At 42.1% G+C, this 144,179-nt stretch overlaps 1 protein-coding gene across 1 annotated transcript; it reads right to left on the bottom strand.

The window, feature by feature from the left end:
- Positions 1-69,764: 69,764 nt before the first annotated feature.
- PTCHD1 (patched domain containing 1) lies at positions 69,765-125,743 on the bottom strand. The gene is made up of 4 exons (XM_045473254.1): positions 125,643-125,743; positions 124,872-125,223; positions 88,335-88,995; positions 69,765-76,782 (listed from the first exon to the last, which is right to left on the bottom strand). The coding sequence occupies exons 2-4, from the start codon at positions 125,220-125,222 to the stop codon at positions 75,128-75,130; spliced, it is 2,667 nt and encodes an 888-aa protein (XP_045329210.1). The 5' UTR covers position 125,223; positions 125,643-125,743; the 3' UTR covers positions 69,765-75,127.
- Positions 125,744-144,179: the final 18,436 nt, after the last annotated feature.

Raw genomic sequence — 144,179 nt, 5'->3', positions numbered from 1 at the left:
ACCGTGCTAGCTTTTTCCTTCAGGCTTGCTCTCCTGATGGTATCAGGGTGACTGCCTCGATTTCCAGGATTGTATGCAGACATAATGATAGCCAGTAGAAGAGGGGAAGGGAGGGGGAAAATAATAGCCAGCAGAAGACTCTTCATCACTTTTGTTTGGACTGTATAAAGTTCAATTGCACACAGAAGTAGAAAGAATAAGATGAAAATTATTGCTATCCATCACATAGATGTAATCCTTGTTAACATTTTGACCTATTTGCTTCGTCTTTTTTTTGGTGAATAATTTTAAATTATTGATATCATGAAATTTCTTTGTAATGTATCTCTGAAAAACAAGGATGTTTCCCTAACTAATCACCATATTATCATCATGCCTAAAACTTAAGAATTGTTCCTTAATAGCATCTAATATCCCAATCCATATTCAAATTTCACATTTTTCCCCAAAATGTCTTTTATGGCTGGGTTTGTTCAGACCAAAATCCAATCAGGGGTCATTCTATATTATTGTTATATCTCTTAAATCTTTTTTTTTAATTTGAGAGAGAGCACGCGTGTGTGAGTAGGGGGCAGGGATGGCGGGGGGGGGAGAGAGAGAGAGAGAGAGAGAGAGAGAGAGAGAGAGAATATCTTAAGCAGACTCCGCAGTGTGGAGCCTGATGTGGGCCTTGATGTGGGGCTCAATCCCATGACCCTAGGATCATCACCTGAGCCAAAATCAAGATTTGGACGCTCAACTGACTGAGCCACTCAGGCACCTCTGTTAAATCTCTTTTAATCATGATTCTAGAACATTACCTCCCTTCTTTTTTCCCATAAAATTGAAATGTGGAAGGGCCCAGGTCTGTTGTCCTGCAGAATGACTTAAGTTCAGATTTTGTTTGATTATCTCTTTGAAGTGTTTTTGTGTCCTCCATATTTTCTGTAAAGTGGACGTTAGATCTAAAGAGTTAAATAGTTTCAGGGGTGCCTGGGCGATTCAGTCAGTTAAGTGTTCAACTCTAGATTTCAGCTCACATCATAATCTCATGGTCCCTGGGTTTGAGCCCCACATTTGGGCTCTGTGGTGATAGTGCAGAGCCTGCTTGAGATTCTCTCCCTCTCCCTCCCCCCCTCTCTCTCTCTGTCTCAGTCTCTGTCTCTCTTTCTCAAAAGAAATAAACTTAAAAAAATAAGGAGTTGTATAGATTCATGTTACCAAATTTTAGAGGAAATATTTAACAGGTGATATGTACTTACTGTATCATATTAAGAATCATGTAATATCTGATTGCCCCATTCTCAGTCGTGCTAAAACAAGGGGATTTCAGCCGGATCTCTCTATTATAAAATAACATTTTGTAATACATTTTCCTTGCAAATGGTAAATAGTTTGAAGGTTGGTACTTTGGCACTGGATATAACTGTCCAGTTCCCCATTAACCTTTTTGCCTAATGGCTTTAGCTTCCAGTAAAGATGGTTACCTGAATTAATTGTTTTACTAGTGTTTATAAAATGATATTTAGTAGCTGGCACTTTTATGGAAAGAGGAGAATCAACTAGGATTATTTACCATTAGGTTACCCTGAAGTCCTAGAGAGGCAAGATAAATAGTTGACTCTTAACTTTTAATTACCGATCTTCAAAGTAACGTTTTGGTGTAATGGTGACAATAGTGTTTGTTTTGACTTTCTCTTTTAAAAATAGTATTTTGAGCTCTTGGATTTTTATGTATTCAAAAGGTTTCAGTCAATTATATTTTCTGCCCCAGACGTGACATGAGTAATTTCTTCAAGGAGCCCTACTTACTGTTCTTTTCATTAAGAAAGAAGAAACTATTTTTATAAGCCTCGTAGCATACTTTCCCTCTCATTTCATTGGTCAGAACTGCCTCACATGCCCATGCCGAACACACTCCCTGGTTGGAAGAATGGGATTCCTGTGTTTGATCTGGTAAAGCACATGGTCACGTAGAGGAGGATTTTAGAGGTTCTGTCAGAAAGTTTAAAGTCAAGGCAGGCAAAGTAGAGTAAATGCTTGCTGGGTAACACATGCAGTGTCTTCTACACGAATCCAAGTCCTAGGCTGTCAGTTTATCAAGAACTATCTCTGGCAGAATAATGGCTCACGGTAATTTATGTGCGTATGGTCAGTCAGGAGGTGCATCGCATGTTTTCTTGGTACGAAATAGGAACTGAATGGACTTAGGGAATATTCCATCAAGTTTTATAGCTGTTTGTCAAAGCATTTCAGTCTGTATAACCATGGCAAATTAATAGAATCAGGGCATTCTCTTGCTGGAAATATTTCTAATAAACAGTGAGATTTTACTGTGTTACACTTTGGAATCAGGCAGTCCTGGATTGGAATGGCCTGCTCTTCTACCTACTGCCTGTTTATTACCTAATCTCTCTGAGGCCTCAGTTTCTGCATCTATAAAGTGGAAAGACTAAAATGCATTTGATGGAGTAGTCTGAAGCTTAACTGACAGGAAGCACTTGGCCCAAACGCACGCACAGTGTTCGGTAAGTGTTCCTTTTCATCACGGTGCTCCTCCTCCCTCCCTCGTCTATTATCACAATTTTCCGCCTATATACATTTCCTCATTTCAGAGAAGTTGGCTTGCAAGGCTATAGTTTATCTGCCAGTAGTTGTATTTTAGATTTCATTTTAGAGAAGAACCCAAGCCTCTTTATGAGATTTGGAAAATCATTCTCTATTATCAGCAACCAGTGTCTTTGAAGTTACCTTTCAGATGGAGTTGTCTGTTCGGGAGGCATCTACCCTTCATATTCTAACTCTTATTAACTGTTATTTCAGAGGGGCTATTTTCCAACCTTTTACCAAATTCATGGGCACACCTGTTGGGGGCCATCTTCCTTCTATGAACTGATTACAAATGACTCTCAGAAAGAGGTCTCTAACAGCTCAACAGATGATCAGAGACAACAAAAGAAGCAGTATAGAACTCTCTCTGCTTAATGCACTTGGTAATTGCCTTTCACAGCTTTAGACATTCATGGGAAAGTAAATGCACAATCAGCCTTGATTATCTGAAGCTGGTTATCGGCTCCATCGGCTTGGCCTCTGTCCCTTTGCTCTGCTTTCACCTGCTGATTGACCAGTTCACTGTTCATTAACAGTTTGTAGAAAGATGGGCAGAGAAGGAAAAGGTTGTTACATTTTAGTCAGTCTGCCTAGGTTAAAAATAGTCCATGTAAGATGGTTTCATCAAAGTAGAGGAAAGGGAGGAGATTAAAAAAGAAAAGTAAAATGATGTGTTTTTTTTGTGTATTATTTGGTGAGTTGATATGATTCATGACTCTCCAGCTGTAATGATAATGGCAAGTGAGAGCTGTCATTATATATATTTAAAATGATACCATAAGAATGATCCTAATTTTGCAGTACACACACACACACATACACACACACACACATATATAGGAGTAGAAGAAAATACATAAAAATTTAATGATGGATTTCTTTGGTGATGGAACTTATTTTCTCTTTTCATTGTTCATTGTTTTTCAGATTATCAACAATGAGCCTCTTTTATAATAAGAATAAAAGAGATTTTATTATAATAAATAATAATAAATAATAAATAAATAATAAATAATCTTATTATTTATAAGAATAAAATGATTATTTTATTCAAGTTCTGTTTGAGTGGTGAACAAATGGATGCAGTGATTTAATATTTTCTAAGTGTGTGTTGACTACTACTTGAAGCTTTTAGAAGATCGACTAGGTAGTGTTCCTTGAGGAGGCCCATCAAATTCTGTGGAACAGATGTGAGAGAAAGTGCTGAAGGATCAGGGTAGATGAGAATATTTGGTAATCTAATATGGGGTTCATAATGCTCCTTTAGATTTAACTTTTTGGTCAAGAAGCCTGAGGCCTTTGGACCCCAAGCACTTCATTTTGCCTTCACTTTTTAGGAAACTTTAGGAAACAGAATTTAGCGACTTAAGGGTTTATGTCCTCTGGCTGTTTATTTGCCATTTAGAGTCCCAGACATTTGGAATTGTGTCTCTTCCCTATCTTGGACTACCTTGCCCTGGAAGCAGACTCTGAGGCAAGGATTCTAGTACAAGTCATTGGTTTGGAAGGAGATCCCAGGAAGCACTGGCAGAAGAGTGAAGTGAGGAAGGGAAGGGCGTGTGTGTCAAGCAAGTTAGCATCTTGGGTAATCCCGCTGCACACCCTGGGAGTCAGTAGTAGGGTAGGTGCTTCTGAGCCATCTCATCCAGTCGCTGGGTGAGGGCTGCTCCTGGGAGCATCCGCTGCCTGCCGTTCCCAGCCTATCGTGGGTAGCAGTGTGGGCTCTGGGAGTCGGGGAAAGCTCACAGGCGGAGAGCTGCGGGTGTTGGCAGTCAGCAGTGGACCAGGAGGTCAGGACAGTGTAAGGCCTGGGGTGATCCAGGCAGGCTCTGCTGTATCTGCCCCACTTCCCCTTTCATAGACATTGTGAGAGCACACGGAACAAAAGCAGTTGTTTCTTTGCTTGTTACTAAATGCAAAAGCGTATTTGGCCACAAATGCTAATAAAGGGTACACCTTCGAGCTGGTCACCACTGTGACTAACTGAAGCTCAATCCTACTGGGGCCTTGGAGAGATAATTAAAACAACAACATGTGTCAGAGTTATCCCACCCAAGGGGCAAGGAAGCTGGGGGTTTTAATCCTCCAGTTTAATCATTACTGGCTGAGAAGTGCTCCTGGGGAAACTCCTGGACGCTTTTCTCCCGCCTCTCAACACACACTGAGAGAAAGCCCTCAGGTGGAGAGCCAGCCGCAGGTGCTGGCAGTGGGGGAACTGGGAGAGGCGCTGGCAACAGGACAGTCGTCCCTGTGGCGGGGCGGGGGGAGAGGGAGGTGACCTCTTTGTCTGCTTTGCAGTGGACAGAAGAGCCTAAGACAGGAGCTCTGATAGTGCCCACAGCTGAGCCCCCACAGGGAGGGAGAGCAGCAGAGAAGTCAAATGCAGAACTCACATGGGGTGCCCCTTAGAAACATCCCAACTTTGGGAAGGCATTAGGGAGGGATTGGAGAGCCACACAACCTTAATATAGTCCGTTTTAGTGCCTAACGGCCGTTGTGGCCTAGACAATCCGGGTTCCAATAGGGTTTTAGTGCTGGAAGGAGCAGTAGGCGTCCACCTCCCCCATAACAATGTCCTGCTCCTCCTGCGTGTGCTGGGTGGGCTGAGAGTTATTTAGGTCCGTCTATTCTTGTTACTGGATACTGACTGGGTCTGGGGCAGGGGCAGCTCAGGGGCAGTCAGGACGGTGTCAGAGCTTAAGATCTCTTACATAGTAGACCATCTGCAAGACAATCAGACCTATAACACTGCCAACAGTTACTCCGTCTTAGAGGTCTACTGTGTGTGGTTATGCTAAAAACGTGCCTCTTTCCCAGATTCTTTCATATATTCTAGTCAGTATCCTTTTCATGTGCTTGGTAATTGCTACTGCATATTGGTTCATAAACCTGCTTGGTTCATCCATCCAAGGACATTTACTCCTCGCCGCCATCAGCTTCCATAGTGTGCTTGAATCTGAGGAACCAGGAAAAGCAGAACATTATTATGGAATATGGAGAGGCAAAGTGCTGTTAAAAGCTCAGTAACTTTGGCCTTACTTTTCTGTTCAGCTGGGATATCAAAGAAAGATAAATTATTGGGGCACCTGGTGGCTCAGTCGGTTAAGCATCTGACTTTGGCTCAGGTCATGATCTCACAGTTCATGAGTTCCAGCCGTGCATCGGGCGCTCTGCCCTCAGCATGGAGCCTGCTTCGGATCCTCTGTCTCCCTCTCTCTCTGCCCCTCCCTTGCTGTTTCCCTCTCTCTGAAAATAAATAAATAAACTTTAAAAAAGAAGGATAAATTATTGAAATGAACTCAAAAACAATCTTGACTGAATTTCTTGCATATGTTTCAACTTATAATGTATGTAGTATTTTATTAGGAAAACACAGTCATTTCCTTTAATGACATTTAAAATTTTTCTTACATTTCAATATGTGATTTTATTTTATCTAGGGAAACAAATCTTTCCCCACGTCTCCCAGAAGAAGAAGGTATCACTTTATAATAATTCTCCAAAAATAGTATTTGATAAACTTTGCCGGGAAATTTTTGTTTCATTAGTTAATCAGTTATTTGATTGATTTTTTCCTTCTATCAGCAAATACACATTTTACCTTTAGTGGGTGTCTCTCCCTTTGCTCAGTGCTGAAATGAGCAAAATGAACACAGGCCACAACCTCCTGCAGAGGTGGGATGGGAGGCAGCTGTGACACCGCCTAGAAAATGCAGCCTATGTGCCTCCTTGAGAAATTTCCACGCAGGAGAGGCATCTGGTTGAGCTCTAAGCTCAGCTCGATGTTGTCAGTCCCCACTTCACTCCAGGCTCCTTTCTCTCATTGCCTCTTCTCCCACCGTCTGTCTCAGAGGGATTTTCTGGGCTGCCTTTTCCTTCCTATGGCTAGGTTCCCCTGGTGCTGGCTCTTGTCACACAGCCAGTTCTTGAAGGTCGTGGAGAGAATGTCACCTTGTTTTTTCCCCCTAAACTCTCTTTGTATATTTAGAAATCAAAGGTGATTTACGGCAATGAGTCATACCCTGTAGTCCTGGGATTGAATGGCTGAATCCCAGGAGCATAGGAGAAAGGAATGGGCTGAACCCCTCAAATGCAGACATCTAGCTGCCAAAAGCATTTGGGAATTATGCATTCAAGCAACGCTCTCTTTTTCTCGCATCTTACTTGGTGTGTGAGCAGGTGGGCGAAAGCCTAGTAAGTGTCATGGACTAGAAAATGCTGTGAAGAATTCCTAACAGCTCCTGCCTGAACCTTCCACAGCGAAGCTGGTTTGCATCTGAGCCTGTAGTTCTGTGGCTGCTAGCTGTACTGAGTATGTGCTTATTTAATCACCCTCGTTACACACAGTTCCTTTCTGCACGTTGGAATTTGGTCTATTCCCTTCAGGAAACGACTTGGCTGTTTTGAAACTGTTTGGCATCAAACACACTGGTTTCCCCTTTAAATTTGTTGATTGGGTAAATTAATTTTGAAAAAGTGTGGAGATAAACATTTAAGGGAAGATTTTTAGGGGGAGGCTAGGACTTGATTCACTATGTTTCCAGGCTGCTGTTAATAATGCAAATGAACTTCTTACAGTCACATTCCTGAATTTGTCTCTGTCACTTCAGGGTATTGTTAAGTGCAGATGCTACAGAAGGGAGGATTTTTCCATTATTTGTTCACAAAATGCATGTTCACAGCAAAGAAGAAATTGACTTTGAGAATATATTAAGAATAAAATGGCCTGGAAGTGTGGTGGGGAGAGGGAAAACATTCACTAGACAGGGAGAACATGTACTCATAATAGTATAATTATTTTAGTAGTCATTCATATTATTATCCCCGATTGATTAACTGTGACCAGAGATTTAGCACGGAATCATTCAGAGTGCCTTACTTACAGGAGAATAAAGGGTGACACATTTGTCAATTAAAGTGTTGCTGTAAATGTTAGTTTTTTTTTTTCACAAGGGTTTCTTTTTCAAGAAGGAGATATCTGAGACCCAGAACACAAATAAAACATATATGAAATGGTGCATTGTGCTATCACACTCCTAGATGGTTAGTATGTCTGCTTCAAATTAAGGGTTTGATGTCATGGAAACAGCTTGTTCATTTGGAAAGCTGCTGACACTCTGTGGGAAGGAAACGACCAGTGTGAGTGTGTGTGTGTGTGTGTGTGTGTGTGTGTGTGTGTGTGTGTACGTGTGTTTAATATTCCCTATCAACCCTTAGCAAAACAAATACCCATCCTGCCAGATAGTATGGAATTATTTGGGAGGGTTAGACTTTTCTTTGACTTTTGGCATCAGAGTTTTAGAACAGAGCATACAAATCACCTGGAAAATAATTTTAGAATGACGATTCTGATCCCATGCGTCTTGGGTGCAGACTGAGATTCTCCATTTCTAAGGAGCTCTCAGCTGATGCTGATGCTAATGGTTTAGGGATTGCACTTGGGAAACCACTCCTCTAGAATTGTTGCAGAACATTAGAATCACTTCTTATTCTTTGACTAGTATGAGTTAATGTTTGATCAGAATTTTCACAAGGAGTCATGCTTTTAAATTGCTGCTTCTGCTGATTTCTGTATAAGTTTTAACTTTTTCTAGAGCTAATAGTCTTAGCAAATAAAAGAAGGTAAACACTACATACATGTCTACGTTATTTTGAATTGGACATTGTTTGCAGACTATCAAATTATAGTGGAGTACGGAGACCTATAAGCGAAAGAGTTTGCAGTCTCCTATCTTAAACATAACCAGGAAGCCTTACAGGAGATCAGTCTGGTAAGAGCTATGAGTCGTTGGCACATTGGGAATGCCCACGGTAGTGGGTTGAATACTGTCCTCCAAAAATTCATGCTCACCCAGAACCTCACAATGCGACCTTATTTGGGAATGGGGTCTTTGCAGATATAACTAGTTAAGATGAAGTCATCTAGGATTAGAGTGGACCCTAAAACCAATGGCTGGTGTACTTACAAGATGGGAAGTGAATACCTACAGATGTGGAGAGAAGAGCCCAGGTGACAGTGGAGACAGAGGCTGAAGTGATGCTGCTACAACCCAAACGGACCCCAAGGATTGCTGTGAGCCCCCAGAACCTAGGAGGAGACAAGGCATAATTCCCTAGAGCCTTCACAGTGGGGGCGTGGTCCTGCTGACACATTGATTTCAGGCTCCTGGCCTTCAGAACTATGAGAGAATAAACATCGATTGTTTTCAGCCACCAAATTTGTGGCAGTTAGCTATAGCAGCCCTAAGAAACTAGTACGCCCACCATAACACGGTGTGCTGTACTGAAAGCTGCTGTCATCAGGTTGGAGAAAATCTGTTCTTCTTTAGTTGACATGGACAAGGACTTCATTTCCTAGGGGAGATATGTGATTTTCATTCTGCTGAGCCATAATTTTAAATCCTTCAGTACATTTAGGGATCATCTGTTGTCCTGTGTTTTTTTAAATGGCCTGTGATTAAATACATGGTTCCAGTCACAGCTCTGAAAGAGTAAGAGTAGAGTAGTACTTCTTTCATCCAGTTCTCTTCAGCATCTGTGGGTTGTACTTGAGGAGCTCTGAAGTAGTTGTGCTGCTGATTTCTGACTGATTCACCATAACTGCATGCATGCTTACAGGATTAGGGTCACGGGTTTGGTTCCCTGGTGAAACTCTTGGCTTTGTTTTAGTTCTCGCCATGGACGGCTCACTTAACCCCGGCTAGTGTCCTTGAAAATGTTGATCAGAATTGGAATTAAGTGAAGCTATCTGGAGCAAGTTCAACACTAACAAGCAAAATATTTCAAGAGCGTATCCTACTAAAAGTGGGTCAGTAGGTGTCAGCTTCTCATGCAAAGGACAATATGATGATGAGGAGGAGAGTAGTATTTAATCTAATAGGTATATGTGGGTCAGCACTTTCACTCTCCGCCAGCATTTGGTTCATAGTTTGGAAAATTGAATTGTGTCTCAGGTTTGATCTCAATCTGTGCTAGATTTGTAGGCACAGTTGAGATGGCCTTGAAATTTACTAACTTAATTATTAACACAGCTGCTTTAATTTTGAGGATGAAATTAATTCCATGGATTTTTATAGTTGCCTCAGGTACAGCTTTGGGAGCTGAGGGACACATTGAAAATATTGTCCATTAGTTGCTCTTAAGTCTTAGAATTGTATCCCAAATTTGATCTGTTTTTTTAAAAAAATTTTATTTGTTAAAAATATTTATTTTTGAGAGAGAGAGAGAGTGCACAAGCTGGGGAGGTACAGAGAGAGGGGGACAGAGGATCCAAAGCAGGCTCTGTGCCAACAGCATCTCGAGAGCCTGATGTGGGGCTCAAACCCACGAACCATGAGATCATGACCTGAGCCGAAGTCACGTTCCACCTACTGAGCCACCCAGGTGCCCCTGATCCAGGTTTTATAATGATTTCTAGCAAGGCGTAAGAAACTTAACCTATAGGGTGTTTGTGTTAGTGCAAATTTGCCCTTAGGGTTTATGTTCTAAAAGAGGAAGAGATCTTGGGAGTTACTTTCTTTATGGTGAGATGCTGTGTTCTTAAGAAAATAGTTTAGTAAAAAGCTTTATTGGATGCAGTGCTACAATAGGCCTACTCTTTACAGTAAATACTCATTGGTAGATGCAGGAGCAAGGAAGAGAAACTCATGGTTGTCCAGGGTTTGAATAACTATTTTATTACCCTAAGATGAAAGAGGGAAGTGGATTTGTCTTAAAGTATTTGGGATTTGAGATAACATTTTAAAAAATGCTCTATAATCAGCATTGCATAGTTTTTCAGAGGTTAAGTAAACTGTGCATAAGGTTTAGTTAGAGAAAGGGAATTTGGCAGGATACCAACTGATTGTATTAACAGGATGCCTATCACCTCGTGGCTGCCCAGTCTGTCTTATTTGGTGTCAGTTACTATTATTTAGGGATGGGGGCCTCCCTAAATATCTCTTGTGTATTTCTCATTTTTGTTCTATCAGGGAAAATCCTGGGGAATTTTCAGAGAGATCCTGAGATACTATGCTGATGGCTTTTATTTGCTCTGTTTGTTTGCTGTTTTGGCTTTTTAGAGGGGAAAAAGGCTTAGAGTGTTAGGACCTCATTGAGGAGCAATTTCAAGGCTTTGCACATATACCCGATTACAGGGAGAGGATTAAAACTAACATTTATCTGCACACCCATCAATGTGATGGAGGTAAAGTCACATATCCCAGCTGCCTTCTGACACAGGGATTATGATTCCAGTTTCACTTTTCAGTTTTAGGAAACTCAGGCTCAAAGACATGATCACAGTAATTAAATGGGCTTCAGGTTAGTCTAACTTCCAAGCCCAAGTCCTCATCACTGCACCACGTTATTTTTCAAAATGTAAAATGTGAATGTAAATTATGGAGTCCCACCTCCATGTCTGGAAGGCACTGTCACCTCCTGGGAGGTCACAGAGCATGATGGTTAGAAGGGCAAGCCCTGGATCCTCCTATCTGCTACTTAATACTTGTATGACCGTGGACAAGTTGCATGCCCTCCCTGTACCTTATTTCTGCATCTGTGTAAAGGGCAGTAATACTAATACCCAACATGGTTGTGGTGAATCTGGAATGAGTAGTTAGAGTAGCGCCTGACACACGGTGGGCACTGGATTAGTGTTTATCATTAAGCCTCATGATAACACTATTTTACAGGTGAAAAACTAACTTGCTTGGAGTAGTGCAGCTAGAACGGGGTAGCACAGTTCAAATGGGGTTGAATTCAGCCTGATGACGTGTCTAGGACTCTTTCCACTGGATTGCAAGTGAAAATTATCAGGAGTCACCAGGAAGCAGTATTAGGGAGGATACAGTGTACTTTGTGAGCAGGCATGTACGCGCGTGCGTGCACACACACACATACACACACACACTCACACCTAGGAAAAAATGCATGCAACAGCTGTTCTCAGGAGTATATTAAATCCAGTGTCCATAACCAGAGGGCTGTGATTTCCAGTTCTGGCTCAGGAAGCTGGTGATGAAAAAGGCCCTCCCAGCTTCGTCACTTGGTATTTCCCTCTAGAATTCTGACTCACTTCAGCCTGCATCCTCTTTCATCCTGTCCAACACAAACCCTGGGTTTGCTATGGATGCAGCAAGGGTCTGACCACTGTGATCATACTGACCATGATTTGGGTCTCTTCACTGAGCTGACCCTCCTGTTGGTTGCTGGGTGGTCAAAGCTTTGGAGAAGATGGCCCTGGTACTGGCTGCCAAGCCCCTTCTGGCAGTTGGTTCAAGTGTGAATAGGTGGCTGAGGTGGGGACAGGGGCACTTTGCAAGCTTCTCAGCAGCAAAAACTAAGGATCATGTTGTCACTACTACCACTACCTCTGTCTTCCCTTTGTTCTCTTCTGGGTGAGCAAAGGTGGGTTGCTCTTCATATGTAGAGGGAACACAGTTCACACAAACTAGGTTAAAGCAAATCTCTCCAAACATTTCTGATGGAGTTTGATTTGAGGTTACAGTCAGCCCCCAAATCTCCTTTACTCCTGTTTGCCATAATATCTTCCTCTCCTCTGTTTCACTGGACTTGATTATGATGATGCCACAGAGAGACTTGCTCCAATGAACTTAGTTTACTTTTCATCTTCTCAGCACCCCTTGTACACACCCGGCCCCAGGACTTGACTCATGCCTTGCATTCTCCATTCTGCCACTTAGGGTGTTAGGGCACTTACAGAATAGCAATTTCAAGGCTCTCCATATTCTTGACTGTGGGGAGGATCAAAACTAACATTTTCTGAGTATATATCAAAGGCTAGGGGTGGTTCTGGTAAATGCACATATCCCAAGAGCCTTCTGACATAGAGATTATGATTCCCATCCACATCTTGTTTCTCCTTTAAGGATTGGTTCAAACGCTACTTCTTCTGCAACTGAGTAACTTGTTTGGCATCTGTCATATAGCCCCTGTGGCAGTCATGGTCAGCACCTCTATTCCACAGCCTCTCAACATACACTGTTGCTTTCTGTAAGCACAAACATTGGCTTCTCACTAGGAACACTTGCTCTTTTTTGCCGATGGGTTTTTTTTCTGGTAGGATTATGCTCAGACCATGTGCAGCGCAGGGCAAGTTAATGTCCCCGAAGCAGCCCTCAACAAATGATAGATGAGAAGTTCGTGGATAAATTCCATAGCTTTCGCACCCTTTGCTAGGATAGCTCTGAGACACGTTCTGTTGTGTGTCTCAGGGGTTCCCAACATTATTGAGCCTCAGTTGCCTATAGCAGTAACCTGCTTAATAATGTACCCTTTATCTGCTTCTTTTCCTTTCCTGGATTTCTTCCTGTCACCCTCACTGGAGCTTCATGGCATCATCTCCAAAGTAAACTACTTGTGCCTGAATCCTTGGCAGATGCCACTCCAGACAGATCCTTTAGATTAATTCTTTTAATGTGATTATTTTCCACAATTTTGTTGCAATTGTTTTGTGGACTGGGGTAGGGAACTGTTTTTTTTCTCGTTTCAACAATATTCATAGAGTACTTACTGTGTACAAGAAACTGTGTTGGATTATACAGAGGATTAGAAATGGAATGACATTGGTCATGACCTCTAGGAATTATACTATGAAAATGGATTTCAAAAGAGCAGTCCCAAAATTTCTTTACGTTTTTTTTTCCCTTGGTTTTTAATTGGTGTTCTAATTGAAACAAAGGAAGTAATGTTAGGGTAACACTGAGATTGGGTGATGACAAATTGTTGACTCTTCAGTTGTAACAGTATTATGTGATCTGTTGAATTAAAAAATACTCATAATCTACATTGCTAAAGCATCAAATGTCATTTTATCTTCTGTTTTTTCTTATCTTTGTATCCATAATATTGTAACATGGCAATCAGCATAGATACAATTATGAATTCTTTTATTTTTTTAATTTATTTAAAAACATTTTAGGGGCGCCTGGGTGGCTCAGTCGGTTAAGCGTCTGACTTCGGCTCAGGTCATGATCTCACAGTCTGTGAGTTCGAGCTCCGCATCGGGCTCTGTGCTGACAGCTCAGAGCCTGGAGCCTGCTTCACATTCTGTGTCTCCCTCTCTCTGCCCCTTCCCTGCTCATGCTCTGTCTTTCTCTGTCTCAAAAATAAATAAACATTAAAAAAAATAAACACATTTTAATGTTTATTTTTGAGAGAGAGAGAAAGAGAGAGAGAATGGAGGGGGAGGCAGAGAGAGAAGGAGACACAGAATCCGAAGCAGGCTCCAGGTTCTGAGTTGTCAGCACAGAACCCAATGTGGGGCTCGAACTCACAAACTGAGAGATCATGACCTGAGTCCAAGTCAGACGGTCAACCGACTGAGCCACCCAGGTGCCCCTTGAATTCTGCTTTTAAATTATGAGTCTACTATATACATTTCCATTTTGTAGACAGTAATTACTGTGAATAACTTAGAATATTATTCTGACCTGCTGTATCATAAATTCCCAAATAGTTTTCATATTGTATAACACTTAGATAATTTATAAAGTTTTACTATTATGTATAATACTTTAATGAAAATCTGCTGACAGCTTTTTTTCCCTCTCTTGAAATGCTTCTTTTTTATAAATTCTCAGAAGCAGGATTATTAGCCTCAAAGAGGTTGAATATTTTGGTAGATTTTCTTGTCTCTGACACTTCTTTGTATTACCTAGAGCAGAGAGAGAGTTGTTTAAATCTACATGATGGGGAAAGTGGAAAGATGAAAAAAAGATACTAGGTATTCCTTAAAGCTTTTTTCTATTTTCCCAGTGTCATGGACTAATGTAAGAGGGCAGTAAATGATCATATTAGCAATCAACAAGCATCTGCCCTAAGGAGCCAAGATATAGGGCATCTAAGTAGGACCATGCTCTGGGCTTGGGAATAAGGGTCTCAGTGCACTTCCTGATGATATGTGTTGAGTGCTTCAAGTAGCATGAGGCAGACATACGGGAATACTGTCTGGCAAGTTTTGACCAGGACTTTCCCTGGCTTCCTGGGCCTGAAAGACCTGCTCAGGCCAGGCAGGAACTGTTAGCAACTCCTGCTTGCCTAGAGCTGGGCTGTGATTTTGATATGTCATCATCTCCTCCAGTGGTACCTGACTCAGCTGGCATTGTACTTATGGTCAGAAGGAGAAATTCTGAGTGTTCGTGTTCCTTGCCTATTGGGCCATGTCTGGGAACTGTTGCCTGCATCAGACAATCCCTGATACCTCCCAACTCTCTGGTTTTAATTTACATAATGCACAGGACAAATAAACAGTTCAAGATAGTTTTTAGATACTTACTTGATTAATTAGTTGGTTAGTTACTTCATTATTAGTTAACAAACATATGATAAGCATTTTTTTCAGAGGGTACCATGTGCTAATCATTGTTTCAGGTGCTAGGAGTATAAAGATCAGTAAGACTTGGTACTGGCCCTTCGGAGAATGGTCCATGACACAATAGTACACTGTAATTGTATTACTCTTTAGAATAAGAAGAGGAAGTCTTACTCCAAATATGTTGTGTAGTTTATAACCCTGCAATTCTCAGCAAAGATTTAAAGATCATACCCCAGGCCATATCATGACTTGCCCTTCAATACACATGCTGTTCATCCCATTTGAAAGCATATTTTTAACAGTCCTAAATTCACCACCCCAACCTCACTTCAGTTTGTAAACTTCCTTCAAAACCTTACTCAAGACTTACTTACCCTGAGGTATTTTCTTTTTTTTTCAATATATGAAATTTATTGTCAAATTGGTTTCCATACGACCCTGAGGTATTTTCTTAGTTACATCCCATCTGATTCTAATTCCTACATATTCCTACATATAGGATTACTTGTTATTTATGGCGGCCTATTAGATTTTCCTGAGTATATTTGTATTTGGGGTTATTTACATGTATATGGTTTAATTTAAGTTTTATTGAAATATGCCTACAGATGAGGGCACATATTACAAGTGCATAGCTCAGTTAATTTGCACAAAAACATAGCCATGTAACTAGCACCCTGGCCAAGAAACGGTATCCCTGGACCCACCACATCCCCTCACCCTTGGTACCCTTTACCACAAGACCCTGGGTGACAGCATACTCCAGCATGACCCCAGCCAAAGGTGAAGGTCTTTCCTTACTGAAATGGTCCATGAAGTTTGGAAGAGGTGACTTTTCTCAAATGAGCAGATGCTAGCCAAGGCTACAGGGATTAGGAAGAATCAGAGAAACATGCCACTACTAAATGAACATAACAAACTTTTAGTAACTGACCCTAAAGAAATGGAGATACACAACTCGCTTGACAAAGAATACAGAATAATTGTAAAGATGCTCAGAGATCTACAAGAGAACACAAATAAACAATTTAATAAAATCAGGAAAACAATATAAGAACAAAATTAGAAGTTAAGAAAAGAGATAGAAAACATAAAAAAGAACCATATAGAAATTTTGGGGCTAAAAGATATGACTGAACTGAATTAGAGAGCTTAAACACAGACCAGATCATGAAGAAGAAAGAAATGGTGAACTTGAAGACAGATCATTTGTAACAATCCACTCAGAAGATCAAAAAGAGAAAAAAAATGAAAAGGAATGAAGAAAGCTTATGGGACTTAGACACACCATTAAGAAAAATAATCTGTGGGCATCTGGGTGGCTCAGTTGGTTAGGTGTCCAACTTTGGCCATGATCTCATGGTTTGTGAATTTGAGCCCTGTGTTGGTCTCTGTGCTGACAGCTCAGAGCCTGGAGCCTGCTTCAGATTCTGTGTCTCCCCCTCTCTCGGCCCCTCCTCTGCTCATGCTCACTCTCTCTCTCTCAAAAATAAATAAAACGTTAAGAAAAATAATCTATGTATTGCTCTAATCTCAGAAGGAGAAGAAAGGGAAAAGGGGGCAGAAAGGTTAAAGAAATAAATGATTGAGAACTTACCAAACCTGGGGAGTGATCTGGACATTCAAGTTCATAAAGTTAATAGGTCACCCCAAAATTTCAGTGCAAAAATTCTCCTGGAAGACACATAATGCAACTGTCTAAAATCAAAGAAAAGAGAAAATTTAAATGCAGTGAGAAAAAAAGTTTTCATACAAGGGAACCTTTATAAGGTAATACATGGATTTATCAGTAGGAACCTTGCAGGCCAGGAGAAAGTAAAATGACATATTCAAAGTGCTGAAAGAAAAAAAAAAAACTATTTTTCTAGTTTCTAGAAATAAAGGATTTCTCACCTTTATTTCTGAAAAACAACTTTACTGGGTAAAAAAAAAAGACTTTCCCAAAGAAACAACAGTTAAAGGAGTTCATCATTAGTAGACTTGCCTCATAAGAAATGCTAAAAAGCGTTCTTCAAGCTGAGATGAAAGGATGCTAGTTAGTAACATGAAAACATAAAAAATACAACATAATAGTGAAGGTTAGAATATAGTCAAATTTAGAACACTCTGATATTATAATATGATGACATGTTAACTTAATTCTATTATAAAGATTAAAAATAAAAACTATTAGAAATATATATAGCTACAATTATTTCATAATGGATATACAATATAAAAAGATATAAATTGTGATATCCAAAACATAAAATATGGGAAGAGAAGTAAAAGGATAGAATTTTCATATGCAATTATGTTGAAATAGAATTAAGTTGAAATCACCTAAAAAATAACTGCTTTATCTGTAAGATGTTTCAAGTAAGCCTCAGGGAAACTATGAAACAAAAACACATCATAGATATACACAAGATAAAAAGAAGGGAATCAAAGTATACCACTTCAGAAAATCATTATTTCACGAAGGAATACAACAAGAGATGAAGAGAGGAAGAAAGGCACTCCAAAATAGCCAGAAAACATTTAACAATATGGCAATATTAAGTTCTTGCCTATCCATAATTACTTTAAATGTAAATGGGTTAAACTATCCAATCAAATGACATAAAATGGCCAAATGAATTTCAATATAGGACTCAACTAACTGTATGTTGCATACTGGAGACTCACTTCAGCTTTAAGGACACACAGATCCAAAGTGAATTGATGGAAAAGATATTCCATACAAGTGGAAGCAAAAAGACAGCAAAGGTAGTTACACTTCTATCACTCAAAATGGACTTTGAGTCGAAAACTGTAACAAAGACAAAGATTATTATATAATTATAAAGGAGCAAATCAATCAATAGGATATAACAATTGTAAATATATATGCACCCAACATTGAGGCACCTAAATATATTAAACAAATACTAACAGATCTAAAGGGAGTGACAGGGGCACCTGGGTGGCTAAGTCTGTTAAGCGTCTGACTCTTGATTTTGGCTCAGGTCATAATCCCAGGGTCATGGGATTGATCCTGTGTCAGGCTCTGTGCTGAGCATGGAGCCTGCTTGAGGTTCTCTCAGTCCCTCTGCCCTCTACCCCCACTCACACACTCTCTCTCTAAAATAAAACGAAAATAAAGGGAGTAAGAAATGACAATACAATAATAGCAGATGTCAATACCCTACTTTCTTTTCTTTTTTTTTTTTAATATTTTTATTTATTTCGAAGGAGAGAGCGAGACAGAGCATGAGCGGGGGAGGAGCAGAAGAGAGGGAGGCACAGAATTCGAAATAGGCTCCAGGCTCTGACCTGTCAGCATAGAGCCTGATGTGGGGCTCAAAGTCACAAACTGCGAGATCATGACCTGAGCCGAAGCCAGACGCTCAACCGGCTGAGCCACCCAGGCGCCCCAATACCCTACTTTCAATAATGGATAGATCTCTCTCTCTCTCTCTCCCTCTGCCCCTCTCCCCTACCTTCTCTCTCTCTCTCTCTCTCTCTCTCTCTCTCTGACTCTCTCACTCTCAAATAAAAAAAAAAGAATTAAGGAGTTAAAAATAAGACCTGAAACCATAAAACTCCTAGAAGAGAACACAGGGAAGAAGCTCCTTGACATTGGTTTTGGCAATACGTTTTTGGATATGACACCAAAAGCACAAGCAACAAAAGTGAAAATCAACAAGTGGAACTACATTAAGGTAAAAAGCTTCTGCACAGCAAACTGAATCAACAAAATGAAAAGACAGCCTATGGAATGGGAGGAAATATTTGCAAACCTTATATCTGATAAGGAGTTAATATACAAAATATATAAAGAACCCATACTACTCACTAGGGAAATAACCAAACAATCCCATGAAAAAATGGGCAAGGGATCTGAATAGACATTTTTCCAAAGAAGACATACAGACGGACAAAGGCACATAGAAAGAAGCTCAACATCGATAAAATTCAGAGAAATGCAAATCAAAATGGCAATGAGTTATCACCTCACGCCTGTTAGAATGGCTATTATCAAGCAAACAAGAAATCAGTGTTGGTGAGGATGTGGAGAAAAAGGAATCTTCTTGTTCTGTTGTTGGGAATACAAATTGGTTCAGCCACTGTGGAAAACAGTATGGAGGTTCCTCTAAAAATTAAAAATAGAACAGCAATATAATCCAGCAATTCCACTTCCGGGTATTTAGCTTAAGAGAATGTAAGCACTAACTGGAAAGATATATGCACGACCATGTCCATCCCAGCATTGTTCACAACAGCTGAGGCATGGAAAAGACCTAAATGTGCTTTGAGGGATGAATGGATTAATAAAATATGGTTTATATGTATACAAAGAATTCAGCTGTACAAATGAAGGAAACTCTGCCATTTGTGACAACATGGATATGAACCTGGAGGGCTTTTTTCTGAGTGAAACAAGCAGGGAAAGGCAAATAATGTATGGTCTCACTTATATGTGAAATCCAAAAACTTCAAACTCATAGAAACAGTAGATTAATGGTTATGAGGGGGTATGGGGAAATAGTGGTCATAGGGTTCAAACTTTTAGTTAGAGGATGAATAGGTTCTAGAAATCGAATGTACAACATGATGATTATAGTTAACAGTTCTGTATTGTATACTTGAAAGTTGCTATGAAAGTAAATCTTAAATATTCTCACCCTAACAGTAACAACAAAATAGTAATTATGTGAGGTGAAGGATATGTTAACTAACCTTATTGTGGTAAACATTTTACAATATATACATGCATCGAGTCATACCTTAAACTTACACAATGTTAAAGCCAGGGAATTTAAAAAAAAAATAAGTAGAGAGCACTTTAAATTTAAGTTTTTGAATAAATTTGATCTTTAAATTTTTTTTTAATGTTTATTTATTCTTGAGAGAGACAGAGTGTGAGTGGGGGAGGGTCAGAGAGAGAGGGAGACACAGAATCCGAAGCAGGCTCCAGGCTCTGAGCTGTCAGCACAGAGCCTGATACGGGGCTTGAACTCACGAACCGTGAGATCATGACCTGAGCAAAAGTCAGATGCTTACCGACTGAGCCACCCAGGCGCCCTGAATAAATTTAATTTTAAGGTTGATGTAGTTTATTCCATTACCTGTATTTCAAGGGTGAAGCCATTGCTTATTTATGTGCCTAATTTTACATTCTTTAGAGAAGTTAAAAAAAAAAAGTTTGTTTTGTAAGGTTAGTTTCCAGTCTGGGAAAACCTTTCATATTCTTTTTACTGATTACGGCAAGAAAAGATTAAGAGATTTGCTAATGTTTTTTCACTTGGGGGAACATCTTTTCATAGCAGTTGGCAGGAAATGAAAACTATTAGACACATTAAACTTGCCTAGAATTGTATGGAGAGTTTTAGGCAGGATGAATTAATGGAGGCCTAGGAAGGAGAGAGGAATTGAGGACCCTTTTCTTTCCTGAACTTGGGCACTACGTGCCTTGACTTATTTTTTCCTTCCTTATCCTCCCACCTGTCTGCTGGGCCTCTAGGGGTATGTTTGCTTTAACTTCAGGGTGAGTGTCTGTATCCAGTGTACAAGAGGACAAATCTTTTTGATTTGTCTTCGTAGTATAGGTAACTGAGCCCTGCAAATTAAACTGACAAAAGACAGGTTAACAATACCATAAAAAACCCACAGAGTTTATTTATACATGCAACACGCATATATGTGGGAGAACTATGGTGAGTTACTCAAAGGAGTGGTTTTAACTTGAGGCTTATATACCATGTTAACAAAGGACACCAAATTGTGGTGAAGTGACTAGTCAAAGGAAAGGGGTGGTAAAGACCATTGGGAAATGTATGGCAGATAAGGGGTGTTTGGTACGGTTTGTTATGCAGATGAGAGCCCAGCTCCTCTTCCAGGTGCAGGAGAGGGGAACACCTTTACAAATGGAGATTTATGTCACCTATACAAAGAGACATTTACGTGCTGCTTTTAGGCAGAAGGGGCGAGGGCAGAGAGTTCCTCCAGTGTCTGCTGTGTCTTAATTATTTTCGGCTCAAAATAATTCTCATGCCAAAGTGGCATATTCTGGGATGGCGTATTCTAATCCCTTTCACCAGTGTTTCTTTAATGTTTTTTTCTTCATCTTAAGTTATAATGTGCACATGGAAGGAATTAGACAATGTTGAAATCGGAGGGGAAACAAATGTGAGAGAGCATATAGGGAATTATCTATTATAGACCAATTCTAAAGTAACAGTTCCCTCAAGTCTCCTCTGATGTGAGTGGTCGATAAAAACATGTCTAGTTATGCATAGTTTTATGTAGCTTTCACATAACTTTCCATGTTAAATAAAAAATGTAGCTCAGGTCTTGTTTTTCAGCATCTTAGGAGCATGGTAATTCTGAAGCTAATTATAGCATTTGGTTTAGCTCTTATCTCCTTGTCTCAGGTGTTTACCCAACTTTTCAGAGGGATACAGAGAAACTTAGTCATGACAGTGCTCAACAGTTGTTTGGATTTGGTAGTTAAATTGGTGGCAAATAGATTAAGCCTTTTTTTAGACAGATGTAACCTGGAAACAATTGACTTAAGCCACTTAACCATGAATTTTCCCTAGTGTTAAATTAAAGGAATATCCAAGTAGCAATATGGACTTTTAAAATAATAATTTGAAATGTAATTTGTTAAACTCAGGAAAACAGCAGAAAATTTTGCATAACCAGTGACAATTCTGAAAGGTTATCCCTCCCATCTCCCTCTGTTAATCACAAGAAAATAAAACAAATAACATGCCCTGCTGCTTACTCTGGGATGATATGGGTTTGTAGGTAAGAGCTGTAGACTCTGGATTCAGATTTTCTCTGTTAACAGAGATAACAGAGATCTTTAACAGAAATAAGTTTATGGGTTTAGTGGAGCAGGCCATTGTCATAAATAGAGATTTGTGGAATCTTAGGGATTTGATTATTGAATATATCTCTTGCTGAATTCAAGCAAAATCAAACAAAAAACTGTGAGTTCAGGATGTTTTATTTGGCTCCTTCAGCCTGTGGACTCTTAAGACTTTGGGGTATTAATTGGGAATAGCTATAACCTTTGCTTGATTCTCTTAAATGACATATTGTTTTTTAATATAACAGTAATGAGAAAATGCTCAGAATTAGATGAATAAGGCATTACCCCACAGAACCACTTAGAATATGTTCTGCAACAGAAGGTGGTTATTATTAGAAGAAGGTGTGGGGTGAGCATGCTAGAAAGCAAAACTATAGTTATCATAATTTCCTATAGCTATATCCTGGTAGATTAATAAGCTGGAGGAGACCTTAGAGATCTAAACCAGTGCATAGCAACCCTTGCTACACATTGGAATCACCTGAGGAGTGTTAAGAATGGTCCTTGCCTCAGATCTGTCTAGAGATACTTGATTGTGGTGGGGGCTGGGCATTAAAATTTTAAAAAAGCTCTCCAGGAATTCTAATGTGCAGCTAGGGGTGAAGAGCACTAATATAAACCAACTACAACTTTTCTGAATGTCGAGATGTTAAAATGGATTTCCCAAAGGTATGCAGCTAATAAGTGGCGTGGCTGGCTCTAGGCCTGGTGCTTTTTCTATTACAGCATCCTTCCTGCTTCATTACCTTGGCAAATTCTATCTCCTTCTTCCCCTCCACCCTCATTCACAATCCTGCCTTTTGACTTAACAAGGCAAATAGTCTTCTTCTGACAGTGAAATGGTGTATTTGGCTCCAAGAGGTCAATTACTACTTACGGTCAAGCACTTTTCTTCAAGGGGAGAATATTTTCCTTGCCCTACTTCACAGAATCATGGGGGTTTCACAGAGATGTTAAGCTGCAGGAATTCTTTGGGGGATCAAGAAGGTATTGTATTAAGAAGGCATAGTAATAGCTCTTTGGAAATACAAAGAGGAAACAAGTTTAGGAGCCTCCTGAATCTTGTATATTTTAGTTTAGAAATAAATTCTGAGTTGTTGGGGTTTTTCCGGACAATATGACTTATTTCTAAGATGAAAGTCAAAATACTCTACTTTGCAGGTCCTGTAGGCCTCGGATGAGTTTTAAAGAGTGGTATTGCAGAGATATTTATGAGCCTGGTAAGGGTTACATGGGGAAGATGTAGAATTTTCTTTCTAATAAATATTTTTTTTCTTTTTAAAATTAGTCAGTATTTCACACATGTAGGAAAGAGTAGAAGAAGAGGGACGGGCAGCTGGGTGGCTCAGTCGGTTAAATGTCTGACTTCAGCTGAGGTCATGAACTCATGGTTTCTGGGTTCAAGCCCCGTGTCAGGTTCTGTGCTGACAGCCTAGAGCCTGCTTGGGATTCTCGCTCTCCTTCTCTTTTTGCTCTCCCCGCCACTCTCTCTCTCAAAATAAATAAATAAACTTGAAAAAAAAAAGAAAAGAGTAGAAGAAAACATAATGAATAACAATGTACCTACCTGTAGCTTTTTCAAATCTATAACACTATTACAATGCAATACAATATGAAATAATATAATTTGGTATATAAGAACTTCTTACTATGAAAATTTCAAAAATATACTAATGTCAAACATGCAGTATGATGAATACTCAGGTAGTCTTTATTCAGTGTTAACAATTACCAACATTTTGCCAATCTGGTTTCATCTATTCCCCTCCTTTTCTTATATTGGTAGAATATTTTATTTTTATTTTTTATTATTTATTATTTTTTTTTTTTAATTTTTTTTTTCAACGTTTATTTATTTTTGGGACAGAGAGAGACAGAGCATGAACGGGGGAGGGGCAGAGAGAGAGGGAGACACAGAATCGGAAACAGGCTCCAGGCTCCGAGCCATCAGCCCAGAGCCCGACGCGGGGCTCGAACTCACGGACCGCGAGATCGTGACCTGGCTGAAGTCGGACGCTTAACCGACTGCGCCATCCAGGCGCCCCATTATTTTTATTTTTATTAAAAAAAAATTTTTTTAATGTTTATTTATTTTTGACAGAGAGAGGGACAGAGTATGAGCGGGGGAGGTGGAGAGAGGGAGACAGAATCGGAAGCAGGTTCTAGTCTCTGAGCTGTCAGCACAGAGCCCCACGCGGGGCTCGAACTCACAGACCATGAAATCATGACCTGAGCCGAAGTTGGATGCTCAACCGACTGAGCCACCCAGGCGCCCCTATATTGCTAGAATATTTTAAAGAAAATCTTAGACATCTGTTAATTTCAGTTGTAAATATTTTGGTATGCATCACTGAGAAGAAAATTTTTTTATGTAAGCATGATTCAATTATTATACCTAACAACATTTGTGAAAATTTCTTAATATTGTCTAATGCCCAGTCCATGATCAAATTTCCCCAATTGTTTTAATTGGGTTTTTTTTAGCATTGTTTTTGTATAGTAACTTTTTATCATCAAAATTTTCATACAGAATCCAAAATGAGGAGAATAGTATAATGTACCCAATATCCCATCACCTAACTTCAACAATCAGACAGATGTAGTTTTTAAAGAGCTAAAATATTATCACACATCTCTTCTGCTGTATTTGGTGTGTTTCATTTCTGAGAATGCTTTTAATAATTTTATTTCATGTAGGGAATATATAGTGTAAACAGTATATGGTGTTTGCATGCTTTGAGCCTTACTTGAATATTATACCTATTCTTTGGTATAATGTCTTTTTTACTTGATATTATATATTTTTCACGTTATTTTTTAATGCTTTTCCTGTGGGTCAGCTATTTTGACTGGGCTTAGGTTTTTCTGCATCAACTGTGATGATCATGTATATTTTCCTCTTCATTCTGTTAATGTGGTATATTATGTTGATTGATTTTTGTATGTTGAATCACCTTTGCCTTATGGGAATAAATCTCACTTAGTCATGATGTATGATCCTTTTAATATGCCACTAAATTCAGCTTGCTAATATTTTCTTGAGGATGTTTCCATCAGTATTCCTAAAGGGTACTGGTCTGTAGTTTTAGTTTCTTGTATAGTAGCTTTGTCTGACTTTAGTATTAGGGCAATTCTAGCCTCAGTGAATGAGTTAGGAAGTGTTCCCTCATCTTCAATTTTGTAAAACATTTTGAGAAAGATTGGTGTTGGTTCTTTAGGAGATTGGTGTTAATTCACCAGTGAAGCCATCAGGTCCAGGTCTTTCTTGGGAGATTTTTTATTATTCATTCTATGCCCTTATTAGTGATAGGTTTATTCAGATTTTCTGTTTCTTTGTGATTCAATTTTGATAGATTTTTCTGCCTCTAGGAACGTGTCTGTTTTGTCTGGGCTTTCTAGCTTATTGGCATACAGTTGTTCATAATATTTTCTTATAATACTTTTATTCTGCAAGGTTAGTAGTAATGTTCCCATTTTCATTTTTTATTTTTGTTATTTGAGTCTTCTCTCCTTTTCTTTGTCAGTCTAACTAATGGTTTGTCATTTCTGTTGATCTCTTGAAAGATCAAACTTTCAATTTCATTGAATTGCCATTTTAAAAATTCTCTATTTTATTTATCTCTCCTCTACTATTTATTATTTTCTTCATTCTATTAGCTTTGGGTTTATTTTGGTCTTCTTTTTCTCATTCTTATGGTGTAAAGTTAGATTTTGATTTGAGATCTTTCTTCTTTTTTAATGTATGCATTTATAACTACAAATTTCCTTCAGGGGCCAGCCTTTACTCTATCCCATAAGTTTTGGTATCTTGTGTTTTCATTTCATTCATCTCTAAGTATTTTGTAAGTTCCATTGTGCTTTCTGCCTTAATTCATTCTTAAGATTCCACATATATATGAATTTTCCATTTTTCTTCTGTTATTGATTCCAGTGTGCTCAGAGAAAATACTTTGTATGATTTAAATCTCCTAAGATTTATTGAGACTTGTTTTACAGCCTAACATATGATCCATGCTGGAGAATATTCCGTGTACACTTGAAAAGAATGTGTTTTCTACTGATGTTGAATGGGGTGTTCTATCTATGTCTATTAGGTCTAGTTGGTTTATAGTGTTGTTCCACTGATTCCTTGTTGATCTTCTATCTAGTTATTCTATCCACTACTGAAAGCTGGATATTGAATTCTGCAACTGTTATGGTAGAACTACTTATTTCTCTCTTCAAATCTGTCAGTGTTCCTTTGTATGTTTTGGGGCTCTATGGTTTAGCACATATATGTTTATAATTTTTATAGTTTCTTCCTGAATTGAACCTTTTATTAATATATAATTTCCCTTGTCTCTTCCAAGAGTTTTTTTACTTGAAGACTGTTTTGTTTCCTATTAATATAGCCACCTCGGCTCTCTTGGTTACTTTTTGCATGGAATATCTTTTTCCATCCTTTTACTTTCAATCTGTTTGAGTCTTTGGATCTGAAGTGATACAGCATATGATATAGTTTGATCATATTTTAAAAATCCATTCTGCTAATCTCTGTGTTTAAAACATAGAATTTAATATATTTACATTTGAAGTAATAAATGATAAGGAAGGAATTATTTCTGCCATTTTGTTGTTTCCTGTGTCTCTTATACCTTTTTAAAATCTCTTATTTTCTCCATTACTGCCTTGCTTTGTGTTTAGTAGATTTTTTGGAGTGAACCTTTTTGCTTTCCTTATTTCATTTTACGTATAGTTTTTAAGTACTTTCTTAGTGGTTACCGTGAATATTACATTTAATGTTCAAAATTTATAACAAACTAATTTGAATTGACACCAGCTTAACTTGAGTAGCATAGAAAGAGCTGTATGCTTTTTTTCCTGTATAACTTCTTCATTACCCCTTTATGTTGTAGTTGCTGCAAGTCTTTATACACTGTGTGCCCGATATCATAGATTATAATTACTTTTATGTATGTGACTTTTAAATTCTGTAGGAAATAACGTGTGGAGTTACAAACAAAAAATACAATGATGGCGATTATATTTGCCCATACATTTATCTACTGGAGATCTTTGTTTCTTTATATATTTGAATTACTGTCTAGTGTCCTTTTATTTCTTCTTTTTTTTTTTTTAATTTTTTTTTTCAACGTTTATTTATTTTGGGGAGAGAGAGAGACAGAGCATGAACGGGGGAGGGGCAGAGAGAGAGGGAGACACAGAATTGGAAACAGGCTCCAGGCTCTGAGCCATCAGCCCAGAGCCCGACGTGGGGCTCGAACTCACAGACCGCGAGATCGTGACCTGGCTGAAGTCGGACGCTTAACCGACTGCGCCACCCAGGCGCCCCTAGTGTCCTTTTATTTCACATGGACTCCCTTTGACATTTCTTATAGGAGGTCTAGTTTTAATGAACTCCCTCAGCTTTTGTTTATCTTGAAATGTTTTAATTTCTCCCTTATTTCCAAAGGACAGTCTTGCCACATATAGAATTCGTGGTTGACAGTATTTTTTCTTTCAGGATTTTAAATATGTCATCTTACTGCCTTCTGGTTTCCATAGTTCTGATGAGGAATTAGCTGTTAATCTAATTGAGGATCCCTTGTGTGTGACTAGTTACTTCTTCTTTCTTGTTTCTTTCAGGATTCTCTCTTTGTCTTTGATGTCCCACAGATCAATTATAATGTATCTTGGTGTTTGGTGTCTTTGAGCTTATTCAATTTGAAGTTTAATGAATTTCTTAGTGTATAGATTCATGTTTTTATCAAATCTGACAAGTATTGGGCCATTATTTCTTTTTTATTTTATTTTATGAATTTTTCATTTTATTTATTTTTCTTTTCCACTTCAGAATTTCAGTTTGGTTCCTTTTTATAATCTATCTCTTTATATCTCTTTATTGATATTCTCACTTTGTTCATACATAGTTTCCCCGGTTTATTTAGTTCTTTTCCTATGATTTCCTTTAGCTCTCCAAGCATATTTAAGACAGATGTTTTTAACTCTTTCTCTAGTAAGTGTGATGCCTATGTTTCTTCACTGATGATTTCTAGAGACTTATTTTGTTCCTTTGAATGGGCCATATTTTGATGTTTCTTTTTATGCCTTGTGATTTTTTTTGTATGTGGGTACAGAACTGGACATTTGAATATTATAATGTAGCAGCTCTGGAAATCAGATTTTCTTTCTCCAGCATTTGCTGTTTTTTTAAATTGTTGAAGGCTGTAGCCGTCCATTTGTTTAGTGACTTCCTCAAATTACTCTTGCAAAGACTGTTTTCCCTGGTGTGTATGTTCTCTGAAATCTCTTACTTAGCTTGAATTCACTTAGAGTATTAACAGATATTTCTTGAATGCCAGGAGCTAAACGCAAATAAACAAGCAAATAAGCAAATAAGCAAAACCCAATCCAAACCAAACCAACACAGATGGAAAACATCTTCCCCAGCTTTTGTACGTTGGCTTTGTTCTGGGGTTGTCTTTCCACACTTAACCTGGCTTGCACTGAGCCTAGGGATCAGCCCACGTTGAGAGCTCAGAGTCTTCTCTGGTATTTTCTGAGCGTGCATCTTGTTCTGGGCATGTGCACAGCTTTTGAAATTCCCCCATAGACACAGGTGCTATTGAATGTCCTAATCTCCCAAAGAAATTCTCCCCAACTTTTGCCTCTCGGCCTTAGGGGCGTCTACTGTAAGTTTCCACATTAATCTTTTTTGTTTCAGGTGTCACTGGGTTATCAGTTGGGCTTGTAGCAGTTTTGAGCGATGTCTCCTGCTTTTCTGGCTTGAGTCTGACAAATACCTTGATAAATACCTACATACCTTGTATAAACCCTTCAGATGATCCCTGGACAGCTTAGAACAGACATACATAACACTTTGCAAATAAGGTCTGCTTTGTTTTCTCTGAGACCAGGGACCAGAGCCCCACAGTGAAGATAGGCTAAGACATGTGCCATGACAGAGAGGGGTTGGGGAAAGGATGAGTAAAAACTCCCCAAAGCTGTCCCTCTGTTTTGAAGCTGCCTTTTTCTTTATTCAGTGTCTGCTTGATTGCTGTAAACCTTTTACTGTTTTCCAAAGTTCTGAGACAGTTGGTTTTCATAATTTCTGCTTATTTTTTGATATTTCTGTGGGAGAGCTTAGAGCTGGCTACTCTGCCGTTTTTCTCTAAACTGTATCCTGAAGTTCCTGTTGAGACGAACTGCCCAGTCATTACCCTACAGAAGGTATAATCTTACAGAGGTCAGGTGACTCTACCTCCTTGACCTTAGTTATTGGGATCATGGAATGTGTACCAGACCTTTTGTTAGTGAGTCAAATTACCTCTCCCGGGAATCTGTACTGAGAAATGAGGCAAATAGCATCGAGAACTGAGGCTGAAAGTATGTATGTGGAGAGGCCTCATGATTTAGAGTCAGCAGCCAGGAAGCTTCATGGCAGGCATGATTTTGTGTAAACATATAATCAGAGAGCTCCAGAGAAGCCATACACAAGAGATCATGTGGCCTGGGAGAAAGGAGATAACAGCCAATCCCCAGACTTCCCTTTGTTTCCCATGTCTTTGCAATTCCAGTGCCTGTGTATCCTTACAGCAAACTCCAGTTCTCAAGGTTCCTTGTATGATTTTCTGTTTCTCACAACCTGTGGAGCTCAGCTGGAAACTTGAACCATCCTTAGAGGCCTCCACAACTACGCAGACCTTTAGAAAAATTATATGAATCACCTCCCTAACATGGATTATATTTCTTTTACAAGGCCACCAACATTAATGATAAAAAGGAAGACATCAGAGCACATGTCTTCAATGAAATCAGCTCCTGTGAAAAATAGTCCAAAACACCAGAATGGACTGGTTTCATTCACCCTTAAAAAAATAAGCAGTTGTCCTCTGTGGTTCTCTTGTGGCCTGATTCAAAGCCCGGCAGAAATGTGACCGTCCCTTTGGACCATGCAAATCCCTCTTGCCCTTATATTGAGTGCCAGTGGGTGGGAGATGCCTCTCAGGCGAGCTCGTTTCAAGAAGAGTTACAACTGTATTTACTCAAAGGAAGCATGTAAAAGCACATATAAAGGGAGACAACTGCCTTCTAATAGGGTAGCAGAGACAGAAGGCGAAATAGGCACTAAGTCAGACAATTGTTCTGTGTTTGTTTTTTGAGTAGAAGAGGGAAATGTGCTCAGAGCAGCTGTATAATACTGAGAGTGAGTAATTATACTGTCTACAAAGCCTTTGCTCTTGCTGTTGTAAGAAGCTACTAAAATGGATGAGACACCAGAACTAGTCTGCCTGCTTCCATGCTGAGTCAAAAACATGGAAAATCCCTTGGGGAGATTTGAGCACTCGGTCGGTTCTAGCGGAAGTACTGCTGATTGAAAAGTGGCAGGTGGCAGGTGGTATGCTCTCTTTGGGACAAATGCCTTTTGAGTCCATTGGCAGGCATCTCAGGGGCCCATGTTTTAATCAAGCTGAAGGGACACAAGTGGCATTTTTCCTCTTATTACTAGAAATACAAATTTAGGTAAATGACATGGAGTAGTATTTCTCAATCATTTTTTTCTAACCCATTTCCCTTTTTAACAAGCATAAAAATCTCATCCTCTCCATTAATGCTATTTGTAATTTCTAAATAAATTAAAATGTTATTTAAACTACATCAGTATGATTAGATAAAAGACTAATTTATTTTCAAGCTATGGATTGATCCTTTTAAAGTCACTAAATAGGATAACAAAGTTACTAAGTTTCAAGTTGAACATGAAAGTCAATTTATCAAGTTATCAAGTTACTTAAGTTTCTTGAATGTTTTACACATATTCTGTAGCCTTCATGTTTATTTATCTCCTGTACTTCTCTCTTTATATATAGGTGTAGAGATAGAGAAATATATCACATATATCTGTGTGTTATATGTATCTATATATAGAGAGAAAGATCTACAAAGATCTCTATGTCTATCACTTAAATATTTCTCTGTATCTCTCTACTGAGAGAGAAAGAGAGAGAGCGAGAGAGAGAGCACGCTATAAAGGAGCACAAAATAATTGTTAATACATTTGTGAGACAAGACTTTCACATCTAAGTTAGCTATCATTACAGAGTTATGATTCTATATTGAATCATAGAAAAATGATGTAAGTCCCAGAAAAAAAGGTATAAATAAGCACTTTTGGGAAGGAACAATAATTGTAAGTTTATGTCAGGAAAGGCTTCTCAAGAGATGGGTTGGAGTTGTCCTGGGCCTTGAAAAATGAGTAAAAAATTAGATAGGGATTGGAGAATAGGGTAGAGTTTTCCAGTCTTGTAGGATCCCGTATTTTTTCAGAGAATGCTGTGGCTCTCAAAACCCTATGCTGCATAGCTACTCATCCCAGTGTTAAACCTCCAAAACTTTATTGAGATCCTTCTAAACTCCTCCTTTAAATATCAGCCGGCGGTGTTGGGAACTCACAGGTCCCTAATTATTTTGCGTAGGCCAGGACACAGCCAGTGACATATTTAAAAGAATATGAAAAGGCTGATGGCAAAGTTGATGCATGGTGAGCATTGTTCCAAAGAGGAAACAGTTCTCTAGGAAAAATGGTAAATAGCCTGTGGCCAAACTTCATTATAATCTGGGTTGACTCTGGGCAGCCAGGTTGAATTCCTCTCTTGCTATTACACAGGAAACCTACGAAATGTGCCTTCTAAGATGGCTTGTAGTATCTTTGTCTCACTGAGACAGTGGGTTCTAAGTAGGATGGATAGACATTTTAAGAAAATTTCGGCTTTTCATATGTAATTACTGTCTAGTATACCAAGAAAACCCAACAAGCTGTCTCAATTCAGTGGACAAAACTTGGTGAGAAGTAGATAGTTTTAAGTGCGCTTTTATTTTTTTTTTTATTTATTAAAAAACTTTTTTTAATGTTTATTTTTTTGAGAGAGAGAGAGAGAACAAGAGAGAGAACAAGTGAGGGAGGGGCAGAGAGAGAGGGAGACACAGAATCCGAAGCAGGCTGCAATCTCTGAGCTGTCAGCCCAGAGCCTGATATGGTGCTCTAACCCACGAACTGCGAGATCGTGACCTGAGCCAAAGTCAGACGCTTAACAGACTGAGCCACCCACATGCCCCCTTCTTTGGAAAAAAAAATTTTTAAGGGCGCTTTTAGATTGAGTTTTTAAATTTTTTTTTCAACGTTTATTTATTTTTGGGACAGAGAGAGACAGAGCATGAACGGGGGAGGGGCAGAGAGAGAGGGAGACACAGAATCGGAAACAGGCTCCAGGCTCCGAGCCATCAGCCCAGAGCCCGATGCGGGGCTCGAACTCACGGACCGCGAGATCATGACCTGGCTGAAGTCGGGCGCTTAACCGACTGCGCCACCCAGGTGCCCCTAGATTGAGTTTTTATTATGAAATTAAATAGAACAAGAAAAGAAAGAATTGTTACCAGATTGCAGCACAAACTTCTTTTTACTGTGCTTGTCAGCCACTTTGCCCTCTTCCATCCCTGCCCTGTTTTTATTTTCTTCCTCTGCTCTGCATTCAGAGCTGTCTGGAGTGTTTTGAAAGCTCACCGTGTACCCTGAAGCTCTTTTCTCTGGAAATGGTACAACACTGGCCACTTAATATTGTTATCCTCAACTATTGTTCCCTTTTGAGCTGAGTCAAGTGTCCTACATACAAGTCTTTTTGGGCTCCATTTCAATCTCCATTATTCTGTAGGTATGTAATTTAGCCACTTTCAGTTTAAGAGGTTCTAACCTTGGGGGAGCAAAAAAAAAAAAACAAAAAAAAAAAAACCAAAAACAACCCTTCAGATGTTTCCATTCAGTTGACTTCAGCCTTATTTTGGCCACAAACTAAATCATTCAAGCATGATCAGTGTTGGCCTACTCTCTTGCTCTCCCCCTTATCCAGCCTCTAGTCCTGGGACCCCACAGTGTTATCTCTGTCCATGCTAGTCCTTGCCTAGAGCATTTCAGATAAAAGCATCAAAAGATAACCAAAGATTTATCATTGGAATCCTTAAAACATTTTCATGGCTCCTAAAACCCAGCAGGGTAAAATGTATACTCCTTGGCACGGCCAGTGGGTTTTTAAATATGTGACTCTAGAAAACCTTTTATAATTCAGTGCAGTGGGTAACATGCTTACCTAGGATGTATACTTTCATTCCACCAGGCCTTTGTTCACAGCAATACCTCTGCCCTGAAAATCCTTTCCTTCACCTACCCCTGTAGCCTTCACGGTCCACCTAAATACGTCACTTCCTCTAGACATTTGACTTATACCCCACCCTCCAAGGTAATTTATTTTTAACAACTGTTTCACTCAAGATAGGCCAGCTTATACTGCACTAACAGATGGCTTCCACACCTCGGAGACTTAAGTTTATTTCTCCTTTATGTTGTATATCCATCTTGAGTCAGCTGTGCCTCTGCCTCCTCTTCACTCTGGGGCCCAGGCTGGCAGAGCAGCCTTTATCTGGGGTACTGCTGGTCAGCTGGCAGAGGGAGAGGAAACCACAGTGAGGCCAAGCCAGGGCTCTTAGCTCAGAAAAGGAACATGTCCATTCTGTTCATATTTCATTGGCCACGAGAAATCCTGTCATTAGTCAATGGGATGAGGAAGTATAACATACACCCAGATGGGAGCAGCTGGCATTTTGTATACTAATTCAGTTAACCCAGAAATTCCCACAATACTTTGTGTCACTGTTGTATTTATGATACAGTATTACTGTTTCTGTATCTTGTCCATGTGAACTATGAATTCATTATCAGCAGGGAATGCATTTTATTCATCTGTTTTTTTCTACAGTTTGCACTGTGCCATCAAGGCACATAAGAACTGCTTAATAATTGTTTGTTGACTAGCTGGGTAGATAAATGAATTAACATACTTTTGGCTTTAATCCGGTTGGGACATTTGCAAAAAAAAAAAACCAAAAAACAAAACAAAACAAAACTTACAAAAACCCCTACTCTATTTAAAATTGCTCACTGTCTTGGGAAAATGTATTTTTGGTGAAATATCCTTATGGTGTCTTTTGGACCTTATGCCTCTGAATTATTTTCACAAAATATGAAATCTTTCGGAGCCAGTTGGCATCACCATTAGTCACTGGAAATCATCCATTTGACACCAGCAAAAACACAGGCATGCTGCATTTCTCACAAGGGTTCTAAGTTAGTGAGACACCCACAGTGAGAATACATCATTGTCCTTTCTTTTCAGACATGGCACAGATGATACTCGACCCTTCAGTTTGGATGTGGAGGAGAAGTCTCATACAAATGAGGACTAAACCCAATTTATCCACAGAACAGGATAGCCTCACATAAATGCTTGTGTAAACGATGTTGCTTCAAGTGATTCTAAGAAGTTTTTCCTGCTCCCAGATGATCTTTCCTATAGTGTGTCAGGGCCCCAAATTTCCCCATAAGAACTACTACCCGGTTTGATTCAGTGTTTGGGGTTTCCACCTTGCTTCCATTCCTTTCTCTGTGCCTCTGCTTAAAGGCAGCAGTTACAGGTTCGTTCTTTTTTTGCCATTATCCAATGCAGGTATCTTCCATTTTTCTAAATTAATTTGGGCTGAGAAATGTAATCTATGCAACAAAAATTTATCAAGTGTATACTGGGGTTTAGACATTGTGCCTTCTTTTAATAAGTTCACAATCTAGAGGGGATGACAGACAAATAACCAAAAAATCAAGACATGGTGTGATAAATGCTATGATAGAGGCTTCCTGGGGTGCACAGACATGGGCCATCTCTAAGGTGGGAGTGGTCACGAGAGGGTAACATGAGTCTTTTTTTTAATGTTTATTTATTTATTATTTTTTGAGGGTGGGGAGTGGCAGAGAGAGAGGGAGACACAGAATCCGAGGCAGGCTCCAGGCTCTGCGCTTTCTGTACAGAGCCCGATGCAGGGCTTGAACTCACAAACTCTGAGATCATGACCTGAGCCTAAGTTGGATTCTTAACTGACTGAGCCACCCAGGCACCCCATGAGTTGCAAAGGATAAATGGGTGTTGTATAACTTGGCAATATATATTTGGGGCTGAGGAAACACCAGTTACCTCCATCATGGTATGTAGCATGGAGGTGAGAAAAATTATTTAAGCCTTTTGTGAGCTGGCTGGAGACTAGGACAATGATTCTAGAAAATAATACTGGAGAGGTGAGTAGGGCCAGGTCATGGAGGGCATTGATTAAGACTTTAATGGACACACTGGGGTTTTAGATTTGAGTTTTAGAATGTTAATTTCAGGTAGAAGAGTAAATCAATGAGTCTAAGTAGACAGGGGGCATTTCTAGTGGTGAGAACTGATGAGGACTATAACCTTAGCGATTGGCAATTAGAAGTCAGTGTAATAGGAGGAAGTAGAAATAGTAGGACCTTACTGCATGCATGTGGTGGTGGGGATGAGTGGAAGGAAGGAAATAGAAGAGTCTAGGAAAATTAGCAGATTTCACATGTGGATAAATAAGTAGATAGTAGTATCATCTACCCAGATGAAGCAAACTACCAGGGTAAAGGGCTGAAGAGGAAGGGTGATTAGGATGGGAGATGAAAAGACAGGTTTAAAAATAGTGGATTTAAGGAACTCATATGACACTTAAATGGTGATATGGTGATGTCTAGTAGGTAGCTGGGCTAACAGGCTTAGAATTTAGGAAACTAACAGGAGAGGAAAAGATTTGGTAACTACCAGTGCATAGATTTCAGTTACATTCATTGGAGGAAGGAAAGGGGGATATAAATATATAAAACGATGATCTGAGAAGAGAAAGCAAGAGGGCTGTATCAGTCAGGGTTTTAGTCCCAAGTAATAGAAATTGAGATTGAACCTGGTTGATTTAACTAGATCTCCCAGAAGTCAGGAGAACCAAGCATGGAGGTTGTGCAGCCAGGATAAGTGCTCCAAATCATGACAAATGACTGGTCTACTGATGATCTTATTGCTGGTAGTACGGTAGACTTCACCAACTACTTTTTACCTGATGGATTTAGCAAGGTTCTTGCTTCTGTCTGTTAATAGTTTACAGGAAATAGGTGGCACACTCTAATGGGTCATCAAAGTGAATTTAAGCAAGAGACTGTTTTCAGAGCAACAAGAGAGGATGATGATGCACGCAGAAGCTAGCCACAGAGGGAAGACTTTACCACCCCGAGGTCCGAAGTGCAGGGAAGAGAGCAATTACAAGAACCTAGCAAGATCTAGTACCATAGGAGAGAGGCTGTGGCCTTATCTAAAGGAATACAACCATTGACAAATTGCATCCTAGCAAGGAAGAAGCAAGGGGAGTAGGTATGTCAGCCTCACTCTCCCCTGGTTCTCTCATCTGCTCCTAGTGTCTCTCATTGGCCAAACACAATGGGAAGGCATCTGGGAAAGGAAGTTCAGGGAATGTGCAGTCTAGAGGTCAGCTTCTTGGTTACAGAGCAGTTGTGGAAAAGGGTAGAAAATGGATCCATAGGGGAGAATGGGAATATCCAGTAAAACTTCCAATTTAAATCATGATTAGCAGAGTCTACACTATGTGACCATGCCTTGGGTTCCAGGTAACGTCGGGAAGCAAGCTATTGGCATTTTCAGAATGCATACTTGGAAACAGGCTATGTTCAAATGATAGGGGAGAAATTTAGCCATAAAGAATAACATTTGTCTCCTCAGTGGTCAAGAATAGGGCTCTTAGAAAAATCAACACTTAAGGGGTGCCTGGATGGCTCAGTTGGTGAGGCATCTGATTTTGGCTCAGGTCATGATCTCACAGTTCGCAGGTTCAAGTCCAGTGGTGACAGCTCAGAGACTGGAGCCTGCTTCAGATTCTGTGTCTTCCTCTCACTCTGCCCCTCCCCAACTCTCTCTCTCTCTTTTTGTCCCTCTATCTCTCCCTCTCCCTCTTCTCTCTCTTTCAAAAATAAATAAACATTAAAACAATTAAAAAAAAGGAAAGAAAAATCAACATTTAAGATATAGGCATATAGAGAGCCCACTCTTCTTTTTTTTAATTGAAGTATAATTAAAATAGTGTTATAATAGTTTCAGATGTATAATATAATGATTTAACAGTTCTATACATTGCTCAGTGCTCATCAAGACAAGTGTACTCTTGATCCCCTTTATCTATTTCCCCCCTGTCTCCACTCACCTCCCCTCTAGCAACCACCAGTTTGTTCTCTGTATTTAAGGGTTTATGATATTTGTCTTTCTCTGATTGACTTATTTCACTTAGCATAATACTCTCTAGGTCCATGCATGTTGTTGCAAATAGCAAGATCTCATTCTTTTTTATGGCCGAATAATATTTCCTTGTATATATTTACCATATCTTTTTTTTATTTTGGAGAGAGAAAGAGAGAGAGAGAGAGAGAGAGAACATGATCCAGGGTGAGGGGCAGAGGGAGAGAGAGAATCTCAAGCAGGCTGCACGCTCAGTGTGGACCCTGATTCAGGGCTCGATCCCACAACCCTGGAATCATGACCTGAGCTGAAATAACAGTTGGATGCTCAACTGATTGAGCCACCCAGGAACCGCTTCACCACATCTTTTTATCCATTTGTCCATCAGTGGACATTTGCGTTGTTTCCATATCTTCACTATTAGAAATAATGCTATAATAAAGCTAGGGGTGCATGTATCTTTTTGAATTAGTGTTTTTATTTTCTTTAGGTAAATACCCAGTAGTGGAATTACTAGATCATATGGTATTTCTATTTTTAATTTTTAAAATATAATTTATTGTCAAGTTAGCTAACATACAGTATATACAGTGTGCTCTTGGCTTCGGGAGTAGATTCCCATGATTCATTGCTTATATACAACACCCAGTGCTCATCCCAACAGGTGCCCTCCTCAATGACCATCACCCATTTTCCCTTCTCCCCTGCCTCCCCAGCAACCCTCAGTTTGTTCTCTGTATTTAAGAGTCTCTTATGGTTTGCCTCACTTCCTGTTTGAAACTATTTTTCCCCCTTCTCTTCCCCCATGGTCCTCTGTTAAGTTTCTCAAGATGCACATATGAGTGAAAACATATGATATCTGTCTTTCTCTGACTGATTTATTTTACTTAGCATAATGCCCTCCAGTTCCATCCACTGTTGTTGCAAAATGCCAGATTTCATTCTTTCTCATTGCCGAGTAGTATTCCATTGTGTATATAAACCACATCTTTATCCATTCATCAGTTGATGGGCATTTGGGCTCTTTCCATACTTTGGCTATTGTTGATAGTGCTGCTATAAACATTGGGGTACATGTGCCCTTATGCATCAACACTCCTGTATCCTTTGGATAAATTCCCAGTAGTGCTATTGGTGGGTTGTAGGTGAGTTCTTTTTTTAATTCTTTGAGGAACCTCCATACCGTTTTCCCGAGTGGCCGCACCAGTTTGCATTCTTCCCAACAGTGCAAGAAGATTCCCCTTTCTCCATATCCACGTCAACATCTGTTTTTTCCTGAGTTGTTTATTTTAGCCCCTTTGGTATTTTTAACTTTTAAAAGAATCTTCATACTGTTTTTCCACAATGGCTGCACCAATTTACATTCCCAGCAACAGTACACGAGGGTTTCTTTTTTTCCACATCCTTGCCAACACTTGTTATTTCTTGAGTCTTTGATACTAGCCATTTTGACAGGTGTAAGGTGATACCTCATTGTGGTTTTGATTTGCATTTCCCTGATGATTAGTGGGGTTGAGCATCTCTTCATGTGTCTGTTGGCCATCTGTATGTCTTCTGTGGAAAAATGTCTCTTCAGTCTTACATTAAGTTTTTAATCCATTTCGGGTTAATTTTTGTGAGTGGTATAAGATAGTTGTTCCATTTCATTCTCTTGCATATAAATATCCAATTTTCCCAGCACCATTTATTGGAGAGACTGTCCTTTTCCTGTTGTATATTCTTTTTTTTTTTTTTTTTTTTAATTTTTTTTTTTCAACGTTTATTTATCTTTGGGACAGAGAGAGACAGAGCATGAACAGGGGAGGGGCAGAGAGAGAGGGAGACACAGAATCGGAAACAGGCTCCAGGCTCTGAGCCATCAGCCCAGAGCCCGACGCGGGGCTCGAACTCCCGGACCGCGAGATCGCGACCTGGCTGAAGTCGGACGCCCAACCGACTGCGCCACCCAGGCGCCCCTTCCTGTTGTATATTCTTGGCACACTTGTCAAAAATTAGTTGACAGTAAAAAAAAAAAAACAAAAAAAAAATTAGTTGACAGTATATGCATGGGTTTATTTCTGGACTCTCTATTCTTTTCCACTGGTCTATATATCTGTTTTTATGTCAGTAAAAACTGACATAAACTATTTGGATTACCATAATTTTATAATATAGTTTTTAATCAGGAAGTATGGTGTTCTGTAAATGAATATGACCATCGGTACTAGGTAGATCTATGGCTTTTCTGATTGACCTTTGTTTCAGTATGGCTGGCCTAAACTTGGGGAAGAAGTGGATGAGGTAGGAATGGGGTGGGTAAGGTATTATTTAATAAGTTTAAAATCTTGTTGAAATGAAGAGATAGAACAGCTCTTATCCCAAAGTTAGTGTATGTAGTAGATTAAAGTTGTCTCTAAATTCTTTGAACCTTTTTCAATGAAGAGTTGCGGTCTGTGAACCTTGAATCTGGGCAGTTTCTATGACTGGTAGACCGATAGAATGTGGTGGCTGCGACAGTATGCCAGTTTCAGTCTCAGGCTTTTAGGAGCCTAGCAATTTTAATTTCTGCCTTTTGGAACACTCTCTATGGGAGCTCTGAGCCACCATGTATAAAGTCTACCTACCATGTGACCACCAGGCTAGAAAGGCTGCATGACAGTTTGAACTGAACCCAGCCTTCAGGACATCCCTTCCAAGGTGCCATATATGTGAGTGAAGGTATCTTGAACTCTCTAGACTAGCTCATTTTCTGGTTGAATATCACTGTGTGACCTAAGTTGACACCATATGGGCCAGAAGATTCATCTAGGTGAACCCTGCTTGAATTTCTGACCCACAAAATTGAGACATAAAAAAAAGGTGGTATTTTAGATAGCCAAATATTCAGGTAATTTCTCATACAGCAATAGATAACCCAAACAGTGGACTGAAATAGTATGTACCAGACTTTTAAAGAGTGAAACTCTTTTTTAAAAAATTTAATTCCAGTATAGTTAACATACAGTGTTATATTAGTTTCAGGTATATAATATAGCGATTCAGAAGTTCCATATATTACTCAGTGCTCATCAAGATAAGTGCACTCTTTTTTTTAAGTTTTTTATTTATTTTGAGACATATATATATATATATATAGAGAGAGAGAGAGAGAGAGGGAGAAATAAAGCAAGTGGAAGAGGGATAGAGAGAGGGAGAGAGAGAAAATCCCAAGCAGGCTCTGCACTGACATCGCAGAGCCTGATGCAGGGCTTGAACACACAAACCATGAGATCATGGCCTGGGCCAAAGTTGGAGGCTTAACTGACTAAGCCACCCAGGCGCCCCAAGATAAGTGTATTCTTAATTCCCATCACCTATTTCACCTAATCCTCCTCTACCTCCCCTCTGGTAGCCATCAGTTTGTTCTCTATAGTTAAGAATCTGTTTTTTGGTTTGCCACTTTCTTTTCTTTGTTTTGTTTCTAAAATTCCACATATGAGTGAAGATATGTCTCCTGAGGCAAAGGAAACAAAAGCAAAAATAAACTATTGGGACTACATCAAAATAAAAAGCTTCTGCACAGCAAAGGAAACAATCAGCAAAACTAAAAGATAGCCTACTGAATGGGAGAAGATATTTGCAAATGACATATCCAATAAAGGTTTCGTATCCAAAATATATAAAGAACTTTTAAAACTCCACTCACACAAAAATAATCCAATTAAAAAATTGGCAGAAGACATGAACAGACATTTCTCCAAAGAAGACATACAGATGGCCAACAGACACATGAAATGACACATTTTAAAAAAGTTTTTTAGGGGCGCCTGCGTGGCTCAGTTGGTTAAGCGTCCAACTTCGGCTCAGGTCATGATCTCACAGTTCGTGGGTTTGAGCCCCGGCGTCCAGCTCTGTGCTGACAGCTCAGAGCCTGGATCCTCTTTCAGATTCTGTGTCTCCCTCTCTCTCTGCCCCTCCCCTGTTCATGCTCTGTCTCTGTCTCAAGAATAAAAAAATTAAAAAATAACATAAATTTTTTTTTAATTTTTTAATTTAATTTAATTTTTTAAATTTATTTTGAGAGATACAGAGGCAGTGTGAGTGGGGGAGAGGCAGAGAGATCAGAGAGATCAGAGAGAGAGAGAATCCCAAGTAGGCTGTGTGCTAGCCTGATGCGGGGCTTGAACCCACGAAACTGTGAGATCATGACCTGAGCTGAAACCAAGATATGGATGCTTTAACTGACTGAGCCACCCAGGCGTCCCTTTTTTATTTTATTTTATTTTATTTTATTTTATTTAGAAAAGACACATTTTTGAGCCCCCAAACTACTAAAATGCCACAATTGCTTTAAAATGAATATGTATTTTATTAATGAAACATCATCTACATATATTTGAAAAAATAGTAGTATCTATGTGTATGAGACATGAAAGTATTTAAATTTGGAAGCCTCAGACTTCTTCTGCATAACCCCACAGATCTATGGCCCATTGTTCTTAGAGAACAAACTAATGATACTTGTATTAGTAGATGTAAAAAAAATTTAATATGATTCAGGAGCTAATGGAACCAGCTCCCTGAAGCACATTAATGATTTGTCATTGAAAGATTTTCTGTATAGGCCTGAGTTCATAAATTGACTTCAAAAAGATTGGTATCTAGGCAGTGGAATAAACAAATAAACAAACAAATAAATAAATACATATACAAATATTTCATGGTGGTCAAGAATTAGTACTGTGATTATTTTCATTTTTATATATTTTTAGGAATTATTTTCTAAATACCCTAGTTGACCACTGAATACATTATAGGTGCTTATAAATTCTTATAGTATCTTTTGACCTTTGACACCTGTTCTGAACAAATCTTGCTTTAAAATGTCTTATCCTGTTGGTGTTGAGAAGGAAAATGGTGCCACTCCACACTCTGAGCCCGGACAGCGGATCTCACAACCCTGCTGTTCAGGAAGCCCTTACAGAATAGTGAGGGCAGTCAGTGTGCCTGCGCCACAGCTCTCCTGTAGTTTTCCTTTGGAGCGCCTGGGATTCAAAACTTGAAATCTTTAAGGACCCAGCACCACGGGGACCCCCCCTTCTCTGGAGTAGAGCCTCACCCCACTGTGTCTGATGTCCTTTGTACCAGACAAACAGTCCCACACTTTCATGGTGCTCAGAATCTATGGTGTAGCCTTGCAAAAGGTAGCAACCAGGTTATCTACCCTCTTTGTGCGCCTCTGTCCCCTGCTGATGATGTCCCCTGCCTTTAGCTGGTGCCTGAAGGGTCTTTTGTCCTTGGAGAGGCAATATACCCTCTTCCAAAAGTACTCCAGGAAGGGGAATGTTCTTTCCCAGTGCAAACCAGGAGATCCCTACACTGTGCTATGCACTCTGGGGCCAACTCCCTTTTTCTCCCAAGGAGCAAGCTATATTGTAAAGCTGTAGTCATCAAGACAGTATAGTAGTGGCATAAAAACAAACACAAAGATCAACGGAAGAGAATAGAAAACCCAGAAGTGGACCCATAACTATCCGGTCAACTCATCTTTGACAAAGCAGGAAAGAATATCTAATGGAAAAAACAGTCTCTTCAACAAATGGTGTTGGGAAAACTGGAGTATGACATGCAGAATGAAAGTGGACCACTTATTGACACCATACACAAAAATAAATTCAAAATGGACGAAAGACAAATGTGAGACAAGAAACCATCAAAATCCTAGAGAACACAGGCAGCAACCTTTTTGACCTCGTCCTCAGCAACTTCTTACTCAATACGTCTCCAAAGGTAAGGGAAACTAAAGCAAACATGATACCAGGACCTCATGGAGATAAAAAGCTTCTGCACAGCAAAGGAAACAATCCACAAAATAAAAGGCAGCCAACAGAATGGGAGAAGATATTTGCAAACAACATTATCTGATAAAGGGTTAATATCCAAAATCAATAAAGAACTTCTCAAACTCAACACCCAAAAAACGAACAACCCAGTGAAGAAATGGGCAGAAGACATCAATAGACACTTTCCCAAAGAAGACGTCCAGATGGTTAACAGACACATGGAAAGATGCTCAGCTTCACTCATCATCAGGGAAGTGCAAATCAAAACTACACTGAGATACCACCCCACACCTGTCAAATGGGTAAAATTAACAACACAAGAAACAACAGGTTGTTGGCGAGGATGTGGGGAAAGGGAAACCCTCTTGCATGGCTGCAGCCACTCTGGAGAACAGTATGGAGGTTCCTCAAAAAACTAAAAATGGAACTACCCTACAATTCACAATTGCACTATTAGGTATTTACTAAAAGGATACAAAAATACAGATTTGAATATAGCAGCATTATCAACAATAGCCACACTCTGGAGAGAGCCCAAATGTCCATCAACTGATGAATGGATAAAGAGGATGTGTGTGTGTGTGGGTAAATATATGTATTTATAATGGAATATATATTGTATATAATACATACTCTCTCTCTCTCTCTATATATATATATGTATATATATATGTGTGTGTGTGTATATATATATTTGTTTATAATGGCATATTACTCAGCCATCAAAAAGAATGATATCTTGCCATTGCAACGATGTGGATGGAGGTAGAATGTGTTATACTAAGTCAAATAAGTCAGAGAAATACAAATACTGTATGATTTCACTCACATGTGGAATTTAAACAAAACAAATGAACACATAGGAAGGGGGGAAAAGAGAAGAGAGGGAAACAAAGCATGAGAGACTCTTAACAAGAGAGAACAAACTGAGGGTTGATGGAGGGAGGCAGGTGGGAGATGGGCTAGATGGGTGATGGGCATTAAGTAGGGCAACTTGTGTGATGAACACTGGGTGTTGTAAGTAAGTGATGAATCACTGAATCCTACTCCTGAAACCAATATTCCGCTGTGTGTTGACTAAAATTTAAATAAAATTAAAAAAAGAAAAAGAAAAAAAAGAAAATGTCTTATACTGGAAAATGGGAAGCCTTCTCTAGAAAAGTAAGAAACAGAAATTATTAGGATTTTTTCCCTTAAAGATAGAATGTCTGATTTTAAGTTAGTTCAACATTGCAATTGCCTCCAGTATCAATGTAATTTCTTTTACATTACTCGGTATTATGTGTCTGGTATATTTTCAGAGCAGTTTGAAAAGCAATTGAATAGACTATGTCAGTGTTCTTTCTCCTGAGCATTACCTGGTACAAATGGATTATATAATAAGACCATTTACCTGTGGGATTCAGTGGAACTCTATGGAATTCATTTAGATGTACTAAATTTACTCCTGGCCTCCCACAACCAAAGGATGTCAGCTTAAAACTAGAAAAAAAAAAGCAGTATCTGAGACTGAATCTGCTGCTGTCAAATACTTACTCGTAAGATGAATGTAGCTGAACACATGAACCTATCTGAAACTAAAAGTATAATTCATAAAGTAGTATGGGGACAGTTGAATATTTATTTGGAAAGAAAGTGTTGGTTTCTTCCTTGTATCATTAACAAAAGTAAGTTCCAGAAGGATTAAATATTTAAATGTGAAAAATAACATCCTGTAATTATTAAAAAAAAAGTAGAAAAATCATTTTGAATTTTTGGAGAAGGTGAAGGATTCTTTTAGCTTGGCATTAAGGTTTTATCACATTAAAGAAAAACTGGATCAGTTGGACCCCATAGAAATCATCATCATCGTCATTATCATCATTGGCGTGACAATACTAAAGCAGACTTTAAAAACACATAACAAAGATGCCATGGGGTTATGAACATATCCTTATTATGTAAGGATATTTTACAAATTAATAAAAACAGATAAACACTTAAGTAGAAAAATGGGGAAAAGATTTAAATAGGTAATTTTCAAAAGAGGAAATTCATATAAAGGCCAATAAACAAGAGAAGATGCATAATTTTGCAATAATTAGAGAAGTACAAATTAAAATGATAATATGGTGGTAGTTTTTTCAGCTACCGTACTGTCAAGGATGAAAAAGATTACTAATAGCCAGAGGGCATGAAAATTCAAGGAAATAGGCAATGTCCTGCAGTGTTTAAATTGATTAACCTCTGCGGTCCAAATTGACTAACCTTTCTTGAAAGCAAAGTTGGATTAAAATGTGTTTACCATTTTTAATCCAAGAATTCACTTCTAGGTAATTAGTCTAAAGAAATAATTATATCAGTATCTGAAGGGTGTTTTATTTCAGTGTTGTGTATAAAAGCAAATGTAGCATGAACCCAAAAGTCCATCCATACAATAGGAAAAATAGGTATTTATTTTAAAGGACAGACTAATGTCCAACAGTGGGTAAGTGCATAAAAAGATTGTTGTATATACATATAATGGATTATTATTCAGCCTTTAAAAAGTAGATCCCTAACTCCCATTTACAACATAGATGAGCCAGTAGGACATCATGCTAAGTGAAATCAGCCAGACACAGATAGAAAAACACTGCATGATCTCACTGATATGTGGCATCTAAAAACAGTCTAATACATAGAACTAGAGAGTAGAGTGGTGGTCACCAGGGGTGTGGAGGTGGAGGAAATGGAGAGATGTTGGTTAAAGACTACAAACTTGCAGTTACATAGGATGACTGAGTCTAGAGACCTGATGTATGGCATGAAGACTATAATTGATAATAGTATATTGGAGACTAGAGATTGGCTGAGAGAGAAGGTTTCAGGTGCACTCATACACACAAGAAAAGGTTAACAACATGAGGAGATTATATATGAATTAGCTTGACAGTAGTAATCATTTCACTATGTATATGTATATCAAATTATGACATCGTATACCTTAAGTATATGCAATTTTTGTTTAAAAATAAAGGATCAAAAATAGTTGTATGTAAATGTTGAATCACTAAAATGTATACCTGAAACTAATATTACACTGTATGTTAACTAAGTGGATTTCAAATAAAAACTTAAAAGGTCAGGCTATTATTTATAGGCATTTATATGGGCCTCCTACCACAATCTAAGTACTTTTACTAAAATTTTTTTAATGTTTATTTATTTTTGAGAGACAGAGAGAGAGAGAGTGCAAGTTGGGCAGGAGTAGAGAGAGAGAGAGAGAGGGAGACACAGAATCTGAAGCAGACCCCAGGCTCTGAGCTGGCAGCACAGAACCCAATGGGGGGCTCGAACTCAAGGATTGTGAGATCATGACCTGAGCCAAAGTTGGACACTTAACCAACTGAGCTACCCAGGTGCCCCGAAATACTTTTTTAAAAATGCTACACAATGGTATGTATGGAGCCAGCACATTTAGTTTACATGCATATTAAAGTTAGTAATACTAATGCCGGATAGATAGCAGAGAGGATTCTCATGGAAGTGGGTGGGGCTTTGCTTTCATTTGTTAAAAAATACTTGGTGTTGTTTAATTTTTTCAAAGTGAGTTTGTATTACTTTGAACTATGAAAAGACACTGAACGTTTCCACTTTGAATACAATTGAAAATTAAGGGTAACTGTTTTCCATGAAGTACCAGAATTTTACACATTCTTCTCTGATCCCTTGGCATTTAATTACCGCAAATAACTAAGGTAGACAAGAAATCCTTGGCCTTAAGAGTCTTCACAGAGAATACAAATGGGGAAGATTTAAAAAAAAAAAAGCTGTCTTATTTTTAGTCCTTTTGAAAGACACTCATAGCTTTCTCCAGATCAGATTGGAGTGTCCTTTTTTGGGAGGGGTGTAATTTAATTACTCCTTCCTTAGTAGCCCCCTCCCCCCCATTTTTCCACCTTGTTAAACAGTAGCATTATAACAAGGACAGATACTTGATACCTTCCTCTCAAGGACCTCTGGACCTATTTTGTTTTGCATATTCAGGGGACCAAAATTAATGACCCACACCAACTTCAATTTATGTATGTATGTATGTATGTATGTAACTTTATTTTTATTTTTTATTATTATTTTAAAATATAATTTATAATCAACATGGCTAACATACAGTGTGTAAAGTGTGTTCTTGGTTTTTGGGGTAGATTCCTGTGGTTCATCACCCACATACAACACCCAGTGCTCATCCCAACAAGTGCCCTCCTCAAGGCCCATCTCCCATTTTCCCCTCTCTCCTACCCCCCACCAATGAACCCTCAGTTTGTTCTCTGTATTTTAGAGTCTCTTATGGTTTGCCTCCCTCCCTCTCTGGTCTTCTGCTAAGTTTCTCAAGATCCACATATGAGTGAAAACATATGATATCTGTCTTTCTCTGACTGACTTATTTCACTCAGCATAGTACCTTCCAGTTCCATCCATGTTGCAACAAATGGCATGATTTCATTCTTTCTCATTTCCAAATAGTATTCCACTGTATATACAAACCCATCTTCTTTATCCATTCATCACTTGATGGACATTTAGGCTCTTTCCATAATTTGGCCATTGTTGAAAGCGCTGCTGTAAACTTTGGGGGTACACGTGCCCCTGTGAATCAGCACTCGGGTATCCTTTCTATAAATTCCTAGTAGTGCTATCAAAAAAACTGATCTCATTTACAGTTGCACCAAGAACATAAAATGCCTAGGAATAAAGCTAACCAAAGATGTAGAAGACCTGTATGCTGAAAACTATAGAAAGCTTATGAAGGAAATTGAAGAAGATATAAAGAAATGGAAAAACATTCCATGCTCATGGATTAGAAGAGTAAATATTGTTAAAATGTCAATACTACCCAAGCAATCTACACATTCAATGCGATCCCCTTCAATTTAAAGCAGCTGTAATGATAGAAGTTCTTACCCAAAACAATGGGCAGAGGCCTTTAGCACGTTAGCTGCAGGGAAGATCTGTGAATAGCTGCCATTAGAGAAAGGAGGTCACCAAAAGGTTGGCTTTGCCAAGTCCCTCTGTCCTTCCCTTCTCTTCTCAATAAATAATCACAGTTTTGCTTTTGCTTGCAGATACAAGGTCTGTGCAGTGGTTCTAAATCAGAGCTGTATATCAGAACTTTGGGAACATTTTTATAAATAAAAATGCCTGGGAAGTACCTCTAGGAGATCTATTTGGGTTGCCAAATCTATTTCCTTTTATATGTTCCTTCGGTGATTCTCATGGTCAGCCAGCATTGGAAATCATTGGAAACCATAGCTCATGGCAAAAATCTACAAAACTTGGAAGGCCTAGGGGCTCAGTATACCTTTAGAGACGTCTTTTAGGACTTATTTCTTTATAATTATAGCAATATGTTTTTGGTCTTTTCTACAATAAGCAGTAAGGTCTCCCTTCTCTGAACACTGATAATAATTCTTGTATGTACTACAATTACTCACATGGTAACCCTAATCTGGCATTGTGTCACTAATTCATGTATTTAACAAATACTTATTTACACGTACCACATTCCAGGCTCTATTATAGGGTTTGATTAGTATTTATTGTTTCTGATTATGTGTTGTATTCATCCCTGTAGGTAGTGTGTTCATCTCAAATGATTATAATAAGGCTTTTACATTTGCCTGCCCCATTGTTGCTGAGTTCAGGAATTGTGTCTTATTTATATTTGTTTTCCTAGTGCTTAGCACCTTCCCTGACATGTAGTTAGCACTCAATGAATAGTTGTTTATACTATTATCCTGGAGGGAGTAGGGAAGAATACATGGTGTGTTCTGGGACTTACAGGTCAGTGATGACTATTCAGGATGGTTAGTACATTGTAGGCATAGCAGGAAGTGGTAGGAGTTGAGGTTCAACAGGCAGGCAAGGCCTGACCATGAAGAGTCTTACACATTATGCTGAGAAGTTTTGGTTCATGCTATGGTCTCAAAGTTTGTGTCCCTTCCGAAATTCCTATGTTTAAAACTTAATGCCCAAAGTGGTGGTAGAAGGAGGTGGGAATCAATGGGAAGTGATTAGGTCATGAGAGCAGAACTGTTATGAATGGGATTAGTTCCTTTATAAAAGAGACCCAAGAGAGATCCCTCGCCCCTTTCCACAGCTTGAGGAGACAGTGAGAAGTCAGCACATTGGAACAGGGCCTTTGCTAGAACCTAAGCATGCTGGCACTCTGATCTCAGACTCCTAGTCTCCAGGACTGTGAAAAATAAATTTCTGTTGTGTATAAGCCACCCTGTCTATGGCATTTTGTTATAGCCAAACAGACTAAGATAGTGAGTCACTCAAAGTTTTATGCACAGAAGAGGCATGATGGGAGTGTAGCTGGGAGGATATTAGGAGAAGAGCCAGGAATCGGCCATGGCTGGCCAATTAGGACTTATTTGAGTAATCTAGATGAGGCATGATATAGGCCTAAACACAGCCTTTGGTGGAGGGATAAGGAAGAGAGGATAAGGCGATTCATGAGGCATTTCTAGTGGTAGGCTGGAGCTGGCTTGTACCAGTTTGTGAGAGGTGATTCTGTACCTCTCTTCCGAACTCCATGATCAGTATTGTCACATTAGTACCTTAAAATTGGCCATGGTTGGGGCACTTGGGTGGCTCAGTCAGTTAGGCCTCCTTTGGCTCAGGTCATGATCTCGCAGTTCATGGGTTTGAACCCTGCATCGGGCTCTGTGCTGACAGCTTAGAGCCTGGAGCCTGCTTTAGATTCTGTCTCTCTCTCTCTCTCTCTGCCTCCTTCTCTCTGTGTCTCTCTTTGTCGTCATCTTCTTCTTCTTCTCTCTCTCTCTCTCAAAATTAAATAACGTAAAAAAATTGGCCATGGTGGGAGTACTTACACTATGAAAATTGGCAAACACTACAGATTAGGGTTTTGTTTTGTTTGTTTCCTGGAAAGCTATTTTACCAACATATCACTGCATTTAGTTTAAAAGTCATTTCACCTAGAAAGCCGTACCTTATTGCCATGCCTGGGTAACATTCATCCTCTGTTTTCATAGAATCCTATTTCATCCATATTATAATACTCAACACTTTGTATTTTAAAAACCTGTTTATTTGTTTGCATATCATGCTGGGTTGTAAGCAGCAATGTGTCTGCCACGTTCCCAACTGTACCCTATGCTTATCATATAAATAAGTGTTCAAAGATATTTAATGATTGTGTGACAGAATAGTGTTTTATTCCAGTAGTTTGTATGGCAGATATATTTCTGCAGCAATTCCAGAAGTAACGTATACGCGTGGATCGTACTTTTTATTCTTTAGAATAAATTGAGTGAGTCAAAATTACAATGCAATTATCAGAAAGCCGTATATCCTCAGCTCTTAAAAGAGAATAGAATAGATAATTTCTCTGATCATAGCAGAAAAGAAATATTTTAAGAAATTGTTTCTTGTTTGGTTTTAATTTTTCCTCCTTACCGATAAGAAGACTGCAATTTTCTTTGTGTTCCAAGTGTAGCATGCGAGGAGAGATACTAAGCCAGCATTTTGTAATAGCTAGTAAAGTACCTTTTCGGTGTTTTGATTTAAAGAAGAAACAAAAAGTAATTAGGAAAAAACTGAGACTTTAACTTTTTCGTGCTATCACACCAGTTAAAATAGATAACTTTTTGTCCAGATAGATATGTATGCTTACATGCACATGTAAAACTTATATAAGGCACAGTTATTAAAATGTTTGTGAAAAAATGATAACATACCTGTGTTCATTATCTCCTGCTGCATAACAAAAATTTCCAAAACTTAGTGGCTTAAACCAGTACACATTTATTGTTAGATCTAGTTTCTGTGGACCAGAAATATAGCAGCAATTTAGCTGGGTGGTTCTGACTTAGGGTCTGTCTTGAAGTTGAAGCCAATATATTGGCCTGGGCTACAGTCATCTGAAGACCTGAACAGTGTTGGATATTGCCCTTACAAGGTAGCTCACTCACTTGCCTGGCAAAATGGTGCTGGTTATTTTTAATTGATTTAAGTTCAAGTATAATCAGCACACAGTGTTATATTAGTTGCAGGTATATGGTATAATGATTCAACAATTTTGTACATTACTCAGTGCTCCTCATAAGTGCACTGTCACTCCCCTTTACCTATTTCACCCATCCCCTCCCCCCAGTCTGGCAACCATCAGTTTGTTCTTTATAGTTAAGAGTCTGGTTTTTTTGTTGTTGTTGTCTCTTTTTTTTTCTTTATTCATTTGTTGTGTTTCTTTTTTTATTTTATTTATTTTTAAAAAAAAATTTTTTTTTTCAACGTTTATTTATTTTTGGGACAGAGAGAGACAGAGCATGAATGGGGGAGGGGCGGAGAGAGAGGGAGACACAGAATCAGAAACAGGCTCCAGGCTCTGAGCCATCAGCCCAGAGCCCGACGCGGGGCTCGAACTCACGGACCGCGAGATCGTGACCTGGCTGAAGTCGGACCCTTAACCGACTGCGCCACCCAGGCGCCCCTCTTTTTTTATTTTAAATGACAGCTTTATTGAGATATAATTCCCACATTTGAAAATTTGACTTTTTAAGGTGTACAGTTAGTTATCTGAAACCAATTTTGCACTGTATGTTAACTAACTGGAACTCAGATAAAAACTTAAAAAATAAAGTACACAATTCACTGATTTTTAGCATAGTTGCAGAGTTGCACATTCATTAACACTGTGTAATTTTAGAATATTTTCATCATGCCCCCAAGAAACCCCATATTCATTACCAGCCTCTGACAGCCACTAATCTACTTTCTACCTATATGAATTTCCCTATTCTAGACATTTCATAGAAATGAAATTTGTACAATATGTGGCCTTTTTTAATCTGGCTTCCTTCACGTAGAATATTGTTTTCAAGTTTCATCTATGATGTAGCATGCATCAGTAAGTACTTCATTATTTTTCAGCGCTGAATAATATTCCATTGTATGGATATACCAAATTTATTTCTCTGTTCATCTATTATTAGATATTTGAGTTATTTATACTTTATGGCTATTATAAATAATGTTTTTGTGTGGACATTATTTTTAGTTCTCTTCAGGTATATACCTTGGAGTAGAATTGCCATTCATGTTGTAACTGTTAACTTTTAAGGAACTGACAGACTGTTTTCCAAAGTGGCTGCACCATTTTGTTTTCTCACCAGCAGTGCATGGGGGTTCTGATTTCTCCATTTCCAGGCTAGCACGTGTTATTATCTGTCTTTTTGATTATAGTCATCCTACTGGGCATAAAGTGATATCTCACTGTAGTGTTGATTCGTAGTTCCCTCATAAATAATAATGTTGCACATCTTTTTATGTGCTCATTTGCCATTTGTATATCTTCTTTTTTCTTTTCAAATTTTTATTTAAATTCCAGTTATCCAACATACAATGCAGCATTGGCTTTAGGAGTAGAATTCAGTGATTCATCACTTACATAGAACACCCAGTGCTCATCATAACAAGTGCCCTCACCCATGTTGCCCATCTGCCACCCACCTCCCTCCATCAACCCTGTTTGTTCTCTATCTTTAAGAGTCTCTCAATGGTTTGTTTCCCTCTCTTGTCTTTTCCTCCCTTCCCATGTGTTCATCTGTTTTGTTTCTTAAATTCTACAGATGAGTGAAATCATATGGTATTTGTCTTTCTCTGACTGACTTAGTTTGCTTAGCATTATACCCTCTAGATCCATCCATGTTATAGAAAATGGCAAAATTTCATTCTTGAATTATGGCTGAGTAATATTCTGGTGTGTGTGTGCGTGTATATATATATATATATATATATATATACACGCACACACACACTTTTATATATACCTTGTCTTCTTTACCCATTCATCCATTTGTGGACACTTAGGTTGCTTCCATATCTTTGCTGTTGTAAATAATGCTGCAATAATCATAAAAGGGTAATTATATCTCTTCAAATTAGTGTTCTTGTTTTCTTTAAAATTTTTATTATTTATTTTTTGAGAGACAGAGAGAGACAGAATGAAAGTGGGGGAAGGGCAGAGAGAGAGGGAGACACAGAATCCGAAGCAAGCTCCAGGCTCTGAGCTGTCAGTACACAGCCTGATGCGGAACTCGAATTCATGAACCGTGAGATCATGACCTGAGTTGAAGTCAGATGCTTAACTGACTGAGACACCCAGGTACCCCTGGTTTTCTTTGGGTAAATGACAAGTAGTAGAATTGATGAATTATAGGATAATTCTACTTTTAATTTTTTGAGGAACTTCCATATTGTTTTCTACAATGGCTACCCCAATTTGCATTTCCACCAGTAGTGCTCTGAGGGTTCCTTTTTCTCCACATCTTTGCCAAAACTTGTTATTTCTAGTGTTTTTTATTTTAGATTTTGACAGGTGTGAGGTGATATCTCATTGTGGTTTTGATTTTCATTTCCTTTGATGATTAGTGATTTTGGGCATCTTTTCATGTGTCTGTTGGCCATCAGTATGTCTTCTTTGGAAAAATGTCTTCATGTCTTCTCTCCATTTTTTAATCAGATTATTTGGTTTTAGGGTGTTGGGTTATATAACTTCCTTGTGTATTTTGGATAGTAACCCTTTATCAGATACATCCTTTGCAAATATCTTCTCCCTTTCATTAGGTAGTAAGTTAATGCTGGTTATTGTTAGTAAGCCTCTTCATTGCGCTGCTTGAGTGTCTTTAAGACATGGCAGCTGAAAGAGAGAGAGAGGGAGAATCCCAAGCAGACTCTGTGCTGTCAGTGCAGAGCCTGATGTGGGGTCAATCCCACAACCATGAGATCATGACCTGAGCCAGAATCAAGAGTTGGTCACTTAACTGAGCCACCCAGGCCACCCAATAGCTGGTTATTTTTTATAGTTACCATGGCATGCCTTTTCTGTTGTCCATTGTGGCAGTGGAGTAGTAGTTGAGACCATGGGTCTGGATTCTAACTGCTCAGAATCAAATCCCAGCTCTACTACTTATTAGCTGTGTGAATTTGAGCAAGTTATTTCTCAGTGTGTCAGTGTTTTCATCTGTAAAATGAGAATGATAATGATGCCTAGCTTACAGGGTTTTTGTGCGTATTGGAAGACAGTGTATATCCAATGCTCAGAAAACATTCAGTAAATGTTAGACCGGCTTCTTCAGGAAAAATGATGTCCTATATCTTGAAGCACTTGAGTTTCTCTGACACCTAAAATATGTATTTACCTCATCCCACGGCTACAAAAAACAAACAAACAAACAAACAAAAAAAAACCCCCAAAAAACCAAAATCAGCAGGCAAAACCATTCCACTGATGATTGGGCCTCCCCCAGCTCCCCGCCATGTGACCAGCCTTCAGCAGAGGGCAATGTTTCAGGCCTGCGCCAGGAAACGATAGACTGCAGAAGTCCCTGAGGAGCTCAGCATATTAAACCTGGGAAACGGCTCATGACAAATACATTGAGTTGTTAGTTGACTATCCTTTCATATTTCAATCCCACCTTCCAATGAAGCATCCTGTTTCTAGTCCTGATATCAAATTTCAAGTGTAAAGAAGATTTTGCATTTATCGCTTTCACTTTTTCATACATGTGTCTAATTCTCTGATAGGCACACACCAAAGAGTGAAATGGCAATGAGCCAGAGGAATGTTTTCACTTTTACTTTTTTCCCTTTTCTTTCATTTTCACATCCAGATCACTTCAGGGCTCTTTAATAGCAAGTAGTACGTGTCCTGTTTTGTTGTGTTGTTTTTTTCCCAACTGAGCAGTCAAAAAGTTTATATGACTTACTGTCTTAAAGTTTGGGTTATTTGTTTAGCCAGGAGGTGTCTTTACAGAACTTCGCATGTATATAGTACCTTCATTGGCTTAAGGGTCGCAATGTTACACCTCGGTCTCTGGAGAAAGAAAAATCCATTTCCTGGCCTTAGTTGAATACAGGATCACAAACAGGGCACAAAAATCATAGCAGGAAGCATCCAATATACCTACATGCCAGAGCTTAAAAGAAGCCAGTAGACGCCTAAGAAAATAAGTTTAGCCTTGCTCATCTGTAGCATTCTGATCTTCTACAGGTATTCAGGGTTGAGGAGAGAGGAAATACTGGATGTAATAGTTACAGGTCAACACCTGTCCAGAGAAAGAAGAGAAAAGCCTGATATAGGAGTAACAACAAAAAAAGTTAAACTGTATTAATAGTAAGATAAGCTGTGTCAGCAGGACAAGTATGTGTATGACAAAAGGCATGATTTTGTTGAAACCAAATCTGTAATTTAGTAGCATAATGACCCTGGGCATGTTGCTTAAGCTTTCTGACCCTTAATTTCCTTTTAGTAAAAGGGGGAAATAATAAATAGACTAACTTCTAGGATGAACTGCTTATGGAATGAATGCAGGGCTGGTTCATGGAGGTGCTAAGAAATGTTTCTTTCCTTCCTCCCTAACTTGTCAGCAAAAAACAACTATAGCTTATTTTATCATCTTTCTTCATCACCTACTCACCCCTGCTAGTCAGTTAATTTAGTGGAACTTGAGTAAAGAAAAAAAGTTATTCAGCCTGTATATTCAGTATCTTGGAGAGTGAACACATAGCTGGTTGAATTTTTTTGCTCTGCAAACAGCTGGATTCACATTGCTTACATTATTGTCTAGGTTTGTTTATTTCTTCCTAGAGACCATCCACATTCCCAGGTAATATTCTTGTGTCCACAAAAATTTTTTTTTAAGTTTATTTCAAGAGAGAGAGAGAGATAGAGAGTGAGTGCACACATGCAGGGGAGAGGCAGAGAGAGAGAGAGAGAGAGAGAGAGAGAGAGGGAGAGAGAGAGAGAGAATCCCAAGCAGGCTCAATGCTGTCAGCACGGAGCCCACCATGTGGCTGGATCTCATGAACTGTGAGATCATGACCTGGGCCAAAATCAAGAGTCAGATGCTCAACTCACTGAGCCACCCAGGAGCCAACAGAATTTTCTACCCTAAATTAAAGAATAGGTGTTTGTGAATGGGAGGCAGGAAAGTAGGTAGTCAAAATTGACCAGAATCAATTGGTCACCTGTTCCCTGGAACTGTGGCATTAACCTAAGTGACATTATGGAACTTGGTTTTAGTTTTGCCTTCATTTTTACATCTTCATTGTGGTATGGTCATTATCTCTAGATGCATCTTGATAGCTCTCATGGAAATGATGACAATGAGTCTGAATACCGAGGTTGCTGTTTTGGTCCTTATTATACCCCATGAAAAAAGATTAAGAGTTTAGAGATTTGTCATACCACGTAATGTAGATCTCAGGTTTGTGAACAATCCTTTAAAGTCTGTGATTGATGGCTGACCACATCAGCATTGACTGGGACCTTATTAGAAATGGAGATTTGTGGGGTGCCTGGGTGGCTCAATCAGCTGAATGTCCAGCTTTGCCCTAGGTCATGATCTTGAGGTTTTGTGAGATCAAGCCTTGCATTGGGGTTTGCACTGACAGTGTGGAGCCTACTTGGGATTCTCTCCCTCCCTCTCTCTCTCTGCTCCTCCCCTGCTTCTCTGTGCTCTCTCTCTCTCTCTCTCTCTCTCTCTGTCAAAATAAATAAACATTAAAAACAAGAAATACAGATTCTTTTTAAAAAGTTTTTAAGTTTATTTATTTATTTTTAGAGAGAGACAGAGAGCCTGGGTACACACAAGTGGGGGAGAGGCAGAGAGAGAGAGAGAGAGCGCGGGAGAGACAGAATTGGAAGCAGGCCCCGGGCTCCTAGCTGTCAACGCAGAGCCACGTGTGGGGCTTGAACCCATGAACTGTGAGATCACGACCTGAGCCAAAGTCATACGTTCAAATGACTGAGCCATCCAGGCGTCCCAAGAAATGTAGATTCTTGCTCTCTACCCCACACCTACTACAGAATCTCTGGGGATGAGGCTAACCCATCTGTGTTTTAACAAACCCTCCAGGTGATTCTTCTTCCAAAGTTTGAGAGCCCCAACCTTCCAGAGTCTTGCCAAATCAGGATGACTTGAAAAAAAAAAGCTCTAAAAAAGAGGAAAACTCTGTTTTTAGCTATGGAAACCTAAAGAATGTTGGCTTAGTTTAAATATATATTGTTTAATTCCTAAAACCCTGGATCACTGATTCTTTACTTCAGATTTTATTATAATCCTGGAGCTATCTTTCAGTGACCTGGAAGGTTGTCATGGGATTCTAAAGAAAATAAAACCCTCAAAATAATTTTTAATATAATTTTAAAAAACCACTCTAGCACAGAATATGGAGCTATTAGAAATAAGCAAAAGGATGCCATAACTTTGTAAGTGTGAGAATCACTGTCTTCAATATTGGGCCGATGTAGTTTATGATTGTATTAGTAATTGTACTCATGAACATGACTTGTGCTGTTGTTTTCTCTTTAAATCCATGCTCAGTTGTAATCTGCAAATTATAGTTCTTCATGTAAAAATGTTTCCTCATCTACCAGAAATGTTAAATAAGTCTCACTGGGACCAAATAAATACATAGCATGCTGGACTTCCAAGGTGCAGATCCATTTTGAATTAGCTTTTGCTCCTTTGGTGGAATATGTGATGTCAGGGAAGCCTGCCGTAATGCAGACAAAACAAAAACAACATATCAGCTGCCAAACACACCTGTGTTGCAGAGGTGACTGATTCAAGCAGACTTTAGCATTTAACGGACCCTATTGTTTCCTATAAATTAACTGAATGCTATTAAATTTTGCTGATAGCAATAACTATTCTGACCATGAGCCACTCCATTTATCAAGCTTGAAAGGAAAGCTAGGATCTGGAGTGACATAGACAAGAAAACACGGGGGAGAAAATCTCCTGAAGGAAGTAATCTTTCATGGCCTTGTAACATGTTGGCCTCCACATAGAGAGATACTGTTGGTGATCCACTCCGTGCCCCAGGACAGGCCGTCTGAGAAATTTTCACAGTGTTAGGGCATAGAGTTACAGGCAGAAATTATGGCTTAGACATTCACTACTGGCTGGCTCAACTCCTTTCAGAGGTAAGTGTTTCAGAAGCAAGGCATGGCTTGCATTGCAAGCACTGGAGAAATGACAGGGCAGAAACTACAGAAGGGCTGGATCCTCCCTTGTTGCCTGTGAGATAGTCCTGTGACCGGTTGTATGGCTTCTTTCTCAGTCACTTCATCGGTGGATAAAGTAGGACACCTGTAGCTCCTTCACTTTTTGCTTGAATAGTGAATACAAGGAATGAGAATCTACAGTAGAGCCATGAGCCTTGCCTAATGACAGAGCAGAAGAGCAGGAGGATGACACCCACTCTGTTGACACGGGTGCTCTTTTCCTCTTCGCTGCTGAGAGGTAAGGCCTAAGGAGCAGGAAGAGGTGAGGAGGGCAGGGAAGTGGACAATAGATTAGGTTCCCAGACAAGCAGTGCCTTTGGGGAGTTACCTCTTGAGGGTGTTCTTTTCTGCCCTTGGCAATGGAATACAACTGTCATATGTTTGAGTCCTCTGACAGCACATCTTATTGGGCAGCTTCTTTCTGTGAGCTGATACTCCCCCAGGGCACTGGTGTGTAGAATTGTCTGGTGTGCTGGTTGTGTCAGTCATAGTCCTGTTGTAGCGACGGCCTCTGCCAACGCTGTGTAGCCTGTGGCCCACTGCTGGCTAAAATCATCCAGCCTTAAAAAGTGGCTCCTTTTGTTAAACAGTAAAGGAGTATTTCTGAAGTCAGGTGTGTATGTGCCGTGCCGTCACGTGTGTCTTATCTTTCTCAACAGAGAACACCTAGTCTGAGCTTCCTTGATGCTTAGGGTATGAGGAGAGCAATGAGGAAGGACAGAGTATGGATGGTGGCTTCTCCTTCTAGAGAACGATTGCTTCTCTTCCATCTTCCTTCTCCAGCCTAGTAACTTAGTAAGTGCATTTTGGCATAGCTTTTCCTCAACCTTGAGAATTTTGGTTCTATTCCTTCAATTGCATTTGGGGAAACTGACTCTACCCTTGACACTACTCTCCCTGTCTTAAAGAGGATGATGTAGCTCTGGAAGCCACTAAAGCTCTCTTGAGATCACGTAGGGGACACAGCCTGACAATAATGTTGATACATAAAGGAAAGAATCCAGGACTTCAGTCTCACTGTTGAACTGCTGAATCAAACATGCCCTGAAACCTGCATGCCCTGACACCGGGCTTTCAAATTACATAAGTCTTTTATTGTTTGAGCTATTTTGAGTTGGCTTTTCAATTACTTGCAACCTAATTCATCCTAATAATGCAGTGAGTGGAAATAGCATTTGAGGGGTGTGGTTAAATTAAGATAAATTTCCACTATGTTTCCAGATTATCAGAGGAGAGTAGGAGGGGTAGGATTCAGAGGTGGGTAAAAGACACTGCAGAAAAAGAGTAAGTCCCTTGGATGCTAGAATTAATGTGCATATCTTATTTTTCTTTCTAGGCATAGGTTCCCCTGACAGCTAAGTTTCTCCCAAAGCTGCCTATAATGGAGCAATGACTGTCATATACAATGAACTGAAACCAGTGGTATGCTGCTGAGAAAGCATGTACCCCTCCTGCATTCACTTCTGGGTTAATTTAGTAGTGTCACAAGGAGGTCGTATTTCCACAGTCCATCAGATCCTGAGTCATTTGGGCTTTTTGGTGAAGAGTGGATCTTTGGGATTATGGGTGATGACCCTTTGCAGGACACAGAAAACAGATAGTGCTGTAGAACAGAGGAAGGGCAGGAAGCACAAATTAAGCCTTTATTCTTGCTGCAGTTGCCTCCAAAATGTTTTGTCACTCTCTTGCCCTCTTTAATTCTTTTCTAAGCTATATTGACCCCTGCATCTTTCAGTGTCACTTGTGCTATATACTCATTATTCCTGAATGAGTGTGTGTCAGGGAACTTTCACTTTCTGTAACACCAGTCAAAAACAAATGACAACTGTTGAGGCCCATAGGAGGCTGACAGCACATATGTGCTGCCATTAAGGTGACGGAGATGTGTTTATCATGGGGAGCAGCGTCCCATGTTACCCTTCACACCCTCTTGTCCTTACCATGGGTCGCATCAAAATTCATGCCTGTCACAAGGTAGGGCCAACAGTTGATCTAAGTAGACTTGCCTCTTAAAATACTCTACTTAGCACCTATTTCCAAAAATAGATGCTACATTAGGCCTCCAGTTTAATGCTGCAATGACTGTAATCTATTTTATGGAATCACCAGGTTAGAGGTAAGCAGTAATTTTAAGACTTTTATCATATAGGTATCCAAAACATCCCATTATTATTTGAATTTTTTAATAAATATATTTCTGTATAAGAAAAATGATTTACAAAATATAACAGAGAAAGCATTTACACAGAATTTAAATAAAGTTGTTAATGATTAATTTGTCCTAATATTTATTTTGATTTCTTGTGTTATATTCATAACTATATGCAAATGTTTTAAAAATGATGGCAGATGTGAAAGCTAACATTATTGCAATTAAATGACCCAAATATTGCATTTTCCAGCAGTGGCAAAAATTTACAAACATCTTTTTCCATGAGATAACAAAATCTCCGATTTTAGAGAATTGTTTCTCACTTTTCATCATCTGCAGCAACTTATTATCTTAGTAGTGAGAGGCCAGTGTGGGCAGGAGAAATATTTAAATTCCACCCAGTTTCCCACTGCATTTCACCACCTGTGGCATAGATTGTGAGTATCCTCTGTGTTTTCCTTGGTGGGTGATTTGAGGGAAATTTAGGTGACTCTGTTGTAGGAGGTTGGAATATTTGATGGGTGAGTGGATGCAAGGAGTTTAAGAGGAAGTTTTAATTAACAGTAGTAGAAAATTATGCTTTGTGTGCAACAGCTGATTGATAATCAAGTTCATTTCTAACAGAGGACCACTTTGCCAGAGATGCCATTTTTCACATGGAACAATTAAGTATATAAAATTTGTAATAAGATCAACAAAGTGTTTTCTTTATTTCTTTATTTAATCAGTCCTCAATCAGTCTTCTGGTCAGTTGGGGGAAATAACCTTACTCCATAGAACCTCTCTTTTATTTTATTTTATTTTATTTTTTTTCAATATATGAAATTTATTGTCAAATTGGTTTCCATACAACACCCAGTGCTCATCCCAAAAGGTGCCCTCCTCAGTACCCATCACCCACCCTCCCCTCCCTCCCACCCCCCATCAACCCTCAGTTTGTTCTTAGTTTTTAAGAGTCTCTTATGCTTTGGCTCTCTCCCACTCTAACCTCTTTTTTTTTTTTTTCCTTCCCCTCCCCCATGGGTTTCTGTTAAGTTTCTCAGGATCCACATAAGAGTGAAAACAATGGGAAAAGATATTTGCAAATGACATATCGGACAAAGGGCTAGTATCCAAAATCTATAAAGAGCTCACCAAACTCATTCAGTCTCTTAATGCTATTCATATCTCAGAATGACCTAGCTTCCAGAGCACTGGATGGGCCATCATCTTTATCTGTGCTGACCACACCTATAGCCTTAGTTATTCTGTATCCTTAATCAGTTTTAGTTTTCTGTTGGTGGTGTTACTCTACTAGGACCTTAACCTTAATTACCTTCAGTCTTGGCTTATGGCCCTGAAGCCCCTACACCTTTGATCTCTCAGAGAATTAAACAAGATTCTGTTCATTGTCTGTACGTATCTTGAAGACTATTCCTAATTGCGGCAGACACTGCTGGTGCTCTGTCCACATCCTTTGGCACTCACCATTTTAGCATATGGCAGCAACATCTACAGAACACCTGCAGTTCTCTCCCTGAAGGCTGCCCTTCAGGTCACAGATGGGACAGGCCGGAGGGGCTAGCAAATTAATGCCCCATGAGAAGCCCTTGGCCATTGTGTGATGGCCGTTGGAAGTTAAAAATCCCAGATTCCTCATTCCTCATGTGGACCAACTTGGATGCATTTCCCACCATCATCTCCCAGGAGTCTCCTGTGGGATCGGGCCCTGGTTGTCCAGAGGTAACCTGTTTATTAACACACCCCCTATTGTCTTTCTTCCTGTCCATGTTCACTTTTGCTCTCCCCTGAGGGTGCTCCTGGGATCACCTCCTCATAAACTGCTTATACATGTAATCCTTGTCTCTGGGTCTGATTCTGGGGGAGACCCAATCTAAGATATTCATCACCCTCATTTTTATGCCAGTACCAAACTGAAAGGCACTTATGAACCACATTCTGAAAAATACTTGAGTTCTAACACTGGAACAAGAAGATTCTTTTGTAAAAACAAAAATTTTTTAAATCTTTATTTATTTTTGAGAGAGACAGACAGACAGAGACAGAGCATGAGCAGGGGAGGAACGGAGACAGAAGGAGACCCAGAACCCGAAGCAGGCTCCAGGCTCTGAGCTGTCAGCACAGAGTCCGACGCGGGGCTTGAACCCACAAACTGTGAGATCATGACCTGAGCCGAAGTCGGTCGCTTAACTGACTGAACCACCCAGGCGCCCCTGGAGCAAGAAGATTCTTGGTTGGCAGATCACAAACTAATAAATGTTCAGCTTGGCATCTAACTTTATTTTTAATGCTGTGTGATGGCCAAACATTTTGCAGTGGTGCTCGTTGTGTTTTCTTTTTACCATCATAAAAGCAATGCAGCAGGGACACATATATATATGTTTTTAGTGGTGTGCTTTATTTTTAATTCTGTATAAAATAGATACAAAATGACAAAAAGTGTATGCTTACTAAACGCTGAATATGACATTACACAATGTGTCACAGTATTTCAGCTTGTAATTGTGTCCTTTAGATGTTGGAACATAATTCTGTACCTCTTAAGATACAATTCATCTGGAAGCTGTATCAGCCACCCTTTTGTGGAACACCTGCCTGCTTACACTTGCAAAAGTTTGTTTGGAGAGCTTCTGAGCCACAGTGGCTGAAGTCTCGGGATATTTTTGGAAACCTCTAAAACAGTAAAAGTATGAAGGATGAAGAGGATTTTCTTTTTCACATTCGTAAAAGGCATGCAGGGATACAAATCTCAGAATACCCTAACTATAGTTATTTCAAGTTTCAGCGTTGGACTCAGTATATATACTTATAGAGATTATTCAGTAGCACTGATTCTAAAATTTACTTTTTAACCATGGAAGTTCAATTGCTGCGGCCTGACAACATTCAGTACTACTTCCAGGGTTTGGGGGTGTTTTTCACATCATTTTCTACCATACAAGGTCAACTGAAGTGAAAACTTAAGTGGGCCTTTTGCTAATAGCATTACATTTGTGAATTCATATAAATACAGGCAGGATGGGATCTTTAGTTTGACGGCCTCCAGTTCATGGGACTCGCCATTCTTACAGATTCAATATCTGGATTCCTGTTCAAGCTGTTGTGATGAGTATTTATTACACATTTTAAGGGCTCCCTCTCCTCAACGGATGTTTTCAATTGGGTGACTTAAGTCAGTGACTCGAGGGATTTTCTGTTGTTTATATTCTCATGAATAAGTGATGCTCTCTGCAGAAATGCAGATTTTCATGTCGATGATGAAACGCCTTGTCAGCGTGACACCCTTGGGAAGGTGAGCATTTACACCTGAGGAGGAGAACCTGGCCTCTCGCGCCCTGCCCTGGTCCTAAGAGCTTTTGGGTTTTCCACCCCTTGCTCTTCATTCCTGATTATTTTTTTGATGCTAAGAAATGACTTTTCCATTTGAGAACGTCATTGCCCACCCCCAGGTTTCGAATACAGACTGTATGCACCCTCATTCCTGTGTAAGCCTACCCGTCCAAGCGTGAAGCACGGATGAGAACACGCTGCAGTGAGGTTTAAAACAAAAATCTCATGTTTGAGAGCAAACATGAGTTTTGTCCTGTTGCCCTGTTGATCTTTGCCAGCGGAACTGTACAGCTCTTCATTCTGTTTTGGATTCTGGCAAAAGCCAGATCTTTCATGGGTTGTAAAACTCCCCAAGATTGCTGAAGGGAATGGTAAGAGAGTCTAAATTAAGGTTCAAAATCATCATCTACAATCCATTTTAAGATGAAATTCTTTTAAAAGATATCCCATTTTCTCTTTTCTTACAGAAAAAAAGAACAAAAATAGCAAGTAAAATATTTCCCCCATCACAAATTGTCCATGTATAGAAGATAATCCTGGTTGCCCGATGACATCATTCAAGAAATAAGGAGGGGGGCAGTACTCATTCTTTTTCCAAACCTACTCTGGGTTTTAGCAGTGCCCTTTTATAGACAGCAATTTGAATGTTGGTCTAACTTCAAGGGAGATGTGGACAACGATGCAATAATTGACTAAATGTCTCCATAAATCGGGAATGTGCACATATTATTTTGCCATTAGGATGGAAACTTAACCAAGTATATATTGAAATATTCAAATGAACTCATTCATTTCTCTTTTCCCTTGGCCCTTACTTTTCTGGGCTATTTAGGGAAATGTCGATGCTTGAGTGTAAAGCAAAGTGGGCACAAGTCCAAGGGATTAAATTTAGTTCTTGTGGATGACTTTCCACCATAAAATATTTCAAGTTAGTTAACTAGATTAAATGAACATGCACTTCTGAAATGGAATTCTCCAAGGAATTGGTAACAAAGGCCTGGTGTGATGTGCTTATTTTTCTGACCGGGGATTTTTATCCACATTACCAATTGGCTTCTGAAAAAGGAAGTCAGCCTGGCCTTTCTTCCATTTGTGGGAGAGTTACCACTGATGAGAGAGTATCCCCACAGAAATTATCCTGTGGATGGTTACACACGCACACACAGACACGTGCACACGTGCACGCATACATGTGCACACACCAAACTCTGTACACTTTTTGTCCTCTGTGTGTGTATGTGTGTGTGTGAACGTGAGAGAGAGAGAGAGAGCGAGTGAGCTGATTTCAGTTTCCATGGAAATGGGCTAAATAAGGATTTTAACAGACAGGAGTACGAGTGCAACTTCTTTGCTATTCCCAGCTCAGAACTATTGAGACAAAATCTGACATCATTCCAGTCCTTTACATTAGGAGATCAATAGTATAATTTGGTACCTGTGACATGTAATTTTGGATTTAAACTTTGTTTGCCACAGTGATAATCATGCATCCGTTCAGTTAGCCCTGTGAAATAAACTAAAAATGAAAACTGACCCACTACTCCTCCACAATTGATTTAACACCCTGTTCGTATATGCTGCTTTGTTATTCCTGTCTCAGGCTTTTCTCTTCTTTCTCTGGACAGGTGTTGACCTGTAACTATTACATCCAGTATTTCCTCTCTCCTCAACCCTGAATACCTGTAGAAGATCAGAATGCTACAGATGAGCAAGGCTAAACTTATTTTCTTAGGCGTCTACTGGCTTCTTTTAAGCTCTGGCATGTAGGTATATTGGATGCTTCCTGCTATGATTTTTGTGCCCTGTTTGTGATCCTGTATTCAACTAAGGCCAGGAAATGGGTTTTTCTTTCTCCAGAGACCGAGGTGTAACATTGCGACCCTTAAGCCAATGAAGGTACTATATACATGCGAAGTTCTGTAAAGACACCTCCTGGCTAAACAAATAACCCAAACTTTAAGACAGTAAGTCATATAAACTTTTTGACTGCTCAGTTGGGAAAAAAACAACACAACAAAACAGGACACGTACTACTTGCTATTAAAGAGCCCTGAAGTGATCTGGATGTGAAAATGAAAGAAAAGGGAAAAAAGTAAAAGTGAAGACATTCCTCTGGCTCATTGCCATTTCACTCTTTGGTGTGTGCCTATCAGAGAATTAGACACATGTATGAAAAAGTGAAAGCGATAAATGCAAAATCTTCTTTACACTTGAAATTTGATATCAGGACTAGAAACAGGATGCTTCATTGGAAGGTGGGATTGAAATATGAAAGGATAGTCAACTAACAACTCAATGTATTTGTCATGAGCCGTTTCCCAGGTTTAATATGCTGAGCTCCTCAGGGACTTCTGCAGTCTATCGTTTCCTGGCGCAGGCCTGAAACATTGCCCTCTGCTGAAGGCTGGTCACATGGCGGGGAGCTGGGGGAGGCCCAATCATCAGTGGAATGGTTTTGCCTGCTGATTTTGGTTTTTTGGGTTTTTTTTTTTTTGTTTTTGTTTTTTTTTTTTTTTGTAGCCGTGGGATGAGGTAAATACATATTTTAGGTGTCAGAGAAACTCAAGTGCTTCAAGATATAGGACATCATTTTTCCTGAAGGAGCTGGTCACTCGTTACATTGACTTTCCTTAAGCATCTTTTTTTTTTTTTAATTTTTTTTAATGTTTATTTATTTTGGGGACAGAGAGAGACAGAGAATGAATGGGGGAGGGGCAGAGAGAGAGGGAGACACAGAATCGGAAGCAGGCTCCAGGCTCTGAGCCATCAGCCCAGAGCCTGACGCGGGGCTCGAACTCACGGACCGTGAGATCGTGACCCGAGCTGAAGTCAGACGCTTAACCGACTGAGCCACCCAGGCGCCCCTCCTTAAGCATCTTTAAAATGTCAGGACTCGGGGCGCCTGGGTGGCGCAGTCGGTTAAGCGTCCAACTTCAGCCAGGTCACGATCTCGCGGTCCGTGAGTTCGAGCCCCGCGTCGGGCTCTGGGCTGATGGCTCAGAGCCTGGAGCCTGTTTCCGATTCTGTGTCTCCCTCTCTCTCTGCCCCTCCCCTGTTCATGCTCTGTCTCTCTCTGTCCCAAAAATAAATAAACGTTGAAAAAAAAAATTTAAAATGTCAGGACTCTAAGTAAAAAGTATAGTTTATTAATGCTGCTTGATAGACACATGTTTTAACTCTTTGTGGAAAATTTTTCCAGGCAAGTTTTCAACTGATCCCACCCAAGCAGGTGCTGCCTGTCACAGATCATAGGTGTAATGACCCACACGTTGTCAAGATTGGGATGCAACTGTGCTATTTTTCCCAACAGGGTCTAATCCTTGCACCTGTCTCAAAAGTGACCAAACTGAACTAATTATGTACTCTAGGATTTGGGTATTCTTTCATAGTTTAAAAACAGTTTATTACTCCCAGAGTCATTTACTTGCCAAGTGTGAAGAAACACAACAGAATGCTGGGGTTGCTTTTGGAGGAAAAGATTACCCAATGCTGCATTAGTGATTATTCTGATTGACTAGATGTGATCTTATGACTAATTGCCATGGATATAACTTAAAAATCCATTGTGGTTTAGCTCAAAACTATACAAAATAATATACGATTTTAGAAACTTCTTTCATTAGTGATGGCAACAAGAGAGGGACCACATTTTTCTCTTTAAACCATTTTATGTCTAAGGTGAGAATCTTTTCTAACATCATTAAATATTTGGTATGGACTCTTTTCCCTTTTGTCCCTCACCAAAATTGGACTGCTACAGGCACTTTTAACTGGTATGAGTATGTCATTGTTATTATTGGCAGGGGATATCTTTGATGTTAAAAAAATTATGTTCGTTGCCTATCTAGACACACTTTTTACAGCTTTGAAACATTTGCACATCCAGAGGAATGAGAGAGATTGACCAGGGAGTTATTAAACCCAAGCTGAAACTTTCCTTGTTTGGGCCTGACATTCAATAATTCTGCTTACAGGTTCTAAGTCAGAATGTTGAACACACAACCAAGAGTGGGTGGTTGAACATGGGATCATAGACAATAGAAATAGAACCCGAATGTGTTCTTACCAAATTACTAAAGAGGAATTCTGGGCTGAATTCAAAAGAAAATGTTCACTCCTTTGACTTTATTTAAAAAAAGTACAAATTCAGGCTCCGTATTTTTATCTTCTAGAGATTCCTGAATGACTCCCATATTTGCAGCTCATATTTTTAGCCCTTCTGCTCAAATTTGAGTTGTTTCATCTTCCCAATAATTACTTTTTTCCTTCTATACTCGTCTAAATGTTAGGAACTCTGCTAAGTTTCTCTCCCCACTCTTCTTAATGTCCTAATGTCCACTCCTCAAATGGTGTGAGTGTGTGTGTGTGTGTGTGTGTGTGTGTGTGTGTGTGTGTGTGTGTTAGCTATAAGTTTCTGGTCTTGGATAGTTCTTTCTGTTACTTGTGTGACTTTTCTCCCAAACTGATGTTTCCTGTTATCAGGCTTCCTTGGATGGCACTTTCTTTCCTTGAGGTGAATGAAAGGTACTGGTTTTTCTATCAAACTAATGTTAGGGATAAATGGAAAATGTCCACTCCTTCTTAAGACTGGGAATTGGCAACATGGAGGACTGGAAATTGGCAACTTGGAGACCACCTGGTATGTCCTTCCTCCTTCCTCCCCACTCCTTTTCCATTTGTCTTGGTCACAAAGCAAAATTTTAGATAATATACACAATTCTGTACATTGGGAGAGGTCTCGGTGGTTTGGGGTCTCTGCTGTTCTCATCTACAACTTAGAGAATTGCATCAAATGCGGTTTCCTGTTGTAGAACTGTTAGCAATTTACAAATTTCAAGAAACATTTACATCCCTGGTTTTCTTTGTTTTTTTTTAAGTGTACTGTTGGTCTGGCCTCAAACATGCTCATACAAAGAAAACATTTAGAATGGGAAGATCATATGTTTTGTGGTTCCCTGCAGATAGCTGAAGACCATGGCCTGCTAAACCCCACAGAACCACAGGGCTGGGCCTGCTAAAGTTTTTTAATGTGCTTTAGATGTGTCAGCTATGTTGTAAATGGCAATGTGTATATGTGCGTGTTCGTATGTTATGTGTATATGGGGATGTATGTGTGTTTATGTGTTGTACATGTGTTACACTGTTACACACGGGCGTGTTGAATATATGTACATTATGTGTACGCGGGGTGTGTGTGTGTGAGAGAGAGAGAGAGAGAGAGAGAGAGAGAGAGAGAGAGAAGCAGAGCCAATGGATCATTACCAGTTTTTGGCCAGTCATCCTTGGTCCTGGGAGGTATCATGGAATTTGACTTGGTGTTTTTGGATAGGGGGCATAGTCAATTTTGGCAGGGTGTTAATTTAAAAAATGAAGATCTGAAAGTCTGAGTTAAACACATTGAAGGTTCTCCCTGGAAATTAAGTACATTGTTTTTCCAAGGAGACTTACATGGGTTTTCCCAGTGACGAGCCTGGAATGAGTAGAGTCTTTGCCATTTTGTAGAAAGTAAACAAAGCACTTCATATATCTCAATGAACCAAGTCTTGTAACTTCACATCAGATGCTACTAAGTGGAACTAATATTCCTCCCTCTCAATAGAAGGCCTCCCTGTTGTGGCTGGGCAGAGTGTCGTGTAAAGGGCAGTGTTGGGCTGCCACTGTCTTCTTTGTGCTTCAGGGAAGACCAAGCAGTGATTCCCCCAGTATCGCTATTAGGACAACCCGGGTACATTCCATTTTGCCTAAAGTTACACCAGAAGAAGCAGAACCACCAGGTACAAATAGAGTCATTTCTTTTCCAACTTCCTCCATCAGTGTGCACACTATATCTAGCTTATGGCTACGAGTCAAGAAAACTGGGCTTCTGTTTGCATCTCTGTGTCCAAGACACACCTGTCCATAAATGTAACCATATGTCCATAGCCACGATTTCCTATTTGCCTACTACAAATATTATCAAGATGAATGAGACACATCCTCTCCCTGTTTGTTGGCGAGTCGGCTGTCGCAACCGTGTGCACGCAGGCCTCGCGTAGACGTCTCAGAAGAGGGCTCACCTGGGAGCACCCCTTCTAAGCCCGGGGCGTACTGCTGCCGCACAGGGTGTCCCTGCAGAACTTGGACACAGGTTCTTGAACAGGGCCCACTTTTCGATGTTGGCTTTGCTGACTGCCCCCTCTGTGCATGTGTGTGCGGGGTGTGCTTACTGTAATTTTGAGGCTGCATATACTTTGTTGTGACAGTGAGAATGTGGTAGCAACCTGGTATTCTTTCTGCTAAGAAGAGCACAGTGCAGGGGTCCCTTCCCCTGTTCTGCCCTGGAGACTATGTGTAGCTGGTGCTGGAACATGAATATGCAGAATAAATAAACAGATTGCTGATTGAGGAATAAATGAGTGGAAGTAGGCACTTGGCTGGGCATGAAGAGACCAACGTTTGGAAGCACTTTGGGCTCCTTGAAGAAAAGATGGTGGAGAAACTCTTGATTGCCCATTAGCCAAAATGAGGACACCAGAATCACACTCCCGGTGAGGTCTTTATTAATTTAGGACAGTGGTTCTTCACCCTTTTTGGGTCACAGACCTCTTTTGGAATCTGATGACAAGTATGAACTCTCTTTTTAGGAAAATGCACATATTGAACATATACACACATTTTTGCATATGATTTAATTTTCGGGAGTTCAGAGCCCCGCCCTCCCACCAACTCATCCGCGGCCCCTACGTTAAGACCCCATAATTTAGATACATAGAATTTGGCAGTAAAGTGGTAGAATGGAGAAAGGACTGAGGCTAGGAGCTAGGAGACTTGAATTATAGTCCTGTATCTGCTTTTAAGTAGCTCTGTGCATGTAATTTCACTTCTCCAGGTTTCAGTTTTCTCACGTGAAAAATGAGGGAGTAAGCTTAATTCTATCCAAAGATTCATCTGGTGCCAACATTCTGGAGGGAGAAGAGGCTGGCACATTCCACACGAACAGCATTTCTTCCACCAGGGATCCTCTGTGGGTTGCCTCCTTGGTATATATTGCTTTCTTTGTACTTTGAAATGAGAAGCCTTCTTTCCCTACGAGGTAGGCTCCTCTGGACCCTTATGGCACTAGTTGTACTCTAACTTGGAAATCTGCACAGAGGCCGTAGCACTCTGGTCGCCTCACTTCCTCTTCCTTGCACGGTACCCTCGTAGATCTCAAAGAGGACTTCACACAGATGTCGTGGGCAGAAGGGGGGCAGGTGAGAGGCAGGGCTGGGGAAGACCTCCTGACACCGCCTGTTCAGGTGAACGGCTTCTAGCTCATTCACTCTCCTCTTTGCTTTCTCCTGGACTGGCCTGAAACAGAAACAGTTGTAGCCACCACGGGGAGGAACGCTGCCATGTGCTGGCTGCAGCCATCCTCAGTTCTTCGCCAGAGAACCTGGTGGTACTAATTTAATGTTTTCCTCCATGTTGCCGCTTTACCGTGCTTTTAAAAAGTGGGTACTTTGTCTTCAAATACCTGGTGCTTTTTGTGTAGCCCGGACTTAAAAGCAAATTACCCAGCAGGAATGTTCAAATACCTTCAATCAAGTCAGGCACAGTAATTAAATAGCAAGTGCCCTTGCCTCCCAACTCTGATCCCCAAGTGCCTATATCCCATTTTTTTTCAAGGATTGCAATCCAACCCCCACATCCGGAGCTTGTGCCCTCTTGACAGTTTGCCCTGCCGAATGGTGATCTGGCTGCATTTTGAGTGCCCTGAAATGACCAGGAGAACTCATTGCATCTTTATATAGCCCTAATTCTGTGCCTAAATCTGAAAAACATACTTCTCCGTAGCTTTACGTCCTGGGCCCTAGTGCTACTGTGTGGGACAGAGGAGTTACAATGTCTTGAATTTCTTCTCTACACCAGCCCTTGCCATGAGTGCTTTCTGAATGAACATCATCTCCCTTGATCCTCCCAGTATATCCACAGCATCATGCAGATGTATACTCTCCAAGGGCAGGTATATTTCATCTCATTGGCTCACTGCTCTGTCCCCAGTCTGTAGAACAGTATCTGGGTGATAGTAGGCCCTCAGTAAGTATTCGCTGAATTTAAAGATACTTACTGTTATTATCCCCATTTTACAGATGAGAAAACAGAGATTCACAGAGGTCGGACACTACTACAAGCTGCAGGGCTACTTTAATAGAATCCAAAGGAATAAAGCCATCATGAGGAGGGTACCATTTGTGTCCAAGAGTCTCTGCCTCTGCCCCCCCCCCGCCCCCCACCCCACGGCCAACCCTACCCAGGTGGCTGCCCAGCCCACCTGTTCGTGAGACAGACACAGCCAACCACTGCTGGGACTGGGGGGCCGTGGTGCCATGGTCCTGGAATGCCACTTAGAACAATTGAGTGATGATTAAATAAGTTTAAAACAATTGGGTTATCATGGGCCTCATTTACAGCAGTATGTTGCCTAAATAACCATTGCAATGGAGGATGGCATCTGATTATCTCCCTTCTGAGTGAAAACTGAGGAGGTAAAAATGGTAGGAAAGATGGGAGCAAAACAAGCAAATGCAAACAAACACTGCAAACCAAACCAAAGCAGAACAAAACCCCAGAACCTCAAACCAAACCCAGACAAAACTTATGCACTGCAACGATGAAGAGGGAGCTTCATGAGGGTTTGTCTTATTTTTTTTTTCCTGTGGAAAAAAATGTACTCCTTTTAGCCTGAGGAGCCCGCATGCTTCGTGTTGGACCGTTGGTGTAGGGCTCAACAACAGTGCCCTATTTCAAGTATCATTTTCTGGCTTGCAAACCCCGAGTGTCTTATGAATTTACATTTTCTGCTGAGTTCTCTTCAATGAAAGAATTGCCACCCTGACCCTGACTTTTCTTTTATTCCTTACAGCTGGCCAAGAACGCCCAAGTATCACAGTTTTTTAGTTGACCAGGAGACATATTTTTGATGAATGGAATATTTTTCTTTGGTAAACAAACACCAACTGAAAACCAACCAAAAAAGTTTCTTTGGTAAAGTGAAAATTAACGTCTTGGTTGGAATTAATTGAAAAATAAAACTTGTGCAAGTGTTTTCCAGGATTCTTCCCTCCCTCTTTATAGCAATTGCAAAAGTAAAACTTCACCAAGTAAAGACTTAAATTTTATGGGGATGTGATTCTGAGTTGCTTCTAAAGTGGCTTCTCCATGGTGGGGCTAAACCAATGCTGTCAGAGCAATAATCATTAACAAATAAACTATGATGTAACAATCAATAATAAATCTTGACATGCAGAGTCCCCTAGTAAAAAAAAAAATCATTCCACAGTCAGAATTCCATAAGCCTTGATTTCAAGTGCTGAAAAGGGAAGTTGACAAGGTTGAAAATGCCCTTCATTTAAAAATACAATATTCCAAGGTATACAGAGACTCAATCAAGTTGGAAAACTACCATCTGTCATAAAACAAAGTTCCACAGCAAGTCATTCTGGTTGACCAAATTGAATGATGAAATTCTCAACAAAATCTGTTTAATTGGCGTGTGTGTTTTATCAGTTTTGTGGAGTAGCTTTAACCCGAGGTACTCCACGTGGCCGACACTAAATCAATGGCTGATTTAGAACACACTGTTCAGAAAATGATTTAGCAACATATGATTCAAGAATAAAACCAATCCCCTCTTCATCTGTGTTTTATAAATAATAGCCTAGTTGCAGGCCCCTTGGAGAGAGAATTGATCGCAGATCTATTATGCGAACTTGCCCTTTTTCGAGGACTTATGCTTGTCCTCAGATTAAAGCTCATTATCTTCTAGTTGAGTGCATAACACGTTGGTATGATCACTTAGTGTGTCTGCAGGAGAGACTGCACAAGTGCGTAACGCACTAGCTACGACCCCCTGCACGTGTATTTTGAACTCTGTGAACAACAGTACATGAAATAGAAAGCACAGGTTTGCACTTGGTGCAGTTACATCTGAATCATTTGGGCATTTTTGCTGTTTGGAAAGACAATGGCAAAGCTAAATCCCAAACATTACCCAGACATTACAAAAAAAAAAAAAAAAAAAAAAAGTCTGCCTTGTGGCCAGTAAAGTCCTATGTTCTTTCCTTGGAAATGTACCTTGAAGGGAGTAATAGCCCTCTTAAGGGAAAATCTAAAAGTGGCCTGCCCTGTCTTAGGCATGCTAAAATGATGGAAACCCTCTAGTGGTGTGACCCTGGCTGAGTCGCTTTTTCCTCCTAGGTCTTGGTTTCCTCCTCTGTGGAGGATGGGGAAGTTGCATGGTACATCCGCTAAGGTCCAGAGAGCAAAGGTGCTTTTGGGAAATGCTTACCACTATAGATGTCTAAATAAGCTACGTCTCTAAAAGGGAAAAATACTGTAGACGTTTGCCTCAAATGTGACCAGGAGTTAGCTTCATTTTTATAGACATAAAGAAATGCAGGGGTCTGGGACAGCATACACAGCCTCTTCCAATCAAGCTGTTTCTTTTTAGAGCCTGTGGATATGGCAATCAACAGTATAAACAGTATAAACTAGGCTCATTAATGTACAGAAGGGCCGTGCAATGCATTAGAGGGGCACCAGCAAAGGTATGTGTGTGCGGGGGCAGGGGGAGGGAACCAGGGAGATGAAAGTGCAGCCGGCTTAGCAGGAACGTTTGACTGTCACCAGTGATACGCTAGTATCGGTGATTACATCTTCCGGTCATTTCCATCTGTCTCCCCTTCAGTCCTTCATCTCCCTGCCTGCACTTCTGAAAATTTTCTTCGTTTCGGGGTTACACTCACCAAAGAACTTTCTTTTCTCCTCTGTGTCTTTGAGCAGCCGTGTCTCATCGTGAAGGCAGACCGGCTCTACTAGTTGAAAGCTACGGCAAACAACCATGTCAGTGTTCATTTCTCCTTCCTCAGCTGTGCGTAGGCAGATGTTGTTTCTGGGCATCCACGCAAAAACTGCATGTAGGGTCAAACTGCAAACAGCTGTACCAGCTGGCCATATTGTTTTGTTAAAATGGAGACGCCGTCTCTGGGTTCAAGTAGACTCCTGCTCTCCATCATGCCAGGTATTTGGGTTTGGCTCTGTCGTTTTGGGTACTCAGAGCCTCCTGCCAAGAGCTGTAACTAATAAAGCAGATCCATTTGGTGACAAGCAACAAGATATTCCAAAATAGAATCGCCCCAACTCCGTGATGCTGGAGCTGTCATTGGTTTAAAGGTGTACTAACCAAATCATACAAACGTTGAAAGTATACTGATGGGGGGATATGATCAATTCATTCTACAAAACAAAACTGCCTCACCTGGGTGAATTTAGACATCACTCAATTTCACTCCATGGGTGATGGCCACTCTACTGTGTGTCACTTCCAAGGTTCTGGCTTGTTTCTGCTGGCCAGAACTTTTGAAAGCATCTCCTTGTGGTGCTGCGGAGCTAGATGAGACAGCTAAGACCTCAAACCACAGACCCTGCCTGGAGCTACTGCTCTGCAGAAGTTCTGGAAGCTTTATTGTGTGAACAATGCTTAAAGCTATTTCTGCCTTGGCAGCTGACCTTTCAATCAGTAGGTTTTTGTCACAATACCAGCAACATCTGCAGTGTGAATAAAATAGGATTCTGCTTGCTAATAAGCTTTCTTCTATTTGATTTTAGTTTAAGACTGTCTCCATGTGTGTGTGTGTGTGTGTGTGTGTGTGTGTGTGTGTGTACATTCTTTCTGGTAACAGTCCTTTTGTTTTAAAGACTGAAAATGTGCAATGCCCATTTCCCCCCTTGTCCTTTACTTTGGCAATGTCTGTTTCTTATACTTAAAAAAGAAAGAACAACTTTGAATTTGTTTCAGTAACATAATCTCTTTGCTCTCGATAAGACCTAGGGTGAAAATATAACAAGCAGAGACTCTATCACACTGTTGTAATTTGGTCAACCACTCGGGTACTGTCAATATCCACCATTTCCACACATTCAATTTCCTCCCGGTTTTCAGGGTTTTTCTTCTCTTTCCTTTTTTTCTTCGAGGGTGGCAGGAAAGTCAGTATCACAGGTAAAATGGCAAAGCAGTGAAAGAAGGTGACAAATGCTATTAAAAACAAGCACCTGAACAGTGTACAGGTCAGATTTGAAGGCACAGCTGCGAGAGGAATCAGACCAACAAGATAGCAGAGGTAACTCTGTAAAATAGCTACCCCATGCACTTCCAGGGCGTTTTTTACCCATTTAGTTCTTGTGAAATCCTTGCCCAGAACGAATGTGGATAACAGTGGAGCACAGTTGTCAATTGTGTAGTTAATTCCATAAATTAAGCATAGCACAGAAATGCAGTCCAGTTCTACTTTCCATAATGTCATGAAACCTATAACTCCAAACTCCACGGACACAACCGTGAGAGTGAGCCAGACGTTAATCAGAGAATCTGCCACCAGGAATGCCGAGAAGAAGAGCAGGAACAAAGCACTGATGCAGGAGTTGTGCAGGGGGGCTCCCAGAGAGGAGGCATATCGATCCATATACACGAAGGACGGGTTGAAGACAATGAACTTCACCTTGGAGGTGACAGAAAGTCTCCTGAGGGTCTCCAGGAGATCGTAGAGTTCTTCTCTGTTAGTTTCCATGGTCTTGGCCACCAAAAACATTCTGGAGGCTACTACATCAACCTCATCATTGTACTTTTTAGAGAAGATGATGTCCTCTTGAAAATGTGAAAATTGGGGAGCTTTCAGGAAGGAATTTCTCAACATGTCTGTGAAATTTTTCTTAGGCAAGCCAGTGGACACATTGAGTTTCCGAAGGTAATTTAAATAGCTCTCAAACCAGGATATCCGCACAAACCCCTTGGTGTATTCTAGCACATCTTCTTGGACGCTAGTGTTCCAGTACTCTATGGACTCATATATGTAAAACCCAATCACCGGACTGTAGTTACTAAAGTACTTTTGCTGGGCAGTAGTGTACTCAATGGTTTGCGTCGCGGTTGCTACGATGTTACTAAGGTCTGACCCTTCACTGACCTGCAGATAGCCCATTAAGGCAAAGGAAATATAAATAAGGTAAAAGAGAACTACAAAAGGCTTGACATAGGTGTTGGTTATCCAGTCACAGTAATAGCGTTTGAGGAAACATACCAATAGGTGACTCTCGTAAGTGTTCGCTTCCTCGCCGTCAGTTGTGTCCTCGCTGAATCTGGCTGTCAGGAGAAACCTGTACCATGCCGGCTTCTCCTGCAATGCCTCGGGCTTTGGGACTTTTCTACAGAAGATACTATGCTGGTAATTGTTTTCTATGTAGCCAGTGAATACCAGGCTGGAACCATAAAACGAGAGTACATAGAGGTAGTTGAAGAAGATTGCAATACAGGAATTGCAGCAGAAAATCCTGGCTGCCTCAATGTTCGTGAAAGGGCTGGCCCCTATGCCAAAGGTGACCAGGTACATGGCAGTGGTGAGAGAAAAGGAGAGCATGGAGTCTGCATAGACTGCTGCAGTTCTCTCTTTAACATGTTGGTCTTCTCTAGTTTTCCTCCAGGAGGATAACATTTCAAAAGTCCCATATAATCCATGACCTGAGGGGACATAAAAAGACCAAATCAAAAGTTGCAGAGACTGCCACCATCTTTCAAGAGGGGAACCAACTTGGTTATGGGGTCACGGGAAATCTAACCAGCCCTGGTGGTGACAGGTAAATGCCACTAATTTCTCCTGTGGAAGCGAGACCTGTGTTTTGGTGAACCTTAAATGTGAATGGCTAGTGAAAGGGGAGAGACAGGAGCCAAGACATTCAAGCTCCCTTCTGCCTGAAGAATGCGGGGTGGACTTTTGCCCACAGAAAGCCGAGTAGACTTGCACCTGTCTCTTGGGGACTATATACAGTGCTAGTTTAGGGTTGTTGGTGCAGCTTGCAGAGTTTTTGTTTCCCCTTGGTTGGTGCAACACTCCAGAGAGGGCTCTTGGCCACTCATCACTTGGCTTGTCATCCCCACGAGTCTGGCTGGAGGTTAGCACGGAGGAAGGCAGCGAGTGGGCAGAGGTTTCTGAATGTCTCATCACCTCATTTGAGTTTGGCCAGGTGGAGGGCTTTAGGGAGAAAGAGGCACTGTGTTTAATTTGAGCTTTGACGGGAACCTAAACCATAGCCTCCCTTTTCCCCCCAAGCATCAGTTCAGGAAGCAATAAATCTGAGACACACAGGGAAGCACAATAAGTAGGAACGAGTTGGAGTGAGTAGGAAAGACGGAAGATGGAACACGATTCACATGAACTCTCCCTGCAATTGATCAAAATTAAAATTCAGCTTGTAGGTGTAGGGCTTGCATTTTGTCTTTGGGGACCTGTTTGACCAATTTTACTTGTTCATAGATGACATATCAAGTAGGGGGTAACTGTGCTGGCTTCTCTGCACTATGTGGCAGTGGCCTCTGAGGGAGAGAGGCTGATCCATCACCTCTTTCCCTAACTACTTAGTGCCTCTGCCTCGTTGGTTAGTATTCCAGTAACACTGGAGTAGCAGAGGCACGGTAAGTGCTCATGTTTTGACTCCATTCTACTGCTTGAGGCTTGATCTAGCTTGACTTCTCCCACCTCTCCCGTCTGGAGGCGGACACTTGCGCTGATGGCTCTCCCTGGGTTTCTAGGCCACTACAACATCAGAAAGCCCAGCAAAAGTGACCTGCTGTGGCTTTCAGTAACCCCTATCTCGGCACTGGGAACAGCAGATCTAATTTTCTGCTTCTTTGCCTTGGCATATTCAATCCCATTATTGAGGATAATAAAATCTTTACTCGGTGGTGCAATAGTCTTGTTTTTAAAAAGGAATTTAAAATCTCTGGCCAAGTGTAATGCTGAGTGAAGAGAGTCACTGTTATCTTGTGTGCACAATAACTGGGTGAACATCTTCTCTCGTGCTCAGGCCCGTGTTTATATCCTTACTGTGAAGTCTTGCTTGGTCTCAAACCCGAATACCCATTTCATAGTCGTGACGTAGGCCTGTTTCCTCCGAAGGATTTGGCATTTATCTTAATTTACTAGGCATCGTTCTACAGCCCCTTTTAGAGGTCAGGTCGAGACTGTCAATTTGATAACTAGCACCGTGGCCCCTATTAAATTGGAGGCACCGAAACTCCCCAGACGTGTGGTAAAACATGCACTCTTTGACTGGCGTCCCACTAATTATGTTTCAGAAAGCTAACGTCTAGTCAGTCTCAGGAGGGAAAACTATTTATTAAGTCTTGTTTCCACACTGTTCTCAGAGAGGACTGACCGACCTTCAATTAAAAGTAAGCCATTCTAGGACAATGAGAGTAAAAAGGATTCATACCTCCGAGGCATCTGTGGCCTGGGGAAACAGTGCTGACCATTTCACCCGGGGCCATGTAGACTAAGTTTTCATGGGTAAGACACACTTTGGAGTTTCACTGAAAATGGCAAATGACAATTTTTTTGTAGTATTTACTTGCTAGAAACAAGAAAAATGTTTTAAAACAGGGCTTTAGTCCTGAGTCATTAAATATGGGAAGAATATAAGGAAGCATAGAGCAAGATTAGAATTAGTCATATAGTAGAATTTAAGTGAAATCTGTTCTGCAGTCCTTTGTTGTTGTTTTTTTTTTTAGGTTGATGTGATGTTTTTGGACATTATCTGACCCTAACTCTTGTTGGAAAACACCATAAGATTCCATTTCTTACCATGCTGTTGAGTAATCTTAGAGGCTAACTGAGGAAAGGAATTGGAATGAACTGAGCTATTAGATGAAGAGAGTGAGGCTCCAGGGTCCAGAATGAAAATAAACTCAAGGAAAGGCAGAGAGAGGCTGTTAGCTTGTCTCCTGAGTTCTGTTGTTGGATTTTAAATGCCTTGTCCTTCTATGGTTTGATCCTTTTTATTGAGTCCTGACTCTCTTTGCATAGGTTCTTGGTTTTGGGGGCAGCTCCAGAGAGAATTTTAATTTGATTCTTAGGGGCTTTTGGAAACTATGTCTTTCCTTCATTCCTCTTGTGACAGGGGTGTGCATGCAGACACTCACAGAGGCAAGAAGAAGAGGCCCTGACAAAGAATCTTTTCTACCTGGTCACTCAGAATTTGTTGCTAGTCCTTGTTGGTCTTGCTTCCAAAGCCCCCCACCGTCATTCCTGATAAGGCAGATTCTCGTTTCTCAAGCCACACCCCTCTGGCGAATGCATGTTTTCCCAAATTCCAAATTGGAGTTGTACAGTGTCTTCGAAGAGCTCTCTGGGTTTCAGGGACAAGTGCTGACACCATAACTGGGCCCCCTTCCTGAAGCGCAGTCAGTCAAGAGAAGGATGGGTGCCCACATGGCTCTAGGCGCTTCCCAGGGAGTGACAGCGTGGAGCGCGCAGCTGGCACTAGACCCAATTCACAGCTGGGTAGTTCTGTTGAAGAGGTCAGTCTGTTACCCTAAAGGAAAGCTGAACTGTGGAGTCTCTTGTTTTCTGGCCTGGACTCCAGGGGAGTCCTATTCCAGGAGCCCTTGATATGGGGAATACATTGCCTGCTTCCCTAACTCCTCAGCATGCCTGCTCTGTCCATAATTATAGCCACATTCCCTTTGGTTTGGGCCTTCAAGGGTGTTCTTAGAAATGCAAACCCCTCTCGGACAGTGGTCTCCTGAAGCAGCTTGCCTTAGGTCTGAGGGGTAGGACAGAAGCTGGAGATGGGGAGGCAGTGAAGAGGAAATTGTAGGTGGGTGGCTTTCACAGAGATCGAATCCTTCAGTTCTTCCTTCACAGCCAGCCCTGGCCATATCTTTTGCCGCTACTTCAGAAACAGGCCAGTGGAATTCAAGGAAAGGCAGGGAAGAAAGATTCTGGTGGGTTCTGTTCCTCTTCACTCTCCTCTCTCAGCATGTGCCTCCCTTCTTTAGCCTCACCATCATCCACACTCTCCTCACTTTGGGGCTGGGGTCTAGCAAGCAGGGCTCTGAGGCCAGATCTTACAGAGGCAGGCAAACAGTGCATGTGGACTGAAGATGCTTTTCAGAGGTTTGGCTGTCATTTCCCCTATTTGTGAAAGGTGCTTCAAAAGCAAAAATATTGCTGTCTTCTTTGCACTCTAGTTTTTACATTTTCCGTATGAAGTCGGAAGTCTACAAGCCTCTGTGTTCAATCTGACCAAGGGGCCTATGTCATTGGCCCAAAGCATCATTTTGGCAAGGGGCCATTATCCATCTCCGGTGTTCCACGCCTGTTCATGAGCACTCCCGGGTGGCAGGACTCACACAGGGAGCCACCTAAACATGAAGTTCCAAACAGACTCGGCCTTTGGTGACCAGAGGCCCTGTGGTGGTAATAGGAGCCCGGGCATGACATCACCACGGCAGGTCGACAGCTCAAGACCTGGAAGTAAAGACTGTATGATGGTGAGTGCGCCAGGAACCGACCAGTATCCCAGGGCATTCCCTCTCTTACAGGCACGGTATTTAAGGCAGAAGAGTTGCCAAAGGGCACGGGTAAACACCACATACTGATTCTGTCAAATTGTTAAGATAAAGAAGCTTTTAAAGTATTCACTCTTTCAAAAGCACACGCAAGGTATTTGTTTCTGTTTTGGTATATTGCATATCCGTGTAGTTCCATGCCTATCAGTATGTGTCAAGATATACATCCAGGCCCAAGTTCTCATTATTCACGAGTGAAGGCCTTGACGCAACGGGGGCTTTTAGCCAAGTCCTGAGATGAGGACAGCCGAGCTCTTCACCAGTGTTCAGATACAGTTTGTACCAGGAGTGCAATTTATATTTTATTAGCAGTAGGCTTTGGAACTGTCCTCTAGTAAAATCAAATACTAGAGGATTTAGGCTAATAATTTTTCTTCTTTCCCAAGTGATTTGATATCTTTATGTGCACTTGACTTTTAGGCTTTGGGGCCAATGACGAGAAAAAGCAGTACAAATGATATATATAGCACTAATGGTGGAAAACCCTCACCTGGCTAATCCTGCAGTCTCTTGCGGGGAGTCTCAGGAACTCACAGGTTAAATCTCACCTTCACCCGGACTCTTTTCTGGGGCCTGACCAAAGCCTTCGGGGTTGTTTATAATCCACTAACGTAGGAATCCACCAATGAATAGTTGAGAGTTAACCTAACTATCCAGTAGATGTGCTTCTGGAGAGCTGTTCATACAATGAATCCTATTTTTAATGTATTTCATGGTTTTGCTATCGGAGGCAGTCTGGGTGGTTTGTTTATTAATTTTTTGTCAATGAATAATCACAAGCAAATTGATCTATTTTGTACATCTGAATTCTGTAAGGCAGATTTTCTTTAGGCCCAGATTCTCATGCCTTCCCCGGCACACGCACAGCACAGAGGCTGATGCCTTTGGGCTTGGCTCACGTCTTCATCCCTCCATACTAGCAGGATTTCCTCATGGGGGTTCCCAGAAACAAGGAATAGCTGAGAAGATGAGGAGGTGAAATGGGATGGCTTGCTAATGGATGATCTTTTAGTTTCAGTGTGAAAACATTTAATATCAGGAGACAATGAAGCCATTTATAGCATGCCTGGGCATTGCCAAATTTCATATGTGGAAATAAAAGTACTGCATTCTTCTAGAAAATCCAGAGTATAATGAATGCATGAGTAAAATCTGCTTAAAACATATTTTATTCTTAGACGAGGTTCACTAAGTAGCTCATGTTTATAAAATGCTTTTCTTTCAGTGACATCCACATAAATTCATGATTTTTGTTTCTTTGAGAAGAAATCTAAAGTGTATGTATGTCTGGGTTAAGTAACATCTATTTTCAGGGAGAAGTTCATTAATTGGGTTACATTTACACTTTGCCAGTTATAAACATTTACTTTCTGTGCTGAATTGTTTGGTTTATCACAGCCTGTTTTGTGTCACAGTTAAGAGTGAGAGTAAAGGAAGATGTACTCTGCTTAAATTAAGACAGAGGCACACATCAGGGCAAATGCACATATCTCATGCTTTCTACCGGAGTCTCGTCACAGTGTGGCGGGTCTAATCACAGCATTGGATTTTAATCTGCAAAATGCTTTTTGCTTCATTAGAGAGCTGCAAATAAGAGTCCAAGAAAGGAATATGCTAATAGCTCTTTCTTGTTGAAAGAAAGGTATTTAGATACTGTGTGTGTGTGTGTGTGTGTGTGTGTGTGTGTGCGCATGCACTATATAAAATCAGTGTGTATAAATGGGGCCCACTATATATGCTATGGTAATTGTGTAATATCTTTTCATATAGAAGACATATGTAATATATAAATATATGCATATATGTCATATCCTGTTCAAACGTGTTTTATGTATTTATAAAATGTGTGAATATATACTGTGTAATATATAGGGAAATATATAGTATATTTATATTCAAATATTCAAACAATATGTACTATATAATGTTATAAACACATGAAATACATATATATGCACATGAACTGATTGCATAATATATCATAGTACACAGAATATACCCAATGTGATATATATGTTATGCACCCAGATTATGCGCATGCACACACGCACACACACACACACACACACACACAATGTGTATGTGTGTATCAGTAGGCTGATTTGAAATTTATTGTACTGATGAGGAAGAGAAATGCTAGTGTTCCTATACCATCAGTGCAGAAAAGAGGCTAGAATCCCTATCTTATGTTCTGTCTACATTTTGGTTCTTGGTTGCTGAAGTAGCCTAGGGGAAATGCAGGGTTTCCTCGACAGTGACTGTGAATCTGCTTGGATTGTGAGCTGTGTAGACCCATGTGGTCAGTACTACCTGGCCTCGGTAGTGACTTTCTGAGATGCTGGTTCCAATGCAACAGTAAACTAAATGTTTTTCTTCATAGTCCATTTTTACCAGCTCAGTGTCCTGATGTTGCCTCCTGCTGCCTGACCTTTGTAGAATCTGCCATTCCCCCATTCCTTAGACTAGGGGTCAGACCTGTCAGAGTATACCAGCAGGCTTGGGTCAAAGAGGAAGTGTCATCATACTCCTCTGCCTTACTGAGCTCTGACAGGATTCTATGCCTCCCTGCACCTGCCCCCTCAGTCCTGTTCTCGTCCTCCTTTATGGTTAAGAAGAGAACAATAAAGCATGTTTTGTTCCGTATCCTCAAACCTATTTCTCCTCACCCACCCCTTACCGTACTATGATTGGTGAAGCATAATAAAAGGGTGAAAACTACCCACAAAACTAGATTACACAATCTCCTTGTAAATTAGTCCCCAAATGACCCATCATACATTATAAAAAGATACTCAGGGAAAAAATCTTCAAAAATATTGTATGGAATTACTCTCTTAGTCAGATATAAACAAAACTGGGAAAAATTAAACCATTATAAACCAGGTTTTTTTCCCCTAGAAATTTTTCCCCTAGAAACCAGTTAGTGATTTATATCCAAGCAGAGTATTTCCACAGCATTCTACTCCATCATGTAGACTGTCATATTGTTGCAAATAATGGACTTCTACATTAATGTGTTAGGTTGAACCATGAGAAATTATTGCTTTGGAGTTCCAAAATGGTTGTTTATTGGTACCAGTTTTGAGGTAAAAAATAGTTGACTGTCGCAATTTCATTTGGTTTGAGCTTTATTATTATTTGGCTGATTTCCCCCCACGTTGTCTCATGACTTTAGAAATATACCAGAATGGGGCACCTGGCTGGCTTAGTCAGTAAAGCATGTGACATAAGTTTTGAGCCCCACCTTGGGTGCAGAGATTACTTAAAAAAAAAACAAAAAAGGAACTATATCAGAATACGCAGTAGGAAAGCAAAACCTTTCAGGTTTGCTTGAGTTCAGAGAAAAAATAATTAGGAGTTCTCATTTCTCTGAACTAAATTTCCTGCCCAAGAACTTTCACCTCTTTATAGGCCTGAGCTCCATGTACTTCAATACTGCATCATATTCCAGGTAGCATCAAATGAGAACGTATTCTTAGAGAATTGAACCTGATCTTCTGGTTTCTACTAAATACAGATAATCTTAGAATATACCTGAAAGGAACCAAACATCTCTGCTCTTATTCTCCTCCTAGCACTTAATTACATCCTTTCTTCCTTTCCCATCCTCGAATTCGAGTGGCTTGGCTTGATAAGTCAGAAGGAAGAGGGCACCCTGGATGTGGCATTTGACTGTCTCAAAATCCCAAAGATTCTCCAGCATTCCGTTCCCTTCCTGATTTGCATCTGGCCAAGAAAGCCATGGAACTAGTAAGCCTGTAAGGAGAGCTTGCATGCACAAAATCTATGCCCGTTTCTTAAACCATAGGACAATGGTGTAAATTCTCACCCTTTAAAGGAAGTTCTATACCGGATTAAAATGATGAGTGTCACATGTTTACAAACGGCAGTTCAAGTACCTCAGTACCTGGCATTAATATAGTTTGGAAAGAAGGGATATTACTTTATGCAGAAGGGGTAGGGATGAAATAAACTCTTTTCCAAGTTTATAGTAACCAAAAAATGTCAATGGGCATTTATAATGCTGTAGACCGTTAAGGATTTCAGCTCTAAATATACTGATGTGACTCATATGGACAAGGGTTTTGGCAGAAGTGGGATTGTCTAATATGCATGACACTGATTAAAAACATTCTAAATCATGATGTATCTATGCTTACATCATTGCCAAAATGATTCATCTGTGTAGGATATATTCTTATTGCCAGAGATGTCACGTATCGGCTTGGCTAGAATCACACAGTCACATCCCATTATGGCGAACTCTCAGAGTTTATCCAAATTCTTTCCTATTCTGGAATTTTGTCAGGTTAATACTGCTTGACACACGTGGTCTCAAAATTTTCCATTCTAAATCTTCTGCCATTTTGGCATTTGGCTGGATCTGGCCTTATGTGACCGGCATCACACTGAGAATGTTTAGTTTGTTGAATTTTAAATATAATGTTTATTGCATTATAGACCTGTTGTTGCCAAGGAAATGTCTGTATATTAGAGACTTTGTATAAGATACTTTTCCTTTTAAATGAGGCCATATAGTTTTAAATTTTTGACACTGTATGTATACAACAGAAAATCAAGAAGTTTTGCTTGAATCTTAGTTTAAGCATAGCCATTTTATGGTATAGACAGGCAGATTTTTAAAACTGGACAGTTTATTAACTCCTAGTGCAAACCCCTTAGCACTATATTTCTCCTTGGTCGTTTGAAATATTTATTGGCATTTTAGGACTGGTCGTCAAAAATCCAGAATTAAACACTGGCCCTAAACGCGACATTTACGAACATACCCTTGCCTGTATTTCATTTTACCATCAAATTCTGAGAATAAACAGTTTATCTGTGCAATACAGAAGGGTAACCGTCCTAAATCCAGGCACTGTTGGCTTTATGGGCATATGAAGCACCCATTACATGGTGCAAAGTATTTATTGCAAATGGGCCTTAGCTACTAAAATGCATAGCTTCCTTTAATGTTGTGACTCAGTAATGTGAAATGTCTTTGGGCTGAAAATGTACAGAAAGGTTGCATACTGATTGTCAGCAGGGAAAACCGCCGTCAAATCAATGCATGTATCATTCCTCACAAATTGCAAACAAGGGAGTATTGGGTACCTGCAGCGTTTGGTCTCTTTCATCGCAAATGCCAGACTCCTGGGACTTGAACTCTGCTGTACAGTTCGCTGATACTCAGTCTCTGTGGAGTTGTGGCACTACGATTGCTGGATTTGTTTTCTAAAGCCACTTCTCGGCTCACAGCACCTTTCCATCTCTGACATCCTTCCCTGCGCCAGGACTAGCTGGTGTATTCCTTTTTGTGCCGACTTTTACTTACGATATTTAAAACTTCTTTAGTAAGTACCGAAATTAGTTTTAAGAAATCTTAAATATCGTAATTTCTTTTACTTAATAAAATTTATTAGAAGTGTGGAATATTCAGTTTCATTTCACGTGGTGAAATTGAGTTTAAGGAGTTTTGACTATTATTAAATAAATGTCTATTTTTGTTGAGAGAGACAGCAAAAGCAAGTGAGCCAGTGTGAGCGGGGGAGGGGCAGAGAGAGGGGGAGAGAGAGATCCCAAGCAGGCTCCGTGCTGTCAGCGCAGAGCCTGACATGGGGCTCGAACTCACAAACGGTGACATCATGACCTGAGCCCAAATCAAGAGTCAGACGCTTAACCGACTGAGCCACCCAGGCACTCCTATAGCTATGTTATTTTACTTAAAAATTAATTTTAAGAAGCTCTAAATATTGAAATTTTAATTTACTTAACACAGTCAGTTTTTAGGAAGTTTTAAATACTGACTATATCATCCTCTGGGCTCACTGGTCACAGCTTGGAGTGCCATAAAACCAAGCCCAATAGTCCTTTTTCTAGCTCGGACATCCTTTTGTCTTTACCTTAAAAATCCACCGTCTTCCTTCAGTTCCCCACTCTTTTCTTATTTCTGTTCTTCTTCCTCCCGCAAAAACAATCAAAACACAAAACACTGCATTTTTAAAAATGAAAAGCTAAAAAAATAAAATCCCAGCATGGGCCTAATTATGAGCAAAACATCTTAATTTCAAGAAACCTTGACTCAGGCCTCCGTGGAAGCTGAGAACCGCTCACACTGTCTTCATGGAACCGCCATGGATCCCAGCATCTGTGCTCACTGACTTGGGGTTAAGGAGGCAAGTTATGCTGCCTCTTTAACAGACTGAATTCAGGAGGAAGTGCAGCAGCCTCCTTCTCTGTGGCTTTCAACCTGGTAGTTTTGCAGCTCGATCGGTCTCGGTCTCTGCGGCTCCCTATTTCCCAGGAGCTACCATTTCTGTTTTGACTGCCCAGGCCTGACTTCCCACAGGCCTCAGAGCCCCCAGGGCTTCACGTTATTCCACGACCTCACAGCCCCACCACCCCGCTTGTCATTTAACCTTAATGCAGCTGAAACGTCCCAAGTAAGTTCTTCCCTTTCCTTCTGCCACCCCCACGCAGGGCGTTAGGCATTCTAATGGACTCAAGCAGAGTTCTTTCTCATTCAGTGAAAAATGCCACTTCATGTGTCATGTCAGTATCTGATTCAAATGACACTTTCTTTTGCTAAAGGAATGGATGAGAAGTTGCCACAGAAAAGGGGGAAGTTAACCATTGGAACCCTTGGCCCGCGAGAACCCTGCCATCAGCCATCTTCAGTACCAGATGAACAGAGCAACTGATGTGATATTATAAACACTGTGGCTTTGTTTCGACCATTACCTCTATCAGGAAGTTCTTACAGGCCCCAAGAGAGAATATGCTGGGATTCTCACGCCGCCATTTTCAGACATTCTCCTGAGTTTATAGCAAGAGTAGAAAAAAAGACCCTTCTTACTTAGGTCTCCCTTGTTGCTTTCGAAGTTCTTGTACGTTTATCATATCCCCTTCCATGATGTTCACATCCACTCCATTCATAAGGTGGGGAAACTGAGGGTAGCAGACACTGTCAGTGCCCAACCCACGTGCCCTTCTATTCCCTATTCCTGAGCTCACTCAAGGCTTCTTACTACAAATACCATTCACCTGAGGGATTTTTCCAGCTGCAGGAATGTGCTCTGTCTTTCTCCGGGAGAGCCCTCAGTGAATCAGACACAGGGTTTCTGGGTACGTAGCCCAGCTGGCAGCTTCCTCAGCCCTCAAGGAGGACCTCTCTGAGGTGTGTTCTCTTAAGTCTCCCAAAGGTCCCCAGTGGGATTGAGCCACAGGTGCCTAAAGAAGTAACCTGCCTGTTAGCCTGAATGTTCTTCCTTCCCTGGCTCATGTCCTCTCTCCTTCCTGGGGCTTCCTGGGCTCACTTCCCAAGTAAGCTACTTATATCTAAATCCTTGTCTCAGGCTCTGCTTCGGGGGAAGCCCCACCTCAGACACTGGGGCACCGGAGAAGATTAGTATCTGCTAAATGCCACACAGCTACTTAATGGAGAACTAGGGCTAGGACCCGGGACTTTGGACTTCTGGCACATTTACCAAATAAGGTTTCCCCTTGCCGATGGCCAGTGCATTACGAATTGGTCCCGGGACATTTGGGCAAAAGCAAGACCCTATAAATGAAACAAAGTTGTCATATGGCTACTCCTTGCCTTTCAGGAGCGTACTCACCACCACACAGCAGGAGGAAAGAAAAAAATGAAGGGCAGTAATTACCTAGCATGACGAAAGGGACTCCCAGGAAGGTGGAATTGTATTTCCCACCAGTAAGATTGATGATCCCGGCCGCGGTGAGAGTGGCCAGGGTTATAGTCACCAGCCCGAGCAGGCCTAGCCAGGGTTTGCTGCGGACGCAGTCCTGCATAGAGCAGCACAGGATGGCCATAGTGACCACCAGGATCAGGCTGGTGACCAGGTAACGTTCTGATACGCGGCTGGTCTTCTGGAAATCTTCCCTCAGTGAGGAGGACGTGTAAGGGTACATTTTGACTTTGCTGTTGGATTTCTGGAATAGTCGGACAGTGTCGCAGAAGCTGGACTCCCACCTCTCAGCCACCATATCGTTGAGACTGTTGATTGACTGCAGGTAGTAGGTGAGCTGGACGGCCTCTGCGGACTTGACCCGGTCCTTGCTGTGCACAGTAACGCCTCCAAGCTGGTGTCCGTTGTACACCGCCCTCCCGTCCTTTAAGTGAGTGATTGGGTATGTGATAGCAAAATTGGTCCGGTTGGTGGCCCGAGCATTCTTTAGCTCCTCCAGAACATGCACTATGTCATCCACGATGCAAGTCTTATCATTATTCAGGATACATATGTGGGCGAACGTGTAATTAAAACCAGGCCTTGGAACCTGGATCCTGGTCACAGCAGCATGCAACTATGGGGGAAAAAATGAAAGTCAGTGTTTATTACCCAGAACGAGACATTCATGCATGGCATTGGCTCTGTGGAGTCAAGTATGTCTGTGTGGGGTGGGGGAGTTTCTCATGTCATCTCTAAGCTAAAGAGTTCACATTAAATGGTATAACCTTGTGTTAGAGATACGTAGTAAGGATTCAAAACCACCGGCGGCAGCAGCACAACCTGGGAACTTACCAGACGTGAAAACTGCCAGGCTGCACCTCACACCTGGGAGATCAGAATCTCGGGAGTGGGGCCTGGGAATCTGGGTTTTCACAAGTTCTCCAGAGGATTCTGATAAAGGTACAGTTTGAGACATGCTGGGCTACTGCACCAGCATTCTTTCCACACGTTCTGTTATTTGTGACTCAGTTGGTCTATAATGCCTGAAAGTCTCACGTACGTCCACCGTCTTGAAGATGGAAGGTATGGTGTGAACTGAGGCGCAGCTTCAGGTGCAGAGGTCTGCCGTGGGCCCCTCCCTTGCTGCCGATTGGTAGGGCAGCCAAATGATTTCCCCGTCCAACTCAGTCCCTGAGTGCCTTCAAAGATAAGAGGTTCACCTCGAGGGACTTCGTATCCTCTGGCATTCCCTGCGTGCTTACATGGGAAGGGAGATGTAACTGCAAGACACTGGCAGTCGTGCTAAAGGAGCACAGTGGGATTTAGTCAGCACACCTCACCCCAAGTCACAGTGGCCACGTCATGCCCTCTACACCTGTGATCGAAGTGGACGCTGGGAATACGAGCACTCATTCAACAGCTCCTCCTCTAGCCGGCACAGTACCAGGGCCTTTATACAGATGAACTCATTTAACCCTTACAGGAAACTATGAAGTCGCTACAAGTCCTAGCCTCATTTTACAGATGAGGAAACCGAGACACAGTTCCTTGCCTGAGGTCACGCGCCTAGTATGAGAGAAAGCTGGGCTCTCCCGGGGAGTCTGGCTCCAGAACCCGTGCTCCCAGTGCCTTGCCACACACTTCTAGGTTAACAATGCCGGCAGTTGAATCAAGGTACGTGCTCACAACTAATGGCCATATTTGTGCTTTCACTGCCCCAGCCCTAAAAAATCACAAGTGCTCAAGTTCACATAGGTAGGAGTATGTCTACTCTATGGTCCAAGGCCTGTTCTCTGTGAAATGTGCCCGGTCTGCAACATGAGGCCAGTGGTGGACATGTAATGGGTGCCAGGTAGGCGAGGTAGACCTGTGCCTAAAACTGAGCGCGCTCTCTCTAGAGCAGAGATAGCCTCTGTGTATCTAATGGATAAAGAAAAACATTTCGTATGTAAAGGGAATAAAGTTTAACATCCAGTCACCACACTGTGACTATGCCATTATAACTCATAACCTGAGCATCTCCATGACCCTGATATATTTTCTCTTGAATCTGCTCTAGATGGATTATTTGTGAAGACATTCTGCTGTGCATGTGCCAGGGTGTGTGGGATATTTATTATGCTCTTTGAAAATGTCGGAGGGGCACCAGCTGTCAGTCTTTTAGTTAGCACAGAGCATGAGTTGTTAACCCTAATTCTCAGTGTACCCTCCCCAACATCTCCTCGTGGGCGCCACCCCTCAGGTTGGGAAACACTTCATAGTACGACATTTGGCTGAAACATTTTGAGTTCTTTCCTTGACACACACACACACACACACACACACACACACAATCTCCCAGAGATACCTAAGAGATTATTTTCATAAAACTCTAGCTTTTTGTTTTGATGCTTGGAGATTAATGAGGAGCAAAATGTCGTCAATGATTTTCAACTGTGAGTGTGTCTTTTTTATCCATTCTTCTTTCTCTAAGCATGGCCCGGTGAATTTTGATTAAAGAACTTCCAGCTACAAAAAATCCCAACAATAAAGTTATTTTGGGGAGGGAAGAACCAAGAGGAATTTAAAGACAAGAGAGAGTTTTGATAACTGTTAAAAGACAGACTTTGCAGAAAGATCCAGAATAGGCTAGAAAAGGAGTGGTATTGAAAGCATGCATATGTGTAATATTTAGTGCATTGTTTGTTCCTATGAGCAGTCTAATAAATCTCCCTTAGAGTGATTACTAAATATGTCAAGAGAAAAAGATTGCCAAATAAGATGGTGTTAAGCCACAGGGTTGAACCCAGTTACAGCAAGGGGATATTTTCCATCCATTCTCTAAGGCGACCATGCCCTGATGGGTGGGGCATTGTAAACTATTTAGAGATCTGCCAGATCTGCAGATCTACTGCCATGACCCCTGGGATGACAGACCGAAGAAAGCAGCCACTGTGTTAAGTCCTGTCCCAGCAGATCGCAGGATGGAGACTTGGGCAGGGAGACCTTCGTGAAGGTGAACAAGGAAGGTTTCTAAGTTCTCAGTATGCGAGCTGCTGTGAGACGCAGCTGCTTTGAATTTCCAATGGAAAGGTGGGTGGAACATGTGTCACTCTTCCTTCTGAGTGGCAGGGAGATGCTGAGTGACAAAGCATCCCGAGAGGGGGTGTTGGCTGAGGCCACCCACCTGGCAGGAGGAGTCTGTGGGATTCTACTGTGGGATCAGAGGGGAGAGGATGATGGAGGCATGGGGAAGAACTGAGACTCCCTTCTGTGACTTCTGAAACTTCTCAGTTCTGCTTTTTGGTTGTTGTGAAAGCATATCAAGTACACACACTGTCTACTCTTGCCTGTCCACATGCTACCCGGATATCAACCTGTATAGGATGTTACTTTCCTAAAGAAGCCCCACTCAGGACAGTAGAGACATTAGTAGGTGTTCTTTGATATATTCACAGGGGAAAAAGGAAGCCAGGGATTGAAGCTATGCTCTTTTTTTTTTCTTTATACTTACTTTTAGTTTCTGCACTGGAAAAGGAAGGTGAAACTGATGACAGGTTAGTTTATAGTGATTTTATCTTTGCCCTTAAATTAATCTCTTCTCTTGGGTCTGGAAGCAGTAAAGAAAGCCAGGAAAACATCAGAGCACAATAGTCAAATGGTGACCGAGACACTTCAGTCCGCAAAATGGACAACCTCAAGCTACACGGGCTTATTATTGAGCTAGGTAAGAGATCTTCAGAAAAAAGCAGGGGGAAATGACACAAAGTCATAGTCTTGACCCTTAATACAGTCGGAGTCTGTCGTGTGAATCAACACATAGTCCATGTTTCCATACCTATGTATAGATTCTAGATTATTCACTCAACACACATTCAATAAGTACTCATCAAGTCTACCGTGTTGTCAACAAGAGGATAATTTCCCTGAATTTAGTGCACTCACACTCACACATGGAAAATCACAGAAGAGATAACAACATTCAAAACAAAGGCAATATTCTAACAGTAGCCAGTGCCAAGCACTTTGTACTGGTAAGGCCCAATCCAATGTCAATCTTGATCACAATATTTTCTGTTCTGTGTTTGCTGCCAAAGAGGCCAGAACTGAATGTTAAATCGAGATTGATTCCCAGGCTCTGAACATGCCACTTAAGCTGTTAGCTTCTCTGCTCTCATCACCCTTCAGGTGAAGAATGATGACAGTAATAGTAACTGGTCTGCTAAGTTCTTTCTTTACAGTTTAAAAAATTTATTCAGTACAAGACCCTATGGAAATGATTAAATGATTACCTTCATTTTCTAGCTGGAGCAGTTGAGGCCTAAAGAATGTCAGTGGCTCACCTAAGCGGACCCAGTGAGTAAAGGGTGGAGGTAGGATCTTGGGTGCAGCGGGACGTGTGGCCCTAGCCCAGCACAGACCAGTTTGCACAAGGATGAAGAAGATTTGAGGAAGGGCCATGGCTGTAACAGAGCTGTGGGCTGGCCGTAGTTGGAGACCTGGGGTCCACTAAGAGAGACCAGAAATCATCCCAAGGGCCAAACCTCATCTGTAGATGGCAGCATTAGGTGGCGATACTAACAGGCAGCAAAGGGGATGGGTCTTGAGCCTACTGCCTTTTCTTATCCTCCATCCAGACTCTGTAGTTGCCAAATAAAACTTTTCAAAGACAGGCTTACCAAGAAGAAAGGCTGTGGGACACAATGGAACCCAGCAAAAAGAAGTTTTGGCTTCAAGTCTGGCTTCTGCTGCTTACGTAGGAGTGTCAGAGACCCTCAGAATGTCACTTTTTCAGGTCTCAGATTTATCAGTAAAAAACAGGAGGTTGGTTTAGCTAATCTTTACGGACAGACCCTTTTGGTTCTAACACGACATAGTTCTAAGATGAGTGACATCCACATACTATGCAATCAGATTCTGGGTGAGAGAAAGTTAACTTCATAAATATCAATTTGAGATTTATTATAGCTGCTTGAAGCATGCTTTTCCAACACATTGAAGTCCTTTTTAGGTCAATGACAGATCTGATAGTAGATGAAACCCAGAAAGAAAACCACAGGGTAGGGAAAATAGGTTTACTGAAAAAAAAAAAAAAAAAAAAAGACTCCCTTCTCTGAGTGATTTCCCGTTCTGGGGAGGCACTGGCTCTTATAATCCCCTTCTGCCAGAGCCTGGGACAAAGCCAGTGTGGGCTGCCGGTCACGACAGGCCAGAGTCTAATTTCCTCTCTGCCTCTCCTTGGCACACTCAGATCTTGCTCAGAAGACAGCAGGGGCACCTTGTAGAGAGTACAGAAGGGATCTGGGAGGAAGGAAGTGTCCGCTCCCGAATGGTGATGAACACAGGAAAAATACCTGTGGGTTCACAGGATCTTTTAGGATACCTTTCAGGTCTTTTTGTATTTGTTTTTTGTTGAAAAGGGCCTGAAAGCCACTCAGCCAGGCCAGGCAATTAACAGGCTCTGGGAGGGGCCTCAAGGTGTCTTTGGCAACTTTGCCTGTGAGGGGAGACGTGGAGGAGGTGAGGGTCCCCCAGCTCCTCAGGGGGAGTCTGTCTGATGACCCACCTTTATTAGCTGCCTTCCATTCCTTGTCTCGCCTTCCCACACCCTCCTTCTGCCACTCACAAAGGAGCTGCATTCATTAAAACCTTTTTAAAGATTTATTTTTAAGTGATCTCTATACCCAACATGGGGCTTGACCTTACAACCCCAAGATCAAGAGTTGCATGCCCTACAAACTGAGCCAGCCAGCCAGGCACCGCCATTAAAACACCTTAAAAGGTGAGGTTGTCCGTTTGCTTTTCTAACTTCTATCATTAGCTCCCAAATAATTATCTACAAAGTGACACTAAATCAAAACTGCTTTAAAAATGCTTTCAAGGAATATCTGGTTTTCAACCCCAAATGATATGTTTTCTTCATTGAATCCCTCCAAATTCCAGGTCGTAATCTGGGTCTATATTGTGCAACTGTAAATGGGTAGGAACTGATTGGCAAGGGATCCCCACCCAGGACACAGGAAAACACCTTGAAGTGGACAGACCTGGTCTCGGCAGTTCATCAATTACGCTAGCTCCCTCGGTGTTATGTTCTGTCTTTGCATGATCTCACTCTCACCCACTCTCTTTCCTCTTCTTTTAATAGAAATGCATTACATCAGAACACCACAAGTCGCAAGTTGGGGATTGTTACCGTGATTCATTTGTAGTGCAGCCAAAAGCAAGTTAGTCATCCCTTAATAAGTGAACAGAAATATCATTCTGCCTTTGAAACATTACATGTTTGGAGGACGCCAAATTTAAGCTGTGGATGTAGCCAAACAAGTGACTATCTGTCTACACGCTTCTTCTATACATGTGCGCCTGGTGTCAGGCTGACCTGCTCCAGTGACAAAAGACAAATGGTGACTTCTGTCAATACTGTAGTGTCACCGGAGGTCCTGGAGAGTGGGATGTGTCGGTTCTTCTCCTTGCCTTGCCAGGGGGTAAATGCTCTTATTGCAGATGTTGACACTAAAAAGCAGCCAAGAAAGCCCCACATTGTAATTCCCAAAACAGGCTGTTTGTCTTTGCAGCCTTGGCTGAAAAAGCAATGCAGCTTTCGATTTGAAGCAAATAAATCTGAGATTTTAGAAACAAAAAATAGTAATGATGAAGGAAAAGGCAACTACAATATCTCCTTGCATCTTTTGCCCGATTCCATATTGGTCTGGAGGAGAAAGACAATGAGATCCAGTAATCTCTGTTTCCATAGCCTGGGGGAATTTTCATTTGGTCTTAATTTAAAAAAATCCCTTGATACCATGAAGACCCCTGGAAACCTGTTATGTTAAACTCTATGATTAGAGTGGTTATCTTTGAATCCCATTGTCCTCACTTGACTTTCATGGTCAGGCTTAAGCTTTGGGTGAGCCACTTTGTGGGTCACGAGTTTTGCTGGATATCTGGTAAGAGGACAGGATGCTCTCAGAAATGGGAGAATGTAAAAGCTGATTGGCCAAGAGGCAAAGAGAAGTCCCAGAGAGCCAGATGCCTGAGGAATATGCAACAGCAGTTTTAATATTTGGCCAGGAGGCTACAAATAACTCTTCAAGGGATAGGAAAAACACGGTACCAAGGACTTCCAGGTCTGGAAAATGACCGTGAACCTGAGTGGGAAGAGCACTGGATCAGGAGTCACAAGACTTCCACTTAAATTCTGGTGTCGGGTCTTGCTGACCACATGAGTTAGAGATAAGTAAAAAATGAGCCTTTTAGAACATATATCATGCCACTTCCCTGCTCTAAATCCCTCAGTGGTTCCCCATGGCACTGAGAGCCAACACCTAAGTCCTGACTATAGCCAACAAGATGGCACATTGTCCTTGCTGATATCTCGGAACTCCTCTCTCACCATGCCCTAGTCACATGGCTCATCTTTCTCTTAGTTCTGCTAGGAATGTCCTTCCTCCAGATAGCTTTGCTTCCTTCCCTTCCCTGCCCAGATGTAATCGTCTTCCCTGACCCCACCCCCGATTGGAAACATCAGCATCCCTCGCTATCTCCGTCAGTCTTTCTCATTTAAAGTTTTTCATGGCACTGACTGTGATACGACATTGTGTTATGCATCTCTTTTTGCTTCTTTATTCTGCTGCCCCCACTGGAGTAGGAGTTCTACCGGGCTGGTGTGTTTGTCTATTTGGTCTACTTCCACATCTCCACCACCTAGAACAATTCCTACCACATTTACTCAATAGTTATAGAGTAAACTTATGAAAATATAATGATCTTGTGAGTGAATGGATTTTAGTCTGCCTCATGGGCAAGAGGAGGGCCAAGTGAAGTGATGGAGTGCATGCATTTTGTAAACTCTAGAGGGATCCACAAATGTGACTGCAGTTATTACACAGCAGGGAAGCATGGAATGGTATTTCTTCTGGCACATGTCCCACAGCTATCCAGATGTAGCCCTAGAGTTGATTCCTGATAGTTCTGGTGCCCCTGATCTTTCCTGGGTTTTGACAGTATCTTGTGCTTTAGTGGGAAGGACATGAGTTATGAGGTCAGAATGCCATAAGTTCAAATCCGGCCTCTGTTAGTTCTACCTATGGGACCATAGCAAACACAGCTGGACCCTGGCCCTCTCGTCTCATGACTTCGTTACCCACTGGTCCTACTTCCAGCCTGATGTGGAAATACTGGGGCACTAATGTGCTATCTTAGTCCTAAGCAGCCTGGACCTGTGACTAAATACCCTAGCTCCCTTGTCCCCAAGGTGGGATGACTCTGCAGCACGTGTTCCTTCCTGTTTCCCAGAGTTCCCCAGCAGGATTAGGCTCCAGCGGCCCAGAGGGTAACTAGCTTGACAAGGTCCCTGTAACTTACCACTTCCCTTCCCTGTTGCATATTGCCATTCTCTTACCAGTGCTTGCTGGGATTGTCTTCCAAACATACTATTCGTATTGTGTCTTTGACTCTGGGCCAACTTGTGGAGGAACCCAAACTAAAACGATGACTTCAGCATTTAATTCAGTTTTGTTATCTGTAAAATGGGGATCACTCTGGCCTCATAGTGTCATTATGAGGATCAAGTGTGGAAAGATATAAAAGGCGTCTTCCCTGGCATTTACTGTTGCATTAAACCATATGAAATTGCCATTTCTGTAGGTAACATAGTGGTTCGGTATTGGCAATTTTTTGTAGTTCACCTAATCGATCTTCAGTGAGGGTCTGTTCTTTCCCCCGTTAGCCTCTCTTCCTTTCCACAAGCCCTGACAGACCCAGCACCTCCCTTGTTGGAGTACCAGAGAGTTTTATTTGCTTTCCAAGGTACAGTTTGGTGGTACTGGGACAGGCTTTTAGGAAAAAGACAACGGTTCTGGGCTCGGAAAGTTCTCACATATCCACAAAAAAGACTGCAGATACCGTGGGCATGATGAGTCCCTGCATACAACTAGAATTCACACATTCAGCAGTTTTGGCTTAAGAAAAAAATGTAAAACAGTATAACCCACATCCCTGAAATATTTGAAACGGCAAATAATAACAATATTAAATCTACAAAATTATGAAAAAATGTCTCTATCGGATGAACTCTTCGGCAATTTTTATTTCCTTCCAAGGATTTACTAAGGTTCTAATGAGCACTGAGCTTGAGAACAGTGTAAATTATGGCTGATATAAGAAGGAATAAGAAAAAAATTACACATAATGATGTGGTAATGGCACTCCTGAAGGATGGTCCATGAACTTTACAAGACCGAGCATGTGATACAACTCAGAAAAGAGTGTGTTACCTGATGGTGCATTTTCCCATTGGAAATAATGGGTTTTTGTTTCGTTTTGTTATCAAGGTTCTCCAACAAAACTACTGCCCTTAAAACTCAGAGTAGTGATGCCAGCCACTGCCCTCCTTTTCTGGATCTGGAAAGAGGCCTTATGGAGCAAATAGTCAAGGCTGTGATGGTTTCCGTGATTCAGCTTGCTTGGGCCCGGGCCCTTCCGGGAAGTGCTCGTGTTGGTGGCACAGTCTGGCTCAGTGGACGTAGGCTGCCTGTGCTCACCTGCCAGCTTTGGCACTTAGTGATTGTGTGATCCTAGACACTAAGCTGGAATAGCTCTCTGTGCCTCACTTTCCTCATCTGTAAAATGGGGCCGATCATAGTACCCACCTCAGTGAGATTGCTGGAGGATAAATGAGAAGTTGAATGTGTAATGGTCGATATGGTCTCTGACAAACAAGCGGTTCCCAGTAAAGGTTTGTGAGCAAAAACAAAATACTCCATTCCTACCCTCTGTCTTGCCTTGTCCCCCATAACGTTTTTTTTTTCTTTAACTCAACAACAGTTCCTCAGTTGGTCTTGAAAAGTATATTCAGTGAAATGGAAAGGTGACATATTTTTGCTCCCATCTTCGCTGAGAAACTAGGGGATAAATGCATACATCGATGCAAATATTTGAAGATAGTAGCTGGGTAGTATATGTTTAAAAGTTGGCACTCCCCAATTCCAGGATCAGCTCCTACCCTGACACCATCCCACTTTTTCCAGTTTCGCTGCCTAGTTACATTACTATGCACATCAGAGCAGGCCAGGAACTGTGGCGGGGGCAAAGGAAGAAAACTGAAAGGTATTAAGTGCGTACTTTGTGCTGGGCCTTGTGCAGAGAATGCTGCCAGTGTTCACCTCATTTCATCCTCATGGGAATTCAGGGAGGTAGACTGTTACATCCACATTCACAGGTGGGGAAACTGAGCCTCAGGGAGCTTAAATAACTTGCCCATGGTCACAGATTTAGTATATGGATCAGCCCACATTTAAATCCTGGGCTGGGTACATTGTTCCCCAACTGGAGTTCCTTTGGCAAAGTAAAGACTTCATATCCCAATGTCTATGCTCTGGCCATTTGGATATTGATAAATTTGTGTTTGGGGATTAGGCTTCAGCACAGTCAAGCCACAGCATGAGATGTTCAGCAGCAGTTATGAACTGAAAGTGGTGATGACGTAGCAAAATCAAGGAGCCAAATGTGACAGAGCAGCCGAGACCAAAGTACTGAACACTGGGACCCCGCAAAGATATTTACAACAGAAAACTCAGAGAGGAGCCACCAGCCCATTACCAATGACAGGCATGCACAGCCAGCTGGAGATGAAGAAGACAGACGTGTAGAGATGAGACTTTCATCAGTCCAAACAGCATCCTTTCTGTCTTGTATGTTTCCTGTGTGACTACCGGCCTCTTGCCCCATGCACACACAGAAGGAAAAAGAGAAAAAACACTTCACAGAACATACTGGCGAATGGGTCTGGCAATTTGGGAATTTATTGCAAAACACTGGATTGAAGTTGGGATCCTGCGGGATGCGTGTATCGCCCCTCCCCAAAGGCTGTTCAAGACCAGAATATATATGTGGCCTGAGGGCAAGGACTCTGTTCCACTCCATCCTGTATCCCTGGCACATACGGGAAGTCCAACAACAATGTACTGACTGAGCCTTCCATGTTTGTTCCTTCTCGCTGATTTATATTTTCTCTGATGACATTGAATGATACTTCACTTGTACCCAAAGGCTACTCTGCTACATGCATATCATTTCCATCTTAAGTAAACAGATGACATTGAATTTAGTCCTGTCGCTTATGCTGCAGACAAATGGCTGATCTCATTAGATAAATGGATATGGTTAGACTATAATCTAAAAAATATAAGAGCAGAGAAACAATTTCGGTAGGAGATTGGATACTGAAATAATTATGTATTATACTTAATTACAGAGTAGCTTGAATTTTTGTTGTGTATTTGTTGGATTTCTATTTTTGGAGAATTCTTTTTAAATACAGAAAAGTTGAGAGGTATAGAGCTGGTGGCATGCACTAACCAATTCTGAGATTCTGCCTGAAGTCCTTCTGCTAGACTCTTACTTAAGTTTCTTGAGGTAAAACTATGTCTTAATGTTTCTTATCTCCCCAGCGCTTATGTTAATATCTGGCATAGTGTAGACACTTAATATATGTTCAGTAAATGGTTCATTGCTATAATTGGTGATGAAATGGAGATGACTTTCTCCCAGCAAAGCAAAAATGCCGTGGCCTCCCACCTGCTGCCTATCTGAGACCCATCACAGGTTTTACATGTGCGAGCCTTGCAAAATTTAATCACCCAAATCTGTGAGCCATTGCCAGCATTAAAGCAAGATAGAATCACCCAGAGTGACATCTTTGGACATGAAAGCAGTCTTTGCTCCTGGCTGGGTGAAGCCACGTCACTCAGACAACCAAGCGGAAGCCATCTGTCAATGCCAGCAAGGCTGGTGTGCTTAGGGCAAGTAGATGGAATGTTCTGAGGACACTATAGATGCGCTCCACCTCTGCAGTAGTGAGCTGAACTGGGCTATACGAGAGCCGAATTCCACAAAACATCCGAGCCTTGCCATGGAAGGAAGTTGCAATGGTGGGAGGGTAGGAAGTAGTTAGAGGTGTAAGGGGTTTTCCCAGATTCCTTTCCTGGAGGCCTGATGACAGGATAGTGTCACCTGTAATAAAAGTGTAGGTTCCATCAGCAGTGATGGGTCTGAAAACCAAAGGATTGCCGTCTCATGCCTGCTGTGAGGCATTAAATAGATGAAGTCGCATTAGTGCTCACATCCTCTGAGACACCCATAGATAAGGAGAGCATCCTGCTTTGCTTGTGATGGTCCCACGTTATGCCTGGTGTTTCTCTGAAATTAACATGCCCTCCTGCACTCTCAAAAGTATTCCAGTCTGGATGATAAATTATACGATCACCCCACCCACGGACAGCATTAATACAGGGTGGGGGGCAGAATCTTCAAATAGACATGACATTGGATGTAGGTACATGAGAGTTTTTATATTTTATGTAGAGCTTGAGGCAAACAAAGTCCAAATCACACAGGGCCTTGTCTGCTGAACTTGGGAGACAGACTTTGTCCTGCTGGCAACTGGGTGCCAGTGGAGAGTTTCAAGCAGAGGATGAGATGATCAGAACCGTGGGCAGATTACTCTGTGTGCAGTGTGGTAGACAGACTGCGAAGGCTGGAGAGCAGAGGCAGGGAGATGCAAATGAAGGTCTGAACCACGGTGGACATATTGGCATGAAGAAGGCAGAACACTGAAGTCTCTACTTTCTTAAAGATCTGTACAGCTTAGCCCAGGGAGTAAGCCAGGTAGTCCAATGTGATGACAGTTCTTAGACCCATGGTACCGATTAAACATTTGAGCTGCTACATCAATGGATTGTAGATTTATAAAGGTACAGATCTAGCTGATGTGTGGCCTCTCACTCTTCTGTGCGTATGCCTCCCAAGTGCAACCACAGACTGCACAAATACAGAAGTTCTTGGCCAATCGCTTCAAGTTCCTCTGTCGCAGATGCACTTGGCACCCTGCTCAGATCCTCTAGTGCTCACCTCTTGAGAGCACACCTGCCTGACTGCAAATGCCAGCGCCCATGCTTCTTTGTCAGAGAGCCCACTCCGCCATCTGCTTGGCAGACCAGAAGTTCTGGGGCATTAACACCCCCTGGGAGCAGACTTCAACCAATGACAGATGGGACTTGGCATGGAAATACCCTGTTTCCCTCCCCATGGGTGGGGCTATTCATGGGTGAGTGTGTTTTAAATTGGTTCCCAGAGCTTCCCTGGTGGGGCTGTGCTCCATTTCCTTCCAGCCGTGGCCTGCCTGTCACACACCAGTTCAGGCTCCTTCCCCTTTCTGTCTCCTTCCGCTTGCTGCCCTGTTCCCCTCTGGTTGCCTTTCACCTCCCAAATCTGTACTTGATTTCTTGTTTCAAGGTCTGTTTCTGGGGGAACCCCAACTAAGAGAATGTCTAACAATGGTCAAAGTCTCCGGAATTAGTTTCCTGCTGTTCCCAAAACACTAAAGCATTCTAAAACCAACTCTCAGTTTCCTATGTATTAAAATGCGGTTATGTCAAAAGAAACAGACTCTTAGCCGTAGAGAACAAACTGATGGTTACTGGAGGGGAGGTGGGAGGGGGGAGAGGTGAAAGAGGGGATGGGGATTAAGGAGTCCAGTTGTCATGATGAGCACCGGGTGATGTACGGAAGTGTTGAATCACTATTATTGTACACCTGAAACTAATACGACACTGTATGTTAGCTGGTATTTAAATAAGAACTTAAAAAAATAGAGTCCTTAGCGCTCCTCCCTCAAAACCCCCCAAACCCAAATATGGTTATGTCAAAATAGAATAAAACGCAACCCTGAGGGAGGAATCTTTCGAGCTTCTATTCATCCTCAATCTTTTGACGGTGGACAGATTTTTTGGGATGATGCAACAAATATTTCTCACGCGGCTCTGATAAGTTCATGAGTGCAGATGGCCGGTGCTGTCAGCTGCACTTCTCCCTCGTGTGGGATATTGTCCAGTCTTTTCGTTAAAGTCTGAAGCTAATAGCATGGTGGGTCTAGGGTATACTCATGACAAGAACGCACTGTAACTCGTGCAGAAGGGCTTAGGCCTACCTCCTGCCAGGAACAGAGAACTGTGAGATGACATGATCGCTCGTCTTTCTTCTTGCTGACGATAAAGGAAGCAGGCATTTCTTCGGCTTTCACTGTATTTGAAAAAAAATACTCAGAGACACAGCAGCCTCTTTGCATCCTTCTGGAATAACTCAGCAGGTAAGGTCTGAGGCTTCGGTGTTCTCTGTTGACGGCAAAGGCTGGCATATTGCCCAAGTTGGATGAGAGTTCCTATCTTTACACTTCTAGATTTCTGCTGTTATGGTGGTGGTAGGTGTGTGGGAGAGACAGCTGATGTGTTCACTGGATTCCTTCCCAGGCAGTGATGTGCCTGGGGAGTATGTGCCGGTGGAGGCAATCTTCATGCACCAGCCCTGCTGCCGGTACAGGTGTTGAAAGTGTCCATGATGGCAGTGTGTCGGACGTCAGTAAAACTAAGATCATCTGTCTGCCAAGACTCAGGCTGCCTTCTTGTCATTACTCACCGTCGTTGCATGCTCTGCACTGCTGGGATGGGAGTGACTCTTCCACCTTATGAACAGGGCGGCTGAGTAGAATGTATGTGTGTGTGCTCTTCATTTTTGAGGTATGATGTCTCTACAGGAACATGTGCAGATCTTAAGTGTACCGCTCAGTGAATTTTAGATGTACATACCTATATGAGTATCACTCAGATCACGATAGAACAACTGCAGCATCCAGAAGGCTCCCCCATCTTCCTTCCCAGTCTCCCCACAACCTCCAGAGCAAAGTGCTTCTGATTTCTGTCAACATTGATTAGCTTGCTTCTTCTGAACTTCTGATAAATGCAACGGTGCTGTCTGCACTGATGTGTGTCCGCCTTCTTCTACTCAACCCACAGCTTGTGAGCTTCACCCATGTTGTCTTTAGCAGTAGTTTGTTACCTATTTTTGCTGTGTAGGATTTCATTGCATGAAGATACCACAGTTTATTTTTCTTCTCCTGTTGGTGGACCTTTTGGGTTATTTCCAGTTTGGGGTTATTAGAAATAAAAGTGCAGGGCGCTTGGGTGGCTCAGTCGGTTAAGCGTCCAACTTTGGCTCAGGTCATGATCTCACGGTTCCTGAGTTCGAGCCCGGCGTCGGGCCCTGTGCTGACAGCTCAGAGCCTGGAGCCTGCTTCAGATTCTCTGTCTCCCTCTCTGCTTGTCCCCCGCTCGCACTCTGTCTCTCTCTCTCAAAAATAAATAAAGATTAAAAAAAATTTTTTTAGAAGGAAATAAAAGTGCGATGAATATTCTTGTGCAAATCCTTTGGTGGCCACATGCAGTCGTGTCTTTCAGGTATATACAGTGTGGTGTGGCTACGTGTTTAACAGGAAGCTCACCAACGAAAGCAGCTCTGACTCAAAAGCGTTTGTAAATATCCCACTGTGGCCAATTTCAAGCTACCCAGGGGATGTGAGTTACAAAGGGATACGCCAAATCAGCTCTCAGAAGCCAGTAAGAGCCAGCCTCAGGACACCACCCGCGAGTGGAATTTGGGGATCAGAGGGTAAGCATATATTTAAAGTTTTCCAAAGGGATTGTACCATTTTACATTCCCACCATCAACGTGTTAAAGTTCTAGTTGCCCCATATCCTCCACAGCACTTAGCATTGTCGATCTTTGAAACTGTTACCGTTCTGGTGAGTGTGTACTGGTATCTCATTTTGGTTTCGGTTTGCACTTCCACGCTGCCTGAAGCTAACTAAGCGCCTGTGCACGTGCACATTAGCCATGCAGCTGTCATCTTTTCCAAAGGGCCTATTCCAGCCTTTTGCCCTACTGGGCGTATTGGCTTGTTTCGTCTTTTCCTTACCGATTTGCATGCAGGAGACTATCTAATTCAAGATAACTGAGACTGACTATAGAGATTGAAAGAAAGAGGAGTGCTGGACGCAGCCTGGCATGCTAGAAAGAACCTGACAAAGGGGTCACGGAGACTTGTGTTCCTAGCTCACGAAGTGACCACCTGATAACATGGAGCAAATTCCCCTTCTTGAGCCTCACCGTCTTCATCATCACAATGGGATGATGGTCTAGAAGCGTTGTTCATTCTGAATGAGATGATGCAGATGGTGTGCCTGGCAGAAGAGCACATCATGGGTTCTTCATAAGTGTTGGCACCTCTCCCCACTGCCATCAGAAAGTGTCGCTGGCATCTTCACCCATAGTTTCCTGAAGCACATGATGGTTTTAACGTAATGCCTGGAAATCCCATAGTCTTCCTGGCTGACCGGTGGTGTTCTTGTCATAGAGCAACTGCCCATCTCTTGATGTGAGGGTTTCATTCTCTGTGAGAAGCAGCATGTGTCTTTTTTGCGGAGGCACGATGGCAAGGTTTGCAATCATATTCTGCAGTGCCGTATTTGATGTGAGGCAGGAGGATGCGCAGGGCACTTTTTAGAGCCCCATCCTCTATCTGAGGGTGAAGCTGCTGTGGGCCGGCAGCCACGAGGAACGGGCCGCTTTGGAAAGGGCCACCCAGTGAGCAGTCAAGTCCCAGTCCCCAACCCTCCCTTTTGAGGGTTAGGCCTTGCAAGGAGTGATGTGCCTGGCTCATGCATCACCTCCTCCAGGAAGTCTGCCCTTAGATCCTCCCGGGTCCCCTGCATGGGGACACATCTGTCTCCTCTCTTGTCATATGAGAAGGACATCTTCTTTCAGCTCTTTGAGCCTTGTTCTTTGTTACGTCCCTACTCCCAGCACAGTGCAGGCACACAATACTCAAGACACAAATGTTCTGGACAAGCCAGCAGACTCCTGTCCGATCGCCTCAGCATCACCGGTGTGCATTAAGCAGTTTCCTCCTTCATGTCTGGAAACCTAGTTAGATACTGCAAATGAGTGACTGAGCAAAAGTACTAGCTACTTCACAAAAACTCAGAGGGAAAAAAAGCAGAACAAACAAAAAAAGCAAACAAGGAGAACTAGAACATGTGGGGAAAGGTGACTATTGCAGTGAGTATATGTACTTTCATGTCTAAAGGTAAAGATGCTGTGGCAATTTGCACACAAAACTAAACAGTACAGCAATGTTTTTCCAGCCCAGCCCTCAAGGGAATACACAGGCAGGTATTAATATGTGCAGCTCCTGAAAGAACAAGAGATTAGAATTAGGAATAAAGAGATTTTTAAATTCTCAGTCTATCATTTCCTCTCTCTTTTTCCAAGCTTTAGTAGCTTTATCAGAATCGATAGAAACAAGCCTACAGATTTCAAACTAAGTTTAGGTTCATTTCAAAAAATGGATGAGCTTACGTGTTACTCTGTTATCTTGTAAATAACATAGCTAGTAGAAAGCTGAGCTGTAATAGAACCTGGAACACAGAAGTATCCTTGCAAATGCCACCTGAACATTTTTTCACATTAACCATTTAAAATAATCGTTAAACTCTGCCATGTGCTTATGCATTATTATAATGGATATGAGAGGGTTTTGTAACTTCTCTTTTTAAGTTAAAAAGCGGGCAAAAATGTCCTTAAAGGGGAAAACCGGAATGCTAAAGAGCAGACCATTTTGAAATGGGAACATTTTCACAGTGCTTTGCACACAACTTTGTAAAGACAGCCCCCAATGGGCAGCAAGCAACTCTCAGTAGGGAATCCCCAGATTGTTTTTGTGAGGGGAGACTGGTGGCTTTGGCAGGTCACCCTGTAAAAGACAATCCATTAGCCATCAGCCGCTTCCCCCTTGCGGCTCTGAAGGCTCGGTGCATTCTCCCAGAATACCTTCCATGGAACCTAGGGGTTTATTAGCAGTGAGGGCTGACATCACAGGCTACGTGCGCCTGCTCTCCTGCTGCTCCAGCAGAGCAGAGTCAGTGACCACACTCGGCACCTGTTGCAGAGTTTGGAAGGGTTCCAAAACACAGCCTCACGGGAGCAAAAACCAACCAACCCAACATGCAAGTCTTGGGTGGAGGAAGATGGATACAGTATCTAGGTGGATTTAGGAGGAAGGTCGGGCTAGCAGCACTAAAAACAAGGAATTTCATCTTTTCTGGAAGCTTTTAGCTCAGCCTCCTGGAGATTTCTTTGTTTGTGTAAATATTTCACACTTTGAGTTTAACAGAAAGTTGTTGCTTTTAATAAGCTGAGGTTGTGCTCAGATGGCACAAATAATCGGACTCAGGTTTTATTTTCATTAAAAGATGTATTTGTTCAGATAAGCCATGGGAAGATAGCTAGGTTGCAAGCATTATGGATTTCTGCGCTGGAACTCCCAAGTTTCACAATTTTCCTCAACATAAAACAAGGGGAAGAGGAAGGGCTACCTCCCTAATTTATCCTGGCTGTCTCTTTGCTGCCTCCTCCTCCTCTACCGGTTAGCGGCACGACTGGATTGCAAACCTGTGAGGTTTACCCTGCACTTCCCGCCTCCTCAGCCTCAGCCAGCTGCTCTCAACCCTGCTCATTTGAACCACCTGTGGAACGCTACAAACTCAGAGGCCTGGGCCCAGCTTCGCCCCTCGGAATTGGAATCTTGTGGCGAAGACTCGGGCATCTGTATTTTAAAAAGCTTCCCGGGGGCCTATACACACAGCCACCGACAATCCTGCAATCATTCCTCCAGTCCTGCCGATTCCACCTCCCCAGTCTCTCCAATCCATCCCTCGTGTTCCATTTCCATTGCTCCAGATTTGGGGACAGCCCTGATAATATATCTGGACGACAGAAACCGCTTCCCAACTCATCTTTTTTGCTTTTAGTCAATCCTCCAACTGCCACCAGATTTATTTTTCTAAAACACAGATTCAAACCTGTCGTCCCTCTGCTTTAAATCCTCCAATGGCTCCCCTCCGAATGAATGATGGAGCCTGTTTATTTCTTAGATGATGATGGAGAACAGCTGATCCTCATCCTAGGCAGGATCTGTCTCGGCTTAAAATGCTTTGTTTTCAAGCTTTTCTTTGAAAATAAAACTTGCAAGAAGATGTAAATGTAGATCAGAGTTCCTGTATATCCATCACCCAGCTTCCCCTAATGATAACTTCTTACATAGCCATAGTACATGATTAAAATGATGCAACTAACGGGGGGCGCCCAGGTGGCTCAGTCGGTTAAGCGGCCAACTTCGGCTCAGGTCATGATCTCATGGTCCGTAGGGTTGAGCCCCGCATTGGGTTCCGTGCTGACAGCTCAGAGCCTGCAGCCTGCTTCAGATTCCCTGTCTCCCTCTCTCTCTGCCCCTCCCCCACTCATGCTCTCACTCTCTCCCTCTTTCTCTCTCTCTCAAAAATAAACATTAAACAAATTAAAAAACCATGAAACTGACTTTGGTACAACATTATTAACTTAACCACAGGTCTTATTTGGATTTCTCCAGTTTTTACACATACTGTGTTTGTATGTGTCTGTGTGCATGTGCACATAGAATACTATGACATTTTATCACAAGCTAAATACAGTTTAAGAAGTATCTCTTTTTCTGTGTAGTAGTGGTTCTCAACTGTAGTCACACATTAGAAGTTCCTGGGGGATGGGATGCCTGGGTGGCTCGGTCGGTGAAGCATACACCATCAGTTCAGGTCATGATCTCGTGGTTCATGAGTTTGAGCCTCCCATCAGGCTCTGCACTGCCAGTGCTGAGCCCGCTTCAGATCCTCTCTTCCCCTGTTTCTGCCACTTCCCTGTGTTCTTTCTCTTTCTCAAAAATAAACATTAAAAAAAAAAAGAAGGAAGTCAAGGGGGAGCTTTAAAAAAGTACCCATCTCAGACCCCACTGTAGACCATGCTTTCGGTCCAGCATTTATCAGTTTTCTTGTGCACACAAATCAATCGGGGATCTCGTAAAAATGCAGACTGTGATCTAGTGTGTCTGGGTGGAGCCTGGGATTCTGTAGTTCTAACAGGGTGCCAAGGGATGCCACTGCTGTTGCTGCTGCTGCGAGTCTGTGGACCACATTTGGAGTAGGCCACCCTGTTGCCAGACCCAGAGAATGAGAATCTATGGGTGTGAGACCTAGGCATGGTGGGTTTGAGTTCTTCCAATGATTCTGCCGTGTAGACAGGGTTGAGAACCACTGAGCCATGTGATGGGATTTGAACGATGGGACCCTTGGAGGTCACATAGTTCCAACTTCTATTTGAACCATTCTAGGTCATTTCCTTCTCCTCTGATGAGCCATCCAAATGCCAACCAACCCTTGGAATTAAGGAATCCTCCTTTCTACATAACCCACACTGGTTTTCTGAGATTTAAAACTATCAGGTGCGAACTCTTTCAATTTGCCTTTCAGTTCCACTTCAATTTCTTCTCTGTGCTGTTGCCCATCTTGAGACAAAAGGGAAGATGAGACTCTCAAACCAGAATTTTGCTAAAGAGATGGCTTCTGATTTGCTACCTAGTCTCTCTTCATTCACTTGTCACTTGCCCTCCACGCCCATAGGTATTAGACCAATGCTCACTTTCTTTAGCACTTGACAAGATTGACTTTCAGCTACTGACCTTGTTTTCTGTCTTGCAGAGAAAAACCTAAGCCATCAGATGGAAATTACCTTCAACTTCCTGCCACCATATCTATAAAAATATTCACATCTATATGTTTCTGTCCTCTCCTCCTGTGGAAATCAAGGTCATGACCCCTACTCTAAGATCCATTTCTTCCATTAGATTCTGGCTTTCCTTTCCTTCTTCCTAGTCTTGTTTATCTCCTCCAACATGTCTCTGTTTCTACTAGTTCCTTACCATGAACTTTGAAATACGCTGATGTCTCTCCCATGTTAAAAAACAGGCCTCATTGACCCTACTTCACTTCCAGCTTCTGCCACATCTTCCCTTCTTTAAGGAGCTCTTTATATTTTCTGTCTCCAACCACACTTCAGAGAGTGATTCATGCTTGCTAACTTCATTTCCTCACCTCCCACTCACTCCTCAAACCACTCCAGACTAGACTCTATCCCTGCACTCAACCAAAACTCAACAATGACTTCTAAGCATGCAGATCCAATGGCTACTTTTTAGTCCTCACTTTCCTAAACTCCTAGCAGATACTCACAGTTAAGTCAATAATGTGGGGTCAAAGCAGTACTTTAAAAATATGTAAGATGGTTAAGCATGTTGAGCTTTTCAAAGGGAATCCAGTAGGCTCCATTGAAGCATGGGTGTGCTTTCTTCACTGCTGCATCCTCTACTACGTGCCTGGCAAACAAAGGTGGTCAATAAATATGTGTGATTTGACCTAAATTCTTCCTCTGCCATGATGAATTCCATGACATGACTTCTCCTCTCCTCCTACCTTAAAACCTGGCTTTCCTGTGTCCATCTAACTGACTCCTCCTACCTTTGCTTACCTTGTAAATCCGATATTAGTCAAGATTCTGTCTCTGGCACTTGTGATCTTTTCACATTCAAATGAACTCATCTTAGGCAGTGAATTCCATTGCCATGGTTTGGCTTGTCACCTTTATGCCGTCCTATCACTGGTTCACATCAATACCTCACCTCTCTTCCAGACTCCAGGTCTGTATTTCCATCTTCCTCCTAAAGATTTGCAAATCCATATTATGGCAATATTTCAACTGGTGTATATCCAACAGCAGAATCTTTTCCTCCAGATTTGTTCTTCCACCTGTTTCCTATTATCCTTAACAGCATCGTCCTCTTTCTCCTTACCCAGTTGGGAAACCTCTAGGCCAGTATCACCCTTTTCCCTTTGTTTACTCACAGATCCAATGAACCTGGCGTCCTGTTGATTCTACCTCCCTATTTTAGGGATAATATTTTCAGTATGTTCTGAAGCATATTAGTTCCTTGGGATGTTATTAGGTGTCACAAAAAAGGTAAAAAGTATCCATGACCAAATAAACTTGAGAAATGCTGAACTGGACAGAGTTAAATAGATTTAAGAGTAACTTTTAAAAACCTTTGATATGCTAATGTGCAGCTAATGTGCATTCGATACAGGGGATCTGATACTGAGATACCATAAACATTGTTTCCCAAAGGTATTTAGTCACAGAACCCTTTTTTTTTTTTTTTTTTTTTTTTTTTTTTTTTTTTTTTTTTGCAACATCAAGGGAAACTTTCCTAAAACACGTTTTGGAAAATGGTGGCCTAATCTATCTCCTCTTTTCTTCTATAGCTATCCTACTAAAAGCCTCCTGCTTACATAAAACATTTCCTTGGGTGGAGGAGGGGATTTCTCTGTCGCCAATATCTTGCCACTGCAACTTAACCCCTACACTTCTATGAGCTATCCTTATAAAAATTGGATCATGACTCTCCTCAGAATGTAATACATCCTGCCCCTTCCTTCTAAGTCATCTGTATCCCCACCGATTTTCTGCCCGCTTGCCCTGTCAATGACAGAGGAAATGTTGAAGTCTTCAACTAGAATAGTGAGTTTGTCTCTTTCTCCTTTCAGTTCTATCTGTTCTATCATGTACTTTAATGCTCTGTTGTTAGGTGCAGACATGTTTAGCATCTAATGTCCTTTTGGAGAATCAATCCCTTTATCATTATATAATGCCCTCTTAATTCTTGATAATTTTCCTTGTTCTGAAGTCAGCCATATCTGAAATTAATATAGTTACTCCTTCTGTATGTTGATTAGTGTTAACATGGTATAGCTTCCTCTATCCACTTAGTTTTAACCTAAGTCTTTATATTTAAAGTGGGTTTCTTACAGACAACATAGAGTTGGGTCTTGTTTTTTCTTAGTCCACTCTGACAGTCACTGTCTTTTAATCAGTATATTGATAGCATTCACATTTAAATTAATTTTTGATACAACTGGATTAATATGTACTGTGGTTGTAACTGCTCTCTATTTGTTTCCTTTGTTCTTTCTTTTCCCCCTTCTTTCTCTGTCTTATCTGGTTTTGATAATTAAGTTTTTTCTTTTTATCTCTTCCCTTGACATATCAATTTTACTTCTTTCAAAAAAAATGTTTAGTGGTTGCCCTAGTACTTACAACATCTATTTACACCTAATCTAAGTGCACCTTCAAATAATACTGTAATGCTGCATGTGTAGTATAGTTGGGTTATAAGAGAGTATTTTCAATTCCTCCCTCCTGTCCCTGGTGACATGGCTGACATTTATTCCACTTAATCTGTATGTTATAATCACATAATACATTGTTACTTTTATTGCTTTAAATAGTTATCTTTTAGATCAATTAAGAATAAGAAAACTAAAAAAAAAAGAATAAGAAAACTAAAAAGATTTTATTTTACCTTTTATTCCTTTTTTAACATTCATATAATAGATCTGAGTTTTTGACCCATATAATTTTTCTTTTGCTTGAACAACATTCTTACGGGACAAGTCTGCAGGCAGTGAATTCTTTCACTTTTTGTCTGAGAATTTTTTTTTTTTTTATATCTCCTGCACTTTGAAGCATAGTTTTGCTGGATATAGAATTTTAGGCTGGTGAGATTTTTTCCTTTCAACTCTTTATAAATATTTCATTCCACTGTCTTCCTGCTTGTGCGGTTTCTGATGAGAAGTCTGATGGAATTCTTATCTTTGTTTCTCTATACGCACAGTGTTTCCCCCCAACCCCACTCCTACCTGGCTCCTTCAAGATTTCCTCTTTGTTTTTGGTTTTCTGTGGTTTGAATATGATATGCCTAAGTGTGGTTTTATGGGTACTTATCCCCTTGGTGCTCTCTGAGCTACCTGGATCTGTAGTTTTGTGTCCATCATTAATTTTGGAAAGTTCTTGGCCATTATTACTTTAAATATTTCTTCTGCTGCATTTTCTCTTGTCCTTTTGGCATTCTAATTGTGTGTATATTTTGATATTATCCTACAATTCTTGTATGTTCTGAGATATTTTCACTCTTGTATCTCTTTGTGCTTCAGTTTGTGAAGTTTCTGTTACCTTGTACTCAAGCTCACTGATTCCTTCCTGGGCGGTGTTGAGCCTACTGTGAGTCCATCAAAACCATTCTTCATTTCTGCTACAGTTTCAGTTTCTAGCGTTTCCTTGTGATTCATCCTGAGAGTTTCCATCTCTCTACTTATATCATTTATTTGTTCTTAATGTCTGCTTTTTCCATTAAAGCCCATAACATATTAATGATAGTTATTTTCAACTTCCTGTCTGATAATTCTAACATCTGTGTCATATCTGAGTATGGTACTGATGCTTCCTTTGTCTCTTTGGACTATGTATTTTTTTCTTTTGGCATGCCATACAATTTTCTTTTCCAAATCTGGACATGTCTCAGTTAATATCAACTGAGGTAAACAGGCCTTTATAGTGAGGACTTATGTTACTCTAGGGGAGTTGGGATGTATTTCATGTTTGCTGTGAGTATATGTACCAAAAGCTTCAAACTCCCCCATCGTCATTGTTTTTGTTTATTCTCTTGACTTCGGGCTTCCCTGTGTACTCCTTCACGGAGAGAGTTTGTGTCTTGCAGCTATAATCCACTATTATACTGGAACCTTGTTGATATGGTAAGATTTAGGGACAGCAAATGCTATATAATCTCCTGATGAAATCTCAGTCTTTAAGTGGGCCTGTGTGTTTTGGGGCTGTGACTTTCACAAATATTTCTCCAGGGGTAAAGTTTTTTCCCCATCCCCTACTTCCTTCCCTGGTCTGTTTCCTTGACGTCCTGACACCTGTGAACTCTTTTCCCCCACTTAGGTGAGACAGAAAGGCTGAAGGGGGCTTCAGTGGGCAGGAACCTAGGACAAAGTTTCAGAATTGCTCTCTAGCAAAATCTTCTCTAGACAGTAGGCCTTTCTTATGGAGGAAACTGGGTGGTTTTCATCACAATGATTACTCTTCCACTTCTCCCTGATAGACCTTCACCTTGGAATCTGGTGGGGTTTCTGGAGGTAAAGCCCAAGAAAGTGTGGGCCTCCTGATTCCTCTCCCTTTAAAGACAGTGACCGCAGCTCCCAGGAATCTCATGCTACTCTACACTCATGGTTCCATCGATTTGTCAAAATTACCATGTAAGTGTTTCTACCAGAGCCTTCTGCTTCAGGTAAGCAGATTATGTCTGTCTCTCTGGATGTGTCTGCCTCTACAGATTTTGAGATGACAGTTTCCTTGTGACCTCAGTTCTTTGATATGTCCAAGAGAAGTCATTGATTTTCAGTTTGTCTATGTTTTTCTTTGTGTAAGGGTGGGAGGGACCACTTCCAAACTCTTTACATGGTGAAGCCGCTACTGCAGGATTTCCCCCCACCCCGCCCTTACTCTGATACTGATTGAAATACTGCCTCAAGGCCATCAGACACGGGGGCCACGCCTCACTCATGTATTTCTGTATTTCATGGCGGCAGTCTGGTGTAGTTGTCTTTAAATGATGATTTAGAAGCCGGTCCTGTGTTTGAATCTTTATTCCACTGCTTATTAATTAAGCCCTATGATGTATCAGTTATTTATCTGTGAAAAGCAGTACTGTTGACTAGAACTTTCTCTGATGATGAAAATATTCTTTACCTGTTCTGTCCATTACAGGCACGTGTGGCTATTGAGCATTTGAAAAGTGGCTATTGCAACTGAGGGAAGGAATTTTTAATTTTGTTAATTTAAATTTAAATCAAATAGCTACACATGGCTAGTGGCTTCTGAATTGGACAGTGCGGGTTTAAGGCTTTAGAAATATAAACAGTGAATGAACAGATATGCTATTTTTTAATTTTCCTTGGGTCATTCAAAGTGAAAATAGAGACAGATGTAATATTACACTATCTGGGAGTCTAAGGCCATGTCAGCAAAGCTTTTGGTTAATGAAAGGTAGTCACGGACCCTACGGGCACTTTTTACAAAAGGAGATGGTGATGTGAAACATGTGAATTGATTCTGGTGCTTGTTCTTTTCCCTTGGGAATCCTCAGAGGCTTGTTCTCTTGCTCTGGACAAACATGCATTCATTGCAGATACTCTGCAATTTGTGTGGCTTTAGGCACTTTGCACTTTATGAATTTTGTTTACATATGTATCTCCTTTTATCTTCTTACCCCGTGATGATATTGCTGGTCCCCTTTTATGGGTGAGGAAATTGAGACCCCAGATAGGTTAAGTGACTTGATCAAGGACACATTAATGGTTCACAGCCTCAAACCCAGAACTTTGGGGCTCTGAAATACTTATTTCCACTATGCCCAAACCAGCACTTACTGAACTTCACTCCAGTTCTACTTTACCTCTCTTTAACATCACTGACATCAGACAGTAGTTGAAACTGAACATTAGCTGCCAGGGCCCTCGCTGCGGACACCTCACCTCTCACAACCACAGAGCTGGGTCCTGGTCTCAAAAATGCAACGTGCAGCTCCTCTGTGTACCCACTGCACCTTCTGGTTTGATGTAAAGAGACTTTCTACAAAGGCAAATGGCAGGTCACCCTGTGTGGGAAGTCTTTGGGAGAAATTCTGGAAGCCTTGGCAATCGCACAGTGATGGTAGCAACAACATCCACAGTGTAGATGTGTGTGTGGGTAGGGAGCTTATCTCTCCCCCATTCCATCTTAGAGCGTCCTTTCTTCTGTTCAGCCATCTTCTTCTAGCCTCCAGCCCCTGGAGACAGGCAGTAGAGCCGGCCCCTCTGCCCAATATGCTCGCCTTGAACTGCAGACTTAAAAGGGTTGGACTTACGTAGTTCCCTTTGCACAACAGCTGTTACACTCTCGTTCAGAATTAACTGCTGGGCAAATATATTTTGCACCCTGCCTATATATGTGGACCAAGTTCTACACAGAGGGAGACTGTAGTTTTGGAATTAGACCTGGCAGCTAATTACTAAGATGCGTTATAGAAGCGGCTCTCAAAGTGTGTTCCCTGGACCGGCAGGAACAGCATCATCTTGGGAACCTGTTAGAAATGCAAATCCTCAGGCCCCACCTCAGACCTATAGAATCAGAAACTCTGGGGGTAAGACCCAAAATCTGTGTTTGGACAAGCCCTCCAGGGGAGATCCGCTCAAGCTGGAGAAGCACTGTTTTACAGAATGGAGGCAATTAAATGGCCCTGAGTAATTAGTTAGAATACACAAAGGTTTCTCCCAAGCCACCACTCTTGTCAGTGTGGTCCTCAGACCAGCAGCTGCAGCGGCCCTGGGAGCTTGTTAGAAGTGTGGAACTCAGGGCTGCTGTCCCAGACCTACACCGAATGAGAATATGCATGTTCATAAAATTCCCAGGAAATTCGAAAGCATATTCAAATTTGAGAAGGACTGCTAATTGTCACTTACACTGAGGTTCATTCCATTTGAAGAGTTCAGGCATAGAGAACCAGGGAGGCAGGGGAATTTTCTTTGCTGGATTTGATTTTGATCCTAAATAATTATAGATTTCTTTTATAACCCCATAAAAAGAAATTTTAGAAAGGAGAAGGTGGGGGAAATGCATTGACCTAAATGATTAAAACCCCCAGTCAGCAAAATTTTACATTTCACAGTTTCAAAGGGCTTTACAATGATCACTCTGCCTGGTTCTCCTGATCTCTGACAATTCCGGACACACTTTCCCTTTGAAGTGCTTGCAGATCTACTTATGTCGGTGAGATTTCTCAGGGAAACACTCTAGTCATGTAAATTAACTCTCTCACCGAAATTGCTGGAGAATCCCTGTCTGGTTTGCTGTGAGGAGTGGTGAAGCAAACCTTCCAACAGGGGCCCGTGGCCTCCCAGAGCTTTTAATTCCAAAGACACTTCCCTGGGCAGCAAGTGAAGGCTTCCTTTATGTGTGAAGCCCTGTCGAGCAGGAAGATGAGGTTCTGAACTTTGAGGAAGCATCTTGATGAGGCAAAATGCAATCCAGCCGTCCGTCCCCCGACCCCCCCACCCCCCGACCCCTGCCAACAGCTCTACCTGCCTAGGAACTTAAGAGCTGCATGTTCAGCAGTAGGACGACGCCAGTCATCTGTTGAGACTCAGAGTCATTAGAGACCAACACATTGCCAATTCGAGTATTAAGAACGTAGACTGAGCACCCATTATTGCCTGGCAGATCAAAGACAAAAATGCTTACATGTGTATTTACTCAACAGGCAGTGATGGCTCTGGAAGTGCTGGCACACATGAAGGGATAACAGTCATTTTCAAGGCCAAGAGCAGAAATGTTAATCCACCCAGCGGAAGGGTGTGGTCACACAGTGCCATCACATACCTTGTCTTGGTGCATCCTTACATAGGTGGGTGATATTACAGTCAATGCACAGGAGGAACCTGCTTCTCAGGGAGTTAGGCAACTAACTCAAAGTCACATACTTAGGAAAACTGGGACTTGAGCTTGGCTTTTCTGACCCCAAATCCAGTATTCTGTTCACAACAGTGAAGTTTGAGCCTTGCTGCTCAAAGTGCGCTCCACTGACCCCCAGCATCACCTGAGAGCTCGTTAGAGATCCAGAATTTGGCGGGGGGGGGGGTGTCTCTCCCCAGGCTGAATCAGAATCTGTATTTTCACAAGATGTCCAGGTGATGTGTGGGCACATGAAAGAGTCCAAGAGCCAGTAATCTTTTACTCAGTACAAGCACCTGCCTAGATGCCGAACCAAAGCAAGAACCAAAACAAAAGGCAATAATGCAGGCCTCACAAAACTAAGGTACTGAGTATCACAAAGATTTTGGGGGGCACTTCTAGTGATAGTTCTCTAGCAGAGATGCATTTTTCCCCCTTGAGACAATTAGGCAGAGTTGGCACAGCTGTGGTATTTGGCAAAGTCATGGAGCCTGTGGGAAAATGGGCAAAGGAATCTCACCTTCAATGCTGAGAAATTAGCAGTTCTAGTGTGACCAAAATAAATCAATAGGGAAGGAAGAGCATATTTTCCATTCTACAAGCCATCAACCAGCAATAATTTATCAACTACCTGCCGCATACTCCACATTGTGGTAGGCTCTGGGAGAAATTTAGGAGTAGGAGACCTTGTTCCTGCCCTTGAAGAGCTTCCACTCTTGTTCAAGAGAAAGTATCACGTGACAATACAGCAAATTATATAATAATGTATAGTTAAGCATTAAGGAATGTGGATATGGCCGAAAGCCAGATAGATTTAAGGAAGGGAAGGAGCCACGAATGTGGGAAGGCCTCATAAAGTAGGAGGCAGGTGAGTTGGACCCAAAGTAAGGAATGAATGCATTTCTAGGGAGGAGAGCAACAGGTCCATGTGTGGAGGTGGAGGTATGAGAAGCAGGCTGCGGACTTCTCTAGGACTCACGGAGGGAAGGGGGGCTGGATCCAGGCCACTCAGACCTGGGGGTTTAGCACAGAAAACCCCGAGTCCTCGTGGTGTCCCAGCCCTGTTGGGAATCATCTTTATTGCCATCCAGTGGCAGAACTGAAATCCTTAAAATGGCAGTGGATCAAATCGAATTCAAGAATAATGAAACGTCTACGCTGGATCATTCTTGTCTGTAAACTTCATGGAGATGGGGTCATGGCCATTTTGTTGAGTGAAGGGATGAACATTCCTGAGGAATGTGAGCCCTAAGCCCTGAGATGTATAACTCTAGATGGGTGTGAGACATCTTGGGGCAGATGCTCTTAGGGCCCCATCCCTACCCTCTCAGCTCACGCTCCTCTCTACATGCCAAGTCCTCTCGCTCTGAACACCTACGACTCTTTGCCTGAGGCTTTTATAAAACAACAATTCTGTTACAGGGACACATATGGAATCTGGAATTGTCAAACCCTTATTTAGTGCCCCCGGATATTGGGGAATGAATATCCGGCTTCTTCTTCCACAGGTGGAATAGTTTGGACATGTGCTCTACAGTGTCCCCCAGAGTTCCCCAGTGACATGGGGCCCCAGATGCCCACAGTGCACACTTGGCTCCTGTGACTGGCTGCCTGCTTTTCCACTTCCTGTCCCCACTTTCTGCCGAGATTTTTGGGTATCACCTTCCCAGGTACCTGCTTGCATTAAAATCCTCATCTCGACCATACTCGGAGCCCACAAGTTCAACTTTAAGTGGAAGACCTAACAGTGGGGATCTTTGAAAATACCAGAAACAATATTCTCAAGAGGATTTCTTAGAGAGCAAGAAGATAAAAATAGCCTCCTGGTTCCCTCATTGCCTCCTTTGGTTCAAAATATGAATTCTGAAGTTGAAGGCATGACACATTATTCAGGGCTTCCCATATAAAATAACAACTGGTGTTGATTTCCCTTTTTTTTTTTTTTTTGGTCTCTTAAAGGTTAGAGATTACTCACCTCCCCTGCTGGTCATTAAATCAGTCTGGCAGGACTCCTCGGAAGTTCTGTGGTCTTCCGGGCATGTGGCGGCAGACAGGCCTGCTTGCTGTGATGTGCTACCAAGCAGGTGACTTCAAAGGTCTGCGTCAAGCCTCTCTTGAGTATCACTTGGGGCTCACACTGAGCCCCAAAGTCAGGTACCAGATGGCGCATCTCACCATCTCACTGAGTCAGAGTTGACCAGATCCCTAGCACCGTGTACCTCCCTAGCTCCTGTGCCAAGGGGTGCTGCCCCCTCTCAGGCAGGGAAGAATGAATTTCTTTCAGCTTGCTTCTCCTTCCCTCGGGCTTTGTAAGGAATCACCAGTTAGATGCTCAGCTGTTCTGTGAGGTTCAGAAGTGTGCTGAGTCTTGAGCAGTTTGGTTTTGGTGTTAAGATTTGAAAATCATGCTTCTCTTACTCTAATAGAGCATCTGTTAAGATACTAGGAGTCACTAAAAAGGTGGCCTTCCTCTCATACTACTGCTTTAGTTTTACATTTCAGTTTAAATGAACACTTTACCCAGATTTGTCCCAAGTGCTTATCCACATGGGGAAGTAAGAGATTGCTCCCCAAATCTCGAAGAGACAAGCCGGGTGGGCATTTGAGAATACTATTTGCACCACGGAAATGTGCTCAGGAGGCAGACAACCTGAGAAGAATACTGTGCCTGGATGATTGGGATGCACACCTATGAAGTGAAAGGAGAATGAATAGTGATCTCTCTCTCTCCCGAATTTTCCCCTAGTGCAAAGATAAAATGCAAAAGCCAATTGGCTGGCCCAGCAGATGCATGCACGTTGCCCTTTCAGGCTCGTGCTCAATCTTTTCTAAGACTATCTGCCACTAGAATAACTCACTGGAGGACCCGGGCTGCTCGAGTCGTCAGAGCACCTGTCACCAGGAAAAGCGCCCTGAGATGCAAGAGCAGATTCCAGCACCAGCATCTGCACAGACGCCCTTGAAGGTGGCCTCCAAACCCAAGGCTCTTTGGTCCACTGTTCCCCGGGGGCGAGCTCTTTCTTTTTTCATTTAATGTTCAGCAAAGCCAAGCAGATGGACCAGGCAACAAGGCATTGCCTTGTGCCTCCTCAGCAGGCCACCGCTCACAGGGAGGTCTCACACACTGTCAGGAGGAGGCCGGCCTCGTGGGTGACTGCTGCTGATGGCGGGTCAGGCCTGCCGACAACGACGGCCACGCTGACAAGCCTCAGCTTTGCCATCCCAGCATTCAGTTCCTCGGGTCCTGCTACGGCGAGATTTAGACCATAAAGGACAGAGGTGTGAGACAGAGCAGGAGAACCGCATCTTGGGGAAGGTTACCCTGCACAATCTGATCTCTGCCCAACTGCACAAAAAGAGCATCTCCTCAGAGGTGGTAGTATTTGTCCCCAGCCCAAGTTCTGTAACATATGAACTTCTTGTTGGCATTCTTTTATTCTCAGTGCAGCTGGGGAAAAAAAAAAAACCCTAAGAAAGCAAGAGAAACACAAATGAACCTCTTCAAGCAGGGCTGGGGCCAGATAATTCTTAGCTGAGGGGTGCTGTCCTGTGCGTACGGGATGTTTAACAGCATCTGTGACCTCCACCCACTAGATGCCAGCAGCAACTCACCCCCAGATGTGACAGTTAAAAATGTCTCCAGCCATTGCCAAGTGTCCCCTGGGGGGAGGGGTGAGACCCACTGCCTTCCAGGCTATTTAATAGTGTTAACTTCCTGTAATGGTCCCAGTAAAGGGGCTTGGAATACAGTACGGGAACTTCTTCATGTAAGAGACCAAAGAGTAAATATTTGTAGGCTTTGAGAGCCTCATGCCATCTCTGCCTCATATTCTTTGTTTTTGTCTTGTTCTGTTACAATCTTTTAAAAACATAAAAACTCCTTCTGACCTCAAAGCTAGGTTGGAATGTGCCGATCCTTAGCCTATATACAGACTGATGACGGCAGTTCCCACAATGATTGCAAGTGCTGAGGCAGTATTTGGAAACACTGGGGTCTGGATACTGCTACAATGTGTTCATGACCCTGACCTAGCAGTTATGCTGCCCTTATTGGGAAGCCTGAAGTAATTAATCCCAAATTAAATTCTCTGAATCTTGTTTTGCAACCTAGTTCTATTTAATGTATTCAAACATGAGAAGTTTAAATGAAATAGAAAGTCAACAGTTGAACAAAGTGAGATTCCCCAGTAAGTGGAAGAATGTCTGCATGGTGAGGATGTGTCCTTCCATTGGTTTGAAATAAACTATCCTGTGAGGGTCCTTCGAAGAGGACGGTGTACAAAGGAAATGCCCCCACACAATTCCCAAACTGAAATACGTTTTAATAGGACTACAGAGGTTATCCAGGAAGGAAGAATCCTGGAAAAAGAAAGGACTAGAAACTGCTTGTAGAGCCGTAAACATTTTAAAAATGTCATTGTGAAAATGCATGTCAAAGTAGTTTCTATGGAATTTTCTTTACCCATCACATAAGTGTCTGAGTAAACTAGGGCAAGTGCATTTGACAAGTTGTTTCTTGAGGGTTTACTATGTGCCAGGAACTGTGTGAGGCATTGGATTTGAATCCACCTGGACAGTTGAACGGTGCTCACATAGGAAATAGCTTCATCCAATCACCTGGGGATTTTTCCAGTAAAACATTTTAGATTTCTGTCTTTGTGTATTGCTAATTCCAAGTATCTTATGCTTTACTTTGGGCATTTAGAGTTTCTATATGTGGATTTTCACTGACACCAGACAGAATCAGTTAAGAAAATGTCCTTATTATCCAGTTACTACTGTTAGGACAACACTATGAGATGGGCGTGAGACTTTAGTCAAGTATAGTTCATTTGGGTTTTAAAAATGTACATTTAAATCATTCAAGTAGTTTATTATATGCGAGGCAGTACATTATAGTGAAGAGTACTGATCTGGGAGTCAAAACCCTGTCCTGCCCTGATTCTGTCCTTGTCTTCTTTCCGTGGATAAGTGAGTTAATTTCTATGGCGATTTCTCATCTGTAAAATGGGATCATAGCACTTATACCCTAAGGTGTTTACTGTATTTATATGTTTATACATATACATTATAAGTTATATACATTGATACATATACATTTATAGCTTATAGAGTGCTATAAAGGTCATGTCACTATTGTAAGCACTGGGTTAAACAGGTTCTTCCTTCTACGTGGATGATTCTGGAATAAATCAAGCACTGTCTTGGTCACACCCCAGGTCAATTACCAACAAGACTTTACACTTCATTTTCAGCGATCAAGAAGAAACATATTTATGAAAGCTCATGAGGCACTCCTCTGAAATTTGCTCTGAGATGAACATCATGAATTTTCTGTTAAAATATAATAATGAGCTAAATTTAATCTTCTAGTGAAACGAAGACATTTAAAGACATTCAGAAATTAATGGTTGATCCTTTACCAGCACCATCAGGCCCCACCCACCTACACCCCAAACTACATCTTGGCCCCAGAGACTTCAGAGGAAACCACTGCTAGGGATGGTCACCCTTGTCATAGTTTGGGGTCGAAATCTACGCTGCAGACCCGGAGTATGGCAACCATGTCACTTGCACAAATTTGAGAAAGCTCCTCCAAATGAGATAGGCTGGATTTTCAAATGTGGGTTTTTTTTTTTGTTTTTTTGTTTTTTTTTGGTGATACTCTGAAGTATATTTAAAAAAAAATCAACCTGGGTTTTCACTTTTTGTCATCATCCCTCTTCTATTTTTGGTCAAAAGTAGCTGGACTAATAGCCTGAGAAGAAGGCTCTCCTTGGTTAAGTGGGTACAACCGCAGAGTACTATGAGGAGTAAGTGACACAGCCCTGCAACATACGTCCTCCGGTTTCATAATGGGGCCTGCGAAAGCCTTTATAAAGCCCTGCTTATGCTTTGTCCACTTCGTTTCAAATGTGATGCCATTCAATGGGCAGGAGCCGGATGGCGTTGTGTGCAATGTGAGCTGTCAGGGCCGTCCTTGATGCCAGCAGCAAAGTATCAGGATAACACTAGTATGGGCAGAAACAGTGACTCTTTCACTCTTAACACCTTTTGTAAAGGACAAATCTTCATCATGTCTCTAATGGAAAGAAAGAAAAATAATGATAAGTGCTCATTCCCACACTTTCTATTTCCATGACTACTGGAGGTCCATTTTTCTGTGCCCAGCTCCATACCTACCCGCTATAGGAGTTGGATGTAGAAAGAAAAAAAAGGATATATACAATTGAAGGCAATTCCCTCAGTTTCCTAGGTTTGAGTTTTTATAAACTATGTGAATTCATGTGACCAGACAGCCATCAGCTAGAAATGGCTTCTGACCACTATTTGACTTGGTTTTGATTTTCCCCAGACACCTAGCACATGAAAAACCATCTTGAATCTGAAAACAATTCACTGATAAGACCACTGTCCTTTAAAGTTGCCCTTTAGCCACGGAGGCAAAGACAGCCTCCCTCTCTCTCCAGTCCCAACTTTGTCAGATAATACAGTTTTCTGTCCTGAACAGATCAAAATCAAATAGGAGAGAAACAATCCTGTTGAAAAGAGATCTGATGTGCCTGTTGGTGTCTCATTAACCTTGAGAGTGAATGTAACTGGTGACTGCCTGTCACAGTGGCGTGACGGTTTGTTGGGAGGGGGGGAAGCCAGTGGAAACATCATCTGGGGGGGGGGATACAGAGAGAAACATCTTTTACTAGATCATATATCAAAACATGGGGCAGCTTTCCAACTGTCGGGACTGGCTAAGTTATAGTTTCTTTAAACCTGCAATGAAACTATTACGTGTTTTCTTGGGCAAGCATTTGAAGCAGTATTGTTCTGTGTGTCATATTATGTTCACTGAAGTACTGGCAAACACACAAAAAACACTTCAATGTTGGAAGCATGATCATAAGAAAAGCAAATATTTCCGGACTACTGTTACTAAGGTTCTGTGATGGTGTGTGTGCCATTAAAAATGTCACAAGCCACCCAACGTGGGAAGGTCCTGATTCCATTGAGTCCCTAGTCGCATTCCCCTCGTTACTAATTGCTGATTGATAACACATCAACAGATGGAGGAAGGAAAATAACATAGAAAAATTAGCTGGTCTCCAGGGATAAAGGATTACCTATAGAGGAAAAGAGGAGAGAGTTCCCCAGGTTCACTGGTTGACTCCCCTTGGCATAAGTAGATTAGAAATCTAACCGGCCCGATAATCCCAAATCTGGACCTGAGCCCCTCACAAAACCAGCACCTTTCCTGCCTCTGCCCCAGGGCTCTGGCTGCTACTGGTTCCTGCCGGCCCTCTGCAGAGGGGCACCTTAAGTAAACAAGCCCCATAATCCCCACCAGGGGCTTGTATGGAACCTTCTCACCTCTTTTTTGCTTTTCTCTGGGAAGGTCTCCACTTTTCCGTCTCTAGTCCTCACTCCTCTGCTTTTCTTAGGAACTTCCTGAAAGTTACCACCATTAACCTCACTTTTCACATCAAATTCCCACCTCGGGCTGACGGCACAACCTGTTTCCACCAGTGTCACCCTCTACCCAGCTGCTGAGTTTCCTGTGCTCTTCTTAGAGCCACACAGCCTGGCTTCTGTCCTCCCCCTTCTGCCTCTGCCCCTCATCCTCACGCCCAAATGCACCCAAATAAAAGTGGATTAATCGAATCTCTATTTTCCCAAAGAAGTTTCTGCTTTTCGAAAGAGGGGAGCTACTGTGAAAGACGAAATAACTGCGAATTACAGACATCATTTCCTACCCCAGAAGACAGAGATGGCCACCTCGCTCTGGGGAAGAGGGCGGAAGGGCAGCCCCATGTCCTCGCCAGGGAGCATACTTCCTTCTGGGTGGGTACGAGGCATTTTCCTCAGCATCCCGCCTCACATTCCTTTGCCCCCTCTCGGCCCCTGCAAGCAGCCTTTCCCACATCATTCCGAAGGCCAGAGGAAGGGAGACAAGAATGGGAGAGGGGACTCTGAATCGCCCCCAAGCATAATACTTTGTTTTCAAGTAGCAGGACTTTCCAGAATGTCTCCTCTTGTTCTGTTCCTTCCTGGCCGTTACCCCCAAGCCTCCCCACCCCCAAGACCACTGCAACCAAAACAAGCGCACCGACCACAGCACCGTGGCTGCCGCCGCCCCAACTGTTGCAGCAGCTGCCGGGGTGGCGGCGACAGTGGCGAGGGCAGGGCCGGGCCCGGACCCGGACCCGGACGCTCCCCGCCCAGGAGGCTAGGAGGCTCCGGGCGGCCTCCGAGGGGCACGCGGTGCAGGGGAGCCCCTGCGGCAGCCGCCTGGGATGGTAGAGGCGGCGCTCTCAGCCCGGACCCCCGCGCAGAGCCAGCCCAGCCGCGCCAGCGGCACGGGCGGGAGGCTGCCCGCGCCCGCCCCTCTCTCACCTTTAAGATCAGGTCAGTGTGATGCTGGTCCAGCATGTTGGCTTTCTGGAAGGAGGTGACGATGACCCGGCCGTAGCGCCCGGGGGTCTGCAGGTCCGAGTAGAGTCGGTGTTTGGAGCGGTTGACCGGGAAGAGGCTGTTGACGAGGTTGCGCTCGATCTTGGCGAGGCTGTGCTGGGGCGCCAGCAGGTGCTCCACGCTCTCCTCGACCTGGTAGCGGCTGAAGCTGGCGCCGAGCAGGATGGAGATGAGCACGGGCGCCGAGGCGAAGAAGACCGGGTGACTGGCAATGAAGTGGCCGAGCCGGGAGAAACACGTCCTCAAGCCCCTGTGCAGAACCTGCCGCAGCATCCTAGAGCAGAGCGGGCGCGGGAGGAGGGCGAGGCGCACGCTCGGCGCGGGCTCGGGCGGCGGCGGCGGCGGCGGCGGCGGTGGCGGCGCCCGCGGCGGCGACGGCGGCGGCGGCGGCGGCGGCGGAGGCGAGACCCGGAGCTCTCCCGGAGCCGCGGCACCACCATCGGGGAGTCCCGCGCCGCGCCTCGGGAGGGTCCCCTCGGGCCGGAGACACGCCCTCCTGCCCGCGGCCGCGCCGGCCCAGAGAGCCCCCCAGCCTGGCGGCCTCCGCGCCGCCCCCACCCCGCCCTACCCCGTGCGCCCTCCCCACCCCCCGCCGCCTCCCAGCCCGAGGGGCTCCGCGCGGCGGGGCCGCGTCCCGGCTCAGCGCGGGAGGGGCCCGGAGCAGCCCCCGCGGCGCGTCATGACCCCACTCACCCGACCCCCAAGGCCAACGACGGGGTGGCGCGGGGAGCGGCGGCGGCGCTATCTCGGGGAGACTCTGCGCGCCAGCCTAGGAACACGAGGACGGAGAATTCCAGGCTACACCCAGTCCCCTCCCCTCCACGCGCTCCCCTCCCCCGGCCCGGCCGCCGCGCACGCCCTCCCCTCCCCTGTCCTCCTCCGGGGAGACCCAGAGATGAATAAAGAAATGGCCCTGATTTTCCAAACAAAAAGTAAAGAGTTCTCCCGGGGGGCGTCGGGTGGACCCGCTCAGAGCCAAGTACCCCCAGAGGCGGAAAGGAGGAGGCTGAAGACTGCGTGCGCCCCGGCTCTCGCCAGGCTCAGGTGGTGGCGCGCACTGGCTGGTGCGGAGAGGGGGTGGGGAGCGAAGACGCTCGAACGTGGAAATCACGCCTCCTCTCAAGTAAGAGCCATTTAAATTATCCCCAACACTGCAGCTGCCGCGGGACCGCGGGGTCCGAGTGTGCGTCTGGGGCACGGCCACCCAAAAGGCGTCTGTAGAGGATCGTTCTTCTCGCCCTCAGCGTCGCTCCAGAGTGTATTGGGGTTGGGTAGTTCTGCTGCGCGCCCCTCAACCTGCGCGCCCACCCGTCCCCCAGTAATAAAAGTGCTGGTACTGATGATCAGTCGGTGGAGCTCCCGGACTCCGGGCTCTCCGCCTTGCCTCCTCCTCCTCCCTCTGTCGTCACAGGCGGGTCTGGGGGACCTGGTGCGGCGGGGCTGGAGCGGGCGCCCCTGCGGGCGGGCGTAGAGTGTTCGTGAACCGGGAGTCTGTAGCGTTACTCCCCTTCTCTCCAACACCCCGCCCTCTCATTCTCAAAGGCGCAAGTGTGGGAGTGGGGGACACCTTATCTCAGACCTGGAGAGATACTGGTCTCCGAGCATGCCGAGCCGCAGGGGGCGCGGGGGAGCCCGGGGGGCGCCGACGTCTCGGCAAAGTTGGGCGTGTGCGTGTGCGCGCCAGCCTTGAGCTAGCAGGCAGCCACTGTGGTTCCCCTCGCACTCCCCCTCCAGAGAATTTCCCGAGAAGGCGGGCGCCGGCTTCGGGCCCGGGATAGACCTGCGGCGGCGGCGGGAACGGCCACGCACAGGTACAATTTAGCGCGTTTCGTTGTGCGCTCTAAGCCCCGGGGTCCATGCATTGCAACTCAAACCGAGCCGGATCTCAGAGCCTGGGCTACTGAGGCGCTCAGTCCGGCTAAGGGGGTGGGGACCGGTGCGCGGTGGAGGGGTCCCAAGGTTTTGCGCTTCGAGTGTTGGGTTTTCCCATTCCACGCCTCCAGTCGCTGCCGCTTGGCCTCCTAATGCCAAGGGTCAAAGGAGAGGCGGTGGCGACTGGAGGCGCGGTCCCTGGAGTGTAGCCCGCACTACTGAGCATGGACTTGCATACTGAAGCTGAAGAAAGGCGGAATAGGGAGAGAAAGAGAAGTACGGGGAGGAGGAGGAAGAAGAGCGGAGAAGAGGACAGGGAGAGAGAAATGGGTGGGAGAACGCGATTCAGGGAGGTGTTCCCCTAATATTCCTATTCCAGACTCCCCAATGCTAAGCGGCCCTCCACTTCTCAAACTGAACTTGGGAACTTGCATGTTAGAATCAGAAAGTCTTGGCCTGGGAAACCCTCCTTTTTTGGTTTCTCTCCTCCCTTCCCCCACACCAGACCCTCCTTCCTACATTCCCTCAGCAACACCTGCAGCTGCTGCGGTGCCCACCCCTGGGGCGCACCCGCTCAGCTCTGACTGCTCCCTAGGTCCTTCTACCCATCTGTACTCTGGTCCACTTTCTCGGCCCACCCTCGCTCATTCCCCACACCGATCTCTGTTTCCGAAGGCTCCCCCGGGCGCCTAGGTTCAACCAAAGGCTTCCAGCCAACACCTCCCCCATCCCCACTCCAGTACCGCGGTCCCTGGGAGGGACACGTTGGGGGGGGGGGCTAGAAATTCCCTTGCAACACTCCACTTGTGCCCTTCCCCCAACATCGTAATTCCTGCTCGAGGAGACGCCGCTGCTCTGCAGCGCTTTGCTGATTCACGATGATCGAGGAGGGAAAAGCCTCTTTGACTTGTGCCCCTGCAACTGGCAAGGCAAGCGCAAGTGGCTGCGAGGGCACTCGCTTCGGGAAACCACCCACCACTGCGCCGCCGAGGTGCTAAATGGCAGGGTGGATGCCCTGCGTGGCTCTCAGCCGGGGCAGAAGGAAAGGCGGAAAGGGCGGGGGGTGCGCGTGAGGTGGCAATGGGAAATACTGTGAGCCCAGTTCTTTGCCGCTGAGCTGGCGGCAGCTGGTGGGTGGGCACCTCTCAGGAGGCCTAAAGTCGGTCTTTGGCGCGGGGAGCGAACAGAGATGTTTCATGTGCCCTGATGCCAGCGCAGCGACAGAATCGGGAGAAGGGAAACCAGTCGACAGGTCTCCTTGGGAGCCTTTAACATTTTGGCGAAGCTCTTTTCATTCTGAAGTCTTTGTCCCTCCAAATGGTTCCCTCCTAACCTTGGCTCGCCCTCGTCCCTGGAATTTGGCCTTTTAATGCTGGCCCCCACGAAGGCCGAGGAGCAGGTGCCCCCTTTCTCAACGCCTGGGCTGAATCTTTGAGCGGGCAGAAACCCAGCGTTGCTCAGCTGGCGGGGTGGGAGTGTTGTCCTCCCACTCGGAAAGGGCCCTTCCTTTGAGACCCTGGCATTTGCTTCTAGTCCTTTCTACTCTATTCCTAATCGTCTTTGTGTATATGTGGGGGCAACTTCCACAGTCCCCGATTTAATTCAGAAACCCCCAATGGCCTGAGAGCGAATCTTGCTGCCACTTTTTACTGCAGGAAATTCAGTTAGTATTATCTAAATTGAGTTGGAGCAAGGGCGGGGGGGCGTTGCCTCCTCCCGATTGGATTTTTCTTCTTTTGATTCAGATGTTCACAGGAGCCTTGCCACCACCAAAGACCTAGGTTTGCATTTGGGGCAATGACCTTGGGAATAGAGTTTCCATCAGTACATTCATAAATTATTCCTTTTTCTGATGAAGAATTAATACATATTAATTGTAGAAAATTTAAAAAATAAGAACTAGAAAAAGAAGGAAACAAAACGACACCCCTATCCCTGTTGCGTCCACCACCTTTCAGGGGTAGCCTCTGTTGATAATTTATTATACACATAGACAATACAATACAGACATTCAGGCCGTTGGTTCCATAGCCACTAAGTTGAATCCATGCCCCACTACTTACTATGATACGTTGGGTGAGTAACATCACCTCCTTATGCCATACTTTTCTGTTCTGGAAAATGGGAATGATTAATAATACCTACCTCATAGAGTCGCTGTAAGGAATAAATTGGTCAAAAATGTAAGGCACTTAAAACAGTGCCTGGTATATCACAAACACCTAGTTAATGATATTTTTCATGATTCTGGTCGTTCTTGAATATGTGTATGTGTGAAAATGAACATCAGTCCCTGCCATCCAGAAGTTGACCTGGTATTACCATTTGGGACTTGGTGTCGCTAGGAGCTGCCCTGTTACTCACAACTAAGTTCCAGTGTTCTTCTTCTGAATAAAAACCATTCTCTAAACACTAATGTCAGGTAAGGTCATTCTGTAACTGTGATGGATCCAGACAAAATTAGGACCACCCCATAATCATGTCTGAACATAGGTGAAGTATGAACCTTGTCCAAATCCCCAAAATGATCAATCGTGCCCCTATCCTGGATAATCGGAGTATCATGTTTTTTTTTTTATTTTTAAAGAAATTGGGGCTTTAGTTTTGGTCTGGTCTTCTCTCCTAGATAAAGATTTATTAAAACACCCAGTCATAAAACTACCCCTGCTTCCTGACAGCATCCATTCCACAGCAAGCCCCGTTGCCTTAAATCTTTCCCCATATTACTTAACACAAGCCCAAATCCTTATTGAGATGCACCATTTTGGGTGTCTGTGTTCACCCAGGTCCAAGTCTGTGCTTTGCTTTTTTCTTCTAACAGAAAGCATGGCCTTACCTTCTCTTTACCTTCCAAAATCCTTCTATCCTTCAGTGTTCTCTGAAAATCCTAGCTCACATATCTAATAAGCTTTCTCTGACTGGCACACCGACATTGATTAATTTAAGTCGATTAAGTAATTATATTTGAATTATCACTAAGTTCCTACTTTAGTCAACAACTAGGAGAAATGGAACAAAGGATTCCCTGCTCTCAAGGAATTTTTAGTTGAATAGGTTTGGATAAGTATACTGAGCATTAAAATGAACCTGATGGGGCACCTGGGTGGCTCGGTCGGTTAAGCATCTGACTTTTCATTTCGGCTCAGGTCATGATCTCATGATTCGTGGGTTCAAGCCCACGGTGGGCTTCACGCTGACAATGCAGAGCCTGCTTGGGATTCCCTCTCTCTCTCCCTCTCTCTCTGCCTCTCTTCCACTCGTGCTCTCTCTCTCTCTTTCAAAATAAACTTAAAAAAATATGAACCTGAATAAGGGAAACGCCAGAGAAGAGGTCACAGTAATGGTGTGGGGGTCTCAAAAAAGGCATAGTTGATATCTAGTTGGTCTCTAGTTTTAGAATACCTTTAGCCTAGAATTAGTATCTTGATTTTTTGAGCATCTTTGTTATCTAATGTTCTAGATATCTACGTGTTAATAATGTTATATGTCAGGTGTTTTTTTTTTTTTTTTTTTTTTTTTTGATAGCCTTTTGATCACTTGGCTGGGCTGCTAGAGGATCCCTTTCTCTCCTCCCTTGGGATGATCCTGAAGTTTGGGGAAATCTTGAGTAATTCCACTTTCTTGATATCAAACTAAGTGCAACTCAGGCTTTTTTCATTAAGTTAAGTTAGCTTTCTTTCTGCTGCACCTAAACCAAGAGAGTTTAGGTACATTATTCACTTTCAGCACCAGGGACAGATCCATGTAAACCTAGTTCCTCCTCCCCCTTCCATCCCCCATCACTTGTAAATTGTTTTTAGAGAAAAATTAGAGCTAAAGAGATTCTTTAGAATAATATAATGCAAGAGGTTGATCGTTTTTTCTAAGCCAGGCCAATTAAAATGGAAATATATTTAAATTGGTGGACCACTAAATCAATAGAATCACATTTAAAATCATGCCCGATACTTTCGCGTTGTGAGGTGTTTGGGGAGGGGGGCATTTAAAAATATACATTAGAACTGCCTCTAAAATATAATCACTTGAATTTTAAGAGTAATTGTGTGGAAAACTTACAGGAAGGATAGAACATGGGGAAAGAACATTTTAATGAGTTTTATCTGCTAAGTTTAGCCCTAGGCACTTTCCCATAGCTTACCTTTGTAATTTGCAAAATCACTGCGGGCTATTAAGAATTGTCGAACCCATTTTAAAGAGAGGAAACTGAAGATTAAGGAGATTAACTATCTTGTCCAGGGTTACACTGTAATGGAAGCATAAATAGAATCTAAGTCTATCTGATATCAAAACCTATGTTTTTCCATTCAGTCATTCTTCTAAGCACAATTGACTTAATTCCTCTTCTAAAATGCCTTGACTGGGTATCATCATATGTCAAAAACATCTTAATTACATAACATGATATGCTATGAATATTATAAACAACTTAATGCTATTTCTGTATTTATGGTCCATGTAATAGTGTTGTAAAGTGGCAATATTGTGGCCTATCCATTAATCAGGTTTTCAGTGTTTGGATTCATTTTTGATGTTGGTGTTCCTTAGAGAAGTTCTGTGGAGCAACAAAAATATTGTTGTGGAACCCAAAGTGTTTGCTGAGCTAATCCAACCCACTCTTTTTGCAGATGGTAAAACTTCTGCAGTCCCTGTCTGGATTTTTCTACCAAGAAAAATCCCTTAAAATGTTAAAATGGAAAACTGTCAAGTGGTTCCAAAATACACAATCGAAAAAGCAACCAAATAGACTGACCTTATGCCTGTTGAAATTCTTCCATTTTTTAATGGTTCACCAGCAGTCATTATACTGCAGAGGGAAATATTCTTTAATTCTCTTCCTTTACTTTACTGTGTAAAGCGAATAGAGACCATTATAACCACCAGATCCATTGTCTTTTGTATGAACATAGGGGACATAAAAAAGTAGGGGGTTTCCTGATACAACTCTTAGCTTCAGGGCAGTCTTTCTTTGATGTTTATATATTTAATCCCTTTAAAAATTGTACTCCAGAGTATAACCTAAGAACAAAGCACTTCATCCCTTCTGTTATTAGAACTGTGTACTTCTTGCTTTGACTTTTAAAAATGACAGAGCTACAAGGCATTCTGTTCCCCATGGCTGATCACTTCCTTCCAGTGAATGGCATTATGTTGGTGAATTAATTAATAGTAAATCTGATTTACATATTCACAAATATTAGAATTGTAGAAAAATTACATCAGGAGGCAGCTCCTTGAAGAAGCTAAGTGAGAGGAGAAAAAAAAATCAAAGGTTCCTCTTTCAGATATAGCATGGGACTTGGCATTTCTAGGTCTGCTTTGCTACCACCTTCAGGCACCTTCTGAATATTGTAAAGCGGATTATTCTAGATATGGAAAAGTCTGTCCTACCAAGGATTGAAAGATTTAGCCTCAGGTGAATGCCATTACCTCCTGTAGTGCGGCGAACTGCAGAAACTAAAGTAGTGTGGCTACTGGCCTAGCCATCAGCAAATGTGGTCCTTCATCTAGCTCTATCATCACTCTATCTATCATCACTCTATTTTAGATTTCTGTCCCTAAAATCAGAATGATAAAGATGATGATGCTATCACCCCTGTAAGGAGATTTTCAGGTGTAAAATATGATAATGAATGTAATGTGCTTTGAAACAACCTCACACATTGTTGGGCTAGGTAGGAGGCCCAAGGCACTTTGCTAAATGTGGAGCATGAAGGCATGTAAAGACCTTGCCTTTGAGGTGTCCACAGTGTAGTGGACTGAGGCCAAAAAATGAAAGAACAAAATTGTGTAATGTGGCAAGGACATTGGTGCTATGGGACCAGTAAGAACATTCCCCTAACCCAAACTGAAAAGTGAAAGTAGGGTTTGCAAAGGCTTTGAAGAGGGTATATACGTAGAGATGCTGTCTGGTGCTCCATCCTTACCTCCTTGGCCTAGGAGTTTATTCTAGGTGGTTCCTATATACACCAATGGCTTCCTGCCTGTCTCTGCTTGAGATATTCTTTGACCATGGGGCAGGCTGGAAGTGCCAGTGGGCTAACATCCCTAGGAGTGACCCTAAATCAGTGCGGGACAGGAAAATAAATACTCAAATTTCTTTGCCTTTCTCTGGGATGACTCAGAGATGTGTTTTACACAGGCTCTCAAAGACTTCCCAGCAGAGTTGACTGCCCCAGTTTCCCACAACACACCCTTTATTGGCTTATCTTTCTTCTCTATCTCCCTTCTCTACTCCCTCACTCTGCTTGCTGGGAATTCCCTCCTAAACAAACCACTTGCACCCACACGTTTGTTTCAAGACCTGTTTTGGGGGGAAACCAAAAACAAGAGATGACGTCCAAATGGAATCTCAAAGGTTAGTGGTTAGTCAAGCCTAGTGAATTTAATGTATGTAAATTATGCATCAGGAGAGCTGTTTGAAAAAGAAAAGAATTAGGCAACCCACCTTGGAAGGAAAGAATATTCAAGGCTACCTGAGGGAATATTCAAGGCAGAGGGAATACTATTTGAAATTATAAGGATGGGATAGATAGAGAGCTTAGCTTGTTTGGGGAACTACAAATAGCTCAGGATGGCTTGGGCAGTAGTTTGGAAAAGTAGACAGGAGCTGGGTTAGAAAGGGACTTATAAGCCTAGATAAGGAGCTGGGTGTTCACTCTGAAGGTGATGGGGAGACATTTCAGGGCTTTAAACAGGGGAGTTTATGGCCAGGCTCACGTTCTATAAAGTTACTCCGGTGGCCACATGAAAGGTGGATAAAGGAAGGGCAAGACTAGAGGCAAAGAGACCAATTGGGAGGTCATGATAATCATTAGGACAAGAAGAGATTGGGTCCTGAAGCAAGGTAGAGACCAGTGAGATGGAGAGAAAGGGAAGGATTGGTAGGTTTTTCAGGAGATAGAACTGGCAGGACTTGGATGATTACAGAATGGAGCTAAGATACTGCATCATGGTTTCTGAAGACACAGTGTCATTTCATAGAGCTATGCTAAAACCATGCCCAACCCTAGAGATATTAGTGTATTTTTACTAAATTCCACTGGAGATCTGAGCTTCTTGTCAGAGTAAGAAGGAAAGGGGGGACTGTGTTAAGCTCCAAGCTGCAACAAATGGGGGTTGAATGTAAAGGCTTTGTCATGAGAGCTGGACAAGAGAGGTCAGTGGCCTGGAGGAGTTTACAAGGTGGGGGCTAAACTCCATCAGGTCAAATCCATAATGTGGGGGTTCACGTGGATTCATAAATGTCCTTATTCTCAGGGAGATTGAGTTATATCTTAGGGCTCTTGCTTACATAAGACCATTTCATTTGGAGGAGAAGGAAAGGAGATAAATGAGAAGGGGGTTTAGGAAAATGAAATGTATGGCTTTCATGGGTGAGATTCCCCAGCAGCCTCCCTCTTTGTTTCATAACAATTTGCTTCTTCTTTATAATGCACAGCTGCAATTTCCCTTCTGATGACTCTCTAGAACCCATCCCTGAAGTTGACTAAAGATCATACTCTCTATACATAAGGCCCCCATTTCTGGTGGCAGCTCATATTTGTTAGGTCACACAAACACACATTTCACATGTGTGTGCTTTCATTTACACAATTAGCAATCACATTGAAGAAAATAGGCACCAATTTTGCTGTATTAGACATGAATTCTTTCACTGACACCTATGTGGGGACACTATGAGACCATTTTAATGAAGTATTTTTAGTCCTATTATAAAATATGTTGTTATTAACATTTGTGTACAAGTTTTTGTATGGATACATGTTTTTGTTTCTCTTGGCTCTATAACTAATGCTGGAATAGCTGGGTCACATGGTAACTCTATGCTTAACATTGTGAGGCACTTCGAAACTGTTTTACCAAGGGCCCGAACCATTTTGCATTCTTACCAGCAATGTTCTATGTTTGTTTGCTTGTTTGTTTTAATCATTATATACAATAGTGTTTTTCTCTACTTATTGTTAGATGTTAGTTTCACAAAATCTTTGCAATCTCTTTCTTGATTTGTCTTCCTTTTTGGTAAAATACTTTATTTTTTAACGTCTTAAAATGTGACTTGGAAATCCCCATAATATCCTATTAAGAATTAGGATAATGAGATTATCTAGAAAACATAACAGATTGAACCAACATATTGGCTCATTGTTTGGGAATTCTGAATTTCAGATTGCAATGTCCACATCTTGCTGTGGAAACCCAAATCTCCCATAGAGTCTCCAACTTGGGGGGATTCTTTTAAGCCATGGAACAGCAAAGATGGAATATGGGGACCGCTATTAAGCTCTCTCATTTTACACTCAGAAGGGGAAAGAAAGGAGGAGGGGCCAAAAGGAAGTAAAAGACTGAGAGGGATATGTGGTAAGGCCACAAAGATGTAATGTGGTAACTCTTGTCATGGCTTTGACTGGAGCAGAGAGCCAGTGCCTGAGGTACGATAGTGTGTCTGGTTTGGACCACTTGGAAACCTGCTCATTTCAATTATTTCCCCTTCTCCAGTTCAGACCACCTTTCACAGTTTACTTTTTGTGGTTCCACCCTACCTTTATTCATCCACTTCCCATCACTCTCGCCAGTGGGTGGTGAGGAAAATTGGGGAAGGGAAAAAGCAAAATGAGAACATATGTGTTCATGACCCTTCCCCCACTTCTTCACCTCCCTATTTATTATCAGTCTGGTAGGCTTTCTGTTTAATTTGCCTCACCTGAAGCAATAACACATTGATCTCCATAAAGCAGTAGTATCACCCAAACCATGGTAATGAACTCCCCTGTAGAACAATAAAGGTGAAATAAGATGGTGACATAATCCCACAGGAAGGACTATTAACTAATGTTATTAGGTGATACTTTCTTAGTGAAAATTCCCTCCACAGTAATATTTCATTATTAATAGTCCTTGGGAGTTTAAAGAAAAGAAATACCTTTTTATTTCTCTGGCTTGATCTCCTGGTACTCATAAAGGAATCTAGGCTATGCTTTATGATGCCAAAAATCACTGGTCAATCCAATTTGGTGATAGAATAACAATCAACCATATTATTTGGAGCTATGTAGAGAAAACAGCTAATTGTTTGACTGAAATATTCACATGCAAATCAGTTATTTTGACATCATATGGGCACAGTCCAAGTCAATATTTAAATAGTAATTTGAAAAATCATTAATTGGAGCCATATTTGTTGATTATCTCATATATACAGGAATTTTTCTCATTAAGCAGATGGCTTTGCATCAATCCCATCTTAGAAATTAGTAAACACAGATTTTTCTAACTGCGGAAAGGAAGTAAATACATAAGGAGGGGCCAGAGGCAGAAGGCAACCTAAAGATAACTCTGAAAACTGAGGTGGTGCTAATTCTTTAGTGGTGGTAAGATCATCTGTGGAGGAGATGGCCCTTGGCAATTTAAACATTGGAGGCTGTAATTATTAATCAGGTGAATTACTTTCCTAGGGTTTCCTTAACAAAATATATAAAACTGGGCGGGGGGGGGCGCTTAAACAACAGATGTTTATTGTCTCCTACTTCTGGAGGCTAGAAGTCTGAGATCAACACATCAGCAGGGTTGGTTCCTTCTGAGGGCTGTGAGGGAGACTCTGTTCCATGCCTGTCCTCTAGGTTCTGGTCTTTTGTTGGCAGTCTTTGGCTTTCCTTAGTGTAGACTCATCAAGTTCATATGGTGTTCTCCTGTGCATGTCTGTTTCCATATTTCCCCCTTTTAATGAGGACATCAGTTACATTGAATTAGGGGCCGACTCTTCTCCAGTATGACCTCATCTTAACTAACTACATCTGTAGTGACCCTATTTCTAAATAAGGTACCAGGGGTTAGGACTTTAACATATGGATTTGGAGGGAATACAATTCATGCTATAACATCTGGTAAGTGATTAATATCACCTCCACAGAGGCCCAGGGATCTCTGTCAGCTCTGGCAAGAGTCATCTTTGTTTTTTTTAATTAATTAATTTTTAAAAATTTACATTCAAGTTAGTTAACATATAGTGTAATAAGGATTTCAGGAATAGAATTTAGTGATTCATCACCTACATATAACACCCAGTGGTCATTCCAGCAAGTGTCTTCCTTAATGCCCCTTGCCCATTTAGCCCATCCCCCCTCCACAACCCTCCAGCAACCCTCTGTTTGTTCTCTGTATTTAAGAGTCTCTTAAGGGTTTGTCACCCTCCCTGTTTTTATATTATTTTTGCTTCCCTTCCCTTACATTCATCTGTTTTGTATCTTAAATTCCACATATGAGTGAAGTCATATGATATTTGTCTTCCTCTGACTAATTTTGCTTAGTTCCATCCATGTTGTTGCAAATGGCAAGATTTCATTGTTTTGATTGCTGAGTAATATTCCATTGTATATATATACCCCATCTGATTTATCCATTCATCCGTTGATGGACATTTGGGCTCTTTCCATACTTTGGCTACTGTCGATAGCGCTGCTGTAAACACTGGGGTGCGTGTGCCCCTTCGAAACAGCACTCCTGTATCCTTTGGATAAATACCTGGTAGTACAATTGCTGGGTCGTAGTTCTATTTTTGATTTTTTGAGGAACCTCCATATTGTTTTCCAGAGTGGCTGCACCAGTTTGCATTCCCACCAACAATGCAAAAGAGATCCTCTTTCTCCACATCCTCGCCAACATCTGTTGTTGCCTGAGTTGTTCATATTAGCCGTTCTGACAGGTGTGAGGTGGTATCTCATTGTGGTTTGGATTTAAATTTCCCTGATGATAAGTGAAATTGAGCATCTTTTCATGTGTCTGTTGGCCATCTGGATGTCTTCTTTGGAGAAGTGTCTATTTGTATCTTTTGCTCATTTCTTCACTGAATTATTTGTTTTTTTGGGTGTGGAGTTTGATAAGTTCTTTAGAGATTTTGGATACTAACCCTTTATCTGATATGTCGTTTGCAAATATCACCTCCCATTTTGTTAGTTGACTTTTAGTTTTGATGATAGTTTCCTTCACTGTGTAGAAGCTTTTAATCTCAATGAGGTCCAAGTAGTTCATTTTTGCTTTTATTTCTCTTGCCTCTGGAGACATGTCAAGTAAGAAGTTGCTGCGGCCAAGGTCAAAGAAGTTTTTGCCTGCTTTCTACTTGAGGATTTTGAAGGCTTCCTGCCTTACATTGAGGTCTTTCATCCATTTTGAGTTTATTTTTGTTTATGGTGTAAGAAAGTGGTCCAGGTTCATTCTTCTGCATGTCGCTGTCCAGTTTTCCCAGCGCCACTTGCTGAAGAGACTGTCTTTATTCCATTGGCTATTCTTTCCTGCTTTGTCACAGATTAGTTGGCCATATGTTTGTGGGTCCATTTCTGGGTTCTCTCTTCTGTTCCAGTCATCTGAGTGTCTGTTTTTTGTGCCAGTGCCACACTGTCTTGATGATGACAGCTTTGTGATACAGCTTCAAGTGGAGTCATCTTTGAGTGGGTGCTTCTGGGTAAAGATAAGGCAAAATAGAAATCTACTGTCAACCGGACGGTAGGAACATTTAATCCTTTTGTTTTTCACTTGAGGCCCTTCCATGGTTCCTCTCCACATTGAGAGAACTGGGACTAAAAGTTGCTTTCAGATTTGAGGTCCAAGAGACACTTGAACTTCAATGAATCTCTCATGTTTTCTGACGGTGCTTTAGGTCTCCCCTTGGCTTGAAAGTTATAATCTGAAAATATTCCTACTTAGTGTGTTTCATATGTTTTCCAGTCTAGCTTGAAGTTTTGTGTCAGAAGACTCACGGGTATTTTCTTTTTTTACTTTTTATAAAATTACTATCTGCAACAGGAGGTATTCTCTCCAAGCATTTTCATATCCTTAAACCTAACACGTACTTTCAGAGTCTTTCCATCTACTTTATTTGAAAACATGTGCTCTAGTTGCCCAGTTTACCTGTTGCATTCCCTTCCTTTGCCAACACCGTGGCTGTCTCTACCCCATCCTCATCCTTGTGTGGTTTTCTGCCTGAATTTGGGAGAATCACTTGACTACCATTTTCCATCTGGAAGAAAGGGGATGGTGATCATCCTTTTAAATATCCTAAACACCTTGGTTAAAACCATCATGCCTGAGAGGTCAGCCCTTGCTGTAGTCATGGATTATGTTTTGCAAGACTGTCTCTTTTCTGAGAACATCACTAGCAGTGCCCTGGACTTTCTGTGAGTGATGTCCAGAGGATGTTTGTATCCATGTTAAACTGGCCTTCGAAGGCACTTTTCTCTTACCTGCGATAAACTCTCTTATGTTGCTCTGCTTCATCTGAGAACTTCAGAAGTGGCTCCTCTTAATTGCTGATGATTTTTGTTGCAAAGCTTTTAGTAAGACAATAAAAGAGGCTGTGTATGCATACTGCAGGAACAGTTGGAGGGTTGAGTCAAACCACTGGGAGGTTGGGTGGGAAAGAATCAGCAGGCCAAGCTTTCATTTGGCATCTTGTGGCTACATGTTGTATATGTTTATACATACATATTTCATGATTGGATGTTTATATGTGTGCATATACAAACAAAATCATGTTCCTTAGATGTCAAGTAGAAATTATTGAAGTAAAACCTTCCTGTTTCTCTATACAAATTAATGCATCACTTGGGGGGGGGGGGTTGCCAGGAGGCAAAAGTCCAGATTTCTGTTCTCAATGAGCTTGATATCTTAGTAGAGAGATATGATTATTCATTCAGGAAAAAAATTTAAACATCTAATATGTGAAAGTCCAATTTGAGAACTGATATATGTTGTAAGATACCATCCCTATGTGAAAGATCATACTTTACTGCAGGATGTAGAGAAGTTGACAGAAGGTGACAAAAGTCTGGTGAGGGCTTTGACAGAAGAACACATAGAGCATCGCAAGATTTGGTGTTAGATGTGTTTCACTCAGACTGAGAGGGTCGAGGAGGCTTCCTGGAGGTGGAAGATAACTAAGACCAATGCCTGACCGTTTCATAAATGTTCCACCCTCAATGAGTGGTACAGGTGTAAGTGGCATTCAAAGATGGGGAGGTCACTTCATGCTGGGGTGACAAGGGGTGATTTCATGGGGCAGTGGGGTTGGAGATAAAGCATGTAAGTTAACATTGAAAACTGTACATACCTGGTCACTCTGCAACTGCATCGTGGAAAGTCTCCGTGGGGAGGTGGGTGATAAGAGAAGCGTGGGATGTTGCATAGGTTGGAGGTAGCAGAGATGGATTTGACATGAAATCTGAGCCCAGCCGGTAGTGCCATCCAGGAGCTGTTGCGTGTGTCATCGGTACTTGTTGCTTGTCACGGTTTGCTAGGGAAGGGAAGGCCTCTCAGCAGATGGATTTGGGAATGGAGCACTGTGGTTACTTTGAGTAATGGATGGCTATTGGATGAAGGGAGCTACTTATTTCTGGTGTATGAGTTATGAATGCTTTTGTCTGGATGTTACAAAACCCAACTAAGAATGATTTTAATAAAAAAAAAAAAAAAGGGACTGATTTTTCCTATGTCATCCAGGAGGTGGATGTAGCGACTGGGGCACTGATTGAATGGCTCAAGAATGTCAGATATGGCCATCTCTCCCATTCTTCAGCCTTTTTTTTCATGTTTGTTGTCTTATGGTTGAAATATAACATTCACAATTCTGGACATCACATATGCAGGGTATGACAGGATTTTCCTGGACAGGAAAAAGGGGGAAAGTTATGTCTGCTCCTTTGATAAGGAAAATAATATTTTCTCCAGAAGCACTTCACAAGATTTCCCCTGATATCTTCACTGCTAGACCTGTAGCACATGGCTACTCCTAAAATCAGGAGAAGTTGAGAAAGAGTTTAGGGTGTTTAACCTGTCACAAAAGTGAGAAGGGGATTGCAAATGAGTGTTGGAAGGACCAAGGAGCAACTAGGATGTGTGTGTGTGTTGTGCTCCACCCCCCCCCCCCCCCCCCCCCCCCCCCCGCAGACAGAATTGCTAGGGCTGCCTGTGGCCTGAGCTGGGGTACAGGGACCAGGTGCGGTACCAGTAGCGGCCTCAAGGGGGAGCCAAAGGGAAGGACACTTGGCTGGGTCTCCACACAGTGCTCATTTCATGTCTCTTTGGGTCGCTCCTCTCCACCATCATTGCTTTTATTCCTCTGCCCTGAATTCAGATCCTCGCCCTTTCTCGCAGATGTTGGCTTTATCTTCGAAGCTGTCATTGGCCTGTTTCTCTTCTCACTCTGCACACACCTGGAGAGAAGTCAGGAAGCCGATGTTAGCAGAGCCTGAGACTCCTGCCAGGCCTAGAAGCTGTGCCAACCATGAGGTCCCTCTGGGTAAGGTTTGGATTTGCCAAGCCTTGCATCCCAGCCAGCCAGAGAGGAGGAAAATAACAGGGGCTCGAGTACCCAGCGATTGGTGCCAGGCCAGTCAGTGGGAAGCCAGACTGTAGTCACCTGGCATAAGGAATCTGTTCTCTGAAGACAAGTTCGATTCTGGACTTCTGCATTTGCTTCATGGTTTCTGCCTTTCCCTTTAGTTTCTTGGTAAACTTTTCCAGAAACCCCACCTTTATCATCTCAGAATGAAAAGAAAAAAGGAATTGCCCACATCACACCACTGAGACCCTCTTCCTTACCTTCCTGATCAGGAGTGGGAGAAGCCAACATGTTCGAGCCTGCGATTTGGGTAAGAATAGCATGCTTAGTGAAAGAAATACCTTGAAGAGGGTAGCCAAGGACAAGGGTGATTTCTGCTGTGCTCTCATGAGGGCGTTCATTGAGAAGGGACTCTCAACCAGGGTAATCCGAATTTCTGGTGAAGTAGAGATGGGATGTTCTAAAACAAAGCACCACTTTGCCCCATGGAGCGGTTTTTAATCACACTATTTATTTTGCATTTCCGAGAGTAATGAGGGTAGGTATGGATGTTTATTAAAAGGTAGCATGGGGGTGCCTGGGTGACTCAGTCGGTTAAGCATCCAACTTCGGCTCAGGTCATGTCTCGTGGTTCAGGATTTCGAGCCTTACGTCAGGCTCTTTGCTGACAGCTCAGAGCCTGGAGCCTGCTTTAGATTCTGTGTGTGTCTCTCTCTCTCTGCTTGTTCTCTCTCTGTCTCTCTCTCTCAAAACTAAATTGAAAAAACATTAAAAGGTAGTGAGGCCCACCACGGCTGAGAACTACTGCTAGGGATGGTGACAGAGTGCAGCGCCATGTAGGACAAGTAAGACAAATCCGATCTTCACTGCAAAGTTGCCCAAGATGAAAACTTCTCTGATGTATCCATAGGAGGGTTTGGCCACTTTAACGTGTGACCTAATGGGGGAGCTAGGCTTTGAGAGTCTGGTGAAGCCTATGAATTCCCTGTCAAACACTGTTTTTACATGTGTAAAATAAAATACATAGAATAACAAAGAAAACCAATTATATGGAAATAGGGATATCAAAATAGTAATAAATACCCAGGTTTGTGATAGACAAATACATGTGCTTCTTTGTTAACACATTAAATAACAAGATCTAGTGGCAGTTCTAATAGCTGCCACAATTTTGAAGCAGTGATGAGTGTTAGCAGTACTTTGAGAAATCTGCAACAACTGACATGTGAAATATGAACACAACTGTGACTTTTATTGGAGACAGAGTCACAGGAACTGCTAGCACTTCTGAGGTTTCCTGCCTACATTGAGGTGAAGGAAATGACAAATTTCAGATAGGGGTTGAAACCCAAAAGGTAAAATTTTCCCACCCAAGTCATGGGCTTCCAGAATTCTACCCATAGACCCCTGGGGGTCCACAGGTGTAGAACTCCTCGCTACAGAGAGGAGAAAAGAGGAGACCACACAGTGGCAGGTTAATGCTACGATTCAGGAGGGCAAGCAGACCCCCGACAGTAGCCACGGGGGCACCATCCACGTTTTCATGAATGGCCTGGAGTGGGAGCTGTCAAGTCCAGGAAATGGTGCTGTTAATTTTTTTTGGCAGTGGTCTTGGTTATCTTGCAGGAGATTAATGGGCTTAGGGTCTGCTCCAAGCCTGGGAGGGCTTCTGGTGTAGGTTTGCTCCCAGCCTTCCTGCCCTGACTGGATCTGAAGTGTTCACACAGTGTCAGCCGGTATAATGTTTAGTTGCTTCCTCCCTGAATGTGCTAAATGCAAATGAAAAGCCAACATGAAGCACAAAGGGAAAGGTGCAAGAAAAAGATTTGGCTTTGGGTCATCCCTCTATCTGAATATGGCACTGGGAATCTAATTGCTAGTACACATCAATTCCTCAGTCAGAAGGTCACCTCAAGACTCATGTTAATCATTATTCTCATTTTGCAAACTGAGAATGAGGAACGGCGATGAGTTAAAGGCTGAGGAGCATGACAAACAGAGTGTGATGAAGAATTTCCAGCCAAAGAATCACAATCCTTCTGGCCATGGATGCAGTTAGTTACACTTTTAAAAGCATGCCCACCAGTAAGCAGGTAATTATTGAATGCAGGGCACATGACCAGTGAGGTGGGGATGGGGGCCTCTTCAGCTCTGATGGTCAGGCAAAGCCTCTCTGAGGTGACATTGGAGTCGAGAGCCCAATGAGGAGAAGCTGCAGCCATACAAAAATCAGGGTAAAAGCACCGTGAATAGAAGGAATGGTATGTAGTGGTGTCCCAAGAGAGCAGCCCACGTTGAGGGACAGGGACAGGTGGAAGGCTGGTGTGAATGAGAGGGAGCATTGCAGGAGTTGGAGCCAGAGGGATAGGCAGACCCAGAGCTGGGAGGGCTCCGAGGTCACCATGAGGAGTTGGGGTTGTGGCCGGGTTGACATGGGAAGCCTCTGGAGGGTTTTAAGCAAAGCAGCCTGCTTGATCAACCATTTGACTTGTATTTCCTACTGTAGCTCTGGCTGCTGGGTGAGAATAGACTATCAAGGCCAAGAATGCGAAGGAGGCAGACACAGTCTCCTGATACGGAGCTGTGGCCACTTGGACTAGGGTTGTAGCTGTGCAGACAGTGAGAAGCGCCCAGATTCCAGAGATATTTTGGAGACATTAACAATAGGACTTACCAATGCATTAGATTAGAGGTATGAGGACAAGAAGGGATGAGGGATGGCTTCTCAGAAATGTGGGGAGAAGGTTTGATCGAGGGAAAGCTACCTAGAGGTCTGCCATAACTGGCAGCACAGTCCATGGGAAAAATGATGAGTTATGTAGTTTGTCTCGTGTCCTCTGATGCTTCCCCTGTGACCCTTCTCACTGCCACCACCTTCTCTGTGTCTAATTTCCTTTTGGGCTTCTCAAGGGTCGTAACCATACAACTCTTTCTTAGGAAGTAGTATGAGGGTTGAGGGTCTTAGAGAGAGGGTAGGGTTGGGAACACAGAAGGGCTAGGGCCTGAGTCCTGGCCCTACTTGTTGTTGT

Source organism: Leopardus geoffroyi, chromosome X, assembly GCF_018350155.1.
Source record: "Leopardus geoffroyi isolate Oge1 chromosome X, O.geoffroyi_Oge1_pat1.0, whole genome shotgun sequence".
NCBI lineage: Eukaryota > Metazoa > Chordata > Mammalia > Carnivora > Felidae > Leopardus > Leopardus geoffroyi.
This window is presented reverse-complemented; position numbering and strand designations above follow the sequence as displayed.

Excerpts from the sequence above, each read along its gene's own strand:
- PTCHD1 (XM_045473254.1), bottom strand. The coding sequence starts at position 125,222 with ATGCTGCGGCAGGTTCTGCACAGGGGCTTGAGGACGTGTTTCTCCCGG. Across the intron at positions 88,996-124,871 it reads ACACTGACCTGATCTTAAAG|TTGCATGCTGCTGTGACCAG; the intron begins GTGAGAGAGGGG and ends TTTCCCCCATAG. Across the intron at positions 76,783-88,334 it reads AGTCCCTTTCGTCATGCTAG|GTCATGGATTATATGGGACT; the intron begins GTAATTACTGCC and ends ATGTCCCCTCAG.